The sequence below is a fragment of the Ursus americanus genome, chromosome 6 (genome assembly GCF_024610735.1).
Source record: "Ursus americanus isolate L20-20 chromosome 6, mUrsAme1.1.p, whole genome shotgun sequence".
NCBI lineage: Eukaryota > Metazoa > Chordata > Mammalia > Carnivora > Ursidae > Ursus > Ursus americanus.
Window position 1 is genome coordinate 40878749 of NC_142132.1, and position 143235 is coordinate 41021983.

General features: G+C 49.6%; 2 protein-coding genes and 1 pseudogene across 2 annotated transcripts; all 3 read left to right on the forward strand.

Annotated features, from left to right (window-relative positions):
• Positions 1 to 6265: 6265 nt before the first annotated feature.
• Positions 6266 to 6356, forward strand: LOC123783143 (U2 spliceosomal RNA; annotated as a pseudogene).
• Positions 6357 to 42052: 35696 nt separating this feature from the next.
• On the forward strand, positions 42053 to 80927 carry ANTXRL (ANTXR like). Its single transcript, XM_087862956.1, has 17 exons — positions 42053 to 42330; positions 53187 to 53258; positions 54600 to 54671; positions 58432 to 58513; positions 58615 to 58648; positions 59684 to 59763; positions 59840 to 59908; positions 60235 to 60315; positions 60411 to 60471; positions 66799 to 66897; positions 68136 to 68205; positions 68774 to 68864; positions 70602 to 70784; positions 72084 to 72122; positions 73183 to 73266; positions 74211 to 74288; positions 79940 to 80927. The coding sequence occupies exons 1-17, from the start codon at positions 42053 to 42055 to the stop codon at positions 80165 to 80167; spliced, it is 1701 nt and encodes a 566-aa protein (XP_087719082.1). The 3' UTR covers positions 80168 to 80927.
• An 8623-nt stretch (positions 80928 to 89550) lies between these two features.
• On the forward strand, positions 89551 to 107252 carry LOC123782910 (annexin A8). The gene is made up of 12 exons (XM_045783383.2): positions 89551 to 89711; positions 95173 to 95263; positions 96262 to 96356; positions 97664 to 97777; positions 98544 to 98634; positions 99345 to 99424; positions 99916 to 99975; positions 100508 to 100601; positions 100850 to 100945; positions 102607 to 102665; positions 103800 to 103922; positions 106460 to 107252. The coding sequence occupies exons 1-12, from the start codon at positions 89691 to 89693 to the stop codon at positions 106517 to 106519; spliced, it is 984 nt and encodes a 327-aa protein (XP_045639339.1). The 5' UTR covers positions 89551 to 89690; the 3' UTR covers positions 106520 to 107252.
• The last annotated feature ends 35983 nt before the right edge of the window (positions 107253 to 143235 follow it).

Sequence of the window (143235 nt, forward strand, 5' to 3'; positions counted from 1 at the left end):
AACCAACCATTCTGGTTTGCCACTCAAAGTCCTTCCTCCCTGGAAGTCACTTGGTCCCAAGCATATGGGTCTGGTTATCTAACCTTCCCACTATTTACACTGATGAAAGTCACCATCAAGTTGACTCAGAGAGGTCACTGAGGGTGTGTGGCAGACTTCAGTTATGTGGGATAAGGAGGAGCTTGCTAAAGGGACTATGGGACGTAGGGGACAGAAACTTCCCACCCAATGTATATGCCTCATCCCTCTGACTCAAGTCTCTGTTTTCAGGTCAGACAGTGTGAACGACAGTTGGAAGGACATTTACATATTTGTGGATGATGTGGTGAAGAAGTTTCCAAAGTAAGGCTCTCCATGCTGCAGGTTGTTTTTCTCTGCCAGGAAGATACACAGCTGCTTTGCTTCAGTGGGCATGGGAGTCCCTCAGGCTAGAAGCACAGTGCCCACAATAGTGTTCTGAAGCAGGAAAGAAGAAAAGTCAAATTGTCCCCTTGGTTCTCAGCAGCTTTTGCTGGCTCTTGCCTGTGAGTCAGACCATATTAAAGGGGACACTGTCTGCTTCTGAGAACCTTACCAGCTTGGAAAGGAAGTTAAAGCATGCTGACCAGTAACTGAACACCTGGTTAAATGATACCAATGGCCAAGAGAAAGAGACAAAAGTCTTGCATGGCAATATAAAGGAAAAAACAAGAATTCCTAGAGAAAAAGTCAAAAATAATTACTTAAAAGATGTGGAAAATTGAACTAGTCCTTGAAGAATGGGGGAAGACAGGGTAACAGGAAGCATCAAGGAGACTTCTTGTGGAGTGAATGGTCTGTTTGGCAATAGAGTAGGTTTAGTCAGGAGAAGACTGGGAGATGAGGCTGGACAAGTCAACTTGGAGCCAAGAATATAGGGGCTCTTAATGCCGGGCCACAGGGCTTGAATTTCCTACTGGGAGCTATAGGGAGGTAAAGGATTCTTGAGCAAGGGTCTCACATGATCAAGGATGTGCATCAGGAAAAGAAGTCTGTTAATAAGTGGATAAAATGAGTTGGAGCAAGAGCCAAGAGCAAATAAAGAGCTCAGCTAGGGACCTATTGTAACAATTTATCTGAATGATACTGAGCGTCAACAGACCAGAAGACAGTAGCCAGAGGATGGAAAGGAAGGGGTGTATATAAATGCCTGATAAGAAAGAGAATAATTTCTTTGACAAGAGAAGGAGGTGAGGAAGGAGTTAGGAGGGAAGGGAATGAAGGTCCAAAGACTGTTACAGTAGAAGAGAGGCCAGGGACAAGCCCCTCATGCAGGAACGTGAAGATGTTTATCTCCTTGTGATGTACTGTGCATATGCCTCTATGTGTGTATGTCTCTGTGTGTGTGTTTTGGAATGCTTTCTTTAAGAATATAAGAATGGAGCAGGATGCCATCTTGGCATTCTATTCTAAGGAGGCCACACATCTCACAGGCCTCAATATTTTTCACTACATTGATGGGAACCTCCAGTATTTGGGAAATGGGCCGGAAAGCAGAAGAGTTATAGTGGGAAGTGTAGAAATTGACATAGATCCCCTCACTGGCTGCAATGAGCCTTGTTTTGTTTTGTTTTGTTTTGTTTTGTTTGAGCTTTATTGGCATCATTTTGGGCCTGTGTCGATGGCTTCTCACAAGCACGTGCTTCCTCCCCAGCTTGAAAACGCGGGTGTCCTTCATCACATACTCCACACAGGGCCACACCCTTATGAAGCTCACGTCAGACAGGTAAGCACTAATTTGATCCCCCGTGGCAGACATGAAAAGCCAGGTCTCAGGGAGAGCCAGAAAACTGAAGGGTTCCCTGAAACCACAGTGGGAAGGCCAATGGAGTGCAGGCTGGGCTGGCTTGAGTTCCACTCACTGTGCACCCTGACTCCCAGGTCTGGCTCCCTAGCCCTCTCTAAGCCCTGGCTGCACTGACACTGGAAGACTATATGCTGCTAGACCATCTTCACCCCTCTAAGCCCTGAACTACAGCTGTCCTGAGTTCTTCCCTCCACGATCTTTAATTTTCTTAGAATGGGCTATGTATGAGGACTGCCAGGATTGTATGGAGCAGATGTGCTGGTCCTTTATGAACAGTGACCTGTGTTGTGTGTCACTCTATGTCCTGGGCCAGTGTGAGAGGACGGGTGGATGGGAGACAAATCAGACCCAGGGAGGAAGGGATGGGCAGCATCAAAGTATTGGTGTTTTCAGTGGAGGGGATTTGGTCCCTTGGTGGGTCTGACACAAGGGAGCACATGAGTGGGGTTCTGAACACAAGGCTGGGATAGGGCACTTGAAGAAGTATGACATGCCTGCCTCCTAGGTGAGCCATGGTGGACCCAGCAGTTTGCCCAAAAGTCTGAGAATGGGAAATCATGGAGGTTAAGATTCTCATGGACACAAATAACTGAAACCCAATTTAGAGAGGGTGAAGCACCAAAGAGAGGGTGAGCACCCTTAGGATGAAATGGGCCTCAGAATTTGTAGCACAGAGCTGCCATTCAGGACCATGGAGAGAAGCCAGGAGCAACAGAGTGGTGATGTCAGTGCATGGAGACAGCACTCTCATGTCTGACTCCAGGACAAGCAGGGAGTGGGCTGGCTGCTCCAAGCACTAGTGGAGGCATGGATTTGTGCATTTGTGTGTTTATATGTTTAGCACAGAGAGACCTGAGTGGGTTGGAGATGGAAGGAAGCAAATCCATTGGGAGGAACGCTGGCAGGTGCCAGAGAGAAGTAAGGCTGCTGGGCAGGGGGCTCTGGTGGAAGAGCCGCTCTTTGGGGAGGGGAAAATCTCTGCCTTCTCCAAGGTGGGAGGCTTGGGTCCCAGATATGAGAAGCTATGTGGGGGCTTAGGGAGGGCCTCCCAGTCATCTCTGGAGAGTGAACATAGTGATGTCGTCCCCAAGCAAGGGTTCAGGAGTGGCAGTGTGCCCAGGGGAGTAGAAATGATGTGAAATTATGTTTTTGTGAGGGAGTAAGATTTTAAGAGGAGTCTAGCTGAGGGTGATAGGAGCCTCTATTCCTTCCAAGTTCAGAGCTAAGAGTAGGTCTGGAGAAGCAGCACTTCCTTGGGGGCATTGGGACAAGCAAGCATATCCCTGGCCAAGGGGCTCCTAGGCCAGAGACTAGGAAGAGATGAGAGTTCCCCCATATTGAGGGTTAAAAAAAAAACAAAAGTTTTCCAAAATGTGGCAAAAAGAAGGAAAGTGCTTTTGCTGGACAGACAGTGCCTGGTTTGGCCTCAACTGGCCATGGGTCCCAGGCCTCACTTCCTGGGCTGGGCTGGGCCGGGCAGGGCTGGACTGGGCAGGGCTGGACCTGGGGCTCTCAGGTATCCCCTTACAGCAACATCTCCACTCCCCACAGTGAGAAGCCTTCTCAGGGTCCACACTTTCTTAGTCTGGCTGTGCCAGCTCCGCTCATCTCATGGGATTGGCCTGAGCCTAAACCCCCAGTCCCTCCTGTGTCCCAGTCCCACCTTTGAAATCTGCCTTCACAGCAGCTGTCTGGCCACACACTCGTGGCAGCCAGGGGATCCCTGCTCATCCACCTGCACGGACAGCCCTCAGGGCCGATTCCCCAGCCTGTGGCCTTTTTCTTCAGGATCCCTAGTGCTATCATGAAGCAGCTTGCTACTTCCTTTAGCACCAATCCAGAAGGGAAAGAAGCTTGGGGGACCGAGTCAACCTCAGGGGTCTGGGGCAGGGAAGGATGGGACAGGGCAGGAGTATCAATCAGCAGGATGACTTTTTCCAAACTCAGCCTTACCTGTTGGAGGGTAGTGTGCCTTCCTGGGGGACCCAGTAGCAGCTGGGTCACATCCTGAGTGGGGATTCATGAGTATGCCCCATGTTCACCGTGGATTGTCAAGGCAGGGCCTTGGGCATCCCCCAGGTCTGTGTGCCTGAGACAGTGACAAGTGCGAAGAAAGCCAAGCCGTACCCATGGGACCAGCAAAGCATCATCTCCCACCCTATGCTCACCTGATGGGGGACAGAGGAGGCCTGAGCAAGGCTGTAAATATCAAGGACAGAGGGCAGAAGGTCATGATCAGGCTACTTGACATGTGTCCTGTCCCAGCCAGGTAGGTCTACACACTACACAGTGACTCCAGGACAGGAGCAACATTTAATATCAACTCCAAATTATACCTCAACCTCTTTTCTGATTTCTTTTAGAAACAAAATACATAATAGTCTTAGCAGACTTAAGAATATAAAGCCTACTGGAGCCACAAATATGCATGAAGGATTTAAAAAGGTACTTAATCTAGAGCTCTGAGGACTTCTGTTTTATGGAGTAGTTAAAGTATTCCTGGGTCCTCTCACTGCCCTCCCCCAACACTCCTTCATTTCTTTGCAGGCAAATGAGCAGATTGAACAAGAAAATGCTGGAGGTAAGCTGCCTGGTGACTTCACTGTGGGCAGGTGTGGGGACAGAGCCAGGTCTGGGCCTCAGGGAGGTCTGGTGCAGACCCTCATTGCACTGACTCTTGGCGCAAGGTGCTGTCCTCTCTGGGCCACGGGTTCCTCCTCTGTGCAGTGAAGATGAAAACCACCCCCAGTGATGTGTCTCAGAACAACATAGGGCCATGCATGTACCCTCTAGGTTCTTGGTAACTGTGAGGTGCTCAACCTATACTTGGGCTGCCTGAACAAGGAAACAGAAAAGCCAGGGGACCTAGAGCAGACAAGATTCTGTTTTCAGAACAAAGTGCTGGGTTTCCCCCTTGCTGCCCACACTTTGTCTCCATCACATTTCTGGCCCTGGCTCCTTTCCCTTCAGTTCCTTCCTTCTGGCTGATGTCACCCTGTGACTGTGTTTCCAGCACTGGAGAAGGCTGTGCTCTGCCCAGAACCATCTTCATCTAACATCCTGGCTAAAGCTTCTTCTCCCTTCAGAACTGGCCTGCTAGTCCTCCAGGTGCTGGTGATGGCAGGTGCTGAGGTCTGGGCACTTCTCCCTTGGAGAAGGAGGTACGGGGAGCAGTGTTGTAGCCCCAGCAGCCTGCAAAGAGAGTACTTTCATGTGCCTTTACCAATGGGGTCACTCCCTGTTCCCCCTGCAGGCAACAATGCTGCCAGTCTGATTATTGCTCTGACCACAGGACCACTGACACCAAAGGCATTTCAGGAAACTAAGTCTGAAGTGAGTCCAACCCATTGTAAACAGCATTTTGTTCCATATATTTGGTACTTTATACTCAAAGGATTCTCTCTCTTAGGCTGAGAAGGCTCGAGATATGGGCGCCAAAGTTTATTGCGTGGGTGTAAAAGACTATAGAAAAGACCAGGTAATTCTGAACAGGTAACAGGTACCACCTGTGAGCTTAGATGTGGAAAGCGTTCACAGGCAGCTTTCCTAAGGATGCTCCTGTAACCCACCTGTAGTGTCTGCACAGCAGATAGCCGCTGCAGAAATGAATGACGAGTTTGTAAAACCTGCCAGCAGAGGTGCAGGTGGAAGGCCTTTCCCTTCCCTAAGGGTGGGCTGCTGGCTGATACTGGGGCCTGGCCCTTGGAGTCTAACATAGCATGAGGGAAGAGACTATCTCCTGGGATGGGGATTTCTGTGTCCTTAACCCCTGGCCATGGCCCCAAGACACCTCTTCTCTCTTGCAGCTGAATGACATTGTAGAAAGAAAGGATCAAATGTATGGCGTAGACAATGGATTCAAGTCCCTGGAAGACATTACTAACTTGGTGAGTGTCGGCTAAATGTGAGAAGGGGAATGGGGCGGCTTCTCACCATGCCCCCCCCAATTCACTATCCCTGACCTGTCACCCCTCTCTCTATTCTAGCTGGTGGTAAATTCCTGTCATGAAGTCATGGCCGGGGAGAGTTATTTTGTCTGTGTAGGAGGTAAGAGCTGTAGTCACTGTTCTAGACAGAACGTGGTGTGTGTGTGTGTCTGTGTGTGTGATGTGAGGTTTGTGAACATCTGGTATGTGTGTAGTGTGTGAGTGTCTCAGAGTGTGGTGTGTGCATGTAACATGGTTGTACAGAAACATGTTGGGCCTATGAATGTGCATATGTAAATACAGCTATGATTGACAGGAGTGTGCATGTCAAGCAAGGGTTGTGGTGTGATGATGTTCTTAATGACTTTTCCCCATTATTATGGAGATATAATTGATATACACCTGTGTATAAGTTTAAAGTATTCAACATAATGACTTGACATGCATATATCGTGAAATGATTACCGCAATAAAATCAGTGTCATTACTTTTTAAATCTCAAGACCAAAAGTTGATCGCTTCTCGGCCTTTTGGCTAAGATCAAGTGTAGTATCAAGACCAAAAGTTGAAAACATAACAAGAAAAAACTTTATTTAAAAACCTTCAACAGAACACTGTAAAATGAAATCCGAGAACATATAAAAAGAACAGTACATCAGGACTAATTAGGGACCACCCCTAAAATACAAGTCTGATTCAGTATTTAAAATATCAGTGTAACTTACCACATCAGCAATGTGCAGAAGAGAAACATGATAATGTCAATGGATGACTAAAGAATTGGACACAGGTCAATGGCCAGCGTCATGCTGGGAACATAGCCAGATAAAAGGTGTCCATACAAATACAGCTAATATCCCATCCAATGGTTATATGGGCAACTCCTCTCCCTGACATCTGGAACTTCTCAAGGGTGCCCTCTCCCCCTCCAGGGGTCCCTGTGTCGGTGTGGAGAGGACATCCTATGCAGTGAGTTTTGTGACAGAAGCCCCCTCTCTCTAATGGGCTCTGTGTGTGCTGGCTTCTCTGTCTCATCACGGGGATTGGTACAGCGAGGTGGATAGATAAGCACATTTCTTCCACCACTAACAGCTGGATCCAGCCAGATGCAGACCCAGAGGCTACATCTGGCCTCTGGGCCCTTGACTGTAAGGCCATAGTGCAACAGACCATGGGGTCAGACAGAACTGTGTTCACATCTGGCTGTGCTGCCCATGGACATGCAACCTGGACCAAACTAGCGAACATCTGTGAGCTCCCCTCCTGTCTCCAAGAAGTAGAAATAACAACACCCCCTAGCATATGTGAGAGGTAAGGCCGGAGGATTTTACAGGGACTGGCAGAGGATCTAGAAGCTGGTCAGCCCTAAGCAGGAGTAGTAGGACTAATAGTCCCATTATCATGGCGCCCCTGGCCCCATTGCAGAGGCCATGTGTAGAGGGCGTGGTGACATCATACAGGATGAAAGCATGTCCAGCTGAACCAGCTGAGGGCAGCAGCTCTGATTCCTCCTGTCTTTTGCACAGACTGCAGTGCAAGGTTGGAGGTGGGCAAGAGATGCCCACACAAGTAGGCTCTTGTCCTGCCTCTGGTTTAAAGCACTGAGCCATGCAACCGACCTGATAGCTTCATTTCTCTGATTATGTCCCCTGGACACACATAGGCCATGGTGTCGCAGCCACATGTCATACTGCAGGTGCAAATGTCAGTCATCGTCCCCCCCACCCCCCAGCCACAGTGGCCAGGCCAGGATTACAGGTGCCTGCCACACACCCGCTGACAGCTTAACTCAGCATTTCCTGCTCTGACCTTTTCAATGGTTGCCCTCTTGAGGAAGCTGCCACAATGTGCCAGTCACTTGGAGGCCAAGCTCAAGGCAGGAACCAGGACCCCAAATGAAATAGAAGGAAGCATTTCATCAGGCTGTCATTCGAAATAAATCAGTGGCTCAAGAGCTTTGGGAAGCACATAGGGGATGAGCATGAGACACTGGGCCTCTTCAGCCTCTAGGGGTGCTCTCCAGGGTGAGGCAGAGGCCTCTGCTGGCCTTCCTGCCTCTAGGCCTGGGCTCCAGCCCATCGTCCGTTCAGTGCCCTCGGGCTCTCTGTTAGTGTGACTGAGTGTGGTGTCCGTGTGACTTGTGTGAGTGTCTGCTCTTTGTCTGGTGAATAAATCCGAGGGCCAGAGCCCCTGGAAAAGCAGGCAGGGGTGAGCGTGAGACCTCAGCCTCTTCACCTCTGAGGCTCAGGCTGCCGTCCTCTGCACAGGGCCCGGGGGCACTGAGCAGGCCCGTTCCTGAAGCCCAGCCAGGTCTGGGAGTGTGAGGACCCTGGCCCCCAACAGGCCAGCCAGGTCTTCCCTCAGCTCTAAAGCTGGAGGGGTGGGCATTGGGCTTCCTGCAAGCCCCTCCCTCTGCTTTCCAGAGTCCAGCCCGCCCCCCCCTTTTTTTTAAATGATTTTTTATTATATTATGTTAGTCACCATACAGTACCTCCCTGGTTTCCGATGTAAAGTTCGATGATTCATTAGTTGTGTATAACACCCAGTGCACCATGCAATACGTGCCCTCCTTACTACCCAGCCTGCCGCTTTTGAGGCCTCACTCCCAGGAGTCTCACCTTTGCCCCTTCCCTGGTTCACTGGCCTCTCTGAATTCCCACAGCCCTTGGTCTGTCCCTCTCATTAGTCACTTGTCACTTCGTACGTGCCGTGACTTCAACTTGGCCGTGTCATGGTTTATTTTTACCATTCGGTTCTTTGATATTTTCCTGGCCTTTTGTGGAGGAAATTTCCAAACCTACAGCAAAGTGGAAACAACTGTACAATGAACAGCCCTGTCTCCACTACCTGGACTTTGTAGTTAATATTTGATATCTGATCATATTTCTTTATCATTTTATCTATCTAGTACTCTCTCTCCCTCTCTCTCTCTCACAAACACACCCACATACACCCACACATACATCCAGACACAGTGCATCTTATTTCTTTATGTGTTTCAGACCAGTTTCAGGCATCAGGCTACCTCACCCCCAAAACCCATCATTCTGCATATCTTTCACTACTTATGCCAGTATTTTTAAGAGTTCTCTTTTCAAATTACAGCAAACTTTAGTGTATCATTTGATGACTTCTGGTAAATGCACACCCCGGGAAGACACAGAGTTTACCATTGACCCCAGAAAATCCCCTCAGATCACTTGCCAGACCATCCTTGCCCCCACCCCCTGAAGGCAGCTACTCTTCTCAGTTTTTTCCCCATAGGCTAGTTCTAGGACTCATGTGGTATGAACATTGTGTTTGAACATCGTGCTTGGTCCAGTACTCTCGGCACAGTGGCTTGGAGATTCACCCTTCCTGTATGTGCGCTGGGTGGACTTGGATTTTTGTGTCAGGGAGGAAGGCTGGAGGGGGCACCTCGTCATTCTTTTTCCGGTCTGTGACTGGCCCAGAGCGAGCGTCTATGAGAAGCCCAACAACAGGACACATCCATGGTGGCACATAGTAGGACCCAGGGCAGAGGAGGGCTTTCCTCAAAGATCCGGTGGGCAGGTCCTGCAGGGTGGCCAGGAGACTCACTGTGTGCAGAGGGCAGGGCAGGCTGTGTGGGGCAGGAGGACCCAGAGGGGGAAGGCAGGACCCAGGGAACAGACCAGAGACACATTTGCCACCAGCGTGGGTAGCTGCTGTCCCTCTAAGATGATCAAGTTCCCCTTTCGTCCCATCCTACCACAGACAGTTCATCTTATGTATATACATGGCTATCTAAATATGCTCTTACAGGATGTTTTCACATTAATGGGATCATGCAGTACATAACATTTTCCAGCCATCTGCACAAATTCCATTCACAGATGGAGGACATTTCTTTCAGTAGTTCCCTGGTCGCTATTCTGGTTGTCCCTAACATGTGGCTACAGCAGGCTGTGAACAGTGTGAGGCTCACTGTCTGTGGGCATGGGGCAGGATTCCCTGGGTCAATCCCAGACACAGAATTGCAGCATGAAGAGGACGCACAGGTTAAACGTTGGTCAGTAGAGTCGAATTTCTCCCAAGGAGCCTGTGTCGAGCAGCGGGTGCTGTTCCCAGAGCCCCACCCTCCCCAGGGCGGTCACTTCCACTCATGTGCCCGTGTCGGTCTCATGGTCAGTGGGTTGCCCTTCCTCACTGCTCGGCTTCCTCCTGGCCTTCTTGGGGAGCTGCCCGCCTTTCCAGGTCCTCTCTCGGGAGCCCTGGGAGGCCCTGTACAACTTCTGCTCCAGAAGGAAAGCCCTCTATCCAGAAGACCAGTCTCCCTGCCAGGGGCTGTGGATGCTCGTGCCCGCTGACCACTGCAATGCAATGGCCCCCTATGTAGGAAATGCAGCTCCCACAAGCCGATGCTAGTCTGTCCTGGGCTTCATGTTCTTCCTGTGTTTGTTACTGTTGGAGGAATTGGGTGAGGGGTGTTGGAGCAGAAGTAGCAGCTACTGGACAGAGCAAAATCCTTTAACTCCATGACTCTTCTGCTCAAAAATCTCATCCCCTTCTTTCCACGTACTGAGTCTTGCTAGAGCGACAGGACCCTCTGAGAGCAGCAGTGCCTGGGGACACAGATGGCACTGCTGCGTAGGTGTAGTGATGACTGAGGAGGGTCCCGAGGGCTGTGGTGCGCACCTCATGGGAAGGGGAGAGTCTGGGCTGAGGGACAGTGTGCAAGATTCTTGAGGGATGCAGGCCCTGTGAGGTCCTGGGCTGTCAGGCAGCCCTGCCCTCAGAGGCCACCCTCCCTCTCCTGTCGCATACTTGCACAAGGAAGGTGAGTCCACCCTTCGCCATGAGTCTGCCACTGGCCAGGTTCCATCTGAGGGCACTCTAGCTCTGGACTCACAGCCTGTGAAGCTGTAGACACATATCGAGTATCAGAAAGTGCTCATCCCTGGAGGAGCTGCAGGATAGTTAGTCAGAACTCATGAAGAGTGGAGGGGACAGAAGTGAGACCTGGATTGGGCACATGAGGTCAGGTTCTAGCCCTGTACCTGCCAGGGGCCCGGGGAAAGCCACCTGCCCTCTCTTCGCCTCAGCTTCCCTCTCTGTAACCTGGGGAGTAATGCCTAGCTCACACGTGTTGGGAGGTGAAGGAAAGTGTAGATCGGCCCATAGTATATGCTCAGTTAGTGGGGAGTGTCATTTTGCATGAACACGGGTGTTACATGCCTTGGCCTGGCACAGATTTGCCCAGTTCTGGTTCCTTCTGCCTGTTTGCTAGTGTCAGGAAGACTCTACTCGCTGTTTTGGACTCTTCTGGAGCCTGATCTCCACACATGCAGCCAGCTGAATTTTCCCCCTCTCTGCCTGTATCTAATAACAGTGTGGGTTATGAGTTTACAGTTCTGTCTTGCAAGGAAATACTCATTTGCAATAAAGAATCCTGGAATGTCAAGTGGAAATGACACTTCCATGTGACTGAGCAGTGGCAGCTCCGCTCAGGGTGGTCCTAGCTGCACTGGCAAAGGGTTCACAGGAGACAAGCCTAAGTGCTTGTTCCAGGCCAGTCACGGAGCCCTGTGTCATGGTGGGAAGGGTGAGCAGTGAGCAGGCAGTCTGGCACAGCTGGGTTCAAAGCAGCATTGTGGTTTTGGCTGCTGTGTGCGGGAAGAATGTTCTCCTTAGGGACAGAGAGCCTACCTGGAGTAGACTACGTGCAGATTTCTTGGCACAGGCCATCAGCCAGCCTTTCCTGCCCTCTATCAACTTCTCAGTACTCTCCTCTTGCTTCCATGTGGTGCACGCTCTTCTGAGGCAGAGCTCCTGCCATTGGCAGCATTCAGAGGCCAGGCAGGTACCATGAGCTGGAATAGTGGGTCAGGGCAAGCCAAGGATGATTTGCTACAGTGTGATGGAGAGAAGGCAGCCACTTGCCAGGGGGAGGTGCACCCTTGTGAGCAAGACAGGGGCCCCTGGCTAAGCCAGTGGTTTTCATGCAGAAATACGAACCCACTGATGCCAGCCAGGTGTTCTCATTTTCCAAGAAAGCTAGGAATCTGGATTTTTAGGGAAAATATGTAGACTTTCAATGTTGACTCCCATTTTTAGAAAATACTTGAAAGACAAACATACCATGTCAGCAGGCCTGCAAAAGCTACAGAGCAAAGATCTATTTTCTTTAAAGCAGAGAATTTGCAAACTTTCCCTCAATCAGTGGGAGATGCAGGAAGACCTGAAGTAGGAGAAATCAGGATACCCATATCCAAGGTTGCACTGAAATTTTAAGAAGTTATTCCATTAGTTCAATGACCTAAGGCAAATCAAGCTTTAGGATTTGGAATGACCCATGCTGGGAAATGTGCAGTGGTGGATGCTGATGACCTTGGGCTTGTAGCTGAAGACCTGCATGTTATCCTGGCTAAATCCTTACAGATCTTATCTACTAGCTGTCCTCTCTACTCCCTGGTGTGTACTTCCAGCACCAGGAAGCACCAGGGGAGCACAGTACCCTGGTGAAGGTCTAGGGCCTAGACCTGCACCTTAGCATATCAGTGTTTCCACACTGAGAGAGGAGGTATTTGCTGAACCCCAGGTGTGTTCGTTGTAGTCTGTGAAGCCTCAGGAGGAGGCAGGGGAAAAGCAATTTTCTCCAGACTTCCAGAACCACAGCTAAGACAGGACTTCTCTTCCCCTGGGGGATTCTTCTGCGCAGGGTCCTGGGCTTTTTGCCTGCTTCACCCGATTCCAGATCCTGCTCCTGGGGTCTCTAGCCTGGCATAGGCACAGAGAAAGACAGGCAGGAGGAGGAAATCCCAAGTGTCAGAAAGTCACACAAGCACCAGGCCTGGACAACCAGCTCAGGCATGGGACAGGGCTATCTCCAGCTTTGCGGTCCTGGCTCTTCTCTCATTCATGTGGAAGACCCCATGGATACCACCACCTGCACCCCTCAGGGAGTACTTGGGCATTTCAGGGTCAGAAACCCAGGACTGGCATTGCCCCCATGGAGGAATGGGCTGGATGCCTTCATGGGCTTCACGGGTCGGGGATGGAGGTGAGGGGCTCCCTGAGTGCTCAAGTCCCCTCAGCACTCAGAGTGGACCCACAGTGACACCGGGTAAGGATCTGGCCCTGGGGTGTCACACATGTTGGTTTCAACATAGTTGCTTTCCTCAGAAGGAGTCCCTGGGAATGGGGTTTTGGAGTGACCTGCTATAACTAGCAGATCAGAGGGAAGGCAGCCCTCAGCGCTGCCTCACACAGACCTTTGAATGTTGCCTTTGCAGAAGAATATGCTGTGACTTTTTATGATACTGCCTTAGATCTATACACGGAGGATGAAATTGTTTGCAGATACAAGTTGGAAGACAACAGTGTCTATGGTAAGTAATCCCCTTTGTGCCTCCAAGTGACAAGTTACCCATCTCAGGCTGCCTTCCCCTAAGCCAGCCAGGCCTTCAAAGCCCTTGCTGACCATGCACTTTGGACACTGTGAGGATAGATCCATGTGTACAAGGGGACAGAGGAACCCGGCTGGGAAGCTGAGAAGTCATCAACCCCTTAAGCAACAGAGCCTCTTGGAGCAGGGCTTTACCCCTACTGAGAATGGCTCTGGGTGCTGCATGTGCCCCAGAACTGCATTCCCCCTCCCTTGACTCAGCACTCATTTACCTTGTCCTGAATCTGTGGAGACTGCTGGTAGACACAGAGGCAGTCCTGGGGCTGCCCTGGGGCCCTGAGTCTGGGCCAGGTGCACTAGCTTCCTGGAAGGGTATGTGCACCTGGGATGGGGAGAGGGTGCCAGCTGCCAGGCCGTAGGCCCTGGAATCCTGGCACAGGCACACTTTACATGTGTGGCCTTCAACAAATGAGGATTCTGTTCTAGGCCTCTCTTTCCTCTATCATAAAATGGAGCCAATATGGTAGCTGAGCTAACTAAGCCATATTGCCTATGTAAGGCAATTTTTGGGAAACACTCAGGCTCAGGTGTACCTCCATATGGCTGAGTGGCCTGAGGAAGCACACAGGTGGGCAAGCAGATGTGCCCTCAGTGCTGAGGTGGATGTGATCCTCCCCAGGGATCTGGGGGACAGGAGGACTTTCTGTGTCCTCCTCAGCTCTCCCAGTTAGTCCCCTGATGCAGTCATTTGACCTGATTAAATTACGGTCAGTGACGTCTTCTTCCAGGGCCATCTGGTCAATCCATAGCAAATCCTCTCCCCCAGGGCATCTCTAGCCTCTGTCCTTCTTCTCTGTGGGCACACAGAACAGGACAGGGCACTGCTATGGCCACATTCCCACATCTGCAGTGTGTAGATGGCCTCGGGGGATCAGATTTTCCCTGCTCAGTACTTCCTCAGGAGTGGCTTAGGGAGTGAGGAAGGCCTTAGATGGAGAACAATGTTCATGGAGCACTTACTATACCAGGTAATGTGCTAAAGGCCTTGCCTATGTCATGTCCCAAAATTCTCAGAATAGACCTATTGTTATTTCTTAGTATAGCTCTGGAATGAGGCAGAGGGATAGTAATGAGTTTGCCCAAAGCCAGGAGCTGGTGTAGGAAGAGCTGGAAAGCAGACAGAGGTGATCCGATGGCCTCATCTGGGCCTTGCCTTGCTGAGATGACATTCCTAAAGAGCGCTGGACACAACCTGTCTCCTAGGAAATGTGCTCAGATCCTTCCTCTGTGGCCTGTGACTGTACCGGTTTGCACCCTGGAGATCGCCAGGGTTTGTCCTCAGTGTAGACTGGTGCAGGGCCTCCCATGGGACACTCCAACACATGCTCCTGTGCATTTCAGCTGACGGCCATTCTGCATGCATTCTGTGGCTGGTCGCAAGTGGCCTAGCAGGATTTTCTTTTTATTGCCAAGACCTCTGACGTGAGGAGTGATTCCTTTTTTTCTAATTATGTTTTCCTTAGATTTCAATGTCTGGAAAAACATTTTAGAAAATACAGAGAAACATATAGAAAATTTTAAAACTGGTGTTGCTATGTGCTTTATGTTTTCTGTCTTTAGTGTGTAATGTTTTTATGTTTTAAGAAATTTTATACTCAGATAGATGATAGATGATAGATAGATAGATAGATAGATAGATAGATAGATAGATAGATGAGTATTCAGTTTAATGAGTCAATAGTGGTTTGAAAACTCCTTTCCACTTAGCAAGCTTCTGGGCCCTCAGTGTGCTGGCTGCCTGCCATCAGTTCCTCTCTGCTCTGGACTGTGAACACCCTCCTGGAAAGTAAATTGCATTTCTTAGGGATTCTTTTCCCCCATTAACACCAGCCATCCTACCTCTCAGACACAACTGCCATTCCCGAAAGCATATGTGGTGGTTAGCTTTCATTATCAACCCAGTGGAGGGTTCAGACATTTCAGGAGCTCATAGCTAATGTGACAGTTGAGTTAGGGCCAGGGCTGGTCCACATGGAAATGAACCATTCTGTAGGGAATAGTCCTGGCCTGTGACCAAAGTTAGGGGTATGAAAAGAGTTTGGTCTCAGGAGAGAGAGGGTGCCACAGCTGCAAGGGACAGAACTGTCCTGAGCCTCTTGAGTGCCAACTCCTAGGATCTCACACAAAACAATACAAAACAAAACAGACAAAGAGAGCCCCTCTTCCTTCCTCAGGCTTCACTACCTCACTAAATGGCACCACCATCCACCCAGTCATTGTGACCAAACCCTGCCTGTCAACTGTGGTTCCTCTTTGCTTTCACTCCACATCCAGTCCACTGTTGCCTCAATGTCCAAATCCTATCTGGATCTGGCCAGCCCCTTGTCAGATTCATCATCTTAGAATAAAAACCAAACCCCTTCCCAGGGCCCACAGTGTCTTGCCCACCTCTCCTCGCTCACTTCTCTTCTCAACAAGCTCAGCTAGTTATGCCCCAGGCCCTTGGCCCACACTGCTCCTGCAGGCCAGGCATTCTTTCCTTGGATCTTTCCCTGGCTCTCCCCTCACCTGGTTTCAGCTCTCGGATCCTCTCCTCAAAGAGACTTTATTTGTGATGGAAATTTTCAACAATAAAGAAAAGTAGCAAAAATTGTATAATAAACTTGACACAGCTTCATCTACTTCCAATAATTATCAACACTGTACAATCTGGTTATTGATGCCGTCACTGTGGATTACTTTGAAGCAAATCCCAGCCATCACATCAGTGAAGTCACTGCAGTATGCATATTTTTGTTTCTCTAAAAGGAAATGGTATCTCTTAAGGACAGGATAGGTCCCCCATTGCTAAGCTGTATCTTTTCCCTTCCACTCTCTGTCCTCCCCTTGCTTCTCGTTGTCTCAGCGCTTCTCACTGTCTGCATTTATTTTGTTCCTTGTTAGTTATTTCAATGTCTGTCTCCCTCCAGTCCCTCAAATGTAAGGCCCTTGGGAACTGGGACTCAGCCTGCTCTTTGCATTCCAACCAGAGCATTCTAGAGGCCTGGTGCACAGTAGGGGCTCAGAGGAAGGCAGAGAAGAGAAGTTGGTGTCTTTCAAAGTGTTAACTCTGCTTGTTAGGGGCCAGCAGATAGGAAGAGATGGATGAATGGACTTGCCATTGACATTATTGTATTGTGATTTTCTCTTAGATAAAAAACCCATATTTAAGGATGATGAATCTTTAGTTTGCCCAGGACATATCTTTAAGAAGCCAGGAAAGTAAGTACCTCATGTCAGCAGCCATGTGGCCATTTTTGTCACCATGAGGTTTACAGAATGTAGGATGCTACTTCTGCTGGTGCACCACGTGTCTGTTTCAGAATGCTCAGGGCATCCTTCATAACTGTTTTTATTGGTGGTTCCCTGAGATGCTCAGTCAGCCTTTCAGAGCTAAGCCAACATGCTCTAAATAGAGAAGAGTCAGGATGGTGACACCAAACTGCCTTCTGTGGAAACTTAGCCCATGGCCACGAGGGCATTCTGACTCCATGCAGGACTCCTCATGCCTGGTCATTCTTCACTGTGAAGGTTGACCTCAAGTGATAATTGTGAGCCTCCCTTACCCATGCTGTGTGCTCACTGGTGGCCCCAATATGTGATGACCAAAGTCATTGCAATGAGGAGAGCTGTGGGCTATGGTTTGAACAGAGTACAAGAACTATACGAATCAAGACTGGTTGTCACCATATGACCTTTCTGTGCTTCAGGGTGGTCATCATTGAATACAGCCTGAACAATGGCATCACCTTCATTGAGGAGAACTTAAAAGCCACCAGCCTGAACTGTGTGAGTGCTGAGGTGGGACTGCAGCCTTCCTCCTGGGCTTTCCAGATTGCCTCTACTGGAGGCAAGAGAGGGGGACGTGGTGCTATGGGCCGGAGCAAGTAGGTTACGCAGACAGGCAGCTGGGACAACTTCTCACAGCGAGGTAGGGGCCCTCAGCCTGTCATCGCAAGATGTCCCCACACAGGCTTCTGAGGTGCCCTGGGAGTGCTTCCACAAGAGCCCAAGCGGTAAAGCCACCTGTCCAGGCCCTGTGGAGCTCTGCTGTCTGTGTGAACCAAGTGTCATTGGAAGCACATGAAAGGGGACAATCAGAGCTCTGAGCAGACTCTAGAAATGGTACTGAGCCTCTGACACCTGCCTCCCTCCTTACCACCTCCCCTGGCCCAGGTCTAGTGGTGGGGAGCTCGGGGCTCCATCCTGCATTCCACCTGGGCAACTGGGAGTGGCTGGGGGGCTATGTGCTAGGAGCCAGACTCCAGGACCTCTGGGACACTAGGACACTCCAAATCCAGGTCCCGGACACAGGGCATCTGGAGGGTGGGACCAGCTGTGGCCCTGTGCAGTCAGGGTGTGTTTCCAGCATATGGATGTAGCTGCTGGTAGAGCTGAACCCACACATGCCCATCACTGGCCCCCAGCCCCAGCCCCAGCCTGCTTGGGGAACACCCCCTGTCATTTTGCAGAGGGCGTCAGCCTCCCCTCTGCCTCTGCTGCTTTCTCGTGCTCCTCGGCTGTCCCTCTTTGCTAACTCTCTCTGACCTTGCTCTCCTGCAGTGGATGGGGAAGCAGCCAGGGCTGTGGGGAGGGCTTGGGACTCAGCTCAGGGACAGGCAGCTCAACTACAGGTGGGAAAGAAGCTGCTGCTCCCAGGTGCCCCCTCCTCAGAGCTCCATGTCACCTGGACCCCTGGCCCAGGGCAGCATGACATGGGTGACAGAGAGCATTAGGATGGAGAAGACAGCTATCTGGGAAGAGGGACAACTGTGCCTAATGGCCACCATCCTAGTGTCCAGTCCCAGCCTGGGAGGGTTCCAGCGGTGCTGACAGTCCTCTGACTGCATCTTCCCTTGTGTGCGGATATGCACTCCTGGATCAGCAGACTCAACTCACCCATTTGCCCATCAGAGTCCCACCAACTACAGCCCACCCTCAGCAGACACATGTAGGAAAGACCTCAGGAGGAGCCACAGCACCATGGGCCCTGACCCTTCCTCTCGCTTCAGCTGCTTTGTCTCCTGGACACAGACCCTTACCCCTCTCCGTCCCCTGCCTCTGGGAAAGCAGACCACTTGGTTTAGGGCAGCACTGTGCAGCGTGTCAGCCAAGGTGTGCCGTGAGGACTGGCTTTGACCCACCATGGTTTTTCCACTCCCTTGTCAAGGCTCTAGAACTGAGCCTTTGAGCAGGGCTACTTGTACACTCAGTGGCCTAGGGCTCCAAAATGGCTCTCTGGATATTGTCCCTGTCCTCTAGTCCCTCAGTGCTCCCTGGAGGTGGGGAAATCTGAGGCTGATGGGAGCAGGTGGATATGGAGGTGTGGTGTGGGGTACCAAAGTATGCTCCCAAGAAGAGGTCGCTCATGCCCACTCTGGTCGCTGGCATGTTTGGATTTTGCAGGGTGACCCATTAAGGCCCAAGGAACCGCCAAAGAAGACCACAACTCCCACGACGACCACACAGATGACCACGACACCCATGACGACCACACGGATGACCACAATGTTCACAACGACAACACGGAGGACCACAACGACCAGGAGGACCACACAGATGACCACGACACCCACGACAACCACACGGACAACCATGACCACCACACGGACAACCACTATGCCCACAACAACCACGCGGACAACTACAACAACCACACAGACAACCACAATGACCATGACAACAACGCAGACAACCGCGACGACCACACAGACGACCACAACGACCACGACGACCACATGGACAACCACAACGACCACGACAACACGGATGACCACAGTGTCCACAGTTGTCACACAGGAGACAACTAAAACCACAGTTGTCATACCAGAGATGACAGTGCACATGGTTGTCACAGAAAAGCCTATCCTTGACAACTCTCTCCTGTACCCAGTGCTCATCCCAACCCTGCTCATTATCCCAGTGGTGATCTGGTGCATCTGCTGCTGCACGAATGTGAGTGAGCCCTGCCCCCACAGTCTGTGACATGGGCCCATGTCAAGGGATATGAGCCCATTCCACCCCATGATTCTGCCTGTGGGCAGGTTCCCATCAGCAACCAGGTCCTTACATGAGCAATAGAGGCACAGCCTGTCTTCCATTCCCGGGCAGATTCAGCCTGTGTCTGAGGGACCTCCTGCCTCATGAGGGACTGACAGGCCAAAGGACACGCCATAGGAGACCAGGCCATAGGAGTGGCCTATGAGCTGCCCTGGCCGCTGGAGAGAAGCTACTCCAGCCCTGACACCAGAGAGGCCTCACAGCAGCCAGGCTTCTGGAGGACTCAGGGAGACCAAGCACCAGACGAAGCTTCTAGTGCGAGAGAAGAAGGCGGGCCCTGCAGGAGGCACCAAAGAGCCCAACCAAGAATCCTGCTGCCTGGGAGGATTCCTGACCTCTGGGGCAGCGGAGCCTTGGACACCAACAAGGATCTCTGCCCTCGTCCAGTGGGTCAGGCCTTCCTTCCCCAGCCATTACTAAGAGCCAGGGCATGCTGGGCCCCATGCTGGCCACAGAGGGACTGGAATGGAGCTGCCACCAGCCTTGCCCTCAGGAGCTCACAGTCTGGTGTCTGGTCTGGATTGGTACCAGGGGGTGGAAGGTAAACTGTCACCTTCATAGGGTATGGCAAGCAGAACCCTAGCAAAGGACAGACGCTGGCCCCAGGGAAGGCAGGTGGGCAGACACACTGGCTGCTGGGATTGCATGGGCTAGAGCTGGTAAAGGAAGAGGAGACGGCACAGGTGGCAAAGGACAGAGCAAAGCTGCTGAACACAAGCAGGTCCCATTGCTGCAGATGGGGGGATCTGTGAGGACAGAAAGCCTGGGTGGGTGCTGCCATCCCACAGAGGGAACCAGAGAGGGCTGCGGGGACTTGGGAGGTAAGGGGAGAGGAAGAAGGAAAGGGGGGGCGAGTTCTCCTATCTTCATATATTGGAAGGGCTACTGACGAAAACTACCAGCTGGGGTGCCTCTGGTAGGGACCAGGCAGCCTAGGCTGGCTGTCTCCCAGTGCGCCGTCCAGGGAGGTCTGATTCTCCATTGATAACCCAGGAGCCTGAAGCTCAGGGCAGTGCAGCTGGTTAGCCAGAGACCCATGGGGAATGGGTTCATAGATTGACACCCTAAAACCCACATTCTGTCTAGCTGATGCTGAGTAGGGTCCCCTCCTGTTAGCATAATGGACCCAGCTCCCTCCATGCCACTCCAACCTATGTTCATGTCTTTTTAACATTCTAGACTGACAATGAGCCACAAACACCAGAGAAAATAGAAACGGTAAGTCATGATTTGGGTCCTGATGCGGTCAGCATGCCCAATGCCCATACTGAACTTCACACAGAAGGGCTCCTGCTGCCTGTGGGAGATTTGCCGCCCCCACGCCCACCCCCCCGCCCCCCCGCCCCAGCATCTCCCAGCTACCTGGGCAGGGAGAGCTGGCAGAAAGAAGAGGCTAACCGATGGCTAGCGAAGGGCCTCGGAAGGACTTGGCACTCATAACTCCCTTCCCAAGTATGCAGCTCTGCTGATCCAGGGCCTTTGCCACCGAATTAGCAACTTGAGGTAGCTTGTTTCAGCAAGGGCTGTGCTGCTTATTAAAATAGAGGGACTTATGGTCAATTTCCAAAGGACTGTTTGAGACACTCAGATGAACTTTAGAAAAGGAGCCTTATTTTCAAACTTTGGTCCTCTGCCCAGGCTCTGATATATGTCGGGGTGCATATCATTGATCTCCATCGCGGTCCCCTGGCAGGGGCAGGGGCTTGGCTGGGGTTGGACTCTAGGGACTTGCGAGGCTGGGGAGGTTGGAGGGCGTCTTACCTGGCATTGAGCTGTGAGGCAGGCCCAGCCCAGATAAGCACAGGGAGCCAGGGTCAGGGGACAAGGCTGTGGATCCCCCAGGGCAGGGGCCCAAACCAGCTCCCAGAAGAAGGAGTTATAGTGGGTACACAGTGTCCTGAACAGGGGTACCTGAGCCTGAGAGCTGGTGGAAACAGGCCTCACTGCATGGGCTGTACAGGGAATGGGTGTAGTGCCACCTGCTGAGAATGGATCTGCCAGGGTCAGGGGAGGCCAGCCCTGTCCCCGGCAAACGCTCCCACCTGGACAGCCCTCTTGTACGCTGCACAGCCCAAAACCGGATTCTCCACCAAGGCCAGCCCCAGGAGACCAAAGGGACAGGATAGTGTTTGTTGGCCTTTGGGGAAATGCCCTCTATGCAAATATATCGAGTTTGCTTGTTTTTCCATGGGGAAACTGTCACAGGACAGTGTGCTCCTCATTTGTCCTCAAAATCTCCTAGTGGTGCACTTTTGCTGAGAGGCCACTGACAGGTGCTGGTGCAGCACATGTCATATGTCTGTCCCCAGGACCTGCCAGAAAGAAAAATAAACTGTGCGTTCTCTTCCTAGGAGTCAGAGACCTGTATACAGACATGCACCACAGTGATTGTCCCTTGTTGTATGTACCAGGAAGACAACATGAGACGCCTAGAGGTAAGAAGAGCATTAGGGAGGGTTCTGTGACTGCCAGGCTAGGCTGAGGAAGGAAAGGGAGAAGCCTGTTCAGGGTCCCCGTGAACCGTGGCTTTCAGGGAGATGAACTTTATGGAAACTTACGTTGATCTCTTGGCACTCGAGAAAAAGCAGGGGCCATCCCTATCCCTGGGCCCAGGAGAGAACAAAAAGTGAGGGCTCCTGCCAACACCACCACCACGCGGGGCCCAGCACTAGGGTCTCCCCGTTCGGCACGGACCCAGGTTTGCAGAAGCTGGTAGCTGGGTACAGCTCACCAGTCCCGGGCTCTCTCAGAGCTTGACAGCAACTCCAGCAGTGGGTTCAGTTTCACCAGCCAGCAGGTGGATAAGGAAACACAAGCTCAATCAGAAGCAGACTCCCATGGGTCAGAAACTAAATTTTTTACAGGAGAATTCTGAGCAAGGTCTGTTCGCTATTAAAACTATCCAGAAATGCCAGTGGCTCCTGCGAGCCTTGCATGAGTCTGCTCAGCAGACTGAGGGACTGAGCTAACTACATTGTCCTTGGGGCCCAGTGGCATGGAGGGACCAGGGCGTCGTGGAGGAGGAGGCCTGAAGGAAATGTCCTTACCCCAGGACATGCTAGGCCTCACCCAGTGAGGGAGCACCCAACCCTGCAGGGGGTGTGAGGACAGGGATGGGGAGGCCCCAGGCAGCCCAGCATGAGGAAGACATGTTCCAGATTCCAAAGCAATCCGTGATGTACAGTGACACTCCTGCCCCAAAACACACAAGGCCACCAGGCCCCTGCTGCAGGGACAGCTGCAGTGCTACGTCAGTGTGTTCCTGGAGACAGAGATATCTGGGACCACCTCAAGCCACAGAGGACTCTACCTTTTGGAGGTGACTGCCATGCCTTAGAGCTTCCTCACGGCCACATCTGCTTTTCAGGGCAAACTGGATACCTTGTGTGACTTTGTTCAAAGCTGCAACCAGGTGCCATTGATGTGGTGTCAGCCTAGGAAAAAGGTAAGCAGGGGCACGGGGATGCTCCCCATGGGCAAGGAGGCCGTTGCTCTTTGCCCTTGACAGTTGCACTCAGGGACTGTGGGTCAGAGCTTGTGTCTAGGCATCTGCCAGAGAGGATGCCAAGACTTGGAGAAGTGGTGCTCTTGACCCTCCCAGGCAGATCCTGGGTGTGGTGCCTGCATTTTCATGCATATCCTCTCCAGAACAACAGGAAACTTTCTTATGGACAGTGTGACCCAGCACCTCCAAACTTAAGTCAAAGAATCTGTAGAGGCAGGCCAGCCCAAGAGTTTTCCTGGCCCCTACCCATCATCCGTCCCCACTGAGCTCCCCCCACCGGGGGTCTGTGGGCTGCCCCCATCCACTGAGACTCTTCTGCCAGGACTGGTGGAGGGCACGGTGACACCCCATGGGGTTGGCCAACACTGACTGCTTTTACCAGGTAGCAGAGTTCCTCCTTGTGTCATTGCCTGTGACAACGGGGAGAAGCCAGCTTGTTACAGGTGTCCTCCATGGAATTGAATAGTAGTGACAGCTCATTGTTGTAAGTTCCTCCTGTGGGCCACCTGCCAGTCTAAGAACTTTGCATATTTCACTATTTAATCCTGCCCGTAACTCTACCTGCAAGTACTACTAATATGCCCAGTTTACCAAGGGGGGAGCTAAGGCACAGAGAGGCCTAGTGACTTGCCCCATGTCACAAAGCCTGGGAGTGGCAGAGCTGGACTTGAACCCAGGGCCTGGCTCCCCTCTTCTCCCTTCCCTGCCCCCTGAAGGTCAGCATCGTGATCTCATGACAGTTACCTCACAAACCACCGCAGCGCTCAGACCTAGGGCCCACCAAGAGCATGCTCCTGGCTCACCTGACTTCCCGGTACTCAGACCCTTCGCTCAGACTGGCCCAGGTGCCTGGAGGACATTGTAGTCCCCAGTAGCTCTAGTGAGGGCTGCATTAGGCACTTCTTTGGATCAGGCAAACACGGCTTTCCCTCGGGGCAAGGTGAGCATTTGGGAGTCCTGCACAGGCCTGCAAGCCTCGGGACACTGCTAAGGAGACACCCCCGATGCATGCCAACACCCAGCAGGGCCACCACCTGGTGTCAGAGGGCCTGCGGCTCCTCTGGGACTGGGCTCCCGACTTTGGGTCTACCAAGGGCTCTCAGTCCCAGCCATGCTCGCACAGAAGCCCCTTCTCCATCTGATTCTCCTGGAGCCTCTCCCCAGAACCACAGCCCCATGATGGTCACTTGAGCACCACACCAGGCCTGTGCCCCGAACCCACCCAGCGGTGATCACTCAGGGCAGGGGGACAGAGCAAGACATGGAGGGAGGCCTGAGATCAGATGGAGGACACGGGAGGTATTACCAGAAGGGGCCAACCTACTGTTAGGCAATAGACAGCTGGCCTGGAAGATGCTCTCCCTCTCCTGCCTCCTGAGTCTGCACACCTCATCTGTGGATGAGACCTTCATATCATTGTGGCCTACACCCCTCGGAGAACACGCACAATGCTGCTGCGCAATGGCAGAGAATGGTGTGCACGATCTGAAGACTCAGCACAAACCCTGAACCCTGAACCCTGAACGGGGCTGTGCTCTGTGGGCTCAGTCTGCTCTTTCCTCCAGTGTTGTGAATGACTATGTGTTTCCTGTCAGTCCTCTGGTGGGTGAGGGTGCTACTTTCCTGGGGCTGCTCTAACAGTGTCATAAACATAGCATGTGAAAACAACAGGTTTTCAGTTCTAGAGTCCTCAGAGCTCTGAGGCTGGAAGTGTGAAACAGATTTTCCTGAGCAGAAATCCATTTCTTGCCAGGACTACCCTCCTTCTGGACGATCTGACTAGAGACAATCCCTTTCCTGCCTTTTGCACTTCTAGAACTGCATTCCCAGGGTTCTCTGGCTCCTGGCCCCTTCCTCCATCTATATGCCAGCAGAGCAGCACCTTGAATCTCCCTCTGCTTCACCCATCCCGTCACCTTCTCTCCTGTGGGTAGGTCTCCCTCTTGCAGGAACCTGAGCTGGCCTGTGAGCCCATTCTGATAACCCAGGATAATCTCCTCATCTCAAGGTCCTTCATCACATCTCAAAGATCCTTTTCCAGTGTAACCCAAAACAGTCACAGGTCCCAAAGACCAGGACCTGGATATTTTGTCAGGGCCGTTATTCAAGTTAGCACAGCAAGCCAATGACCTAGAAGCTCCTTTGAGAGCAGGGACTGTCCTATCTGGCACTTTGCACTTCGTGTGGCACGTAATAAGCAGAAGGTCATGGGAACCTGGAGGTACAAGTGTGCATGGTGTGTGGGGGAGTGGAAGGACCACACTAAGGAAGGGCCACGCCCAGAGGCTTTACCCACTCAGTGTTCCTTGAGGTGTGGCTTCCTTGCTATGCCAGTAGGCTTGTTTGAATTAAAGCCAGACCCTGTGGTCTTAGAAGAACTGCTCCCTGGAGGGGAGCTTGGTATCTGGGAAAGGCCCACATGGTCTCCCTCCTCTCAGATGTGCTGCCTGCAGAAGATGCAGGCCCTTTCTTATCCACTCTCTGTATCTCCTGGAGCTAGAGGGGCCAGGGATGCTGTCAGATGGCCAGGGTGCCCAACACCGCCCCCGCCCCCGGCTTATTTGAGCCATTCGGCTGGGAGTCCTCAGCTGATTAGCGGCTAATGGCAGGAGGGGATGACGGTAAGCCAGGGGCAGATTTCACACTCCTGAAGCATCTGTATTGTTCTCTTCCCAAGCCAAGGAGTTCGGGTTTGCTGCTGCCTCCACAGCCCATCCCATCCAAGGGTGCCCCCAGCTGCCCTTGCCCTGGGGGCCCAGAATCTGGCCTCAGGGTTGTGGTGAGAACTCAACCCTTCAGCACACATTCACTGAAAGAACCTGGGCAAAGCAGTCAGGCTTTGTTCTCATTCCTGAGGCCCCCAGGCCAGGGGGAAGCAGATGAGTTCCAAACCAGAACAGAGGGAGTCCAGAGTCTCAACACTGGGGCTGCCTGGGGGAGGCAGGGTAGATTTCCAACACCTAAACTGAGTCTTGAAATAGCAGCCCAGCCTCGAGGCCAGCAACCAGGGAGAGGAAGGGTATCAAAAGGTCCTACCATGTTGGTCTTGATGGGCCGTGAGACTGAACCCCCTTGAGCCAAGGACACCAAAGCTTTCTGGTTCCATCTCCAGTACCTTCTCTGTGACCTTCTCTCTCTTCTCTTCCTACCAGGGTCCCCTCTGCAGGCAGTTGCTCTGCCTTCCACCCAACCAGGGATGCTTCCCCTTCAATAGCTGCTGCTCAGGGTGCCAACATCCCCCAAGCATATACTCCCAGCCACCCTCCAGGATACACCATTGATCTTTTCCCCTGCCTGGACACTCTGCAGAGCTACTTTGTCACCCCACCCCTATAGTCCAGCCTCTAAAGCCCCCAAAACCCAAGAGTGTTAAGATCCCTTTGTGTACTGAATTGGACAGATAGAGTCTTGATATATGGTCAAAGGAGTTAGAATTGTTGGTAATCAATAAGAGATTTTGTTACCTGGTGAACTTCACTCCACTTTATGAGATGTATCCCCAGTGTCCCTGCCAAGATAAAGCACCTTGGTGTCTATGGATGCAGACATGAATGTCTCCCACTCCCCACAGGTTGGTCTTCATCTGTCATGAAAGGCTTGTATGTATGGAGTTTGGGCCAAATTTGCTCTTTGGAAGAAACCCAAAACATCTTTGAAATATGAATACAATCAGGTGTCCCCCACTCCCTGGCTGTTACTTAATCTCTTGGGCAAGTTATTTACTCTCCCAATGCTTCAGTTTCCTCTTTGGAATAATGGTGTTCCCTCTACCTGATGGCTTTGAGGATGACAGAAGTCATCATTTATTGGCTACATAAATGCCTACGTGCTGAAGGCTTAATTTATTTTATTGCATGCAATTTTCACAATAACCCCTGGAAAGAAGCTACATGTGCACTCACTTTGAACCTGCCAAATGCCAAACACAGAGCTACCTTCCAGATTCTTGAGACTGTTGTGGGTCTGGATTCTGCCAGTTGCAGTGTTAGATAGCCATCCAACTTCTAGTTCCATCTATGGTATCTTCCATGTCTTAATGGAAACAACAGGAAGAGGAAGAAAATCAGAAGATGAATATATAATGGTAATAACGAGAAGGAGAAGAAAATGATGTGTGTCTGACGTGGACGGTCCCCAGTGAGCCTGTGCCAGCTCCTGATGCTCATCACTTCCTGTCAAATGACTCACAGGCCCTTTCCCAGGGTCAACATCAGACTCTGGGTCTCATCCAGCTCCAGGCTTCATGCACCTGTCCTGTGATCCACCTCTCAGATGACCTGTGCAGATGCATGATGTCATCTCTGGGGTCACATCATGCCCTGGCCAGTGAGTTCTGGGTCAGGACACCACATGCATGGCTTCTCAGTGCTGCCTCGCTCCTTCGTCCTTCCTGTGTGGACCTACCAACACCCTTTGCAACCGGAGGATGGTTCTCTGTCAGACATTCCAGGGAATCTATGCACCCCTTGTTCTTTTTGCTCCCATGCAATATTAAGGGACCCCTGGCTGTCCCTCCACTCTCCTCAATAGCCTCAGTTCTGAGCTCCAACCCCCCTGACATGATCTGCTTGTCCTCATCACTCTGTTGTGTGTGTCCTAAGAAGGGTTCTTTTATCCTCCTTGGATCTTTTCAGTCTCATCTCAGCAAGAAACCCCCTGAGCCTCACAGACATTTTTCAGTACTACCCCATATTTTTCCAATGAAAGAAACTACATTTTAATCCCAGACTCTCCAACCTTTTATGAACCCTAGGGCATGGGATTTTGAAGTGATTTTTGAAACTCTGAAATTGAGATCCCCAAGTTGATTGGGTGTCTGAGCACACCCAGCCTTCCCTATCATAGGGGATCCTTCTACCTCAGGACCCAGCCCTCCTGGGACAATAACCAGAGTTCTAGTGACCAACTTAGGAAGTACTTCATTGTAAGGAATGAACCATTACACACACCATGGTGTGAAAAACACATGGTTTGTTGTTGTTTATTACACGCTCCAAGGCTCTGGAGCTGTCCTGCCTCCCTGCCTTTCCCAAACCACCTCAGTTGTGAAATGGTAGCACCGTGCCAAATACTGATGAGGTCTGTGACTTCACAGAATTCAAAGGTGTCAGGCAACTTAACTACCCATAGAGGGTTGGACTGGAAAAGACAGAAATGCTGGAAATTAAATGGAATGGCTTTTGATTAGGCAACCTTTGTACCAGGGCTCAAAAAACCTAGGATTTTCCCTTATAGTGAAGGAAAAGAAATATGGAAGTAAAGTCTCACATAACTGAAATTGTTGGTGCAATTGCAATCAGGCATGTGGGTTGTTGTTTGAGCTGAGCCAGGGATGCAGAGCAGATGAGATTAAGATAAAATCCTGGAGGGACTGAAAGGAAAACCAGCTCTGAGTTCCTGTTTCTTCTTCATTCAGTAAATGTTCTGTATGGCTCTGGAGCCTGGTCTGCTCCTACCCAGGCATGAGAGCTGAGTCATAGCCCAGACTACTGCTGAATGTACCTCCCAGCTCCATCTAACCAGAAAGCCTGTCCAGAACACCTACAAGCTGTATAGCCCAACAACACTTGAGCAGAGAGTATAGCAGGCAGACCTGATCATCCACAAAGCAAAGCCAGAGGCACCATTCAGTCAGCAAATCTGGAGAGCAAGTTGGCTTTATTTAATACCACAAAGAACACTTCTGGCCTTGGAGCTAGTTCCCATGTTCTGCTTAGTCAGGGAACTAATTCATAGTCCCCAACCCCACCCAACACACTCTGTCGAGTGTAGCTCCCAGCCCCTTCTGACCAGAAAGCCTGACCAGGAACATCGGGAAGACTGTTTGGAACTGGACCTTCTATTCTGCCCAGGCAGGAGTTCATTCATAGCTCCACTCTCTGCTTAGCATAGCTCCTTGTCCACTTAACCAGAAAACCTAGCTGGAACACCAGAAAACTGCAACACTTGAGCAGATATTCTGGCATGCAGAGCTGACCATCTGCAGAGCAAAGCTAGTGACACCTTTTGGCCAGGGAACTTAGGGTGTGGGCTGAATTGAGCAGAGATCACAAGTAAAGCCTTATTGGTCTTGGAGCTGGTTCTGCTGCTCTGCCCAGGCAAGGAAATCCATCCATCGCCCCACCTATTGCTGAACTTCCAGCTTCCCCTACCAGGGAACATAAGTGGAGCACACAGGAGACTTCATAAGCCATCCACCAGCCCTTGTGATAGTGACACATGAACAGGGAACACAGCCCATGGCTTTTCCCATCTGCAGAGCAAAACCAGTGACCCTGTCTGGCCAGGGAAACCAGTGCATAGTCTTTCCTGATTCAGGTCCCTAAACAATGAGCCATGCCAGTCCTAGAGTCTATTCTGCTACCACACCAGGGCAGGGAAATTAATTCAGATCCCCACCTACTACTGAATATAGTATCAATCCCAACCATCTAGTAAGCCTGACTAGAGAACCCAGGCAACTGCAGACCCAACCCACAGTGTCACTTGGGGAAATAACAGTCCTATCCAACTGTTCTCAGCCACTAGCACCAAACCCCTGACCTCAGAGCTTAGTAAGTGGCTTTCTCTAAAATAGACCCTGGTAACAAGCCTCACTTGTCCAAGGACATGACAGCAGACACATCCAGAAACCCAAACTGAGCTGGCTGGTGAAGAACTATTTCTGCCAAAGTAAACCAGTAAAGTCTGGAAAAGGAGATCACTTACTCCAACATGCAGATACTAACATAAAAAAAAATCAATAATCACAAAACCTCAGGTAAACATGACACAACCAAAGGAAACTAATAAAACTCTAATAACTGATCCTAAAGAAAAGGAGAACTATGAATATCAGACAAAGAATTCAGAATAACCTTGTTAAAGAAGTAAACTGCAAGAACATACAGACAACTAAATAAACTTAAGACAACAGTGCATGAACAAAATGAGAAATTCAACAAATAGAAGCCATCAAAAGAAATCCAACAAAACCCTAGAGCTGAAAAAACACAATGACTGAAATGAAGAATTCAGTAGGGACCTTCACAAGAAGACTCCACCAGGCAGAAGAAAGAAGCAATGACCTAGAAGCCAGGACATTTGAAATTATCCAGTCAGTGGAGCAAAAGTTAATGGAAAAGAATAAGGAAAACCTACAGGACTTATGGAACACAATCAAAGGAAACAATATCTACACTATGGTAATTCCAGCATGAAAAGAGAAAGAGAAAGGGACAGAAAGTACATTTAAAGCAATAATGGCTGAAAGATTCCCAAATCCGGAAAGAGTTGTATACATCCAGATCCATAAAATCCAAAAGACCACAAACAGGTTACATCTGAGTAGGTCTACACTGAGACACATTATAATTAAATTGTAGAAGTCAAACACAATGTAGAAGTCAAACACAATGGAAGAATTTTGAAAGAAGCTAAAGAAGTTAAAGATGGGAGAACCAACAGTGATGAGACTGTTGGCAGATTTTTCAACAGAAACATTTCAAGCCAGCAGAGAAAGGGGTGACATATTCAAAATATTAAAAGGGGGAAAAAGCATTGTCTTGGTTGACATGCTGGCAAAGCTGTCCTTCAGAAATAAAGAAACGCTTTCCCAAAAAAACAAAAACTGAGAGAGTTCATCACTACCAGACCTGACTTACAAGAAATACAAAAGAGAGTTCTTTGCAGCACCTGGGTGGCTCAGCCGGTTGAGTATCTGCCTTCAGCTCAGGTCATAATCCCAGGGTCCTGGGATCGAGCCCTGCATTGGGCTCCCTGCTCAGTGGAGAGCCTGCTTCTCCTTCTCCCTCTGCCTGCCTCTCCCCCTGCTTGTGTTTGCTCTCTCTCTCTGTCAAATAAATAAAATCTTTAAAAAGAGAGAGTTCTTTGAGTGGAAGTAAAAAGATGTTAATATTACAAAAACATAAGAAGGTAGTGTAAAACTCACTTGTAATGGTAAATATGTAATCAAGGTTGGTTAGATTCTGTAATATACTAATGGTGGTGTATAATTCACTTACTACTGGTTTAAAAGTTAAAAAGCAAACATAGTAAAAGTAACCGTAACTACAATAGTCTGTTATTGGATATACAATATATTTATATTATATGGACAACAAAAGTTCAGCAATTCTGTCAATGTGAAGTTGGTATCAGTTTAAAATAGGATGTTATAATTTTAATATATTTTGTGTAAGTCTCATAGTAACCACAAGGGAAAAATCTATGTGATTACAAAATAACATGATAAAGAAGTCAAAGCATACTGATATTGAAATATATCAAAACATTAAAAAAAGATAACAGGATAAGAGGCAAGGAAAAATGGATCTACAAAATCATCAGAAAACAACGAAATAGCAATAGTAAGTCCTTACTTATCAATAATTACTTTAAACATAAATGGATTAAATTTTCCAATCAAAACACATAGAATCACTGAATTGATTTAAAAAAAAAAAACCCAAGATCCAATGGTATGCTATCTACAAGAGACTCACTTTAGCCTTTAAGATGCATGTAGTTAGAGTGAAGAAATGGTAAAAGATATTTCAAACCAATCATAACCAAAACAGCAACAACAATAACAACAGAGGTAGCTATACTTATATCAGACAAAATAGACTTTAAACTAAAAATGGTAAAAAGAGACAGAGAAGGTCATTATGTAATGATCAAGAGGTCAATCCATCAAGAAAATATAATAGTTGTAAATACTTAAGCACCCAACTTTGGAACACCTAAATATATAAAGCAAAAATTAATAGAGCTAAAAGGAAAAATAAACATCAATACAACAAATAATATTTGGGGAATTCAATACCCCACAACCTACTTAGGTTGTACAGTTTGTTGGTATATTTTTCCAGATATGGAAGATATTTTCTATGGTATATTTTCCAGAAATGAAAAACCCCTTAGAAACATACATTTTTCCATGGAAAATATTTTCCATGGTATATATTTTCCAGAAATGGAAAAACTCTTAGATACATATAACCTACCAAGATTAAATCAGAAAAGTAGAAAAGCTTGAGTAATCAAAAATCTCCCAGTGAAGAAAAGCCCAGAATCAGACAGCTTCACTGGTGAATTTTATCAAATATTTAAAGATAATTTAATGCAAGTCTTTCTCCAAATCTCCTTTAAAAAATTAAAGAGGAGAAAATACTCACAAACTCATTTTATACAGCCAGTATTATCCGGATACCAAAGCCAGAAAGGATACTACCAAGAAAGAAAACTACAAGCCAATATCCTTGATGCAAATCTAGAATATAGATGCAAAATTTCCAATAAAATACTAGCAAACCAAATTCAGCAGCACATTAAGAGGATCATTAATCATGATCAAGTGGGGTTTAACCACAAAATGTAAGAATGGGTTCACCACATGCAAATAAATTAATGTGATACATCACATTAATAGAATGAAAAAATCATATGATCATCTCAACAGATGAAGAAAAAGCACTTGACAAAATTCAACACCTATTCACTATTTTAAAATTTTTTTAAAGATTTTATTTGTTTATTTTTATGAGATAGACTGCAAGAGAGAGCATGAGCTAGGGAAGAGGGAGATGGAGAGGAGAGGCAGAGTCCCCACTGAGCAGGGAGCCCAGTATGGGGCTCAATCCTAGGACCCTGGGATCATGACCTGAGCCAAAGGCAGATGTTTAACCAACTGAGCCACCCAGGCACCCCTCATTGTAAAAATTCCTAACAAATTAGGTATAGAAGGAACCCACCTCAACATTATAAAGGTCGTATATGACAAGCCCATAGCTATCATACTCACTGGGAAAGGATGAAATATTTTCCCTTAGGATCAGAAAAAAAGACAAGTGTATCCACTCCCACCACTCCTATTCAACATAGTACTAGAAGTCCTAGCCAGAGCAATAAGGTAAGGAGTGGAAAGGCATCAGAATTGGAAAAAGAAGTAAGATTGGCCCCATTTGCAGATGACATGAATTTAGATGTGGGAAATCCTAATGACTCCACTCAAAAAACTATTATATCTAATCAATGAATCCAGTAAAGTTGCAGAATACAAAATGAACACACAAAAATTAGTAGCATTTCTATATGAATGCAAGCATTTAATGACAGATTAACCAACAAGAAATAAAGAAAGCAATCCCATTTCCATTTACAGTAGCATCAAAACAATAAAATTCTTAGGAATAAATTTAACCAAGGAAATGAAAGATCTCTACATTGAAAACTTAAAGACATTAAGAAAAGAAATTAAGGACACAAATGTGCAAATAAATAAATGAAAAATTTATTTATGTTTATCAATTAGAAGAATAATTATTACTGTATGGTCACTAACGTATCATAATAAAAAAGAATAAGAAATATTTTTAAAATACTCATACTTCCCAAAGCCACCTGTAAATTCAATGCAATCCCTCTTAATATTCCAATGACATTTTTACAAGAATATAAAACACAATCCTAAAATTTATACAGAACCACAGAAAGTCCCCAAGTAGCCAAAACAATCCTGAGAAAGAAGAACAAAGACAGAAGCATCACACTTTCTGATTTCAAGGTACATTATAAAAGCTACAGTATTCAAAACAGTATGGTACTGTCATAAAAACAGACACAGAGACCAGCTGAATAGAATCAAGAGCCCAGAAATAAACCCATGCATATAAAATCAAACAATATTTGGCAAGAGAGCTAAGCATACTCAATGGAGAACTGATAGTCTTTTCAATAAATGGTGCTGGGAAAATTGCATATTTATATGTAAAAGGATGAAAGTACAACCCTATCTTATAACACTCATAAGAATTAATTATGGAGACAGTAGAAAGATCAGTGCTGCCAGAGGTTGCAGTGTGAGTAGGGATAAACAGGTGGAGTATAGAGGATTTGGGGGGATTTTTAGGGCATCGAAACCACTCCATATGATATGATAATGGTGGATACACACCATTTGTACATTTGTCCAAACCTATAGTATATACAACACCAAGACAGAACCCTAAGGTAAACCATGGCCTACAGGTCATAATGACATGTCAGAGTAGGTTCATCTATTGTAACACTTATTCCATTGTGGTGATGAGTGTTGGATAATAGAAGACACTGTGTATATGTCCTGGGGTGTGAGGGGGAGGGTTTATGATAGATCTCTGTACCTTCCCCACAATTTTACCATGAGTCTAAAATGCTCTAAGAAATCAAATTTATTTAAAAAAGAAAGAATTAACACAAAATGGTTTAAAAACTTAAATATAAGACCTTAAACCATAAAACACCTAGAAGACAACATAGGAAAATTCTCGTTGGCATTGGTCTTGGTGATGATCGTGGATATGACACCTAAAGCACAAGCAACAAAAGCAAAAACAAACAAGCTAGAGTATAGCAGACTAAAAGGCTTCCACAGAGCAAAAGAAAAATCAACAAAATGAAAAAAACCTACAGAATGGGGAAAAAATTTGCAAACCATATGTCTGATAGAAAGCACTTAATAACACATCCAAAAAGAAATAAGTAAAGCAACCCCATTTGCAACAGCATCAAAACAAAATACTTAGGAATAAATTTAATCAAGAGGCAAAAGATCTCTACACTGAAAATTTAAAGAGATTAATGAAAGAAATTGAAAAGACACAAATAAATGGAAAGGTATTCCATGTTCATGAACTGGAAGAATTAATATTGTTAAAACACCCAAAATAAGAATGGCAAGATAGCAGAGGAGTAGGGGACCCTATTTCAACCAGTCCCCTGAATTTAACTGGATATCTACCAAACCATTCTGAACACCCATGAAATCAGCCTGAGATGTAAGAATATATATCTGGATCTCTACAAGCAGAAAATCTCTGGTGGTCACGAGGTACGAAAGGAGGAGCCATGAATCTGCATGCAGATATCGGAAGATAAACAGAAGGGGGAGGGAGCCGCCATAAGCTGGCATCAGGAAGGTGATATGACACCGGAGCCCAAAAACATCCCATGCTAGGGACTGGGCACAGACTCACAACCAGTAGTGGTGGGGAAAGGACTTTAGTGCATATGTCCTATCCCAGATAGGATCCAGGAGCTGCAGGTGCATGTGTGCAAACTGAGGGCAGCTCGCAGTTTTAGAAGCATAAAGGGCAGAGACACACCCCAGCCCTGGGATCAACCTCTGGGAGAGTTGCTGTGGGGTGCACCACTGGCTGCAGTTTTTAGCAGCACAGACAGAAATGGAGACTGCATGTGCTGGAGACCTCAGTGAAGAGGAGACTATGATTTCTCTGCTCTGGGTCAGAGGTTTGGGTGCAGTCATTTCTGCTCTGACTCTCAGAAGAGACATAAGGGATGCAGAAAGCAGCCAGAGAACAAAAGCTCAAAAAACCAGTTTTCCCTGAGCTCACCCCCCACCCCCACAGGGGGCAGGGCAACTCTGCCCAAGCAGGGTTGCATGAGTAACAGTGCAGCAGGCTCTTCCTCCAGAAGACAGTCTGGAAAAATAGAAGACAACAATCCTAGGGTCCCCATAAAATGAGTTTGTCTTGCTTGGGTCATGGTTAATACTTTGGACTCTGTACATTCCCTCAACCACCACTCAACAGAATGACTAAGAGGAGGAACCCCCAACAAAGAAAACAATCAGAGACTATGGCCTCTGCCACAGACCCAAAGGATATGGGTATAAGCAAGATATCAGAGATAGACTTCAGAGTAGCAATTATGAAGTTGATATCTAGGCTTGAGAAAAATATTAGCAATAATATAGAATCTCTAAGGGCAGAAATGAGATCTAATCAGGCCGAACTTAAAAATGCTATGGATGAGATGCAGTCTAAACTGAATACTCTGACAGCCAGGGTAAATGAGGCAGAAGAATAAATTAGTGAGCTAGAAGATAAGATGATAGAAAAGAAGGAAGCCAAGGAGGCGTGGGATAAATACCTAAAAGCCCAAGAGATTAAACTGAGAAAGATTAATGATACCATGAAACTTTCCAATGTCAGAATCATTGGGATCCCTGAGGGGGTGGAGAGAGATAGAGAGGACTAGAAGATATATTTGAGCAAATTGCAGTTGAGAACTTCCCTAAACTGGGGAAGGAAACAAGCATTGGTGTCCAAGAGGCAGAGAGGACCCCTCCCAACATCAATGAGAACAGATCAACACCCCGACATATAATAGTAAAACTCACAAGCCTTAGAACCAAGAAGCAATCCTGAAAGCACCTAGGGGGAAGACAAGTTAAAAAAATGGAGCGAAATCGGAAACCGGGGATGTACTGTATGGTGACTAACATAATATAATAAAAAATCATTAAAAAAAAAATGGAGCGAAGACATGAACAGATACTTCTCCAAAGAAGACACATAAATGGCTAACAGACATATGAAAAAAAAAATGTTCAACATCATTAGCCATCAGGGAAATTCAAATCAAAACCACATTGAGATACCACTCTACACCAGTCGGAATGGCAAAAATTAGCAAAGTAGGGAACAACAAATGTTGGCAAGAATGTGGAGAAAGGGGAACCCTTCTTAACACTGTTGGTGGGAATGCAAGCTGGTACAGTTACTCTGGAAAACAGTGTGGAGGTCCCTTAAAAAGTTAAAAATTGAGCTACCCTATGACCCAGCCATTGCACTACTGGGTTTTTACCCCAAAGATACAGATGTAGTGAAAAGAAGGGGCCTCTGCACCCCAATTTTCATAGCAGCAAAGTCCAATAGCCAAACTGTGTAAGGATCCCAGATGTCCTTCAACAGATGAATGGATAAAGAAGATGTGCTTCATATGTACAATGGAATATTACTTAGCCATCAGAAAGGATGAATACCCACCATTTGCACTGACATGGATGGAACTGGAGGGTATTATGCTAAGTGAAATAATCAATCAGAGAAAGCCAATTATCATATGGTTTCACTCATATGTGGAACATAAGAAATAGCATGGAGGACACTAGGGGAAGGAAGGGAAAACTGAAGGAGGGGGGAATCAGAGAGGGAGATGAACCATGAGAGACTATGGACTCCGGGAAACAATCTGACATTTCAGAGGGGAGGGGGGTGAGAGGGGAGGGGGTAGCCCGGTGAGGGGGGTAAAGGAGGGCACGTGTTGCTTGGAGCACTGGGTGTTGTATGCAAATAATGAATCATGGAACACTACATCAAAAACTAATGATGTACTGTATGGTGACTAACATAATTTAAAAATGCCCAAAATATATAAGGACCACATACAACTCAATAGCAAAGAAACAAATAATCTATTTAAAAACCAACAAAGGACCTAAATAGACATTTTTTCAGATAAAATATATAAATTGCCAATGGGTACATCATAGGTGCTCAACATCACTAATCAAAGGGTAAATTCAATCAAAATCCCAATGATGTTTCACCTCATGCCTGTTAGAATAGCTATTATCAAAAAAATAAGAGGTAATAAATGCTGGTGAGGATGCGGGAAAAGGGGAACCTTGTGCACTATTGGTGGGATTGTAAATTTGTATAGCCAATATGTAAAATAGTATGGAGTTTCCTCGAAATTTTAAAAATAGAACTATTGTATGATCCAGCAATCCCACCTCTGGGGATATATGTGAGGGAAACAAAAATACTAAGTCAAAGAGATACCTTTACCCCCATGTTTATTGTTGCATTATATATAATAATCAAGACATGCAAGCAACCTAAGTGGCCATCAAAAAGTTGTGGCATATATATATAATGAATATTATTCAGCCATTAAAAAAGGAAATCCTGCCATTTCCAACAACATGGATGGAACTTGAGAGCATTATGGTAAGTGAAATAAATCAGAAAGAGAAAGTCAAATTCTGTATGATCTCACTTATGTGTGAAATCTTAAAAAAACGTTTTAAACATAGAAAAAGTGATCATGTTTGTGGTTACCAGAGGCAGGGGTGGGAGGAGGAACTGGATAAAGTTGGTCAAAATGTTCATACTTCTAGTTATAAGATAAGCAATAGGGGTATAAAGCAAAACACTGCTTTACGGTATATTTGAAAGTTGTTAGGAGAGTAGATTCTAAGAATTCTTATCACAGGAAAGTTTTTTTTCTTTTTTCTTTTTTCTGTATCTATATGAGATGATGGTTGTTAACTAAATTTATTTTGGTAACCATTTCACACTATATATGTCAAATTATTATGCTGTACATGTTAAACTTATACAGTGCTATATGTCAATTATATCTAAATAAAACTGGGCAAAAGAGAATCTCAGCTAATAAATGCAGAAGAAATAGTAAACTTTGAAATCATCATTTTGCAACTCTTATTGAAATAATAGATTTAGACATCTATCTATAGTGATTTTAACCATCAGATAAAATGTTGTCAGGAGATTTAACTATGACTTGAAATGTTTCTGGAGGAATGGTGGTAACAGACCCACAAACTTGATCCCTTTGACCAATCTTAGCATCACTAAAAGTGCAACTATCAAACAACATGTGTCTCCTGATGTGATGCAGAAGTAATAATAACAACAATAACAAAAATGAACCTGAAATTCACCAAGCTTCTAGCTCCTACCTACTGGCTTACAGGATATTTGATGATAGAATTAAAATTAATGAGATAATTAGGAAACAACCAACCAAGTCTAAAATGTGGGAAATTCTACAAAATGACTTTTTTAACATAAATTGGATGAAATAAAAGGAGGTAAAACTAATAAAAGTAACAACAACAACAATAATAATGGAGAACCACAGGTATATTCTATATCTCTTTATGTGTTGTTTTCCATACTTTTAAAAAGTATGACTAATTTTCACCCCCGTGGGGGCTATAGCCTCCCTGTTGTGAATGCATAGAGTAAGAAAATACATAATTAAGTTATAGTAGGATTTATAAGAAAGATATAACTAAAACATAGAGCAGAAATATAAAAACTAAATCTATTCTAAACAACTTTATACCAATATATGCAAATATATGTTCAAATTCCAATTATCATATGGTTTCACTCATTTATGGAACATAAGAAGTAGGAAGTTCAGTAGGAGAAGAAAGGGAAGAAGAAAGGGGGGGTAAACAGAAGGGGGAAGGAACCATGAGAGACTGTGGACTCTGGGAAACAAACTGAGGGCTTCAGGGCGGCGGGGGGGGCGGGGAGGAATGTGATAGGCAGGTGATGGGAATTAAGGAGGGCACGTATTGCATGGTGCACTGGGTGTTATACGCAAGTAATAAATCATGGAACTTTAAAAAAATAAATAAATAAATTTAAATTTTAAAAAAGGAGGGTATGTGATGTGGTGAGCACTGGGTATTATACGCAACTGATAAATTATTGAACACTACGTCTGAAGCTAATGATGCACTATATGTTGGCTAATTGAATTTAAATAAAAAAAAGAAAATGCTTGTATCTTCATGAATGAAAAAAAAAACAAATTCCTGGAAAATGTGATACCTAAAATGACTTTTAAAAGAAATAGAAGCACTAAATAATGCAGTGTGTTGGTCTGCTTTGGCTACCATAACTAAGTACGACAGGCTGGGTGGCTTAAACAACAGAAATTTATTTTCCCATAGTCTAGATGCTGGACTATGCTAGCAGGGTTAGCTTCTGATGTGGATTCTCTTCCCAGATTACAGATGGCCACTTTCTTGGTGTGTCCTTACATGGCCCTTTTCTATTTTCTCTGTGTGTGCATGAAAAGAGCTCTGGCATTTCTCTTCATTATTATTATTATTATTATTATTATTATTATTATTATTATTATTATATGTTAGTCACATACAGTACATCATTAGCTTTTGATGTAGTGTTCCATGATTCATTGTGGCATTTCTCTTCTTATGAGGACACCTGTCCTATGGGACTAAGGGCTCACACTTAGTGATCTCATTTAAGCCTAATGACCTTCTTAAAAACTGTATCTCCAATTGCAGTCACATTATAGTTAGGACTTCAAGATATAAATGAGGGGAACGGGCAGAATTCAGTCATAACATTCAGTATATGTTAAATAAATTATATCTGTAGTTTATTGACTTCCCATAAAGAAAACAGCCACAGATGATATAATACCAAATATTCAAGGAGTAGACTAGTGTGATCATATTCAAAGTCTTTCCAAGAGAAAAGAAGGTAAAAACACTCCCAAGTGCATTTTATGAAGCTAGTATTACATAATATCCAAACCAGATAAGGACAGGACAAAAATAGGAAATTATAAGCCAATTTCTCTCATGATTGTAGGTAAAAAATAAAAAAATTCTAAACTAATAGTAACCTCAATCCAGCAGTGTTTTTAAAAAATTACCATGGCCATGTTAGGTTTTGTTTGTAAAATGTTAAAATTAGTTTTACATGCATTGATGCAATTAATCATATGAATAGATTACTAGTGAAAAACGTATATTCATCACAAAATATACAGAAAAGGAATTTAATTCTTTTTAGGATAAAATTCATTTACGCATAATTTCTAACAAACCAAGCAGAGCAAGGAAACTCCCTAATCTGATAAAGAATTTCTATCAAAAGACTTTCATAAATAGTATTCTTAATGTTGATATATTAGAAGTATTCTTTTTAAAGTCAAGAATGCCTCCATCACAAGTTGCAGACAACATGTCATTGGAGAACCAGTCAGAGCAATGTTTTTTGGTTTCTATTTTTTATAGAAATCAAAACTTCTCTACAGACATATTTTAGAATGAGGGAGTTTAGCAAGTTGTATGAATAATCAATAAATTAATACATTTGCCCACAACACCAATAACCAGTTTAAAGCTTTATTTTTAAAATTCCATTTACATTAATGGCAAAAATATAAGGTATTTAGGGAAGGCACTTGACAAAAAAAGTCAAGATCTTCATAGGGAAATTTATATGCAAGGAACTGGAAAAGATATAAATAAATGGAGACATTTCCAGGTTCACTGATATTGGGAGTCCAGATGGCAGATTCAAATCTGACCAAAGTATCCATATATTTACTGTTACTATAATCAAGTATTAAGAAGTTTGGGAGACTTTTCATAAGATCAGTCAACTAAAACAAATGGCCAATAGCAAATCTGAATTCGAAATTGGACATGTTGAAAGTATAGCCCAAGCAATATCAGCTTCTACTGTTCTCAGAGGCTGCAGTGTGTGAAGTTTTCTAGAATCAATTTAGAAAAATTGCAAGCCTATGATCTACATGAAAATAAGAGGTCCTCAGAAGAAGAAGAGGAGGAGGAGGAAAGGAAGTGGAAGGAGGAGGAGAAGGAGGAGGAGGAGGGGAAGAAGGAGAAGAAAAAGGAGGAGGAGGAGGAGAAGGAGGAGGAGGGGGGAGGAGGAGGAGGAGGAGGAGGAGGAGGAGAAGAAGAAGAAGAAGAAGAAGAAGAAGAAGAAGAAGAAGAAGAAGAAGAAGAAGAAGAAGAAGAAGAAGAAGAAGGAGAAGGAGAGGAAGGGGAAGGGGAAGGGGAAGGGGAAGGAGAAGGAGAAGGAGAAGGAGAAGGAGAGGAAGAAGAAGAACTACTAAAATTTATATGAAATTTATGTAGTAGTGCTTCTAAAATTTATATGAAAGAGCAAATGGATTTTCCATGTTTTTCCATGAAGCAGAGACAAGCCATCCCCACTCAGCCCTCTCTGCATTTCTGATCCACAGACACTGTGCACAAAGGAAGTGTGTTCTTGTTTTATATCACTAATTTGGGGGTGGTTTGTTACACAGCAGTACATAACCGGAATGTCCCTCATTCACAAAGGACTTTGGAATGCTTGCACAAACCTTCTAGATCTTCTAGATCCTTCCATGTCCATGGGTGGCTTCAGTGTTCATACCAATGACCAATACTGTACTCTAGTCTCCCAGTTCCTGGACCTCCTCACCTGCAGGGATGTCCCCATCCAAGCCACCTCAGCTGCCTGCTTTGAGTTATAATAAAGCAGGATCTTGAGGATTTTAATGGCCACCTGTGAGGGTTTAGGATAAGGGACAAACAGCAGCTTCATCTTACACCCCCCAGCCCACCCCACCCTGGCCAAAGATCCCAGGAGTCCTGCCCGGGGTTGTCAGCAGGCAGGACCCTGAGCAGAGCTGCAGGTCACAAAGTCACCATGCCAACCCTCCTGTCCATCATAACAAGGCCTTCTGCCCCAGGGGTGTGGGGGAAGGGCTGTGCAGGTAGTGAGGCCATCACCCCAGAGCCAGCCACTTGTCTCTTCCGCCCAAAGGGCAGGTAGGAGGTGGAGGCTTGAAGTGCGTCTTGGGAAAGGGCTGGAGAGGCGGAGGCCTCTTTGGCACGGGAGGAGTCCACGGAGGCAGCCACCTGAGGTGACCTGAAGTGGCCAGCATCCAGCAGTGCCACGAGGGTGGCCCAGAAAATGGGGAGCCGCAGCCTGGGCTTGCCAGGCCCCGCACTCTTCCTTCTGCTGGTCCTGCCACCTCCGCTGCTGAAAGCCAGAAGCTTCCTGCACACCATCCATGCCTCCAGAGACTTGAATGACCCCGGTCAGAGCAGGAAAAGCCACCACCACCACCTCCAACCTCATGGGAAAGTCCTCCAGCCCAACAGCGGCCCGAGCCGCTATTCCCAGGAGACCCGGGCAGAAGAGTCGAAAACCTGCCAGAGCGAATTGGATCTTTACTTCGTCTTGGACAAGTGAGTGGCCCTCCTGCCCTACCTAGTGCCCCAAGGGCAGCACGGTCCCTGAGGTCAATATGGGCAAGACACGGACAAAGGGGATGCCAGCTTCCTTGAGGGGAGGGGAGGGGGAGTCTTGGTCAGACCCAAGGAACCTCTGCAGCCTCCTCGCTCCTGAGGCAGAAGGAATGCCCCCAAAATTTGTTCTCTGGGACTTTTCCTTTTGGAAAGGAGAAAAGGCCACCGTATGGTTTCTGAGTGGCTCTCTGTCCCTCCTCTGACATGGGCAGGATCTGTGACCTACATACCCCTTAAACACCTGAAGGGCCAGGTGATTGCTAGAAGGTTCTCAGCAGTTATTAGAAGCTCGCTGAGTTTCTATTTCTGTCTGTGTGGGTTTTTGCTTGTGTTGTTTTTCACCACATGGATTCTGCCAGAGAGATTGCCCTGTTGCTTCCGTTGGGCATTCTCAGAGTGTCACTGCTTAGAACATCCTTTGCTTTCCTGCCAAGGCCTTTGCTTCTTTCTTCAACCACTTGGAGACCACATTCCAGATTGTGTGCCCTTCCAGAACAGCTAGGTCTGACCAGGTGTTGTCCTGGGAAGCTGGACTGTGCATTAGACACCCTGTGGCACTCAAAAAAGGAAAGGGGATGGATCTTCATGCTGGGAGAAATTGGAGACATTGCCTTGGTTCCATTTCCAACTTGTCTGTTGGGTTGAGAATGAACTTTACTGGGTCAATACTATCAGTGGTATGACAGTCAATAATACCATCGAAGCATATTTTGGTTTCCAGTACCCTTTCACTGCACTTCCATCATCCTCAAAACCACCCTGGGATGTTGAGCAGGGAAGACATTTGCACTTTCTGTCTCCTGGGAAGGGGGTGAGATCTGGAAGTTGGATGAAGTAGCCCCCAGGCTGGTGGAGATGACAGTACTCAGGCTTCCTCTGTGCCCTGATTGTAGCATCCCAGGCTCTTATTCTCCATGGAGACTGATGACTGGGGGTGGGGGCAATGTGTGCCCAGCCACCAGCTTCTAAACAAAGCCAGTGGAGCTGGCAGCCACTCTGCCCACTGGAATGAGTCCCTCCTCACTGTCTGGTGGAGGGACTTCTGAATTGCCCTGAGCAGGTCTTGCCTCAATGATATTTGGCGCAGCCCAGGGGGATGGTGATTTCTCTCTTAGGCATTAGGGTTGGGGGTAGGAGGACTCTGGTGGGATATTTTTGATTACTGACTCAATTTCTTTGCTTATTATGGGTCTGTTCAGGTTTTTTATTTCTTCCTGTTTCAGTTTTGGTAGTTTATATGTTTCCGGGAATTTATCCATTTCTTCCAGATTTCCTAATTTGTTGGCATATAATTGCTCATAATATTCTCTTGCAATTGTTTGTTTTTCTTGTGTTGGGTGTGATCCCTCCTCTTTCATTCATGATTTTATTTATGTTGGTCCTTCTCTTTTCTTTTTGATAAGGTCTGGATAGGAGTTTATTGATCTTGTTAATTCTTTCAAAAACCCAGCTCCTAGTTTCATTGATCTGTTCGTTCTTTTTTTTTTATTATTTCTGTATCATTGATTTCTGCTCTAATTTTTATTATTTCTGTTATTTCTCTTCTCCTGCTGGATTTAGGCTTTATTTATTCTTCTTTTTTCCAGCTCCTAGGTGTAAAGTGTTAGGTCTTGTATTTGAAACATCTCTTGCTGTGTTGCTATATATTTACCTCTTAGGACTGCGCTTGCTGCATCCCAAAGGTTTTGAACTGTCATGCGTTCATTTTCATTTGCGTCCATGTACTTTTTAAATTCTTCTTTAATTTCCTGGTTGACCCATTCATTCTACAGTAGAATGTTCTTTAACCTCCATGTATTTGTGGTCCTTTCAAAGTTTTTCTTGTGATTGACTTCAAGTTTTATAACATTGTGGTCTGAAAACATGCAGGGAGAAATCCCAGTCTTTTGGTACTGGTTGAGACCTGATTTGTGACCTAGTATGTGATCTATTCTGGAGAAAGTCCCATAAGCACTGGAGAAGAATGTGTATTCTGCTGCTTTAGGATGAAATGCTCTAAATATATCTGTGAAGTCCATCTAGTCCAGTGTGTCATCCAAAGCCCTTGTTTCCTTGTTGATCTTCTGCTTCGATGATCTGTCCATTTCTGTGGGTGAGGTGTTAAAGTCCTCTAATATTATTGTATTTATCATCAATAAGTTTCTTTAATTTTGTTATTAATTGGTTTGTATATTTGGCTGCCCCCAAGTTAGGGTCATAAATATTTACAACTCTTAGACCTTCTTGTTGGATAGACTCCTTTATTATGATATAGTGTCCTTCTTCATCTCTTTTTACAGTCTTTGGTTCAAAATCTAGTTTGTCTGATATAAGGATGGCTACCCCAGCTTTCTTTTGATGTCCATTAGCATGACAAATAGTTCTTCACCTCTCATTTTCAATCTGGAGGTGTCTTTGGGTCTAAAATGAGTCCCTTATAAGCAGCATATCAGTGTGTCTTGTTTTTTTGCGTTTTTTTTTTTATCCATTCTGATACCCTATGTCTTTTGATTGGAGCATTTAGCCCATTTACATTCAGAGTAATTATTGAAAGATATTAATTTAGTGCCATTGTATTACCTGTAAATTTGCTGTTCCTGTTAATTGTCTCTGTTCCTTTCTGGTCTTTGCTACTTTGGGGCTCTCTTGCTCGCTCTTGCTCTCTCTCTCTCTCTCTTTGTTACTTTCGGGCTCCCAGGATTCCTTTAATATTTCTTGCAGGGCTGGTTTAGTGTTCACACATTCCTTTAGTCTTTGTTTGTCCTGGAAACTCTTTATCTCTCCTTCTATTCTGAATGACAGCCTTGCTGGATAAAGTATTCTTGGCTGCATACTTTTCCCATTTAGCATGTTGAATATATAATGCCAGTCCTTTCTGGCCTGCCAGGTCTCTGTGGACAGGTCTGCTGCCAACCTTATGTGTCTGCCTAATAGGTTCAGGACCTCTTGCCCTCAGCTGCTTTCAGGATTTTCTCTTTATTTTTGAAATTTGCAAGCTTCATTATTATATGTCTGGGTGTTGACCTATTTTTACTGATTTTGAGACAGGTTCTCTGTGCCTCCTGGACCTGAATGCCTGTTTCCTTCCCCAGATTAGAGAAGTTCTCAGCTATAATTTGTTCAAATAAACCTTCTGCCCCTTTCTCCCTCTCCTCATCATCTGGGACCCATATTATCCAGATATTATTTTGCTTTATAAAATCACTGAGTTTTTTAAGTCTCTCTTTGTGATCTAATAGGTTTTTTTTTTTCTCTCTTCTTTTTGGCTTCCTTATTTTCCATCATGTTATCTTCTATATCACTGATTCTTTCTTCTGCTTCATTCATCCTCTTTTTTATAGCCTCCACTTGGGATTGCATTTTGGTAATAGCATTTTTAATTTTGGCCTGACCAGATTTTAGTTCTTTTATTTCTACAGTAAGGGATTCTTTAGTGTCTTCTATGCTTTTTTCAAGCCCAGCTAGTATCTTTAGAATTGTTGTTTTAAATCCTAGTTCAGACATCTTACTTATATCTGTATTGATTAAATCCTGGCAGTGAGTACTACCTCCTCTTCTTTCTTTTGGGGTGAGTTATTCCACCTTGTCATTTTGTCCAGAAAAGAAAGAAAGAGAAAAAACAATAACAACAATGATTAAAAAAAAAATACAAAACAAACAAACAAAACAAAAACAAAAAAACAGATCCTGGGTGTGTTTTAGTTTGCTTGTTAAAGGAAACCAGATCCATTTACATCAACATGGATGGAACAGGGGCTGGGGGGGAGGAATTATGCTAACTGAAATAAGTCAATCAGAGAAACACAATTATATGGTTTCACTCATATGTGGAACATAAGAAATAATGCAGAGGACAATAGGGTGGGGGTGGGGGGAAACTGAATGGCCAGAAATCAGAGAGGGAGACAAACTATATGAGAATCTTGACTCCGGGAAACAAACTGAAGGTTGCTGAAAGAGAGTTGGGTGGGGGGGTGGGGGTGGGGGAATGGTGTAACTGAGTGATGGGCATTAAGGAGGGCACAAGATGTGATGAGTACTGGGTGTTATATTGAACTGATGAATCATTGAACATCATATCAAAAACCGATGATGTACTATACCTTGGCTGATTGAATTTAACTTTAAAAAATAAAAATAAAAAATAAAAAAATAAAAATAAAAGAAACTAGATTCAAAAATAAGAAAGAAAGACATAATATAAAGTGAAATACAATGAAAGGAAATGAAAAATAAATATATATAACATATAAATATAAATAAAAACTTTAAAAGAATTGAAAAAATAAGAAAATAACTGAAAAAAATAATACTGAAAGACTAAAGAATAAAAATATCAAGAATGCTGTATATTGTTTTCCCCAAGAGCTGAAGCTCTGCAGCCCTCTATGATCAGTGAACTTGGTGCAAGACAGTGGTTTGTGCTGGTCTTCTAGGGGAGGGACCTGTTGCACTGATTCTCAGGGGCACTGGCCCTGGTGGAAAACCGCACCTGCAGTGTGCAGGGAGTTAGGGCTCGGTGTCAGCAACTCTGGACTCCAGTCTGCGGTGCTGTTTTCCTCCCTGAAGGCTTTCAGCACTGATGGGCCCTGCTCTCTAGTTCTGGAGCTGAAAGCTCACTCCCCCTAGTCTTCAGTGAGCCCTCACAGAAAAGTAGTCAATCACTCGTCTCCCTGGTTTCTGTCGCAACTCTGTGTTCACCCAGCCTGTGACTGAGCGTTTTTATCTGGCACGTGACTGAGTTTCAAAACTCCAAATTTTTCGGACTCATGCTATTCCTCTCCAAGGGAGAAGGGAGAGTCTTGGCTCACTTTTTGCCTTTTTCTGGACCCCTCCCAGGAAAGCAGTTGCACAACTGTTCAATGGTTCGCAGTTTAAGGTATCACAGAGCAGAAAGCCGGCACCTAGACTTGCTGTTCTCAGTCAGCTTCCTCGCTCTGATGCCTGGGAACTCTGCCACACTCGGGCACCCCTGTTCTTCTTGTGACCCTGGGGATCCTAAGGTCACACTGTCACACCTGGGATTCCACCCTGCTTTGCCATTTGCATACATTTAAGCCAGGGACATACCCCACTATAGCACACTTCTAGAAGTTCTGATTTTACACTGCACCGCTTATAATACTTTGCGGTAGCCCTCCTCAAGCACGCTCCTCCCCACGCAGTATCCTCAGCTATTTCACCCTGGATTCAAGTGTCTGCATCTCCTACCTTCCAAAAGATGGTCACTCTTCTTCTTGTAGACTTGCAGCATTTTTTTTCTCAGATCTTCAATTGATTTCTCAGATGTTTAAAGATTTATTTTTTTTAATTTATTTATTAGTGAGAGACAGCCAGCAAGAGAGGGAACACAAGCAGGGGGAGTGGGAGAGGAAGAAGCGGGCTCCTAGTGGAGGAGCCTGATGTGGGGCTCGATCCTGGAATGCCAGGATCATGCCCTGAGCCGAAGGCAGACACTTAACGACTGCGCCACCCAGGCGCCCCTGATTTCTCAGATGTTTAGAATGATTAGATAACTATCTAGGTGTATTTGAGGAACCAGACAAACTTAGGGTCGCCTACCCCTCCACCATCTTCTATTTGTATATTTTCTTTGGCTAAATGCCTATTGAAGTCCTTTGTCCATTTTTGAATTGAGTTGTTTGGTTTTTATTGTTGAGTTGTAGGAATTCCTTATATGCTCTAGATATCAATCCCTTTTCAGATATACGATTTGCCAATGTTCTCTCTCATTCTATAGGTTATCTTTTCATTTTTTTAAAGTATCCTTTGCACAAAAGTTTTTAATTTTGATGTTTGGTTTATCTATTTTTTTGTTTTATTGCCTGTGCTTTAGGTGTGATATCCAAAACACCATTACCAAATCTAACATCATGAAGCTTTTCCTCTGTAATTTTTTCTAAAAGTTTAATATTTTTAGCTGTTGCATTTTGGTTTTTTATTCATTTGAGTTAATTTTTGTATATGGCATAAGGTAGGAGCTCAGCTACATTATTTTGCGTGTAGACATACAATTTTACCAACACTATTTGTTGAAAATAGTGTCCTTGCCCACATTGAATGGTCTTGGCATCCTTGTTAAAAAAACAATTGAACATATATACAAGGGTTTATTTCTGTGCCCTTTATTCTATTCCATTAGTCTATATGTCTGTCTTTATGCCAGTACTACACTATTTTTTATAATATTTTTTATTATGTTATGTTAGTCACCATACAGTATATCCCAAGTTTTTGATGTAGTGTTCCATGATTCATTGTTTGCATATAACACGCAGTGCTCCATGCAATACATGCCCTCCTTAATACCCATCACCGGCCTATCCCATTCCCCCACCCGTTCCCCTCTGAAGCCCTCAGTTTGTTTCTCAGAGTCCATAGTCTCTCATGCTTCATTCCCCCTTTTGTTTACCTCCCCTTCATTCTTCCCTTCCTTCTCCTACTGATCTTCCTATTTCTTATGTTCCATAAATGAGTGAAACCATATGATAATTGTCTTTCTCTGCTTGACTTATTTCACTTAGCATAATTTTGATTCTTGTAGCTTTGTAATAAATTTTGAAACCAGAAAATGTGAGTCCACAAACTTTGTTTTTATTCAAGACTTTTTTTTAAGATTTATTTATTTATTTGAGGGGCGCCTGGGTAGCGCAGTCGTTAAGCGTCTGCCTTCGGCTCAGGGCGTGATCCCAGCGTTCTGGGATCAAGTCCCACATCAGGTTCCTCCGCCGGGAGCCTGCTTCTTCCTCTCCCACTCCCCCTGCTTGTGTTCCCTCTCTCACTGGCTGTCTCTATGTCAAATAAATAAATAAAAATCTTTAAAAAAAAAGATTTATTTATTTATTTGAGAATGAGAGAGAGAGCATGTGCACAGGTGCATGCGAGCTCAAGTAGGGGGAAGGGCAGAGGAATAGAATCTCAAACAGACTCCCTGCTGAGGGCAGAGCCCACGGGGCTTGATCCCACAACCCTGAGATCATGACCTGAGCGGAAATCAAGAGCTACGCATTTAACCAACCAAGCCACCGAGTAACCCCAAGATTTTTTATGAATTTTAGGATGAATTGTTCGGTTTCTGCAAAAAAAAAAAAATTGTTGAGATTTTGAGAAAGATTGCATTGAACCCATAGATAGCCTTGGCTGCTATTGCCAGCTTTAGGATATTAAGTCTTCCAGTCCATGAATATTGATATCCTTCCAATGATTTGTGTCTTTTTAAATTTCTTTCAGCCGCATATTGTAGTTTGCAGTGTACTATCTTCTGCCTCTTTGGTTAAATGTACTCATAAGTATTTTGTTCTGTTTGATAATATTGTAAATGGATTTGTTTTCTTAATTTCCTTTTTGGAATGTTCATTGTTAGTGTATATCAAAATGTAACTGATTTTATATGTTTTTCTGTATCCTGCAACTTTGCTGATTTCTTTTATTAGTCAAACAGTTTTTTGTGTGTGGAATCTATGTGGTGTTTTTACGTGTAAGTGTAAGATCATATCATCCAAGAACAGAGACAATTTTACATCTACCTTTTCAATTTGCTTGCCTTTATTTCTTTTCCTTGACTAATTGGTCTAGCTAGAACTTCCAATACTCCATCAAACTGAAATGATGAAACTGGGCATTTTTGTATTACTTTTGATCTTAGAAAAATCTTTTAGTCTTTCACTACTGATATGTTAGCTGTGGGTTTTTCACATATGGCCCTTATTAGGTTTACCACAGAACTTTTCTCTATTCCTAAAAAGAGTGTTTTTATGAAGGAAGTATGTTGATTTTATCAAATGCTTTTTCTACATCAATTGGAATGATCATGTAGTTTGTTTTTTTGATCTATTAAGCCTATTATATTCTGTTCTGTTAATTACATTGTTTGATTTTTGCATTGAATCATGTTTCCATTGTGGAAATAAATTGTATTTAGTCATGGAATATAAATCTTTTAATATGCTGCTAAATTCAGTTTGCTAGATTTTTTTGTTGAGGATTTTTATATCCATATTCATATAGGATATTGATCTGTACTTGTAGTATTAGTCTGGCTTTGATACTGGAGTAATGCAGGTCTCATAGAATGAGTTTGAAAGTGTTCTTCAATTTTTTGGAAGAGTTTGGGATGGAATGGTGTTAATTCTTTATTAAATGTTTGGTCACATTAACCTATGGAACCATTTGGTCTCGGGCTTTTCTCTTTGGGGAGATTTGTGATTACTGATTCAATCTCTTTACCAGATCTATTGAGGTCTATAGGTCTATTTAGATTTTATGCTTCTTCATGTTTCAGTTTTGGCAAGTTGTATGTTTCTAGGAATTTATCCATTTGCTCTAGGGTATCTAATTTGTGGATATATAATTATTCAGAGTAGTTTCTTATGGTTCTATGTATTTCTGTAGTATCAGTTGCAGTATCTCCTCTTTCTAATTTAAATTAAATTCATTTATTTCAACACCTTTATTATTTTGTTTCTTCTGCCAACTTTGGGGTTCATCTGTTCTTCTTTTTTCTAGTTCCTTGACATGTAAAGTAAAATATTTTATTTGATATTTTTCTAATTCCTTACTACATGCATTTCTCATTATACATTTTCCTCTCAGAACTGCTTCTGTAGCATTCTATAGGTTTTTCTATTTGTTTCCATTTCCATTAGTCTTAAGGGTTTCTTCTCCTATTCGGTTCTTTTTCCCATTCTCATCTTCTTTGACCCATTGGTCATGCAAAAGTATGTTTAATTTCCACATATATGTAGATTTTCCAGATTTCCTGTTGGTTTTTATTCCGTGTTATTGGAAAACATAGCTGCTATGATTTAAATCTTCCTAAATTTGCTAAGACTTATTTTGTGTCCTATCATAGGCTCTATCCCAGAGAATAATCTGTGTGGACTTGAAAAGGATGTGCATTCTGCAACAGTTGGATGAAATGTTCTATATATGTCTTTTAAGTCCACTTGGCCATAGCATGATTCAATTTCAAAGTTTCCTTGTTGCTTTTCTATCAAAATGATCTATCTATTGCTGGAACTAGGGTATTAAAGTTGTCTGCTATTATTGTGTTGTTATCTTTTCTCCCTTCAGAACTGTTAGTATTGTTTAATATATTTAGGTGCTCAGATGTTGGGTATGTATATATTTATAATTTTTGTAAAAGGATCATCTTGATCCTTTTATCATTATATAACTTTCTTTGATTCTGTTACCATTTTTGGCTTAAGGTCTATTTTGTTTGATATAAGTATAACTACAATTTTTTCAGTTTCCACTTGTGTGGAATACCTTCAGTCCCTTCACATTGGACCTACATGTGTCTTTAAAGCTGAATGAGTCTCTGGTAGGCAACAATTAGCTGGGTCTTGTTTTTTTATCTGTCATTTTACAGATTTTTCTTCTGGTATTATGATGCTGTTTCTAATACCATGCTAGTACTGATGCTGTTTTTTGCTGTGTGAGATTTATTCATTCTCTATTGACTCCTTATTATGAGGGAAGAGAATTTAGCTTTCTTACAGATCAGGTTCCCCACATGATTTTCCCCATCCTCTCCATTCTTCCAACATAGTTATATCACTAGGGTGTTTTGACCTCAAGCTGCAATGATGGAGATATCTTCAAATGTCTGCTGATCATCTTCATTCTCATTTAAGAGTGAGACATGAGAACATGATTGGAGCTCTGTGTGCTGGAAACCCACATAGTTGCTCTTCCATATTGCCTCCTTCCTAGATACCTGTAGTACCTGCAGTGTTTTCCACTATCCAGGAGCACTCATGTTTGTCCAAGGGTTTCTGGAGTCTAAATATTTCTTCAAAATCATCACAAACTGGAAACTTCCCCAGAGTAAGTGGGTGAGTTGAAGATTCTTGTTTCCTGTAAATCATCTTTGGAAGATCCTCTTCACTCAGGGGAAAAACAGGAGAGAAAAGTAATGAGGAGAGTGGACAGGGTTTCCATTAATTAAGGAAGTTGTCTTGCACTTTAGCATGGAAGCTTCCGAAAGAAAGTCTGAGTTGTGGATTGATTGTCAGAGCATAGTACTTTCCTACTCAGCAATTGTCCTACTCAGCCAGACTCACCCTGATCTGCCTAGTGCAATGGGTAGAGCATGGGTTTTGAAGCTTGGTATGGGTTCAGATCCATATCACTATTGATATTGTGGCAAATATCATGACCTGTGAGTCTCATCTGCAAAATGGGAATACTGCTGATATCATAGGGTTGTTCTGGAATTGGAAATAATGCATGTAAAAGGCCTGGTATATACATGCTCCATGAATGATAATCTTGACATCATTAGAAACCACCCATTGATAGTTTTGGATGTAGTCTAGAGTAGAGAGAAGAAATGATATAAAGAAAAAGCCAGGAGCATTTTGTTGGGATGTGGTGTCAGTGAGCTCTGCCTCCCACCCAACCACACACACCTTTAAGGGTCAGGGGAGGAGCAGACATCTGGGAGACAATGGGCAACCAGGAGAGCCAACAAATCAGAATCACTGGAGGCTTTACCAACCAATGCATCCTCCCTCGTTTCTTGTCCAACAGCACCACCTAGCATGACCAAACATTCTGGTTTGCCACCAGAAGTCCCTCATCCTTGAAAGTTCCTCAGTCCCTAGCACACAGGTCTCATTAGACAATCTTCCCACAACTCACATTGATGACCCACTGAGGTCACTGAACAGTGTGTGGCAGGCTTTGGCTATGTTGAGGAGAGTAGGGGTGAGGAGCTTGCAAAAGGGCCTGTAGGAAGGCAGAGAAGGCAGGAACTATTCCTACGCAACAGATGTGAGTCATCTCTCCAACTCATGTTTCTTCATTTCCAGGTCGGGCAGTGTGAACAACAACTGGATGGACATTTACAACATGGTGGAAGATTTGGTCAAGAAGTTTTATAAGTATGGCTTCTCTGTGTTAATAGGGTGTTTTCTTCTGCCAGACACAGTACAGAGCTGTTTAGACTCAGTGGGCATTGGGAGTCCCTCCAGTCAGGAACACAGAGCACAGAGTGAAGTTCTGAAGCAGGAAAGGACAGATCACAGTGATTCCAAGGGTCTCAGCAACTTTACTTGGCTCCTGCCTGAGAATCAGGCCATATTACTGGGGACACAGTAATAATGCCCTGAGAACCTAACAGATTAGGAAACAGAAAAACCAGCAACACAGTAATTAAACACCTGGTTAAAAGGTGGCAGGGGCCAAAAGAAAAAGACAAAGAATTTATATGACAAGCTTAAGGAAAAAGGAAGAATTTTAATTCCAAGGATGGTTTCCCAGAAGATGTGGTGATATTAACTAGGCTTTGATGGATAGGAAAGACAGGGTAACAAGAACCGTCAAGGAGACTTCTTGTGGAGTAAGTGGTCTGTTTGGCTGCAGAGTAGGGTTATCTCATGAGAGGGCTAGGAGATGAAGATGGGCATGTTGGCTTGGAGCCAAGGCCATAATAGCTCATAGTGCCAGGTCATGGGGCCTAGATTTTGTGCTGTGAACAATAGGGAGCTACAGATGATTCTTCTTTAAGGGTCTGACATGATCAAGGTTGTGCGTCAAGGAGAAAAGTCTGACAGAAATGGGTAAAATGAGTGGGAACAAGAGCCAAGAGCAGTAGGGAGTTCAGCTAGGGACCTATGGTACCAATTTAGCCAAGGATAATGAAGGTCAGCAGACCAGAAGACAATGGCCAGGAGCAGGAAAGGGAGGGATGTAGATGAATGGTTGCCAAGAGGGAAACTAATTTCTTTGAGAGGAGAGATGAGGTGGGGGAAGACATGCAAGGAAGGAAGGACAGTGAAGTTCCAAACAATGTTAGAGAAGAGAGGCCAGGTAGGAGACACTCCTGCAGAAGTGTACAGATGTTTCTCTATCTCCTTGTTCATGCAGCTGTCTGTGTGAGTACCTGCCTGTGTGAGTGCATCTGTGTGTGTGTATGTGTTTGTGTGTGTGTGCGTGCACGTAAGACAGACAGACAGACAGACGGACAAACACTACTGGGATGTTGTGAGTGTAAGGGTGGATCAAGATGTCATTCTGGCACACTCTTCCAGAAAGGCCAGATGTCTTACAGGCCTCAGAATTCCTTACTAAAGTTATAGGAAATTCTAGGTTTGGGAAATGGGCCCCAAAGGAGAAGAATGGATGGGGGCAGGGAAACTGTCATGTACTCCTCCCTGGCTTCTCATTGGCATCATTTTGAGCCTGTTTCTATGACTTCTCACAAGCACATGCTTCCTTCCCAGCCCAAAAGTGCGGATATCTTTCATCACCTACTCCACAGATGGCCACACCCTCATGAAAATCACATCAGACAAGTAAGTGACATGTTGACCCCCAAGGCAAGCCCAATGGGTAAAACTGCAGACAGAGCCAGGGAGCAAATGGGTTCTCCGAGACCACAGTAGGCAGCCAACTCCTGTAGTGCAAGCTAGTCAGGCCTGGGCTCCCCTCATTGGGCACCATGACTCCCAGCTCTGGCTCCCCAACCCTCTCTGACCCCCTGCTGTTCTGACATTGGTCGACCTGTGCTACTAGATCTTCTCCGCCCCCTAAGCCCTGCCTTTCACCTGTCCTGAGTCCTTCTTTCTGCATTCTTCCCTGTTCTTAGAACAGGCTGGCTGTGAGGACTCCCAGGATTGTACCAAGCAGATGTGTGGTTCCTTTACAAACAGTGACCTGCATTAAAGATCTGTTGTCATGTGTCTCTCTCTGCCCTGAGCCAGTGGGGGTGCCAGTGAAAAATGTCATAAGCAGGGAGGAAAAGGATGAGTAATATCTAATTATTGATGGTCTCAATGAAGGGGATCCTGCTTCCTTGGTGGGTCTGAGACAGGGGAGCCCATGAGTGGGGTTCTGAACATCAAGCTTGAGGAAGGCATGACATGCCCAAATCCGAGGTGGGTCATGGTGGGCCCCACAGCTTTCCCAAAAGCCTGGAAGTAGGGAGTTATGGAGCTTCTGAGTAGCTGACTAGGGAAGTTAAGATTCCTGAGGGCACAGTTGACTGGAACCCAACTCAGAGAGAGTTAAGCAGCAAAGAGAGGTTGAACATCCTTAGGACTGGATGGACCCCAGAATTTGAGTCACAGATCTGCCATTCAGCACCATGGAGAGAAGCCAGGAGCAGCAGGGTGAGCAAGAACAACCAGCCTGCAGGGGAGGGGGTGTCCTGGTGTCAGTACATGGAGACAGTACTCTCATGTCTAACTCCAAGACAAGCAGGGAGTGGGCTTGCATCTCCAAGCACTAGTGGAGGCACGGATTTGTGCATATGTGTGGTTATACATTTAGGACAGAGAGACCTGAGTGCATATGAGTTGGAAGGAACACTGGGAGGGACACTGGCAGGTAGCAGAGAGATGCAAGGCTGCTGGACAAGAGGCTCTGGTGGAGGAACTCCCCTTGGAGAGAGGAAGACCTCTGCCTCCTCCCTCTGGGCTTGGGATCCAGATGTGAGAAGCTATGTGGGGGCTCAGGGAGGGCCTCCTGGTCCTCTCTGGACAGGGAACATAATGACGTCCTCCCCAGGCGAGGGTTCAGGAGTGGCAGTGATGCCCAGGGAAGTGGAAAAGATGTGAAATTGGGTATGGCACAAGATGTGCAGCTGGGAAGAGAACTCACACTCAGATCAGGGCCCTAAGGCTGCCAGCTCCTGAGAAACCCACAGGATCTTGACTGTAGCTGGACTCAGCCTGGGACTGGGCTTTCCTGAATGTGCCCCACTGCCTAGGAGTTGAGGAGGCCTGTGGCTGAGAGCCCAGGTGGGCCCAGGCATGCAAGGGGCTCCAGGAGGGGACAATGTTACTCGATACAAGTGTGACTCTGGAAGGTCTGCAGAGAATGTAGGACCAACGCTAGGACCTTGCTTGGTGCTTTCTGAGCCCTTTCTGCTAAGATCGAACAGGCTAAGCAGATACAGTCCAAGAGGGGTTTGTTCAGGATGCTGGAGAAGCCAGGTGGCACAGGGGCTAGGAAACCCCCAAGGGTGTTGGCCAGGAGGATGACAACATGGAAGAGATAGAGGACTCCAAGGAGTTGAGACATGTATTAAGGACTCATGTATTAAGGACACATGTATTAAGAGAGACTGCTAGGGGACAACGGGCCTGGTGTCCCTTCCATGGACAGAGCTGGGAGTAGACTGGAAGGGCAGCACTCCCAGGAGGGGAGCCTATGGGCCAGAACAATGCCTGGCCTGGGGCTTCTGGGCCAGACACTGGGAAGAGCTGAGAGTTCCCCATACTTGGGGGTGCTCTCACAAAATACATATCTTCCAGTGTGTGATGAGAGAGGACGGGGAGTGCTTCTGGTGGAAGGGCAGTGCCTGGTTTGGCCTCCACTGGCACGGGTACCAGACCTCACCTCCTGGGCTGGGCTGAGCTGGGCAGGGCCGGACCTGGGGCTCTCAGGTCTCCCCCCACAGCAACATCTCCACTCCCCACAGCGAGAAGCCTTCTCAGGGTCCACACTTTCCTAGTCTGGCTGTGCCAGCTCCACTCATCTCATGGGATTGGCCTGAACCTAAGCCCCCAGCCCCTCCTGTGTCCCAGTCCCACCTGTGAAATCTGTCTTCGCGGCGGCTGTCTGGCCACATACCCGTGGCAGCTAGGGGATCCCTGCTTATCCACTTGCACGGACACGCTCAGGGCTGCTTCCCCAGCCTGTGGCTTTTTCTTCAGGAGCCCATGAACACAGGATCCCTAGTGCTCTCATGAAGCAGCTCGCTACTTCCTTTGGCAATCCAGAGGGGAAGAAGCTTGGGGGACCGAGTCAACCTCAGGGGTCTGGGGCAGGGGAGGATGGGACAAGGCAGATGTATCAATCATCAGGATGACCTTTTCCAAACTCAGCCTTACCTGTTGGAGGGTAGTGTGCCTTCCTGGGGGACCCAGTAGCTTCTAGCAGCCCTGCCAGTCACATCGTGAGTGGGGACTCACAGTGGCACATCCATGGATGTGCCCCACGTTCACCGTGGATGGTCAAGGCAGGGCTTTGGGGTTTCCCCAGGACTCTGTGCCTGAGACAGTGACGAGTGCAGAGAAAACCAGGCCATACCCATGGGACCAGCAAAGCAGCATCTCCCACCCTATGCTCATCGGACGGGGGACAGAGGAGGCCTGAGCAAGGCTGTAAATATCAAAGACAGAGGGCAGAAGGTCATGACCAGGCTACTTGACTTGTGTCCTGTCCCAGCCAGACAGGTCTACACACTGCACAGTGGCTCCAGGACAGCTTGGGGCTGCTTTATTTTCCTTTTCTTTCCTTTTTTTTTTTTTAAGTATAAGTGGCACACAAAGTTGTATTAGTTTAAGATGTATAACATAGTGATTTGACTATTCTATATGTTATGCTATGCTCACCACAAGTGTAGCTACCATTTATCACCATACAACATTATTGCAATATCATTGACTATATCCCTTATGATGTACCTTTCATCCCTGTGACTTTTTCATTCCACAGCAGGAAGCCGGGATCTCCCACTCCCCTTCACCCATTTCAGCCCTCCCTCCAACCCCCTCCCCTCTGGCAACCATCAGATAGTTCTCTGTATTTATGAGTCTCTTTCTGCTTTTTCTTTGTTTGCTTCTTTGTTTTGTTTTTTTATTTCACAGATAAGTGAAATCATGTGGTATTTATCTTTCTATCTGACTTAATCATTTAGCATAATATCTTCTAGATCCATCCCTGTTGTTGCAAATGGCAAGATCTCATGGGTTTTTTTATGGCTGAATAATATTCCATTGAATGCATAGACCAAACTTCTTTATCCATCCATCATTGGACATTGAGTTGCTTCCATATCTTGACTTTTGTACATAATGCTGCAATGAACAGGAGGATGCAGAGATCTTTTTGAATTAGTGTTTTCATTTTCTTTGGGTAAATACCTCATTATGGAATTACTGGATCATATGGTAATTCTATTTTTAATTTTTTGAGGAACGTCCATACTGTTTCCCAGTGTGGCTGCCCCAGTTTGCATTCCCACCAACACTGCACAAGGGTTAGCTTGGGGCTCTTTTGAATAATCCACACCTCATACCACCAAAACCCCTTTTCTGATTTTTTCAGAAATGAAATACGTGAGAATCTTGCTAAACTGCAGAATGTAGTGCCTTCCGGAGCCACGCACATGCAGGAAGGACTTAGAAAGGTACCAAACTAGAGCTCTGAGGACTTCTGTTTTATGGAGTACTTAGAGCATTCCTGGGCCCTCTCACTGCCCTCCCCCAACTCTCCTTCATTTCCTTGCAGGCAAATGAGCAGATTGAACAAGAAAACGCTAGAGGTAAGCGGCCTGGTGACTTCACTGTGGGCAGGTGTGGGGACAGAGCCAGGGCTGGGCCTCAGGGAGGTCTGGTGCAGACCCTCATTGGCCCCTTCCTAGCATTGACTCTTGGAGCAAGGCGCTGTCCTCTCTGGGCCATGGGTTCCTCCTCTGTGCAGTGAGGATGAAAACCATCCCCAGTGGTGTTCTCAGAACAGCATGGGGCTATGCACATATCCTCTAGGTTCTTGGTAACTGTGAGGTGCTCGACCTACACTTGGGCTGCCTGAACGAGGAAACAGAAAAGCCAGGGGACCTAGAGCAGACAAGATTCCGATTTTAGAACAAAGTGCTGGATTTCCCTCTTGCTGCCCACACTTTGTCTCCATCACATTTCTGGCCCTGGCTCCTTTCCCTTCAGTTCCTTCCCTCTGGCTGATGTCACCCTGTGACTGTGTCTCCAACACTGGAGAAGGCTGTGCTCTGCCCAGAACCATCTCATCTAGACTGTAGGGTTGTAGCCTTTGCCAGGAAGGAAGCGTGGGCCTGGTGGGGAAAGGCACTGAGCTGGGCATGGGATCCGCAGCCCGAGAGTCTCTACCTTGCCTTCTGGACCCCTGGGCCCGCAGATACAGCAGGACTTTCTGCAGGTGCTGCCCTGAGCCAGGGCCAAGCTTTCACTGCGCTATGGGATATCTGGTACAGTCGAGTCTGGCTGTCCATTCCTTCGCTCATCTGAAAGGCTGATGCTTGTCCAGTGAAGAGCTGGAGTTACCTTTCAGGGCAAAGGTTGTACGTCTGGTCATAGTGACGGTTCAGTAGGAAGGGCTGGAGCAGGGCTCAGTGCTGCGTCTGCACTGTGGGTCCTGGCTAAGGCCCCTTCTCCCTCCAGGGCTGGGCTGCTAGCCCTCCAGGCAACCCTGATGGTGGGTGCTCGGGCCGGGTGCCTCTCCTCTGGAGGAGGAAGTGTGGGGAGCAGTGCTGTGGCTCCAGCAGCCTGCGGAGAGTCACTCTGGGTGCCTTTACTGATCAGGCTACTGCATGCTTCTTCTGCAGAAAAAAAGGCTCCCGTCGTGATTCTCGCTCTGACTGATGGAACTCTGCTCCCATTCCCTTTTGAGGAGACCAAGATGGAAGTGAGTCCCGTCCATTGTTACCAGTATTTTGCTCCACATATCTGGTGATTTATACTCAACACTTTCATTCTCTTAGGCTGAAGAGTCTCGGAGACTGGGGGCAACTGTTTACTGCATTGGTGTAAAAGACTATAGGAAAGACCAGGTAATTCCGAACAGGTAACAGGTACCACCTGTGAGCCTAGATGCGGAAAGCGTTCACAGGCAGCTTTCCTAAGGATGCTTCTCTAACCCACCCTAGTGTCTGCACAGCAGATAGCCGCTGCAGAAATGAATGACGAGTGTGTAAAACCTGCCAGCAGAGGTGCAAGTGGAAGGCCTTTCCCTTCCCTAAGGTGGGCTGCTGGCCGATGCTGGGGCCTGGCAGTTGGAGTCTAACATAGCATGAGGGAAGCGACTGTCTCCTGGGATGGGGATTTCTATCTCCTCAACCCCTGGCCGTGGGCCCAAGGCACCTCCTCTGTCTTGTAGCTGCTGGACATTGCAGACAGCCCAGATCACATGTTTGGAGTGGACAATGGATTTAAGGGACTACGAAACATCATAGGACCAGTGAGTGAGGGATGAGAGAAAGGGGATGGGTGACTTCTTACCACACCCCTGCCCCGTTCACTGTCCCTGACTTGCCACCCCCCTCTCTATTCCAGCTCGCATCTAAGTCTTGCATTGATGTTACAAAAGTGGAGCCTTCCTCTTTCTGTGCAGGAGGTAAGAGCCAGAGTCACTGTTACAAACACGGGGCGGGGGTGGTGAGTGCGGTGTGAGCATGGCATGAGTTTCAGGGTGTGGTATGTGCCAGCGTGGAGTGGTTTAGAAAAATGTACACAAGCTAGAGACGTAAGTGTATCTTTCTGTGAGGTGGCATGCCAGGGATTGTCGTGCAGGTATGTGGGTGGTTCTGTTTTTTAGTTTTTGACATAATATACATATGCCTCTCTGAGTAAGTTTAAAAGCTTACCGTGATTTCACATACACATATAGCAAAATGATTACTGCAGTAAGTTTAATGTAATAATTTTTTAAACCTTAAAAACAAAAGTTTAATACGTAACAAGAAAAAAATATATTTAAAAACCTTCAACAGAACACTACAAAATGAAATCCGAGAACATATAAAAAGAACAGTACATCAGGACTAATTAGGGACCACCCCTAAAATACAAGTCTGATTCAGTATTTAAAATACCAGTGTAACTTACCACATCAGCAACGTGCAGAAGAGAAACATGATAATGTCAATGGATGACTAAAGAATTGGACACAGGTCAATGGCCAGCGTCATGCTGGGAACATAGCCAGACAAAAGGTGTCCATACAAATACAGCTAATATCCCATCCAATGGTTATATGGGCAACTCCTCTCCCTGACATCTGGAACTTCTCAAGGGTGCCCTCTCCCCCTCCAGGGGTCCCTGTGTCGGTGTGGAGAGGACGTCCTATGCAGTGAGTTTTGTGACAGAAGCCCCCTCTCTCTAATGGGCTCTGTGTGTGCTGGCTTCTCTGTCTTATCACGGGGATTGGTACAGCGAGGTGGATAGATAAGCACATTTCTTCCACCACTAACAGCTGGATCCAGCCAGATGCAGACCCAGAGGCTGCATCTGGCCTCTGGGCCCTTGACTGTAGGGCCATAGTGCAACAGACCATGGGGTCAGATAGAACTGTGTTCACATCTGGCTGTGCTGCCCATGGACATGCAACCTGGACCAAACTAGCGAACATCTGTGAGCTCCCCTTCTGTCTCCAAGAAGTAGAAATGACAACACCCCCTAGCATATGTGAGAGGTAAGGCCGGAGGATTTTACAGGGACTGGCAGAGGATCTAGAAGCTGGTCAGCCCTAAGCAGGAGTAGTAGGACTAATAGTCCCATTATCATGGCGCCCCTGGCCCCATTGCAGAGGCCATGTGTAGAGGGCATGGTGACATCATACAGGATGAAAGCATGTCCAGCTGAACCAGCTGAGGGCAGCAGCTCTGATTCCTCCTGTCTTTTGCACAGACTGCAGTGCAAAGTTGGAGGTGGGCAAGAGATGCCCACACAAGTAGGCTCTTGTCCTGCCTCTGGTTTAAAGCACTGAGCCATGCAACCGACCTGATAGCTTCATTTCTCTGATTATGTCCCCTGGACACACATAGGCCATGGTGTCGCAGCCACATGTCATACTGCAGGTGCAAATGTCAGTCATCGTCCCCCCCCACCCCCACCCCCCGGCCACAGTGGCCAGGCCAGGATTACAGGTGCCTGCCACACACCCGCTGACAGCTTAACTCAGCATTTCCTGCTCTGACCTTTTCAATGGTTGCCCTCTTGAGGAAGCTGCCACAATGTGCCAGTCACTTGGAGGCCAAGCTCAAGGCAGGAACCAGGACCCCAAATGAAATAGAAGGAAGCATTTCATCAGGCTGTCATTCGAAATAAATCAGTGGCTCAAGAGCTTTGGGAAGCACATAGGGGATGAGCATGAGACACTGGGCCTCTTCAGCCTCTAGGGGTGCTCTCCAGGGTGAGGCAGAGGCCTCTGCTGGCCTTCCTGCCTCTAGGCCTGGGCTCCAGCCCATCGTCCGCTCAGTGCCCTCGGGCCCTGTGTTAGTGTGACTGAGTGTGGTGTCCGTGTGACTTGTGTGAGTGTCTGCTCTTTGTCTGGTGAATAAATCCGAGGGCCAGAGCCCCTGGAAAAGCAGGCAGGGGTGAGCGTCAGACCGCAGCCTCTTCACCTCTGAGGCTCAGGCTGCCATCCTCTGCACAGGGCCCGGGGGCACTGAGCAGGCCCCTTCCTGAAGCCCAGCCGGGTCTGGGAGTGTGAGGCCCCTGGCCCCCAACAGGCCAGCCAGGTCTTCCCTCAGCTCTAAAGCTGGAGGGGTGGGCATTGGGCTTCCTGCAAACCCCTCCCTCTGCTTTCCAGGGTCCAGCCCGCCCCTCTTTTGAGGCCTCACTCCCAGGAGTCTCACCTTTGCCCCTTCCCTGGTTCACTGGCCCCTCTGGATTCCCACAGCCCTTGGTCTGTCCCTCTCATTAGTCACTTGTCATTTTGTATGTGCCATGACTTCAACTTGGCTGTGTCATGGTTTATTTTTACCATTCAGTCCTTTGATATTTTCCTGGCCTTTTGTGAAGGAAATTTCCAAACTTGTACAATGAACAGCCCTGTCTCCACTACCTGGACTTTGTAGTTAATATTTGATATCTGACCATATTTATCATTTTATCTATCTAGTACTCTCTCTCTCTCTCCCTCTCTCCCTCTCTCTCACACACAAACACACCCACATACACCCACACATACATCCAGACACAGTGCATCTTATTTCTTTATGTGTTTCAGGCCAGTTTCAGGCATCAGGCTACCTCACCCCCAAAACCCATCATTCTGCATATCTTTCACTACTTATGCTAGTATTTTTAAGAGTCCTCTTTTCAAATTACAGCAAACTTTAGTGTATCATTTGATGACTTCTGGTAAATGCACACCCCGGGAAGACACAGAGTTTACCATTGACCCCAGAAAATCCCCTCAGATCACTTGCCAGACCATCCTTGCCCCCACCCCCTGAAGGCAGCTACTCTTCTCAGTTTTTTCCCCATAGGCTAGTTCTAGGACTCATGTGGTATGAACATTGTGTTTGAACATCGTGCTTGGTCCAGTACTCTCGGCACAGTGGCTTGGAGATTCACCCTTCCTGTATGTGCGCTGGGTGGACTTGGATTTTTGTGTCAGGGAGGAAGGCTGGAGGGGGCACCTCGTCATTCTTTTTCCGGTCTGTGACTGGCCCAGAGCGAGCGTCTATGAGAAGCCCAACAACAGGACACATCCATGGTGGCACATAGTAGGACCCAGGGCAGAGGAGGGCTTTCCTCAAAGATCCGGTGGGCAGGTCCTGCAGGGTGGCCAGGAGACTCACTGTGTGCAGAGGGCAGGGCAGGCTGTGTGGGGCAGGAGGACCCAGAGGGGGGAGGCAGGACCCAGGGAACAGACCAGAGACACCTTTGCCACCAGCGTGGGTAGCTGCTGTCCCTCTAAGATGATCAAGGTCCCCTTTCGTCCCATCCTCTGTCTCCCAGAGATAACTACCACAGACAGTTCATCTTATGTATATACATGGCTATCTAAATATGCTCTTACAGGATGTTTTCACATTAATGGGATCATGCAGTACATAACATTTTCCAGCCATCTGCACAAATTCCATTCACAGATGGAGGACATTTCTTTCGCTAGTTCCCTGGTCGCTATTCTGGTTGTCCCTAACATGTGGCTACAGCAGGCTGTGAACAGCGTGAGGCTCACTGTCTGTGGGCATGGGGCAGGATTCCCTGGGTCAATCCCAGACACAGAATTGCAGCATGAAGAGGACGCACAGGTTAAACGTTGGTCAGTAGAGTCGAATTTCTCCCAAGGAGCCTGTGCCGAGCAGCGGGTGCTGTTCCCAGAGCCCCACCCTCCCCAGGGCGGTCACTTCCACTCATGTGCCCGTGTCGGTCTCATGGTCAGTGGGTTGCCCTTCCTCACTGCTCGGCTTCCTCCTGGCCTTCTCGGGGAGTTGCCTGCCTTTCCAGGTCCTCTCTCGGGAGCCCCGGGAGGCCCTGTACAACTTCTGCTCCAGAAGGAAAGCCCTCAATCCAGAAGACCAGTCTCCCTGCCAGGGGCTGTGGATGCTCGTGCCCCCCGACCACTGCAATGCAGTGGCCCCTTTTGTAGGAAATGCAGCTCCCACAAACCGATGCTAGTCTGTCCTGGGCTTCATTTTCTTCCTGTGTTTGTTACTTTTGGAGGAATTGGGTGAGGGGTGTTGGAGCAGAAGTAGCAGCTACTGGACAGAGCAAAATCCTTTATCCCAACGTATCTTCTGCTCGAAAATCTGAACCCGACCCTGCTTTCCACTTACTGAGTCTTGCCAGAGCGACAGGACCCTCTGAGAGCGGCAGTGCCTGGGGACACAGATGGCACTGCTGCGTAGGTGTAGTGATGACTGAGGAGGGTCCTGAGGGCTGCAGTACGCACCTCATGGGAAGGGGGGTGTCCAGCCAAAGGACAGTGTGCAGGTTTCCCGAGGGGTGCAGGCTCTGTGAGGTCCCCGGCTGTGAGGCGCCCTGCCCTCAGCGGCTGCCCTACATCCTGGGCAACCAGGTGATAGGTACTCAGAACTAAGAGCAGAGCAGAGCAGAGGGGGCAGAAGTAGGACCTGCCGTAGGCACATGAGGTCAGATCCTAGCCCTGTACCTGCCGGGGCTCCGGGGAAAGCCACCTGCCCTCTCTTCGCCTCAGCTTCCCTCTCTGTAACCTGGGGAATAATGCCTAGCTCACACGTGTTGGGAGATGAAGGAAAGTGTAGATCGGCCCATAGTATATGCTCAGTTAGTGGGGAGTATCGTTTTGGATGAACACCAGTGTTACATGCCTTGGCCTGGCACAGATTTGCCCACTTCTGGTTCCTTCTGCCTGTTTGCTAGTGGCAGGAAGACTCTACTCGCTGTTTTGGACTCTGCTGGAGCCTGATCTCTGCACATGCAGCCAGCTGAATTTTCCCTTCCTGCCTGTATCTAATAACAGTGTGGGTTATGAGTTTACAGTTCTGTCTTGCAAAGAAATACTTCTATGCAATGAAATCCCAGAATGTCAAGTGGAAAGGATACTTCCATGAGACCAAGCAGTGGCAGCTCTGCTCAGGGTGGTCCTAGCTGCACTGGCAAAGGGTTCACAGGAGACAAGCCCAAGCGCTTGTTCCAGGCCAAACTCAGAGCCCCGTGTCTTAGAGGGAAGGGTCCTTATGAAGGGTGAGCAGTGAGCAGGCAGCCTGGCACAATCAGGTTCAAAGCAGCACTGTGATATTGCCTACTATGTGTGGGAGAGGACATGTCACTTAGAGACAACAAGCCAGCCCTGAGTGGGCCAATTCCATCAGGGGCTGTTAGGGCCCAGGCTGGTGCCCTGAGCAGGAGAGGTGAGTCGGGCCATGTGAAGAATGATTGGTTGCAGTGGGGGGTGTACTGCAGTAAAGCAGGTGCTGGCCACTGGGGGTGCTCCAAACTGAAGCTGGGCAGTGGCATACAGAAATACAAACCCACTGATGACAGATGTTCCTGTTTTCCAAGAAAGCCAGTGATCTGGATTGCTAGGGAGAAATATGCAGACTTTACAATGAACTCTCATTTTTGGAAAATACTTGAAAGCCTGAAAACCACATCTTCAGGCCAGCATCAGGCCATGGGTCTAAAATCTATTATTTTAAAAGCAGAGAACTTTCAGACACTGCCCTGATCAATGGGAGCTTCAGGGAGACTGGAACAAGGAGAAATCAGGACAGCCTGGTCCAAGGTTCTGCTAGTGTAAAGAATTATACCTAGAGAGTAAAGTGAGCTTAGGCAAACTGAACTTCAGGAAGGGGAATTAACCGGGCTGAAACAGGAGCAGTGGTGGAGGCTAACGACCTTAGGCTTGCAAGTGAAAACCTACAAGTTACCCTGGTGAACTCCCAGAGGCCCAGGCCCACCAGCTGCCCTCATTGTAACCCCTGGTGTTTGCTTCAGAGGCCAAGAAGCACCACGAGAGCCCCAGTACCTTGTTAAGGGTCTAAGGTCTTAACATGTCTCTACCCTGAGAGAGGAAGTATTTGCTGAACCCCACGGGTTGGTTGTACTGCATGAAGCCTCAGAAGGAGGCAGGGGAAAAGCAATTGTCTCCAGATTTCCAGAACCACAGCTAAGACAGGACTTCTCCTTCCCTGGGGGATTATTCTCTGCAGGGTCACAGAATCATAGGATATGCAGAGCAAGAGGCTGGGTGCCTTTAATGGGCTCCAAATGTCAGGTGTGGAGGTGAGAGCCCCTCCCCCAAGAACCTAAGGCTCCCCCGACACTCAGAGTGGACCCTCGGTGACACCGGCTGAGGATCTGGCCCAGGGGGATCACACATCTTGGTTTCGACATGTTTGCTTCCTCATAGGGATCCCTATGAATTCCATTTTGGGGGCAACCTGCCGTGACGGAGGTGCCCTGAGCCCTGCCTCACACAGTCCTTTGAATGTTGCCTTTGCAGAAAACTATGAACTGATGGTTACTGGGACAGGTTTTAATAACGCGAAGCACAAGGATGAAGTTATTTGTAGATTCATCTTCAGCGAAAATAAATTCTTCGGTAAGTAGCCCCCTTGGTGTCTCCAAGTGACAAGTTCCCCACCTCAGTCTGCCTTCCCTTCAGCCAGCTAGGCCTTCAAAGCCCTTGCTGACCCTGCACTGTGGACACTGTGTGAACAAGGGGAAGGAAGGACCCAGCTGGGAAGCTGAGAAGTCATCAACCCCCAAAGCACCAGAGCCTCTTGGAGCAGAGCTTTACCCCTACTGAGAATGGCTCTGGGTGCCGGGTGTGCCCCCGAACTGCATTCCCCCTCCCTTCACTCAGCACTCACTTGACTTGAGCGACAAGGACCTGAATCCATGGAGACTGCTGGTAGAAACAGAGGCAGCCCTAGGCCTCTGAGTCTGGGCCAGTTGCACTGGTAGCTTCCCAGGAGGGTATGTGCACCTGGGATGGAGAGAGGGTGCCAACTGCCAGGCCCGGGCCCTGGAATCCTGGCACAGGCACGCATCACATGTGTGACGTTCACCAAATGAAGATTCTGTTCTCGGTCTCTCTACTGTAAAATGGGGCCAATATGGTAGCTGAGCTAACTAAGCCATATTGCCTATGTAAGGCAATGTTTGGGAAACACGCAGGCTCAGGTGTACCTCCATAGGGCCGAGTGGCCTGAGGAAGCACACGGGTGGGCAGGCAGATGTGCCCTCAGTGCTGAGGTGGGTGTGATCCTACCCAGAGATCTGGGGGACAGGAGGACGTTCTGTGTCCTTCTCAGCTCTCCAGTTAGCCCCCTGATGCAGTCATTTGACCTGAATATAGGATGTTCAGTGATGTTTTCCTCCAGGGCCATCTAGTCAACCCAGAACTACCTCCAGCCAACACATCACTGCAGGATGAATGTTTCATTCCCCTAAGAGAAATGGTGTCTCTAAAGGTCAGGACAGGTCTCCCATTCCTAAGCACCTGCCCTTTCCCCTCCACTTTCTGTGCCTTCCGTTGCTTCTTGTTGTCTCAGCACTTGTCACTCCCTGCATTTATTTCGTTCTTAGTTAGTTCTTTGTCTGTCTCCCTCCAGTCCCTCAAATGTAAGGTCCTTGGCATCTGGGACCCAGCCTGCCTTTTCCATTCCAACCAGAGCATTGCACAGGGCCTGGTGCATGGTAGGGGCTCAGAGGGAGGCAGAGAAGAGAAGTTGGTGTCTGCCGGAGTGTTAGCTCTGCTTGCCCGGGGCTGGCAGAAAGAGAGAGATGGTTGGATGGACATGCCATTGACAGTATTCTCTTGTGATTTTATCTTAGATAAAAAAGCCACCTCTGTGGAGGAAACCACCATGATGTGCCCAGGAGTAACGATAGATAGTCCAGATCAGTAAGTGTCCAGGTCAGGGGCCACATGTACAGTCTGTGCCCCTGTGACGTATATAGAATGCGGGGAGCCACCTCTCCCACGGAAGCACATTGCTGTCTCCTGGAAGGCTCAGGGCATTCTCTACACTTGTCCTTGTTGGTGGTCACACAAAATGTTCAGGGATCTGCTGTGGCAAGGTCTCTGCTGAGGAGGGAGGATACTGGAGATGATGACCCCAGAAATGGTACCCTTGCTCCAGACAGCTGTCGAGAGCTGAGCCAACATACTCTGTAAATAGAGAAGAGTCAGGATGGTGACACCAAGCTGCCCTCCCTGGAAACTTAGCCCATGGCCACGAGGGCATCTGAGCTCATGTAAGTCTCTTCATGCCTGGTCTGCCTTCACTGGGAGGTTGACCTCAAGTGCTTACGGTGAGCCCCCCTAACCCATGCTGTGTGCTCACTGGTGGCCCCAAGGTGTGATAAGCAAGTCATTGCAATGAGAAGAGCCGTGGGCTGTGGTTTGAGCCCACTGCAAGATCTGTGCCTAACTGGGTTGGACGTTACTTTCCACAATTTCTGTGCTCTAGGGTGGTCTTCGTTGAAGTTAGCCTGAATAATGGCCTCAGCTTCATCAGCAACGGTGCTAACATAACCAGCAAGAATTGTGTGAGTGCCAGGGTAAGGCCACAGCTTCCCTTTTGGGCTGAACAGAGTATGTGTACTGGAGGCAAGAGAGGGGGATATGGTGCTATGGGCCAGAGCAAGCAGCTCATGCAGACGGGCAGCTGGGGCAGCTTCACACAGCCAGCGAGGGACCCTCAGCCTGTCATCGGCAAGCTGTCCCCACACTCAGGCCTCTTTATTTTTTTTTAAAGATTTTATTTATTTATTTGACAGAGAGAGAGACAGCCAGTGAGAGAGGGAACACAAGCAGGGGGAGTGGGAGAGGAAGAAGCAGGCTCCCAGCAGATAAGCCTGATGTGGGGCTCGATCCCAGGAGTCCAGGATCATGCCCTGAGCCGAAGGCAGATGCTTAACGACTGAGCCACCCAAGCCACCCCCCCCCACTCAGGCTTCTGAGGGGTCCTGGAAGTGCTTCCACAAGAGCCCCTGCAGTGCAGCCATCTGTCCAGGCCCTGTGGAGCTCTGCTCTCTGTGTGAACCAAGTGTCACTGAACACACATGAAAGGGGACAATCAGAGCTCTGACCAGACTCTAGAAATGGTGCTGACCCTCAGACACCACCTGCCTTCAACCTTGGCACCTCCCCTGGCCAGGTCTGGTGGTGGGGAGCTCAGGACTCCATCCCGCATTCCACCTGGGCAACTGGGAGTGGCCAGGGGACTGTGTGCTAGGAGCCAGAGTCCAGGACCTCTGGGACACTAGGACACTCCAAATCCAGGTCCCGGACACAGGGCATCTGGAGGGTAGGTCCGGCTGTGGCCCTGTGCAGTCAGGGTGTGTTTCCAGCGTATGGATGTAGCTGCTGGTAGAGCTGAACCCACACATGCCCATCACTGGCCCCCAGCCCCAGCCTGCTTGGGGAACACCCCCTGTCATTTTGCAGAGGGCATCAGCCTCCCCTCTGCCTCTGCTACTTTCTCGTGCTCCTCGGCTGTCCCTCTCTGCTAACTCTCTCTGACCTTGCTCTCCTGCAGTGGATGGGGAAGCAGCCAGGGCTGTGGGGAGGGCTTGGGACTCAGCTCAGGGACAGGCAGCTCAACTACAGGTGGGAAAGAAGCTGCTGCTCCCAGGTGCCCCCTCCTCAGAGCTCCATGTCACCTGGACCCCTAGCCCAGGGCAGCATGACATGGGCGGCAGAGAGCGTTAGGATGGAGAAGGTGGCTACCTGGCAGGAGGGATGACTGTGCCTAATGGCCACCATCCTAGTGTCCAGTCCCAGCCTGGGAGGGTTCCAGCAGTGCTGACAGTCCTCCGACTGCATCTTCCCTTGTGTGCGGATATGCACTCCTGGATCAGCAGACTCAACTCACCCATTTGCCCATCAGAGTCCCACCAACTACAGCCCACCCTCAGCAGACACATGTAGGAAAGACCTCAGGAGGAGCCACAGCACCATGGGCCCTGACTCTGCCTCTCCCTTCAGCTGCTTTGTCTCCTGGACACAGACCCTTACCCCTCTCCGTCCCCTGCCTCTGGGAAAGCAGACCACTTGGTTTAGGGCAGTGCTGTGCAGCGTGTCAGCCAAGGTGTGCAGCTCAGTGGCCCAGGGCTCCACAGTGGCTCTCTGGATACTGTCCCTGTCCTCTAGCCCCTCAGCGCTCCCTGAAGGTGGAGAAATCTGAGGGCCATGGGAGCAGATGGATGGGGAGGTGTGGTGTGGGGTACCAGGGGATGCTCCCAGGAAGAGGTCATGCATGCCCACCCCAGCTCTGACATGTGTGCTTTCTGTAGAATGCACCGGAAGCACCTCAAGTTCCTGTTCCAGATATTCCTATACCACCAGTCTTGCCTCCCCCACCACCCAGCAAGACATATATGCCAGATATCAGCCCTCTCTGTTTGGCTCTGCTGCTCGCAGCCCTGATATTAATCCCGCTTCTTATGTGGTGCATCTGGCGATATTGCTTCAAAAGGGTAAGTAACATCTCGAACATTGTCCCATTTCCTGGGACCATGCCAACAACTTGAGGGACTCAGCCTCTCAGCCTCACCCCGTTATCTTGCCTGCGGGCAGGTTCCCCTAGGCAACCAGGTCTTCGCATGAGCAATAGAGACACAGCCTGTCTTCCATTCCCGGGCAGACTCAGCCTGTGTCTGAGGGACCTCTTGCCTCATGCGGATCTGGCAGGGCATAGGACAAGCCATAGGAGACCAGGCCATAGGAGTGGCTTATGAGCTGCCCTGGCCGCTGGGGAGAAGCCACCCCAGGCCCAGACTCAGGGAGGCCTCACAGCAGCCAGGCTTCTGGAGGACTCAGGGAGACCAAGCACCAGACAAGGCCTCTAGTGCTGAGGGAAGAAGGCGGGCCCTGCAGGAGGCACTGAGGGCCCGAGGGAGAATCCTGCTGGCTGGGAGGATTCCTGACCTCTGGGGCAGCTGAGTCTTGGACACCAACAAGGATCTCTGCCCTTGTCCAGTGGGTCAGGCCTTCCTTCCCCAGCCATTACTAAGAGCCAGGGCATGCTGGGCCCCATGCTGGCCACAGAGGGACTGGAATGGAGCTGCCACCAGCCTTGCCCTCAGGAGCTCACAGTCTGGTGTCAGGTCTGGATTGGTACCAGGGGATGGAAGGTAAACTGTCACCTTCATAGGGTATGGCAAGCAGAGCCCTAGCAAAGGACAGACACTGGCCCTGGGGGAGGCAAGAGGGCAGATGCACTGGCTGCTGGGATTGCAAGGGCATGGGCTAGAGCTGGTAAAGGAAGAGGAGACAGCACAGGTGGCAAAGGACAGAGCAAAGCTGCTGAACACAAGCAGGTCTCATTGCTGTAGGGGTGGGGGGAGAGCTGTGAGGACAGAAAGCCGGGGTGGGTGCTGCCATCCCACAGAGGGAAGCAGAGAGGGCTGCAGGGACTTGGGAGGTAAGGGGAGAGGAAGAAGGAAAGGGGGGCTAGTTCTATCTTCATGTATTGGAAGGGCTACTGACGAAAACTACCAGCTGGGGTGCCTCTAGTAGGGACCAGGCAGCCTAGGCTGGCTGTCTCCCAGTGCACCGTCCAGGGAGGTCTGATTCTCCATTAATAACCCAGGAGCCTGAAGCTCAGGGCAGTGCAGCTGGTTGGCCAAAGACCCATGGGGAGTGCGTTCATAGATTGACACCCTAAAGCCCACATTCTGTCTACCTGATGCTGAGCAGGGTCCCCTCCTGTCTGCATGATGGACCCAGCTCCCTCCATGCCCTCCAGCCTGTGTTCATGTCTCTTTACTTTCTAGACTGTCAAGGAGCCACCACAAGTGCACATAATACAAAGGGTAAGTCATGATTTGGGTCCTGATGCGGTCCTTAAACCCAATGCCCACACTGAACTTCACACAGAAGGGCTCCTGCTGCCTGTGGGAGATTTGCCGCCCCCACCCCCACCCCAGCACCTCCCAGCTACCTGGGCAGGGAGAGCTGGCAGAAAGAAGAGGCTAACCGATGGCCAGCAAAGGGCCTCGGAAGGACTTGGCACTCATAACTCCCTTCCCAAGTATGCAGCTCTGCTGATCCAGGGCCTTTGCCACCGTATTAGCAACTTGAGGTAGCCTGTTTCAGCAAGGGCTGTGCTGCTTATTAAAATAGAGGGACTTTCGGTCAATTTCCAAAGGACTGTTTGAGAGACTCAGGTGAACTTTAGAAAAGGAGCCTTATTTTCAAACTTTGGTCCTCTGCCCAGGCTCTGATATATGTCGGGGTGCATATCATTGATCTCCATCCCGGTCCCCTGGCAGGGGCAGGGGCTTGGCTGGGCTTGGACTCTAGGGACTTGTGAGGCTGAGGAGGTTGGAGGGTGTCCTACCCGGCATTGAGCTGTGAGGCAGGCCCAGCCCAGATGAGTACAGAGAGTCAGGGTCAGGGACCAGGCTGTGGATCCCCCAGGGTGGGGGCCCAAATCAGGTCCCAGAAGACGGAGTTATGTGGGGACACAGTGTCCTAAACAGGGGTACCTGAGCCTGAGAGCTGGTAGGAAACAGGCCTCACTGCCTGGGCTGTACAGGGACTGGGTGTAGTGCAACCTGCTGAAAACAGATCTGCCAGGGTCAGGGGAGGGCAGCCCTGCCCCCGGCAAACGCTCCCACCTGGACAGCCCTCTTGTACGCTGCACAGCCCAAGACCGGATTCTCCACCAAGGGCGGGTAAAGCCGTTTCTGCAAACTAAAGGAGTTGGCTTGTTTTCACTTGGAGAACACTGTCATGTGCAGGACGCTTCTCATTTACCCTTAAAAACTCCCTTGTGCCTCTTTGAGTGGCCAGTACTTGACAGGTGTGCAGCAATGTGTCTGCAGCAAGTAGCTGCCAGACTGGGGAGCAAACCATGCTTTCTTTTCTTAGGAGCCGGTGGGGAAATGTATACAGACATGCCCAACAATGATTATCCCCTGTGGGTGCCAAGGAGGCGGGATAAGACGAATAGAGGTGAGAGGGGCATTGGGAAGGGTGCTGTGACCCTGCAGGTTGGGCTGAGGAAGAAAGAGGGCAGCCAGTTCATGCTCCACAGACCTGGAGCCAGAAACTATGGCTGGGGTGGAGAAGGACATTACGGAAACTGACGTTGATCCCTTGGCACTCGAGAAAAAGCAGGGGCCATCCCTATCCCCGGGCCCAGGAGAGAACAAAAAGTGAGGGCTCCTGCCAACACCACCACCACGCGGGGCCCAGCACTAGGGTCTCCCCGTTCGGCACGGACCCAGGTTTGCAGAAGCTGGTAGCTGGGTACAGCTCACCAGTCCCGGGCTCTCTCAGAGCTTGACAGCAACTCCAGCAGTGGGTTCAGTTTCACCAGCCAGCAGGTGGATAAGGAAACACAAGCTCAATCAGAAGCAGGCTGCCATGGGTCAGAAACTAAATTTTTTACAGGAGAATTCTGAGCAAGGTCTGTTCGCTATTAAAACTATCCAGAAATGCCAGTGGCTCCTGCGAGCCTTGCATGAGTCTGCTCAGCAGACTGAGGGACTGAGCTAACTACATTGTCCTTGGGGCCCAGTGGCATGGAGGGACCAGGGCGTCGTGGAGGAGGAGGCCTGAAGGAAATGTCCTTACCCCAGGACATGCTAGGCCTCACCCAGTGAGGGAGCACCCAACCCTGCAGGGGGTGTGAGGACAGGGATGGGGAGGCCCCAGGCAGCCCAGCATGAGGAAGACATGTTCCAGATTCCAAAGCAATCCGTGATGTACAGTGACACTCCTGCCCCAAAACACACAAGGCCACCAGGCCCCTGCTGCAGGGACAGCTGCAGTGCTACGTCAGTGTGTTCCTGGAGACAGAGATATCTGGGACCACCTCAAGCCACAGAGGACTCTACCCTTTGGAGGTGACTGCCATGCCTTAGAGCTTCCTCACGGCCACATCTGCTTTTCAGGGCAAACTGGATACCTTGTGTGACTTTGTTCAAAGCTGCAACCAGGTGCCATTGATGTGGTGTCAGCCTAGGAAAAAGGTAAGCAGGGGCACGGGGATGCTCCCCATGGGCAAGGAGGCCATTGCTCTTTGCCCTTGACAGTTGCACTCAGGGACTGTGGGTCAGAGCTTGTGTCTAGGCATCTGCCAGAGAGGATGCCAAGACTTGGAGAAGTGGTGCTCATGACCCTCCCAGGGAGATCCTGGGTGTGGTGCCTGCATTTTCATGCATATCCTCTCCAGAACAACAGGAAACTTTCTTATGGGCAGTGTGACCCAGCACCTCCAAACTTAAGTCAAAGAATCTGTAGAGGCAGGCCAGCCCAAGAGTTTTCCTGGCCCCTACCCATCATCCGTCCTCACTGAGCTCCCCCCACCGGGGGTCTGCGGGCTGCCCCCATCCACTGAGACTCTTCTGCCAGGACTGGTGGAGGGCACGGTGACACCCCCATGGGGTTGGCCAACACTGACTGCTTTTACCAGGTAGCAGGGTTCCTCCTTGTGTCATTGCCTGTGACAACGGGGAGAAGCCAGCTTGTTACAGGTGTCCTCCATGGAATTGAATAGTAGTGACAGCTCATTGTTGTAAGTTCCTCCTGTGGGCCAGCTGCCAGTCTAAGAACTTTGCATATTTCACTATTTAATCCTGCCAGTAACTCTACCTGCAAGTACTACTAATATGCCCAGTTTACCAAGGGGGGAGCTAAGGCACAGAGAGGCCTAGTGACTTGCCCCACGTCACAAAGCCTGGGAGTGGCAGAGCTGGACTTGAACCCGGGGCCTGGCTCCCCTCTTCTCCCTGCCCTGCCCCCTGAAGGTCAGCATCGTGATCTCATGACAGTTACCTCACAAACCACCGCAGCGCTCAGACCTAGGGCCCACCAAGAGCATGCTCCTGGCTCACCTGACTTCCCAGTACTCAGACCCTTCGCTCAGACTGGCCCAGGTGCCTGGAGGACATTGTAGTCCCCAGTAGCTCTAGTGAGGGCTGCATTAGGCACTTCTTTGGATCAGGCAAACATGGCTCTCCCTCGGGGCAAGGTGAGCGTTTAGGAGTCCTGTACAGGCCTGCAAGCCTCGGGACACTGCTGAGGAGACACCCCCGATGCATGCTGACACCCAGCAGGGCCACCACCTGGTGTCAGAGGGGCCGCGGCTCCTCTGGGACTGGGCTCCCAACTTTGGGTCTACCAAGGGCTCTCAGTCCCAGCCATGCTCGCACAGAAGCCCCTTCTCCATCTGATTCTCCTGGAGCCTCTCCCCAGAACCACAGCCCCATGATGGTCACTTGAGCACCACACCAGGCCTGTGCCCCCAACCCACCCAGCGGTGCCCACTCAGGGCAGAGGGACAGAGCAAAAAATGGAGGGAGGCCTGAGATCGGATGGAGGACACGGGAGGGATACCAGAAAGGGCCGACCTACCCATCCAGGTGAGGGCAGGGTGCTGAGTCACCCTCCAAAATGGTCACTTTCCCAAGACCCCAGTTGGAGGGTGGCAGAATTCAGACTCACGCATTGTGGGGCACTTACAGCTGCCCAGGGCTCTGCCAGACCCCTGCCATGCCGGCTCTGGGGTTGGCCCAGTCCTCTCTGGAGCCAGGAGGGACCCTGTCTGTGTGACGTCGATGGCTAAACACCATTCGAGAGGTCAGGAAAGGAGCAGAGGCCACCCAGAGAGCAAGATCGTCCCCCAGGGCTGTCTGAACTCAATCCGCTCCTCCTGAGCAGAGCTGGGGGCCCATAACTAGGTCCTGTGGGAGGGAGGGAGCTTCCCACTCCTCTGTCCCCTCCCATCTGACTTTGTCCCTCCAACCATCCTCCTGGAGTCCAGAGTATTGCTGGGCCCCCAGGACTGCAGTAGGTGCAGGGTTCTGGCACCTTCTCTTTAAGTCTTCAGCGCACTGGTCCCAGGCCTTAGTCAACTTGGAACCAAAGGGTCTGAGTGTCGCTGGGACCCGCAGTCCCTGGCACCAGCTCAGCCCCAAGCCCAACCCTGAGTGTACAGCCCCAGACCCCCAGCCCAGACTGCTTGGGGGGGGATGGGCATGGCCTTGCGCTTCCATGGAGGAAAGCAGACACTTTAAATGTTTGTAAAATGACCGCGACTCTGTGCACCACCACCCCCACCTTTATATTCCCCAGAGGACCTTCTCTAAAAAGGTCCCCTTCTAGACTGGCTCTCCCTATACACATATACAAGATGACACAGCAAGATTCAGTCTGGATTCTTAATCCTGAGCCAAACCCTGGCTCCCCGCTGAGATCCTGCATCTCTTCCTTTGCTGCCTTACCCCAGAGCAGCCCACTAGTGCACAGATGGTGGTACTGCTAGATCTGCCCAGAGAATCAGGCCAGCTTACCCTCCCCCACTGCAGGTGCTGCCCACAGTCCTAGAACTGTGTCCCAGAGCTTGTTACCTGCATCCCCCTCGAGAGGCTCTGTGCACAGCAGCTCCTTTCCTTCTCACAGCTGCCTCACCAGGGCCCGCACCTGCCATGTACACAGAGCCCCCAGACAGCCGGACACTGTCCTAAGGGCTTTATGCAACTCGCTTCTCCATCCCCCACACCTCCATGGGGGAGAAAGCCGAGGCCCACACAGTTAAGTCCCCCGCCCAGACTAGCCCAGGTGTGAAGCTCTCGGGCCAGCCTCAGCAGCCCAGTGCCTCGCTGCCGTTTGACCGCCTCTCTGTCCTGCAAGGCGGTCACTTCTCTGCATGTCGCAGCTGTGGAAACAGAGCCTCTGAATTTAGTGATGGACTCAATGTGACAGGGTTGTGGAGGAGTGTGGCAGGGCCAGGGGAGACTCATGTCCAAGTCCATGCTCTGACCCATGTACCATACCGTCGGGGTGATAGGGAAACATGTGGAATGTACTTCTGTCCACAGCGCAGTGTGTCAGACATGCAGTTGTGAATCTCGATATCTTACTTTCCTAATATGCAGATTACAGACCTCAGGCATGTTTGCTGGGAAAGAGTTTCTCCAGGGAACAACTAGAGCTGGATACAGATGGGCCTTAGGACGCATCCATGGTCAAGGAGCTCCTGAGCCTTTGACCCTGCCAGTGGAGGGAGCTCCACCAGGGAGGGGTGTGTGACAGAGCTGGGACATGGCTTCACCCCTCCAGGAGGGCTGAACTTGACAACCGACTATCAGGCCAGTAAACTTTGGGAAGGTCTCAGATAATAATTCTGGGATTGTGATGGCAGCTGGCTCCCCTATGCTCGGCAACCCTCCCTCCCCCCGACCCAAAACTCGCACAATCTCTCTCTCTCTCTCTGTCTCTCTCTCTCTCTCTCTCACACACACACACACACACACACACACACACACACACACACACGCCCAAGCACGTGCAAGGACATGTGCACACACGCACACGCTCCTCAGGAAGTAGCAGGAAATGCAGGAACGGATCCATTGCTTCAAAACTCCGGAGATCAGGGCTAGCAAGCTCCTGTTTGCCAGTAGATTCAAGGTTAGTCCTCTCACTGCACAGCACTGAGCTGACGGAAGAAGCGATTCTCACTGGCTTAGATCATCAAATGGTAGGAAGGCAGAGAGGAAGGAGACCCCCGTCAACCCCTAGACCCCTCCACTCACACAGATTCAAGGTCTCTGTGTCCCTCCAGACTGGCTCCTCCCAGGCGCCATGGGCAGATCCAGCTTGCAGCTCCCAGGGACAGGCTCAGGCTTGGGATGGGCCTTAGCTCAGGTGCCCCACAGTCATCTCTTGACCAAATCAGAGGGATCCCACAGCAGTTGCTGGGTCTAGAGCAATCTGTTCACGTTCTGGAGTAAATAAGCAGAAATAAAGGAGCTCGAGATAAAAAGAAACGATTCCAATCTATTCTCAATAGCAGTGCCCCCACGCACCTGTGCAACACAAGTGTACTGACCTATAATGAAACCACAGACCTTTACCCACTGCTAGAAAAGAAAATTTGAGAACATGAAAACCTAGAGCCCATTGTCAGCTTTTCCCAGAGGAGCTCATGGGCTTAGTTCTCCTTTAGTGGAATTGATGAACATGTTTAGGGAAAACTGATTTTTTAAGTAAAAAAAACAGTTAAGAAGAGTTTAGGGGTTTTTGATGTGATCCTGGAGCAGGGATGGTGGGGGTCCTGCCAGATGACCAAGATCCTGTCCATGGGCCTGAGACAGACTGACCACAGTGTTGAGAAGAGACACAGCTGCAGGGCTGCGAGTCGGCCCTGGAATGCGGCACGACAGAGGTGGCATTTGAGAATGGGTGGGTCTGGATGTGTGAAAAGGAGAGGCCGGGGGGTGGGAGGACAGCCCTGGAGTCCAGGAGCGTAGAGGGCACAGCTCAGGGTTGCCTGGGTCCTTGCAGGGCAGGTGGGTGCCACGCCAGGAGCCTGGCACTGGAGAGCACAGCTGGCGTGGGAGACACAGGTGAAGCTGGGAACTGGGGGATCCTCTCCTCGGAGATGATGGTGTGCTGCCTGGACTAGGGCAGTGCTAGGGAACGAACACAGTCAAGTAGGCCTAAAAAGGGAGCCTGAGGGCCTGGATGGTCCATGAGTGCACAGGAAGGTGCGAATGGACAGGTGACCAGAGACACAGGTGGCTCAGGACAGGGTCTGGCCCGAGTAGACCACGAGGCTGGGCCTGGTGACCTGGAGGCTGGGGAGACCTGGGGAGAAAGAAGCAGGGGAGGTGAGCAGGGATAATATGGGGAGCCAGCCAGAAGGTGGCAGAGCACATGCGAGGGCTGTGGGTCTAGAGGTGAGAATGGCCAGCTACGGAGTAGAGATCCTAGCAGGGATTGCTGATATGTGATCAAAGAGCTTACTGTATGCAGAGAGTTCAAGATTCTATTCAGAGGGCTTATCGTGGGTGGTTGGAAGACAAGCAACTTCTATTTCCTCACGCATGATTGTCTGTATTGTCTGGTTCTCTACAAAGGGCAAGTGTTAGTTTTATGGTCAAGAAAAGCAAAAATTCTTGTCTATGAAGGATAAAATATTAACTTGATGGACACTAAGGTGATGTTACATAGAACGTGGCCTAGAAAGTGACAGTTTACGGAGTATGTCAGTCTTGTTGTCCCGCTAGGGAAAGTCACCCCGAGAATCCTTGCCCATCTCTGGGCTCGGCTCCACTCTGCACAGAGGGTGCAGGTCCCCAAGTGCAAATTTCCCGAAAGTTTCATTGGCTCGACATCCCTGTGGGTGTGAAAAAGGACAAGGTCAGGTTCCAGGCATCCCAGGTTCATTAAAAACATACTTAGAATCCAAGGGGTCTTAGGGGTTTTAGGTATGTTGTTTTTCTAATGTGGCTACATTAGGAGGGAAAACCAAGATCATTCTAAAGGGTTCGTAAGGACTCTTAAAGCTAGGGTGGTGATGATGACAGCCTCAGTAAGAGAAAGCAGTGGTCAGCGCCCTTTGTCACGCACAGGGACTCAAGGTAACACTTTGAATGAATGAATGACAGGTTCACGGAAGCCCCAAGTCTGCCCACTACATGGAGCACCTGTGGGGACTGAAGGGGCTTTCTGGGGACCAACAGGTCCCCACAGACCCAGCAGGGGGATTGGTGGGGTTCTGGACAACAGGAAAAGCACGGGCTTAAGTAGAGAAGGCGACTGGCAGGCACCAGCAGCCAGAGAAACCTGCTCTAATGGCCCCTCAACCACCTTCTCTCTCTTCTCCTCCCGACAGGGCCGGTGCTTCAACTTCACCCTTGTGAGGCCGCCCTACAGGCCGGTTCCCTGCAGCCCGAAGATCTGCCTTCCTCCCAGCCAGGCGTGCTTCCCCATCAACGGCTGCTACTCCCGGTGCCAACACCCCGCAGCCGTGTGCTCCCGACTCCCTTCCAGGATGCTGCCGCTGATCTCGCCCCCTACCCGGGCAGTCTGCGGAACCACTTTGTCCCTCCCGCCCCCATAGCCCAGCCCCAAGATTATTAAGAGCCCTTTGTGCACTGAATTAGACATATGTATTGAGTCTTGGTTTACAGTCAAAGGAGTTGGAGTCTGTTGCTGATCAGCAAGAGAGTTTGTTACCTGGAGAATATCGCCCCACTGTGTGAGACGTGTCTATACTGCCCCTGCCAGGACAGAGCACCCTGGTGTCTTCTGGATGCAGATATGGATGCTTCCCACTCCCCACGGCCAGCTCTTCATCTGTCACCACGGGCTGCAATGCGTGCGGTTTTGGCCAAATTCTGCTCCTTGAAAAAAACCCAAATGTCTCTGAAATTTGAATACGATGTTTTGTCACGTTCCCTAACTTCATGCAGAGAGAAAGGCTAGAGTTTCTCCCCTCTTCCACTCCACGTTCTGGGTTTTTGTATTCTGGCTACCCACCTTCTGAATGTGTCCTAGAAAGAGGCAAGCCCCCCGAAAGCTCACCAGCTGCCAGAGTGACTTCTCTTTCCAGATACTCCAAACAGTCCCTAAGCCCAGAAGAACCTTAGAGGACCCTCTTCTCCATTTCCCTAGAGAATGTAAACCCTCCCCTATTTGCCATTGGCCATTGGCAGGACCATAAGCAGTCACCTCCAGCCCATGCTGGTAGGAAGTGAAAGTCCTCTCCGCCTTCTTCCTCAGTTCCTTGAATGTCATAATCATGCTTCTCAGTGGAATTTCTGTAAGACAAGTGTAGGTAAAAATATGTCAGGTTTGGGTTCTTAATCTGTATGCATTCAAGTGGCTAGATAGCAATGACCATAATTTTTTTTAAAATAAAATGTTTTCCTGGTGTGGCTTGTATATGTGTGCGCAGAGATTGTTTGCGGTGTAACTTTCCAAGGCATTTGTACCTGGAGCTGCTGTTTCTCTTGGACCCCTTCCCCACCTCCCCGTCCTGTCACGGCTTGGGCCCCAGATCTGTGTCCTGCCACCAGCCAGGCAGGACCCGTGAGAGAGACCATCTCCTGCCCCACTGTGGGCCCTGCACGTCCGCCAGCACATCCATCCCGCAAGCTCTTTATAGGAGGGCTTTTCCTGGCGCAAAATGCCCGGCACACGGTGTCTCAGAAAAATAAGCCAACTCGAAATAGAGGAAGTAGGAGAGGAGGCTTAACCCTGCGGCATGGGACTCAGTAGTTTCACTGGGGCCCCATTCCGAGACCCGTTCCAGAACAACTATATAGGTGTTTGAAAGAGAACAAGCAACTTCTCCAGGCCCCACTTCCTGATGCCCTTCACAGAATGTGAGGGCCTAGTCAATGTTTTGGTTCGCTCTGGTGTTACAAGAGTGAAAACCACGGGGAGTGTAGACACAGAGCGTGGTGAGGAGGGGCGTCTGACGCCTGGTGCCTGGCTAGCAGGTGGCCCCAACCCTGTGCGGCCCCGCGGGGAACAGTCCAGACAGGCAAGTCAAAGATGCCTGTGCGGTGTGAGATGGGTCCACCGGTTCATGCACAAATGAGCCAAGAGCCGCATCCAGCTTGAAAAAGGTGGCTCAACCACCGGTCTTTTGAGAATTGGGAGGAAAACCTGTTTATTGTAGTCATGATACCCAGAAAAGTGTGTGAAACATTTTTTTATTGGACAGAAAGGCAGTTAAAACAACATGACAGCGTATAGAGAGATTTCATCTCCTCTCGAGAAGTGGAGTATTTAGTCTGTAACTGGTGAAAGCATGATCCCAGCTTGAGAGGTCCCAGGACACTTTTCTGAAAGTAGCTCTGTGCTCCGACCTTCTCTCCATGTAGAGCCGTAAGGTGGTGCGCTCCCGTCGCCAAGCCTCTGTGACCCTATATGGAGAAAGGCGTGGCCCGCCTGAAATCAACATGCCGGCTCCTTAGTGGACGCTGAGAGACTTCGTACTTGTAGCCAATGTGAGCTAGGGCTCATCATGCCTTCCTCATCCCTGAGCCGGGGAGGGAAGTAGGCACGGACATCTGAGAGGAACATCCGCCTGCCCCTGGCCCCCCGCTGCCACTGACCCTGGCCTTGCTTCCCATGGTGACAGTATCAGGAGGCAGCAGGAAAAGGGAGTTTCTCTGGAGACCTCTTCCCGGGCCCACGCTCCCTCCCTGTCGCCCGCGTTCTAGCTCAGCAGATCCTCTGGCTTGTCATTAACCAGGGGGCTCCTCGCCTTCGCGAAGAGGAAAGGGGCATAGGCCACAGCTGACACCTGCCTTCCAGATCACCTGTCTCCGCCTCCTGCCTGAGGTTTTTGGGTGGGGCAAGACGTTTTTAGAAAACAAGTCTGACGTCTGAGCTGTCCCAAGCTGCAACGTGTACAACGGGGAATAGACTGGGCAATGCTTACTCCTTACCTTAGATGTTTTCTAAGTGCCTCTTGGTGTCGCATGAAGCAGCCCCTGTAGACGCAGAGTGGACCTCTAAGCCTGGGCCAAAGCTTGTGCTTCTGGAAGCCAGGAGCCTCCCTCAGACCCCACTGGGGTCAGCCACAGGCCTCCTCCATGAACGTGCGAGCAGCAGCGCATGCACACCCGCCTCCGTGTTGGAGGGTGACACTTAACAACTCCTCCCCGGCCTTGTCCGTGCACCGGGACCCCCAGAGTGGGCCCGGGATGTCGAGGCGGTCAGGGTGGCAGAAGGAAACTATTTCTCACTCGCCGCCAGGTGCTTCTCGCTGTGCTGTGCTCAGCCATCTGCTCGCGTGGTGAAGTAACCTACGGAAATGTCCACTCAGTTCCGCTTGCTCTCCCTGTTTCCCATTCACACTCCGAGCAGGTGGCCAGGCCCTTGCTTCGGCCTGCTGTTTGCTGAAATTCAGCCCATAAAAGCCATTTATCAACTGATACTGTCAGGAGTCCCTTTTCAAGTGGCACATTCGGGGGGACACGAGGGATCCTGTGAAAAGACCCCGTGGTTAAGGACAAGCTGGGTGACCACAGGCAGGTCACTCTCCCCTCTGCAGAGACAACAGCTATGTGGAGATTGAACGTGATGATGTGCGTAGCACCCCACACTCACACACATAGTGAGGACTCCCCCGGGGGAGCTCCCGCATGACAGCTTCCTGGGAATTTGAGGCAATGCTGGGTCGGGACCCAATTGCTCAGGTCAGACAGCAAGATCGGGAAAGGACCTTGGGGACTCATCATCTCCTTTGACGAATCAGCTGCTGAAGAAGAGTGTGTTGGAGCCTTGATGTTCTGGGAGCCACTGCCCCACGTTCATAACCCTCATGAAAATTCTGGGGCTCCGACATATAAAATGGCCAGTGTTGCCGCCTGTGAGCCCAAAGGTGACTTGGGATTCTCAAATCCAAAAATGCAATTCCTTGTAACTGGAAATCCTGAACCTTCATTTTTTCTTTCCCACTACCCGTGGGAGGTGGACATCCTGGGAAGCAAAGCCTGGCTTGGCAAGCAGATGACTGCCAGGGAGAGGTGCTGGCCGCACGGACAGGAGGCCATAGGGGAAGAAGGTTAGGGGCAGGGGCCCTGCTTTTGGTGAGCTGGGCCGGGAGCCCACTCTGAGATGGGCTGGGGCTCAGTCAGCACAAGCCGCCTGGGGGCCCAGGGGACAGAAGGCACAGGAGGCGGATGGGCGTCTCCTGCAGCGGCCCCTCCCCAGGGCCCTTCCTGCCTCCTGCCTCGTAGCCTCAGGTATGAGGCGCTCAGTGGCCTCATTGAGAATGGGCAGGAGCCTGACGCGAGGCCAGCGTGATGTGATAGATTGTTCCAGGAGATGGCGCTCAGGGCTTACATTCATTTACTAGCCCAATTTAAAAATCCATTTTAAACCGTCAGTGCTAGCAGAGCATTGGAACAAATATGGAGAGACTTCTTTTTTTTTCTTTTTAATTTTTGTATGATGTTCAGTTAGCCACTGTATGGTACATCATTAGTTTTTGACGTAGTGTTCAGTGATTCATTAGTTACGTATAACACCCAGAGCTCATCACAACATGTCCCCTCCTTAGTACCCATCACCTGGTTACCCCCTCCCCCCACCCCCCTCCTCTCTGAAACCCTCAGTCTGTTTCCCGGGGTCCATAGCCTTTCATGGTTCATCTCCCTCTCTGATTTCTCCCCCTTCAGATTTCCGTCCCTTCCCCTATGGTCCTCCATGCTACCACTTATGTTCCACATATGAGTGAAACCATAGGATAATTGTCTTTCTCTGTTTGACTTCATTCATCATAATCCCCTCCAGTTCCATCCATGTCGATGCAAATGGCGGGTGTTCATTCTGTCTGAATGTGGCTGAATGTGGCTGAATGTGGAGACTTCCGTGTCACTACTTAGTTTAAGAGCATGTCCGTTAGGTGTCACTTTCTGTCACACCATCAGTAGTGACACTATTTTCCCCTTTTCTGGAGACAGCAGATATTTCTTTAAAACCTGGAGAAATGGGAGAATACCTGGCAGGCGATGGGGGGACCTTGCAGTGCCCTAAACCCTCAGCATGCTCTTTTCCAACCCGCAGGCCTCCCACGCCGCCTCCTGTTCTAGGAGCAGACTCGCAGCCGGGGCGGCTAGGCCTGTGCCGGTGGCCCGCTCCAGCCCCTGTGCCGGAGCCCAGCGGGCCCCAGTGCATGGGCCCTGCTCACTGTCGAGGACTCAGGGAAGAGCCCTGCCACTCTGCTGTGCCACTCTCTGCCCTCTCCCCCCAACCACCCTCTTCTTCCCCTTGACTGTAGAACTCGTACTCTGCTGATGCGGCCATGCAGCCCAACGCCCGCTATTATCCCAGTGAACCTCGACATCCGTGGGATGTCCCATCCAGCGTCATGCCTTCTTATCCTTGACCTCTGGGCCTCCACCTCCCTGCACTGCAAGCCACCTGCCTGCCCATGACCCCACCCTGAGCCTTGTAATCCACTGACCGCACAATGGAGACATTTCCCTTTGGCCAAGACCTTGTACACGTCCAGTTTATTGACTTACCACTCCCACCCCATTGTTTTTTAACCCCATCAAGACCTCCCACCCACAGTCCCTCCTATTTCCTTTCCAGGACAGGCCCCAGGGCCCAGCATCTAGGTCAATCACACTCCAATACGCTGCTCTTCCCTGGCCGCGTTTCTTTGTGTCCCACGCTCAGGGTAAACCCTCCGAGTCAAGTGGGTGAAACCAGTTGCTTGCTTTCCTGTGCTTGTCCGGGGCCACTGGACGCCACTGGGGAGACATACACCCCCCGCCAGGCTGGCGCCCTCAGAAGGTGATGCCCACCCGTCTCCACTGAAGCCTCAGTGCCGAGCAGTTTTAACCCAAATTCCAGCTAAAAAATAAGAAAAGCCATTTTCTAATTGCCAGAAATGAAGAAGAAGAGGAGGAGGAGGAAGAGGAAGAAACTTGAAGTTAAGTCAATTCACAACAGTGAATTGAACACTCGAGCACAAGATTTATGTTTAAAGAGTCAAGACCCTCTGGCCGGATGAGTTGAGAGGTGAAGCCTCAGCCCCCAGGCATGCAGAGAGCTAGATCTGCTCCCTTTTCTGTCAGAGCGGCACAGGGCAACACTCCCCATAAAATGGGACGTGAATCCTCATCCCCAGCCCAAGCCACCACACAGAGGAGGGCCAGATGCCCCAAGCTCCTGTGGGAAATGAGGGTCCCAGGTCAGCATTGTGCGTGGGGTGGGAAACCTGAGCTGAGAAGCTATCATTAACGTCCGTCTGGACCTAAAAGAATCTCCCAGTTTCCAGCAACACCGAATATGACCCTGTCCCTCTGGGGGTGCCTCCCCCATCCAGGGTAGTGAGGGTCTCATGGAAAACATTTCCTGCTGAAGATGAGCTCAAGTGGGGAAAAAAACCCCTAGGTATCTAGCCAAGGAGAGCCCGCAGATAAAAGAAACAAAGAGACTCAGGGCCCAGAAAGCAGAGATAACAAAGCAACCTAAAGGGGAAATTAAAATAAGAGTGTGTGAAATGTTCAAATGAAATAAAGAAATAAAAACTATAAGACAGGATCAACTAATTACGAAAATGGCAGAGTTTAAAGAAGATCAAAGTTTTAAAATGGCATTAAATTAGAAATCTAATATGGCTCGACATAATTGAAGAGGAAAAAATGGACTAAATCGAGAGACAGATCTGCAGGTGCTGTCCCTGTTGACTGAGATGGAAACCAGAAGGGGGAAATTAATAAACGAGGAAAGAATGAGAAGCTACAGCCACGGCAGCTCATGCTTTCATCCCAGTGGTCAAAGGATAGAACAAACGCCCTGGAGCTCAAACACACAAAGGAACAAAGCCATGTCTGCTGACTCACCAGGCCAGAGAGCAAACACCAAGAGAGAAACCCACTGAGTAGTCTGCTGAGAGGAAGAGTCAGCAGACTCTCTAGAAGGTTCCAGAAGGACTGGTGGGGCTGAACAAAGATGGAGAACTAGCGCTCTGGATGGGACAGAATGAGTTCCTGGGTCTGTACACAGCTGGTTAAAACAAGCCCCATGTTCCTGGACCAGGGGGGTCTTCACTCCAGCCTGACCCATCGGGGTGACTCCAAGTCCACGATCGATACTCAAGTTGGATACCTGCCGTAGGTTAATTTTTACCCCATGATGGTTTCAAACCTCCGCCTACCTCTGACCTCACTACTTCACCCCACACTCAGCACCTGCAGTCGCCTCCAGACAAAAAAAGCCTCAGAGCACATGGAGGGAACGCCGTCTCTTTTCCGACCTGCCCCCACCCCCTGCCCATTTCCCTTAAATGTCACAATGGAGGGTTTGGGTTTGGGTTTGGGTTTTCCTTCCTAACTAATGTCAGCGTCTCTGCCTGCGCCCTGGCTCCTGTTCCCCACCTGCTTCTTACGGCTCTGGTGTCCCTGTTCTGTTCTCGCTCCTGCATTCACTCCTCCTCTGCACCCCAACAGCCTTTAAACATGTTCGATCCCCTCCTTCCTTAAAAACGCCTTCCTTGGCCCACACGGCCATCCAGAGAAGGCCACCCTCCGCTTGTGTTGCCTTCCTAGCAGCCCCACGGCTCCCATGGCGCCCACGGCTCCGCTGAGGGGAACACAGCGGCTCCCGTCACCCTTGTGCCACGAGTGAAACACGCAACGCCCAGGAGGATCGTAACATTGCTCAAGAGAAGTCTGGCTCAGCCTGGCTAGGTCCGCAGCGCCCCTAGGTGCAGGGCCAGCTTCCGCCATCCTTGCGGCTGGTGTGGTCCTCATCCTGCCTGAGCTGTGGCGAGGACAGGCTACCGTGATGTCCCCATGAGGAGCCCACACAGAGTGTTCAGAGGCACCCCAGGGAGTGGCCAGCTGTGTCCGTTCCGTCTGACCCCCAGGCCAGGGCTCACTCAGCAGGGCTCAGGAGGCAGCAGGCTTCAGGCACCCTCTTCCTGGCTGCCTCAGTGACACCACGGGTCCTCTCCGGCCAGGTAACCCAGGGATGGGTGTCTCTCCGGATGAGGTGGAGGCCCCCAGGCAGGGCCCGCGAGCTGCCCACATCTACCCAGGAGTAAGGGAAGGCCACTCAGGCGGGGGAGGTAGGCACAAGGGCAGAATGTGGGTACAGGTGGGCAGGTGAGAGGCACCGAGTGGGCAGGAGGCCAGAGGCCCACGGTATGTGGGACCCAGTGGGTGATCCAGGGATGGGGCTGCTGAGCCCGGAGACCCTGCCAGAGCAGGTGGGGGCCTCAGGGCCTTCGTCTCTGGGGTGGGAGGTGCCTAAGGGACTCCAAAGGGCTGCCCAGCTTCAGAACCACCGACGAGGAGGGGCAGGAACACAGGGCCCAGGGAGGAGTCCTGGGGGCCAGTTAGGATGGCCATAATGAGACAGAAAAGGATGGCAAAGCGTGCGGGACATCCCAGAAGGGGAGCAAAAGAGGAGCTTGGGAAAGAAGGTGAGGTCCTGGCTGCTGGAGTGGTCGGAACAGAGCCTGAAAAGACAGCACAAGCACGGCTGGGGCCCGCTCTCGTCCCGTGACCTCCCTGGGTCACCGTGCACTGTAGACCCTCAGAGGGCCAGGTCGTGTCTGCACCCATCTCTGTGGCCTGTCCTCCTCTCGGGGTCTGGCATGGCTCTACGGGCTCTGCTCAGGGCCAACCACGAGAGTCCTATCTGAGGTCATCCTCATAACTAGACTCCTGGGGGTACCTACTCCCCAGACACTCACACACCCACGGCACAGGCACCCCCAACATGCACACAGGTGGGGGCAGCTGATGTCCTGAGAAGCCCCACCAATGAGGGTGCCTTGCTTCTGACCCAAGGACCCTCACAGAGGATGGAAAGTCTGGGCCCCCAAAGGCAGGAGTAGGCCCTTCCTCCGTCCGCATGACCAGAGGCAGGCCGAGATCTTCCTCTTCTGATGGCACCTCACAGCGCTGTAGCCAACGGTCCCTAGTCCTCCAGTCGCTCTGGGTGGTGGCTGGCCCGGCTCTGTCCCCACCCACCCCAGCCGGCGCTCCCAGAAAGAACAGCCTGGAGACGCTTCATGTGCAGAGCAAAGGGTTTTGGACTCAGGGTCAGGAAACCAGAGGATTTTGCATCAAGGGACAACTCGTATCCGTGATTCTGAATGGTTTCCATGAATATAAAACAATCACACCACAGTGGGGCTATTTTTCACTCAGAGGTCAGGGGGTCCTCGAAGCCCTGGAGGTGCCTCCCCAGGATGGAGGGGCCTCGGGTGGTCCCTGAGGCACTGGTGTTTACCCTGAAAGGCGGGTTAAGAGTTGGGTAGAGAGAGGGTGCTGCAGAACATTCTAATCAGGGGACCCAGGGAGGGCGAACTCCAGAGAGGAAAAAATTAACCTCCTCCCTGGGGACCTGGCTCCCTCCCCCAGCTGGCGGCCGTGCGTCCTATGGGACCCAGCACAGAGCAGGCGCAGAGCGGGGCCCAGAGAACCGCTGGACGCCAGCCCTGCTTCCCACACGCAGGGGGACTTGGGCAGATTATCCGAACGCTGGAGCCCGTGTCTTCCTGCAGCACATGGAACTCACACTTGCTTCTTGGGGTTGAGGCAAAGAACCAAGGGGACAGAAGGCACAAAGTGATTAAAGAGGCCTCCAGACTTAAGAGATGCCTCAGTCAATGGAGGTTGCTTGTCCGTGTGTCCTTTGCCAAGCTCCCCGCCGCATTGTTACCGGTGTGGAAACTGCACAATAAAAGAAAGGGAGACGTGGTATCCTTCTTTTTTTTTCTATAGATCAGGTCCAGCGAGGACGGTCTGAAACCACAGCCATGTTTACTAAGTGGGGCCGTCAAAGGCTGGGACTCAGAATTTCCAGTCTACACAACAGCCACAGCCCAGACGTTTGGCAGTGAGTGGCAGAATTCCACAGGCAGGCTCCGGGCGGTGCCTGGGTGCGGCCAGGGAGCCCCAGGAGGGACCCAGAGCCAGGCGGAGCCCAGAGGGCAAGGGGTGGGGCCTGGGGCCTGCTTTCGCCACCACACCCAACACCCAACCCCAAGGACCTGGCCTGCTCGTGAGGGAGCCAGTCCTGGGGAATCTCGGAGCAGAGGGAGAGCCGACGAGTGGGTCTTCATCTCCCTGGGGAACGGCGATCGCGAGGAGAACAAGATGGCCTGGTGGAAAGCCTGGGTAAGTGGGGAGCAAGCAGGGGCGGAGGGTAGGGTTCCTGCAGGGTGTTGGTGGCGAGAGTTCAGCTTAGTCAGCAGTCGCACTGTCTGCCGGCCAAGCACCAGGTTGCCCACTGAGGAGGCAAGGGAGAAGAAATTGCCCCAGGCCTAGACACACTCACAGCTAGGACAGACAGATCAAGGAAACTTTTTTTCTTTTTGAGATTTTTTTTTATTTATTTATTCATTTGAGAGAGACAGAGAGAGCACAAGCAGGGGGAGAGGCAGAGGAAGAGGGAGAAGCAGACTCCCGGCTGAGCTGGGAGCCTGACGTGGGACTCGATCCCAGGACCTGGAGATCATGACCTGAGTCGAACACAGACGCTTTACCATCTGAGCCATCCAGGGCCCCAGATAAAGGAACCTTGAAAGGCACCGAGGGAAGCTGAGGGGCTGGGGGAGCCCAGAGGAAGAGCTGCTGCAGGGAGGGTCCGGCTGCTTGAAGCTAAAGGGTATCACATTTGAGCGACATGTGCATGTGTGTGGTATGTGTGCACCTGCGTGTGTTTGAGGAGAATCAGGCAGATGGTTCCTTGCAGAGGGAACGGTATGTGCAAAGGCCCAGAAGGGTGGGAAACTTGGCTTCGGAGAGTAGTTCCTCATGGCCTGAGAGCCCTGGGTGGGAGGGCAGAGGGCAGGGGGAGATAGACCTAGAGAAGCAGGCAGGGCAGGCCCTAAAAAGCCTCACAGGGCAGGCTAAGGGCCTTGGGCTTTACCTTAAGAGCAATGGGGAGCCATTGAAGGTCCTTGAGCTGGTGACCAACATGATCAAATCGGCTGATGTTGGAGGCTTCATCAATGCCCACACCTCAGGAGGGCATGGGAGGGCAGGCAGTCCTCCAGGAATCCATGGTGTTTATTCATCAAGATTGAGGAGAGAGGAGAGAGGGCAAGAGGACCTGGCCTACGAGGGCCTCGAATGTCTGAAATCTATGTTTTATAGAGGATGAAGGACTGAGGTGGGGAAGACAGCACAGCCTGTCCCCCAGTCTCCCACCAGCTGAATTACCAGATTCTTGGGAGTGTTTCATCTGGGTTTGAGTCCGGGGCCATCTCGTGCTCAGGATTAAAAACACAAAGATGACAGGCAGATGACATCTTCTGGGCGGGCTCGACCCCTTCATTTCATCCCCAGGCAGCCGAGGACATCAGGGCTGCTCCTTCCATTTCACAGATGAGGACACTGGGTCTCGGAGACCCCGAGTGACTTGCAGGGTCCCACAGCTAGCAGGCAGGGGTCCAGCTAGAACTCAGATCTCTCTCCACCCCCGTCCCCCAGGCTCTCTGTGAGCTACAGTGGATGACCCAGGCTTATCCCGCTTTAGGAAATCTCTCTGTCACAAATGTCACAACCCACGGGCTGCTGGGTTCAGACATGTCAGGCCTGGACAGTCGGGACAGAGAGGCAGCGAGGGACAAGGTGCGGCAGCTATGTGGGCCCCAGCAAAGCAGCCGGGACAGGTCAAGGGCCTAGAGCGGCCTCCAGTTTCTTCCCGGCCGGTGGGAACGTGCTTTAAGGAGACCGACACGGCGGGGAGAGCCCAGTGCTGGGCACCGTTCCATAGTCAGCCGACGGCCTGATTCTGGGCCTTGCTCCCAGCGGGACAAAGGCCCCACCCAGCCAGGCAGGCAGAAGCCTCCTTGCAGGGACCTGGCCATCCCAGCAGGTTAATGATGACCCCTGAGCTACTGTATGCCAGCCACTCCTTGAAGCATCTCACATTCGAGATCTCCCTTGAGCCTCATGCCACCTCGACGATGCAGATGCCGGTATCTTCATCCACAGATGAAGAAACTGAGGCACAAGGAGGCTCAGCAGATGCCCAAAGTTGCCATGCTAGCAAGTGGTAGAGTCTGGGTTTGAATCTGGGCAGCCCAATGCCAGAGCCCAAACTGTGGGCCTTGGCGACCCACAGCCCACAGGAGAGCTGGCTTGGGGCAGGAAGATCACAGGCAGAGCCCGCCTGTGACCGGCTGAGGATCAGATGTCCTCTGGGCCCCCAGCTGGACCAGGAGCAGGACTTGGCGAGGGTGTGAAAGATCAGCTAGAAGGCCCACCTGTGCCTCTCTTACAGGAAGGGAGTTCTCGTCTCCCAGGCTCCCCAGGGCAGCCTCGTGACAGGGGAAGGCAAAGGTGTGGCAGCTCCTGGGAACAGAGCTCTTACAGACAGAGTCACTGGCAGGACTGAGTCACCTTCTCAGTGAAAATGTTCCTGTCTGGACAAGCCCACTCCGGCATGGGGCCCAGGCAGATTCTCTAACAGCGGGGCGTTTCGGATAGGGAGACCTGGGGCCCTACCCCTCCCTGCTGATATTCAGGGGTCTGATTCCAGGTAACTGTGCTTTTTATCCCCTAAAACAATGGAGTGGGAAGAGAGGTTGAGGCTCCTTGGTGCCTCAAAATCACCACCCACTCAGGGAGCAGGTTGACCACCATTCCCACCGGAGCCGACCTCAGACCAGTGACTCAGTCCCGTGGGCTGGCCGGTCCCTGCTGCACAGTGCCGCGTGCCGGCTTGGGGGCAGGGAGAGAGCCCCTCACGGGTGGTGCCCAGAACTCGCACTCCCGGACCACCTGCATTCCTGTGGGCAAAGCTTTCTTCAGTGAAGAGTTCCAGGAAAGTTCACTGTCCCGAAAAGGTTGAGTCATCAATAGAGTGGGGGGAAGTAGACGGGGCTCAGCTTCTGAGTCAGGCTGCGGGTCCAGTGCCAGCACCACCGCTGACGAGCTATGACACCTTGACAAGCCCTCCGAGCCCCGCTCCCTTGCCTGTCAAATGGGGCATTCATGGTTTGGAGATGTCAAGGGGATGAGCATGGCTCTTCTGGCCCCTGAAGCATCTACCACGGAGGCCTGGCACAAAGGAGCTGCTCAAAGGGCTGAGGGTGGTAAAAGCAGCTCAGGGTCCACAAACAAGGGCATCCCACTGGGCCACCTCTGGGACCACACAGGCTCTTCTGGATGGGATTTGCACAAGGGATTATTTCTAACACTTTCTGCTGAGAAACACAGGGCTAAAAATGAGATAGGAAAATTTGTTACCAGACATTTGATATTCAAGCAAAGGGAATAGAAAGACCTTTTACCTCTTACTCGAAAGCAATATCCCTATAGATAGACCCACCGATGGCAATCTGCCATGTATTTTCAGGATCTAATCAGGGCTTAAAGGATGGATGGATGGATGGATGGATGGATGGATGGATGGATGGAAGGATGGACATGGTGATTAAGTGAATGAATAAATGGATGGATGGATGGTTGGATGGATGGATGGATGGATGGATAGAAGGATGGACATGGTGATTAAGTGAATGAATAAATGGATGGATGGATGGATGGATGGATGGATGGATGGATGGATGGATAGAAGGATGGACATGGTTATTAAGTGAATGAATAAATGGTTGGATGGATGTATGGATGGATGGATGGATATGGCCATTGAGTGTCTGGGTGGAGAATGGATGAATAGATGAATGAATGAGTGGGTTGGTGGTTGGGTAGGTGGGAAAGTAGATGCGTGGATGGGGGGCAGACAGAAGGAGTAGGTGAATGGGTGCATGGGAGACCAAACACGATGGGACTAAATTCCTTTCCACTGAGGAATCTCTAAGTCTTCTTCAAATTCAATGCCCATCTCCAATCTCCCTCCACTACTATCCCTCTCCCAAAAACACATACTTATGAAAGATCATTCATTTTTATCTGAGGAATGCTACAGGGCACAAGGCTAGAAAGCCAGACAAGCCCTGGACTAGAGATTTGGCTCAGGTCAAAGGCCCAAGGACTTTGGTTATCGTGCTTATTTCACAATTTTCAGAGCATCATGCAGTTCTTTCTAAACCTAACCTTCTGTCCTCCATGCCTGTGGACTTGCAAAGGCCCTAGGCTGTCAGGATGCTCAGCCGGGGGCCCTGGGTCTCTACCTTCTTATGAGTACCCACTTCTCAGAAAGAAGGCAGCTTGGCCTCAAACCACGCCTCTCTTCCCAACCTTGTCTACACACTCTCAAAGCAGCACATTCAGCTCCACGAAGCCTGTCCTCACTCGTTCACTGTCCTTGTGGTTTGGGGGTGGGTGGTCCTTTCCCACTGACAGCACTGCCTGTGGATGGTGCGGGACAGAGCTCGGGCGTGGGGGTGGGCAGGGCCTGTGGCTTGCCCTCAGACGACACTAGCTGGGAGAGGCCTGGCCTGATCCAGAGCCCACACCCCAGGGCGGGGGCGGAAGAGGTTTTGTGGCTTCTTCCCACAAGCTGTGGTTCTGGCTAGTGCCAGCCTATTCATCAAAGAGCCATTCTGTGGAGGTGACACGGCAGTCCCACAGAGCCCCGAGGGGACTCACAGCCAGGCCAGGCGGCTGTGGTCTCTCAGGGTTCCCTCACTTAACGGTAGCTTCCCTACACAGCTGACGCCCCTGAGAGGCTGACGCCTAAGCCACAGACCCCCCAGCAGATTCGATGCAGCCTGCCTCACCCCCAGAAAGCTACCTCCCGTAGGGTGCGCTGCCCTTCTTGTTCCTCTGTACCCCTGTACTCACACCCGGCCATACCCCCACCCTTTCACCTCCCGAGCTCCCGTTACCCCAGGTAAACCTCCCCCAGCCTCGGGAATCTTATCACAAAAGTTCCAAGAGCAGGTCTGAGGCAAGAAGGCTGAAGCAGGGAGACATGTAGGACCCTTCTGAAGACAGCCAGGTGGCCAGGAGCACACCCACGGTCGTTGTCGTGCCTTGTCACCCCAATAAAACCACTGCTGGTCCTTTCTCAGGCCAGCCCCCCTTCTTAGGGCTTCTTCCCGGTTCTTCCCTCCTCCTGACACCAAAGGCTAGGTGGCAGCTCTGAAAGTGGCCACAGTGCCACCGTCAAGAGTCCACGTACCCCGACTCCGCAGGGCTGGCACTGGTGCTGAAGGCTGAGATTCCGCTCTCAGGATGGCCCCGCGGCGCTGACCAGCTTGGCCCTGCCTCACTCCTCAAGAGGCCCCTCCGTCCTCCTTGACGGCCGAGCTGACAGGACAGGCCTCCCTTAGCCAAGGCACCTCGTAGGCGCACGGGGCCTCCACCCCCACCGCCCAGGCTTCCACCGCCCAGGCTTCCACAGCCCCGAAGTGAGAGAGCCTTATGGCAACTTAGTGGCAAGAGGACCAAGGCGCCCCTTCCTCGACACGTATCTGCTGGTAACTGTCATATCCAGACGCTGCGGTCTGGGCCAGCAGGACCCCTCAGGCCTCCCTTCACCCAAGGTGGACAGTCAGGGAGAGCCCAGCCAGGCAGGGGCAGGAGGGACCGGAGCCTCAGCCGCCGGCCTGCGGGGGCTGAGCCGGTGGTCACTGGGCAGGGGCAGGCCACCCGGTGGGCTGGTGATCTGCTCCGCCCCCCCGGGCCTTCCCACTTTGAACAAGCCTGGATTCTTTTGCAGATGGAACAGGAGGGCGTTACGGTGAAGGGCAGCCCCCACTTTAACCCGGACCCTGACGCGGAGACCCTCTACAAAGCCATGAAGGGGATCGGTGAGTGGATGTCCGCAGACCTGCCCGCGGAGGGCTGTGCCTCTCTGGGGTCTGTCCGCTCTGCTCCAGACCACGATCCTCGCGGCTCTGGAGGGGGGCGGCCAGGGGACACCACGCTCGCGAGATGGACTCCCGGCCCAGAGAAGCGCTCGGGCGCTCCCGCCCCAGCATCACTAGTCTACACCCCACCCAATGACATGGCTGGAGAAGAGAAAGGCTGAGTCATGAGGGTGGGAGGGGGATGTCATGCTGTGCGTGCCTGGGCATCCTTGCGTAGGCAACTTCACCCCAATCGGTCCGAGCTTTCACACTCACAGAATGGCCTCAGGCACTCTGGACCTGTGTGTCCCTGGAAACTCTGGATGGGATGACATTGGGAGCTCTGCGGGGCTGAACTGGGCCGCGCGGTTTTCGTAGCTTCCCCGCTCTGCTTGGGCCGGGCACAGGCAGCCTCCTTGCGGTCTCCGGGACGCGCATTCCTGAAGCCAGCCAGGGCTTGCCGTGCTTTCTAGATGAACCTTGGCGGCATGTTCATGGCCTCTACTTCCTGTGAGATCTCTGCTGTTCCCTCCACTTCCCAAAGGAGAGAGCAGATGCCCTGGCAACGAGGCTGCTGGGCCAGGACTCAGATCTAGTTTGCTGGGGCCTCGGTCCTGACCTGCCCCCACTGCCACCAGCACGAGAGAGGACAGAGTAGAAGGTCCTCCTGTCTGAGCACCAGAGGCCCCGGGGATGTCCGGAGCAGACCAGATGATCAGAGGGTCCTCAGATTCACTGTGAGACTGGCCCTGGGCAGCACCCCAACACCGTGTGGGCGGGAGGTGCGGGAAGGACAGAAGGATTTACTGCCTAGGGGTCCTCTCTACACCATGAAAATCGTCAGGTTTGGGAGCTCTCCAGGCCGCGGGTGCCCACTGCTTGACCCCCAAGCAGCTGCCCTCCCTCCTCCTCAGCCCCCTTAGGGGCAGTGGGGGTGCTCACACTGTGCACCCCTGCAGGGACCAACGAGCAGGCCATCATCGATGTGCTCACAAAGAGGAGCAACGCCCAGCGGCAGCAAATCGCCAAGTCCTTCAAGGCACAGTTTGGCAAGGTAAAGCGGGACAGGAGGCTTTCCATGGGGGAGGGGGCGCTAGGGGCACTGCTGCGGCCGGAGACAGCCTGGGAAGCAGCTTCGCTCTGGACAAGACCCTTGTCTAGAGGCCAGCTTCTAAAAGCAAGGGGCATATAGGGCATACTTATACTAAACATATTATTAATTGTGTATCTGAAGTTGAAATTCCACTAGCCACCCTCTGTTTTATCTGGTTGCGTTACTTACGGCTCCCCACACCCCTGGCTTGGCAGCAGGCCTGCGGGCCGCTCCACCCCTCCACCCCCGTCTCTCTCACCGAGCTCCTGTACCTTGGCTCCATGGCCCCATCCTTGAGCTGTGGCCCTGCCTCTACTCTTGGCTCACCCTGGTCCCAGAGCCTGGGATGCCCATCTCACCCACGCACAGAGGTGCCGGTGTGGGACGCGCTCTTCACGCCAGAGCTTCTGTGTCTGTGCCGGCTCCCTCTGCCTCGAGGGAACTCCAGGGGCAGGGAGCCCATGCGCTGGATGCTTTTCTCTCTTCCCTCCCTCCACCACCGCAGGACAGAGCCAGGCATTGGGGTTACTACGTAAACACAGGAACAAAGGCACACATCACGTGGCTGCCAGAGCCTCTGTCGCCGCGGGTCCTTAGTTTGGAGATTTAAGGCAGGAAGGTGAATGATGAAGCCTGAACATTCCAGGGGGGCGCCAATGCGCGCTTTTTTTTTTTTTTTAATAATTTCTTTCTCTTCATCTTCACAACTGCACATCATTCTCTGCATTCGGTATCAGGGGAAACTGAGGTTCCAGGAGTAAGCGCTCAAGATCCCACAGCCTGTAAGCAACAAGGTTGGGATTTAAGTCCAGGTCTGACAAGGCCCTTGGTCCTTCACTGTGCTGTGCACAACAGCAGGGTGTGGCCTTGTGGCTTCTTGCGGAGACCAGCGCCCTGAGATCGAGTCCTTAACTCAGTCCTGCATTCACGGGTGCCCGTGCGCTATGACGGGATTTGATGGCGAGCAACGGCAAACACGTATGTCGGGCTTCCACTGTGCCCAGCACCACACTGAGAGTTGGGTCGAGCCACACACATCTCTCCACCAGTCCTCTAAGCAATGGTATAACGCAGGAGAATCACTGTCTCCCTTTCACAGGTAAGGTTAATGCTCAGAGAGGCTACGTTGCTGGCCCGAAAAACCCCAGCACCAGCTCATGGTAGAGCCCACAGGACTCCCGCCCGCGCCTCCAGGACTGGCTGCCACCCAGCTCCCTGTACTCAGGGGGGCACCACGTCCAGATCATTGCCTGTCCTTCTTGCATTAGGATCTCACCGAGACCTTGCAGTCAGAGCTGAGTGGCAAGTTCGAGAGGCTCATCGTGGCCCTCATGTACCCACCATACAGATACGAAGCCAAGGAGCTGCACGATGCCATGCAGGTAACTAAGCAGGTGGGGTGGGGAAGGGGCAGAAATGCTTACAAGGACTGGGGGGCAGGGTCGCTGCTGGGGACGCCTTCCCCAAGAGAGCCTGGCACTGGGACCTCGGAGCTCCCGTCCAGCCACCCTTTGGAATGGCCCAGCCCGGTGAGCCTGCAGCCTGCTGCCCAGACTGGCTGGCGTCTGCCGTCACGCGGCCACGAGGGCGCCAGACTCAGCGCTTCTCAGGACAGTGCCAGACCAGGTGTGCAGGATGACAGGATGACATCTGCAGTCTCTGCCCGGTCCCTCGGATCTCCTATGACTCCCACTGCTCCTTTAGCACTCGCAGAGAGTGAGGAGGGAGTCAGGGTCCAGCGAGTATAATCATCTCCATTGAAAGGACACTCACGGGGTGTGCCTGCCCTGCATTCCCCATCTGTTCTCGCTAATGCACCTTCGGGGTGGGCCGGCTCTTTATCCCTGAGGACTGATGAGGACCCCTAGGCTCAGCGAGGTGGAGTGGCATGCTGGAGACCACCCAGCACGGAGGGCAGAGCCGAGACAGAGCTCTCCCATCGCCTCACCTGCCCACAGGAGCCGCCCCTGGAGACCAACACGGGCACCTTCCCCCAGTAACGCCCTCCAGCAGAGGCCCCCATCGGAGGGGGCAGCATACTGACTGTTCTTCTGGGGCTCTTCCTCTCGCCTCTTGACAGAAGAGGGTGTGGACAGAGCAGGCGAGCCCAGGCAGAGCTCTCCAGCAGACAGAGATTTTTGTCCACAGGGCTTGGGGACCAAAGAGGGTGTCATCATTGAAATCCTGGCTTCTCGGACTAAGAACCAGCTGCGGGAGATAATGAAGGCCTACGAGGAGGGTAAGGGAGGGTGCAGGGCCTGGACGTAAAGGCTCACGTGGGAATGGCCACGAGCTTTGGCAGCTTAGTAGGGGATGAGGGACAAGCAGTGCACTGGGCCTTGCTGCAAAAGACCCTTTCCAGGCCTTTCTACACCTGGGTGCTGAGCACCTGCTGTGTGCCCAGTCCTGTGCCTGATGGTCTCTAAGCCCCCTGAAGCCCAAGGGGTGCTGGGGAGAGGGACATGTACCCCACACTCTCTGCCCCTCGAGGGCTTGGCAGCGCTGTGGGTCCCGGGCTTTGTCAGCACCTGGCTCCTTCCTGGCCAGGCACACGCTGACCCTGGAGACCGTGCAGGGCCCTGTTGCAATGGGGGCCATGGACTGCAGGCCAACTATCATGGAGCCTACGGGATGCAAAGCAAGCAGAGGCCAGCCTGGCCTCCATGTGCTCTGCCTGGTAGACAATGTGCCTGAAGGTTCAAATGAAGTGGAGCTCGGTCGGCAGCCCCGGCGGGCTCTCTGGCCTGGCCTGTCACTGCGCTTCGAGCCGGGTTGCTTCTCATTCTGAATGACCACCTGAGGGTGGAGCTGCTACCGTTCAGACACCTGGGCAGTGTGTCCACGCCACTGACACGTCCTTACCAGAAGGCTTTGATTGGGATAAGTGTGGGAAATGGGGCTGGGAGGAGGAAAGTGGGTCTGTGCCTCATGGTCCTGTCTCCCCTGCAGACTACGGGTCCAGCCTGGAGGAAGACATCCAAGCAGACACCAGCGGCTACCTGGAGAGGATCCTGGTGTGCCTCTTACAGGTATCAGAGCCCAGGCTTCTGGGCGTGCCTCGCACTGAAGGACCCCAACAGCTGGGCTCCAGGGAGCGGTTCTTGGGGTGGAGTGGGGTGGAGTCAGGGCCTCGGTACAGCCCCAGTGGCCTGGGCTTCTTGGATACCTCTCAGAGTGGTTGGAAGATCCTCACACCTGCATGTCCCTGACATAGCCACAAGGGGGCTCCCCAGAACTGGGAGGAGAGTGCCCTGTCACCTGGCAGGTCCTACACACCACACCCCACACCTGGCACTCCGCTTACTTTAGCCCACCAAATCCCCCAGCTCCTTATGAGGCAGCCCTTACTACTCTCATTTTACAGATGACAGAATCTGGCCCTGGAGAGGGTAACCAGCCTGCTAAAGTCCCCCAGCCAAAAAGCAATAGAGACTTCCCTGCCCTCCTGCCCGGCTCTCCCCGCGGCCCCAGCTGCTCTGCTGGGCTAGCCTGCTGACACAGCCACCCCTTCTGTTCCTAGGGCAGCAGGGATGATGTGAGTGGCTTTGTGGACCCAGGACAGGCCGTCCAAGATGCACAGGTGAGGCTACGTACATACACCCTCAGCAGCTTCCGCCCTGTGGGCCACCTGCCCCATCCTCTGGGGGCAAAAGTCTGGAAGCCTCACCCAGCCCCTCTGTCCATTCAGGTCTTCTTTGACACTAGGTTAGGCTGGGACCCAGCTCAGCTCTCTGCAGACCTTTACCCTCTGGTGTTCCAGAAGGAAAGTGAGGGTGTTGGGGAGACTCAGGAACAGGAAGGGGAGGGATGTGGGAGGGGTCCACTGAAGCTCTGTCCTAGCAGGAACAGCGCATGAACCTGGGGACCAGATGGCACTATTCAGATCGCTCTAGTTCGGTCTGCTGGCAGAGTGCTTAGAGATGCCCAGAGGCAGAGCAAAGCTCCAGGGGGAGGCAGGGGAGTTCCCAGAGGAGCTTCTGACCCAGTATCCAGAAGAGATTTTAACCTCTCAGGGATAGCAAGAGGAGAATGCTGACCTGGTGGGTGGATGGGGGCTGACCCTCACCTCCTTGCTTTCCTTCACTGACTTCTTGTGGCTGCCGCAATGCTAGGATCTGTACGCAGCGGGCGAGAAGATTCACGGGACCGACGAGATGAAATTCATCACCATCCTGTGCACACGCAGTGCCACGCACCTGATGAGAGGTACCCGGGAGGGAGGGGGCAGGGTTCCAGCAGGGTGCCCTGGCTGCAGGGCCCGTCCCTTCACGCAGGCCATCCAGTGTGCATCCTTGTCTTTTCATGATGCTGGGGAGAGAGCCAGGGAGACTGGGACCCTTTCCCTGGCAACCAAGGGTCAGGGGTGACACATGGATGTGCAGTCTCAGAGCTGAGACACTGGGGGCGTCACACTGAGATCTGCACATCCCTTAAGAGAAGACATCCCTCTACAGTGTTTGAGGAATATGAGAAGATCGCCAGCAAGAGCATTGAGGACAGCATCAAGAGTGAGACCCACGGCTCCCTGGAGGAGGCGATGCTCACAGTGGGTAAGAGACAGGGCTCAGTGCTCAGACATGCAAGCGTCCTCGGCCAGGGGCCCAGCGGGGGGGCAGTGCCCAGGGTGGCAATAGCAAGCGACTGGGTCCCTATGTCTGCCTCAAGGGACCCATACCCCTCCAGGCCACACACACGTACCCTTCAGCCCAGCACACTGGAACTCTGCTACCCTCGTGTCCTCAGTATGCCGTGTCCTGCCCCATAATCCCTGTGCTGTGTGAGTGCGCGAGCATGAGTGTGAGCATGGCACACATGCGAGAATCTGTGAGTATATGAATGCGTGTGCACATTTGCACAATTATGCCTGACCCAGGGCCTGTGCTCACCCGCAGCAGCCACACAGGGAACGAATGGTTCTGATTATAAAGCCCTAAAGAAAGTCGCTTGTCGACCTTAGCCAGGGGCCTGGTCTCTGTCTCAGTGGCTCATTGAAGAAATGATGTATAGTAGGAGTCCAAATTCAGTGACTGATGCTCTGACCCTGGGGAGCACTGACAGCCTTCCCTCAAGCATGACGTCAGGTCTACTTAGGAGGACCTGTTCCAGACCACATCTTGGGGTGCAGCACTGAGGTCCCAGTGAGAGGAGTCATTGCACAGTGAGGAGCTGAGGCCCAGGGGCAGAGGGACTTTACCTGTCCTCCCTCCCATGGTGGAGCCAAGGTCAGGGCCCCAGGCCTAGGGCACTCCCCTCCACCCCAGGCTGTCCCCATTCTGTGCCGGGCAGCCAGGGGAACTCCACAAAGTGTCCAGGCCTTTCGGGGTGGACTGGGACATCTGCTCGTCCCCCGCAGGCTCTGACTGCTGAGCAGCTCAGCACACCCCCCGCTCTAATCTCGGCGAGTCAGCCCCTGCACTGAGTTTGAACAACGTCCTGAATAAATCTTCAGGCAGGGCAAAGCAAAGGTGTCCAGCGCCCTACGGGGCCAGGCACTGCCTGTTCCCTTCTCCTAGAAGACTCCCACCGTTCACTCCACAGACGAGGCCAGTGCAAGGCAGGCAGGTCAAAGAATGAAGTCACACCATGCCATCAGGGCAGCTCGAACACCTGCCTCCTTCATGCAAAGCCCACGCTCTTTCTGCTGCCCTGAGCCAAAGGGCCAAGCTCCCTACCCAGATGCCTAGTCTCAATAAACAGGGGCCCGCTCTCTGGGCCAGATGTCCCTGGGTGCCCTAGTGCTCCAGGGCTGGGCCCCACTGTCACATGGAAATTCAAACACAGGGAACTTCCAGATTAAGTGACGAGTAGAATGGGCACTCTGAGGCCAGTGGTCACCATAACTACGGCTCCTCTGTGGAGCTGAGTGGCTGGATTCCTGGCAAAGCTGGCCCTGGGGTGTAAGAGCCCAGGGGCTGCCCTGGATGGAGCCATGTGCAGATGGGCCAGCCCCGCAGACCCCAGGGCATTTACACCTCACCCTCCGCCTGCCCGCTCTGTGCCTTTGGACCTGTGCCCAGCGCCCCAGGCTTCCTTCCCTGCCCCACCCCACCCAATGCCAAGCCTCTCGTTTGGGAACTAGGCAACACGTCAATAAATAGGCCAAGAGCTGCATAATGCTCGCACTTAAGATCTGAGGCAAGACGTAAATAAACACACTTGTACGCAATGCCCCCTACGGCCGTGGTGTTAACAGAGCTCTCCTGTCTGCCAGTGAAATGCACCCGGAACCTGCACAGCTACTTCGCAGAGCGACTGTACTACGCCTTGAAGGTAACTCTTCTGCCTTCTGTGCCCCCTGTTCTCAGCCCTACTCAGCACCAACTGCAAAGCCAAGTTCAGAGCTACCACTGCCTTCCACCCTTGGGTCTGCTCTAATTCCAGCCTCTAGTGATCAGAATGCGTAGTTCTCAAAGGGTAAACTGAGCCCGGGGAAGGGAAGCCGCATCTCCTGAGGGCTGGATTGGAGCAGGTGTTTTCACAGGTGTGCATTGCACCGACCTCTTACCACAATCCTGTGAATCCGTGTCATAGAGATGGTGGAACTGAGGCTTGTGGGCAAGGTCACACACAGCGGGTGACTGGCAGAGCCTCCATTTGAACCCAAGCCAGCCCAGCTGTCCTGTTCATCCACCACGTGACCTCCTGGAGAGCGCACAGGTCGACACTGCCAGGAAGTGAAGGCGCCCTTTGAATGGGCGTCAGAGGGAGATGGGCCCACGCGCGGCACTCAACTTCCATGCGCCTGCCAGGGGGGCCGAGCTGGGTTTGTCTGTCGTCCAAGAGGCTGCACAGGGCATTCAAACAGACATCCCAGCCACTCGTATAGGTGGAGTTTCTGGCACCTAGAACCAAACTGGAAGATGGTCAGAGGAATTCCCTGAGCCCAAAGTCAGTGCCCACCTTCTGTGCGCTGACACCACCGGAAGTTAGAGCCCCAAGTTCTCTGGCCAGGAAGTGAGAGAGGGCGTGGGGTTCCCTTGGCCATTGGCGCCATCTGACAGGAGACTAGTTAAAGATGAAAGTAGGCAGAAAGATCCTGCTTGTGAATTGGCCACATAGGCTGGATTTCCTGACGTTGTCCCTCTAGGAAGAAGTCTTATTCCTGGAGCAGTGAGTGTTCCGAGTCTAGAATCCGATGTGGCAATCCACACACAAACAGCACTTTGGGGCATTTGGCTCCCAATAGAGGCAGAAACGTGGGTGAGGGAGAAGAGATGAAGGGAACAGAAGCCCTGAATCACTAAGGCACCCCTCCCAGTGCTTCTCCCTCTTGAAGCAGAGGCTCATTCCTGCGTCTCCAGCCCCCTATGAAAGCCCCCCGGCGCCAGAGCACAGATGTGTCCGTCAACACAGAGACACACCAGAAAGGCAGGCAGTGATGGTTGGTTGCTTCGTCTTGCCCAGGGAGCAGGGACGCGCGATGGGACCCTGATAAGAAACATCGTTTCGAGGAGCGAGATTGACTTAAATCTTATCAAGTGTCAGTTCTCAAAGGTGTACGGCGAGACCCTCGGCAGCATGATCGCAGTAAGTCGGGAGTTCCCAACTCTACCCCAAGTGTGAGGCACTCCTGGGGGATGCGGATGCTGGGACCAGAGTCCTACGTCACACGTGTCCATCCCTCCCAGCGGGGGTCATACCCGTGCACTCATGGCCATACGGTGTGTATGGGGATCGGCAAGCGGGTCACTGTGGCTAGGACCTGGAGGGGGCTTGGGCGGACGCACAGAGACCAGACCATGGAGGCCCCTGTGCTTGGTGCCCAGAGTGGCCTTTGCACTTGAGTTATGGTTGCCCCTGTGGAAACGACACCAGGAGCACTTGCTAAGGAGACCACAACTGAATGTCAATGACAGTAATTGTTCAGTAGGAATCGGGCAGCAGCTTTCAAAATCCAGACTGAAGTACTCCTAGCAGTACAATTTTACAGAGATAAATCAGATGGGCTCCCGCAGCTTACCTAACCAGATGCCAGTCAGTGAACGTTCTGGAGCTGAGAAAACGCACAGTGACCACCACACCATCACACTGCCGTAACGTTGAGAGAAACAGCTCTTCTAGAAATTAATGCAAACGAGGCCTTGATCATTTCATTAAGAGAAGTCAAACCTTGAGAAGTATATCCCTAAGTCTCCATTGGCTCTTAAGTCAAGTCTCTAGTTACTCTACAAATGTCCGCTGTCAGCCACACTTTCCAAGACACACATAGCTCACAACATGTTAAAAAGACATTTCTGCTTTAAGATGTTTCAGAAAGGGGCAGTGGGTAGGTGGGGGTGAGGGGCGGAATTATTCTTTGCCTGGTGTTTGGCTTTCCAGCCAGTCTTGTCAAAAGACAAGAGGGCGACCCGCAGACCAGCCCGGGCTGCTGATGGCTTTGCCAACATCCAGTTCCAGGGGGTGTTAGGGATTTTTTCAACCTTCCGTAGCTTCTGTGCCATCTACCTTCTCACCACCACAGTTAGACGGAGCCACAGTCAGACTTCAGAGGCACAGCCACACTGAGCGAAAGGGATCACTTTGACCCGTCCAGGGTGTAGACTTCGTGATGGAGAAAGACTTAGCAGGCTAATTCGCACACGATCAATATAATCGATAATAACGTCCCCTGTCTAGACATATCAGAGGCCCACCCTCTTTAGGTTTTGCCTACAGTTGTCACTTAAGAAAAGTGAGTTGAAATTGTGACTCAGGTGGCCAAATATTTTCTTTTTAGTATAGACCACTCTCTGTAGATGTCATCAAAGCAAAAAGGATTTCCAACAGTGATACCAGCATTAAAAACCCTGCCTAGAAATTAATAGGAAAATTTATAAAAACCGCATGTGTAACTTTAGACACACGCAGTTAAAAAGACAAAATGAATCACTTTCTAAAAAGCACAAAACAACACAAAAACAAAAACACTGTATTACAAAAATTGTGTAAAGAAAGAAAGAAAGAGGGAAGGGGGAGGGAGGGGGAAGGAAGGAAGGAAGGAAGGAAGGAAGGAAGGAAGGAAGGAAGGAAAAAGGAAAGAAGGAAGGGAGAAATTTAAAATGTAGTTCAAAACTACCAGAAGATTTCAGGCCCAAATGATTGTACAAGCAAATTTGGCTAAAAGTTAAGGACTAGGTGATTCCCATGCAGCAGAAACTGCTACAGCGCGTAGGACCATGGAACTAGCCCAGCCCCATCACTCACCGAGTAGCCTTCCTCTTGCTCCCATTTTCCTCAAGCACATAAAAAAAGAGTTGGGTGATAGGTCCTCCTCGGCATCCCCTGGCTCTGTGTGCAGATCCCGGACCAGCCGGACCTATCAGGACCTGCCTAATAGCAAGGGGGACCTGGTAGAACACAAAAATGGGGTTCAGCCATTGGCCGTGTGGGGTCAATCCCATTGGGAGACAGATGCCGCTTGACCCCTCTGTGAGCCAGCTGCCGTGCAGGCAAGCCCACGCTTCTCCTGCTGTGCACGCCTCACCACATTTCAGCAAGGCTCATGTCAGCATCACCGTCCTTTGATAGGTGAGAAGGGGTCTCAGGGCAGTGACAGGACTCGTCCCAGCCACAGGGTCAGTGCATGACAGAGCTGTGGTCCAGGTTCTGCGTGGCCCCAAAGCCCAGGCTCTCCCCACTGCACCCCCTGCCTCCAGGTGTGGCACTGGGTAGCCTGCTTGCTGCCTCGTTTCCCTGATCCACAGCTGCAGGCGTTGAATAAATGATGGGTGGTGTCGAATAAATGAATGGTTGGGCACGCTCGTGTCCTGAGCCGAACGTGGGGAAGGGCCCTGGGGCAGCCGATGCGGCTAGGAGGCCATCGAAATGCCTTCCCTGCTGCAGAGCAGGGCTGCGTCTGCGATTCGTTTCCTACATTAAGCTCCCCGGTAGTTAGTAAGGGAATCAAAAGGAGATACAAAGAAGTATCCTGAGATGGCAACAAGAAGACGGGTGACCTAGTGTGGGCCTGCGTCATAGGACCCCGCACAGGGATGTGCCAGACCTCTCCCCAAGGAGCACGACTCCTAGTAATAACCGCAGCTGACAAATACCCCTTGTGACTCCCCTGTCCCTCCTGTCCTCAGGGAGACACCAGTGGCGACTACAAGAACGCCCTGCTGAACCTGGTGGGCAGCGAGTCCTGAAGGCTCAGGACAGAGCAAAGGCCAAGAAGCCGGAGCCACCGCGCCCTGCCTGCTCAACCTGGGCCATGGATTGGGGGGTGGGGGGGCCCAACTTGCCTTTCAGTCTTCTATCTGCTTCCGGTACTTTCACGTCAGTTCCGGGTGTGAGCGCAGGGCCAACCTTAGCATAATCTGGCCTGACAAACACCTCCGCACGAAGGGGCTGTTTCTTCCTCCCCACCCAGGAGCTTCCCAAGCTGAACTGGTCCCAGAGCTGCCTGGGCCCAGCTTACACAGACACCCAGCCCCACCCTATCTACTAAATCAGGATCTGCAGAGAAAAGACCAGGGAATAAGGAATTTTATTAAGCAGCTCAGCTGATAAACCTCCCTGAAAGGCCACCAGTGAGGCTGGGAGAGCCCGTATGTCTCAGAGCGCACACATGTGAGCAGCTGAGACAGAAGCACATGCATTCAGGCCAACCGGGATGCCACTAACATCCGTTCATCTAAAACCATTAGGCTGTAGGCAGAATGAAAATTCTCTCCCTGTCTAACAGAGAAAGCTGCAAATCAATGTCCCGACCCAAGGACACTGTGCTCAAAGCGGCCCAGGCTTAGCCAGTCCTGGCTCAGAGGAGCTGCGCTTTCCTTCCCTGACACAAGAGTGGGGCATCTCTTATCCCGACCCCATGCCAAGACGTGAAGACGCCTCTGCTGTGCTTTTCAGAATAATAAAGATGGTATATTCGAATCTAAGTGCCTTTGGGTTTTTAGCAGTGACCAGAGTAGGACTGATTTAATTTGTCAGTGTTCATAAAAGACGTGATTATAAAAAGCTTTTGGAGGGGACGAATCAAACCTGAGTACACAGGTGGGCATTTCCCCGTGGGGACACGTTGAGCAAACTGTGCCCGCAGTCATCCTGGGGACAACTCGAGTAAGTGAGGATATTTCCTATCGCCTAAATCCTGATCTCTCAGAGGTGGGGGGAGTTCTAAAAGTCTTGTGCTCCTGTTCCAACCTGTGGCTTGCCTTGCTTTCGTAGCATTCACCCAGGGGCATCCAGTTGTCCTTGGCCGCCTCCAGGGATGGGGACTCCCAGCCTCCTTGGACAGCCCCGTCTTCTTCCAACAGGAGTGATCAGCAGAGCTCTTCCTTTAACCGAGCCAGACCCTGCCCCACACAGCCTTCTGCTCCCGACTCCCCATCTAGGGCCACAATGCTTGTCCTTTCCTATCCTCCCTGCCTATCTGAAGACAACCCATAGATTCCACTAAGACATCTTCTGTCAAAGCCAAACGTCCCCAGTCCCTTCAGCTGTCCCTCCTGGAGCCTGGTGGGGCCACATCCCTTGAATATGTTCTAGTTTGCAAACTGCCTCTTAAAGTATGACCCCGAGGAGCCAGGCAGATCGGAGGGATGGAACAGCAGGGCCTCTGCGCTCACACAGGTGAGAGGTAGACCCCAGCTGTGCCCTGTGCTGGCTGTGTGACTCTGTCCTAATGACTTCCTCTCTCTCTCTGAGCTCGGTTCCCTCACTTTAAATGCAGGGATGCATTTACCAAGTCCTAGCTATTTGCTGCATTTCAAACCACCTTAAAGCTACCGGTGTAAAACCATCATTTTATGGTGGTCACGGGTTCTGCAGGTCAGGAATCCAGCCAGGGCCCAAGGTGGATAACTGAGCTCTTCTCCAGCAAGTCTGGGGACACTGTGCGGAAGACAACGCGACAGCAGGATCCTGAAATCATCTGGAGGCTTCTTTCACTCACGCGGCTGGAAGGCTAGGCTCAGCTGGAAGTGTCGGCCAGCACACCTACATGCAGCCTCGTCCACATGCAGAGGGTGGTGGGGCTCCTCACAGGGCAGGTCAGTGCTGCATGGCCTTCTGGGATGCACCTCAGGAGGCCCACAGATCACGTTCGCCAAGTCCCGGTCAAAGAAGCTTCGAGGGAAGGGGACACAGCCCCCAGCTGTCCATGGGAAGAAGCTCCAAGAATTAGGGGCCATTGTCTTAAATCATCAATAAGTAGTTTAAGTAATCGAACAACCCCTGACCCCCTGAATGCAGCTGTGGGTGGGGCCGAAGCAGGGTCCCAGAGGCCCCCCGCAGGGCGGGCTGCTGTCCCTGGTGCTAACCTCTGTGGCCCCAGGCCAGGCTCTCAGGTGGTCCTCATTCTTTAAGTTTGTTTTTTCTTTTTTTTTTTTATTTATAATGATTTTTTATTATATTATGTTAGTCACCATACAGTACATCCCCGGTTTCTGATGTAAGGCTCGATGATTCATTAGTTGTGTATAACACCCAGTGCACCATGCAATACGTGCCCTCCTTACTACCTATCATCGGCCTATCCCATTCCCCCACCCCCCTCCCCTCTGTGGCCCTCAGTTTGTTTCTCATAGTCCATAGTAAGTTTGTTTTTTCTAATTCAAGTCCTGCCCTGAACTTTCTTTCAGTGCTGAGTCATTGAGTCACCTTCTGCCATTAGAAAAGGCTCAGAGGATTTCTCTGCCGCACAATCCCTTCGGAATGCCGGTTCCCTGGGCAGAGGATTGTCTTGCGGCCCAGCCCCAAACAGGAGCCTCGAGCAAAGCCCCGGCCGCAGAGACAGCTCAGCAAATACTGCTGTGTCCGCTCCGTGCCCGGCAGGGGGAGCCGTTTTAGCGGAGCCCTGCAAGTTCGTCCATCGTTCCTGATGAGCACAACGGAGCTCCCTCTGGCCCCACAGGGCAGAAGCAGGTCTCCTGAGATTAGAGAGATGCTCTCTTCCCCTGTGGTCTCAGCTAGAGCAGCATGGGTGATGGTGTGGCCTCCCTGTGAGGTGGCTCCTGTCTAGCTGGGGGCATCCGCCAGCTAGCTGTTACCAGCTGGCTGTCGTGGCGGCAGGGGAAGGGGACGCTGGCTGACAAAGGGACTTGGCCAGGACACTGAACGTGTCCTTGGCACCTCCAAATCCTTTTTGCTAGAATAATCTTTTGGGCACTTCTGATAAAACAGACACAGTCCTAAGGTACTTTTGCAATTGTTCTGGGATTTTTTTTCTTTCTCCTTTTTTTTTTTTTAATGCATCTGTGCCCTTAAAGATAATTTGGGGTCTGGTCAGTTTGATTTCAGCAAAAGAGAAAAATGAGAAGCTAGGAGCTCCCTGCTTGTGGCGTTGTCATAGGTCTAGAATGAAAACTGTTCTTTCCTAACTCTACAGGAGATTTTATACTCATAAACTCCCCCTCTATCCTTAAATCCAAGGCACCTCATCCTTGGACACTAGACCTGCTCTCTTTCTTAGCAATGCCAGCTGGTGCGGAAGAAGGACCTAGTACATCAAGTTCAGAGTTTGTCCTACGGCATGATTTGAGACAGAATTTTCATTTGGTGCCAGATTCTGTCAGCTATCCAATGGCTTTTCGTAAATTCCTTTTCCAGGGGCGCCTGGGTGGCTCTGTCGGTGAAGTGTCTGTTTCGGCTCAGGCCAGGATCCCAGGGTCCTGGGATCAAGCCCTGTGTCGGTCACCTTGCTCAGCGGGAAGCTTGCTTCTCCTTCTGTCTGCTGTTCCCTTGCTTGTGATCTCCCTCTCTCTCTCTCTCCCTCTCTCTCTCTCTCTGTCAAATAAACAAATACAATCTTTGAAAAATAAAATTAAATAAATAAATAAATTTCTTTTCCTCTTAAACTATCCAGAGCGGGTGCTCTTGTGAACAATTCAAAAGTCTCTCTATTACGAAGAATCCATGCCCTTATGGCATCAGAGAATAATACTTGCTTGTGCGTCTCCCTCCAAAAAGCTGGGAGCCCAGGAGCCCAGGAACCTGGTTTTATTCATTCCTGAACATTCAGTGCCTATCGTCTAGCAGGCACCAGATGAATATTTTTGAATGAACGAAAACAAACAAGATGACAGGCTTTGGGGGTGGAAGGCCCATCTAACCAGGGCACCTGAGCCCAGCCTTCATCATCTCTGATTCTGAGAAGACGCGCTGGCCTCCTGGACTCTCTGAGGAGGCAAGCCTACTCTGCCAGCCCTAATGAAAATAATCCTGAAAAGATCTAAGGGGGAAGGCAGCTTCTCTCCATTCCTTTGGCACCTACGTGGCACAGGCCCTATTTCAGTTTAACACTGCATGATGAAACAAGCCCAGTGGGGCGTGTTCTCGCCGCCCCCCCCACCAACAACCAGTCCAGTGGGGCGCGCAGACACGGCCAGAACCAGACCTGTGCCCACCAGCATCAGCTTCGTGATGCCGGAGGGTGAGGGCGAGCTTATGGGGCTTGGCCTCTTTCGGGTTTATCCTTGAGCAGGGGAAGTGTCACCTTGCTGAGGACTGAATACTTGGGCAAAATCAGGATCATCTCAGCAAAGGAGTAAAGGGAGGAGAATGGATTTCTGCTCAGCACCCACCCTACACTTCTGTTACCATGGCCACGCATTGCACCTGCCGCCAGGTCAGGGCTGAGCAGGGAAGGCTTTTAAGGAAGGTGATGTTGGAGCTGAGTCTTGAGCAGATTCGGTGCTTATCAGGTAGACTAGACAGGGGAGAACAATCCAGGCCGAGGGAGGAATGCAAACACAGCAGGTCATCTGGTCTTTATCAGGTTATAGGAATGGTATGTTCACCTCCTGAGGTGGGAGAGTCCAAAGATAAAGGTGCTGTCAGGAGTGGAGTCAGGGCAGACTCAAGCTAACAGACTGAGAAGCTCAAAGTATTTCCAGGGACAATGGGAGCTTTTAGGGGTCATCAGGGGAGCATCTGGGAGGGGTCTGGGGAAGATTTCTGGCAACACCACAGAAAAGGAGTTTGCCTGCATGAGTCTGGAGGTAGGGAGCCCAGTGCTGAGGCTGCTCCAACAACCTTCCAGCCTAGTCATCTGTGGTCCTGAGGCGACTTCCCTTGGCCTTGGCCACCTCTTGTCCTGGTTTGGGGCGATCTTTTACGTAGTTTTGACGTAGCCCCGGGCCACCGCATCTTTGACCCCATGGTGAGGAGCAAGGCTGACCACTCCCATTTTAGCTCCTTCATAGCTGAGCTAGTTCGGTGGGCCCTGGGCCTGCATGCCAGGGTCCAGGGACTTTCATGGCCCCACGGAGGTGTCCAAGTCCCTCATGGATTTGGGCCAAAGTGGGCCCTGTCTGATGATGCCTCATTGTCCTGTGACCACCTTTGTTACTCTTCTAGCCCCTTCCTGGTGCTTGGGCTATGATCTAGTACCATTCTGGGGCCACCAGTTTGGAGGGAACACACACACTGGCTGGCCCTTCTACATCGCGGGTGAAGGCACTGCTCTGCCCTCCTCCCCGCCTCCCCGTGCAGCCATACGTGACTTAGAAAGCCCCGCGCTGCTGCTGGAGAGCCAACACCACTGCCCTTGCTGCCCGCACCCAGCACGGAATCCACCGGCCAGCAGCGCCAAGCTGGCCTAGAAACCTGCTCACACAGTGCCCTCTTGTGGCTGCAAGGCTAACTGTCAGCCTAGGGGCTGACACCTGCCCCGGGGGGGAGAAGGCTTGAGGGGCGTGGAGGACGAACCCTGGCCCTCTGCACCACTGGGACGGGAAAGTCTGTGTTTTCCTGTACACCAGCTCTGGAGTGCTGCGTGGCCTCAGCTTGCTCCAATTAGGTTGCAAAAACACTTACGTGAGGGCACCTGAGTGGCTCAGTTGATTAAGCATCTGCCTTCATTCAGCTCAGGTCATGATCTCGGGGTCCTGGGATCAAGCCCCACATCAGTCTCCCTGCTCAAGAATGAGTCAGCTTCTCCCTCTCCCTCTGTGATCTGTCTCACTCTAGGTCTCTCTCAAAGAACTAAATAAAATCTTTTTTTAAAAATCAAATAGCCCACCGATTTCGCCGTGAGAAAGTAAATGATGTAAAACTCAGTTGGGGCGCCTGGGTGGCTCAGACTGTTGAGCGTCAGACTCTTGATGTCACTCAGGTCATGATCTCAGGGTCGTGGGATTGAGCCCCCTCCCCCCCATCCCACCATCAGCTCTGTGCTCAGCGTGGCGTCTGCTTGCGATTCTCTCTCTCCCTCTGCCCCTCTCCCTGCTCGTGCTCTCCCTCTATTTCTCTCTAAAATAAATCAATAAAATCTTTTTTTAAAAAAAGAAAAAAGTTTAGTCATTTCTCATAAATTTAAACGTACGTCTGACTGTATGATTCAGTCATTCCATTCTTGGGTTTTGTCCAAAAGAAGTGAAAACTCATCTCTTACAAAAAGATTTGCACGGCTATGTTCATAGAAGCTTTAGCCATAAAAGACAAAATGAGAAACAATACAAACATCTATCACAGGAAAATGAATAAATAAATTGTGGTGTATCCATGCGAGGAAACGCTAGCGGGCAATTAAAAAGGAAATGATGCACATTACAACACAGAAGACTCTCAGCTACGTGTTCCTGAACAGAGGAAGCCAAACATAAAGGAGCGTATAGCGTGTGATTCCGTTTATACGAACACTACTCTATAGCAAAGGAAATCAGACTGGCACTTGCCCTAAGATATAGGGGTGGGTTGAAGGGCAGAAATAAACTGGAAAGGGCACAAAAGAACTTTCTGGGATATTAGAAATATTTTAAATCTTATAAAGTTGGGGACTCCAGGCAGGCACGGATTTGCCAAAACGCAACGAATTGTAAAACTTAAGAATTGTGCATTTCACTTTATGTAAATTATCCATCAATAGAAATAATATAGATAAAGCTGCTGTGAACATTTGTGTGCAGATTTTTGTGTGGACTTACGTTAGTGTCTCTGATAAATGCCCGGGAATGTGACTGCTGAGTGACACAGTAAATGCAAGACTTGGTCAACGGACATTTAGGGTGTTTTGGTCCTTCATTATTGGAAATAATACTACAATAAAAGTTCTTGTAAGAATGTCTTCTTAACACTATTGAGTCTTCCAAATCCATGAATATAGAATATCTTTCTATATATTTAGGTCTTCTTTAATTTATTTTAATAGTGCCATGTGGTTTTCAAAATATGTTTTCCATTTCTTTTATGAAATTAACTCCTAAGCATTTGTTTGATGCTGTTAAAAATGGAATCGTATTCTTAATTTTATATCTGGATTGTCTGTTGCTATGTATACAAATAAAATTATATTTTTTATATTGATTTTGTATCTTCAAACTTGCTAAACTCATTTATCAGTTTTAATAGCTATTCTGTGAATTCCTCATCTGTGAATATAACTTTACCTCTTCCTCTACAATGTAGATATAAATTATTTCTGTTTCTTCACTTACTTATTTACTTATTTGCATAATTGCCCTGTCTTGGACCTCTAGCACCATGTGGAACAGAACCGGTGAGAGCAGATTTACTTGCCTTCTTCCTGGTCTTAGAAGGAAAGCATTCAGTCTTTTACCATTATGGGGTATGGTTCATCATAGATACCCCTTTTCAGGTTTCAGAAGCTCCCCTCTATTTCTAGTTAGTTGAGTGCTTTTCTCATGAAAGGGTATTGGCCTTTGTCAAGTACTTTTTCTGCATCTATTGAGATTATGTGGTTTTGTCCTTTAACAGTAATTGCGGTGTCTGCTAATGACTACTTTTTTTCCTGTGAATAGGCCATGTGTTACCATTTCCCTGCATCTCTCATAATTCTTTTTCTTGAAAATTGACATTTTAAATAGTATAATGTGGCAACTCCAGACAACAAACCTCTTTCAGGGTTCGTCTCGTTGCTGCTGATGCCTTTGCTGTTTGTTTCTGTTTGTTTGCTTCGTGATTTTGCTAGACTAATTATCGAAATTCTATATTCGTTGTCACATGTAGCTACTGATGTCTCTTCTTGCTTGGTTTGGTGGTCACCTAATGATTGGACAGAGACTTCCCTTAGTACCTGAACCACTAAGTCCCCCGACCTTTGCTATGGAATTGCGTGGGGGGGGGGGGGCTGAGGTATGTCTCCAACACGCTAGCAAGCAACTTACACCTCTGTCTTGTCTTTACTTCCTGCTTGCTCAGAGCCTCAAGGTCAATCATAGGTTAAGCCCTATACAGGTCTTTCCTGGGCATGTGTACAACCCAGCACATGCATGTGGACTTCTACAATTCCAGGAATATGCCAGAGCTTTTCCAAGTCCCTGTGAATATTTCATTCACCAGGTTTTCCTTTTAAGTGTGTTGATCAGCCTCGTGTTAGCCCCAGCTGGTATTGCTACCCCAGGCTGCTGATTGTTTTTGACAAATGCCCTCAGGATAGGGCTGTTTGCACAGAGCAAGCACCGAGCCATGTCAAATAAAGATAATCCCTAAGAAGGGAGCTTTTCCAGGGAACTGTCAGATCAAATAGTGATAATTCTCTGGGAATGGGGTTTTTTGGAAAGCTCCAAACCCATTCTGTCCTCTCCAGTGATTGCCAGGCTGCTGGTTTTCCCTACCGTAGCTTTGAGAGTTTTGGTTTGCAAATGCACCATGGACTTTGAAAGGAGGATGGGAGTAAAGCAAGTTAAAAGACCACGAAGCTTGGCTATTCTTACCACAACTCATCCGTTTTTCCTGAATCAATTACACTCAGATTGTCAAAAGCCTTTGGTCAATTTCCAGAGCTCTGAAAAAAAGTTGATTTTGACAATTTTCACTAGTGTTCTCATTGCTTTTATGAAGATGTGTCTTTTCAGAGGTCATTATTCTGCCATTTTGAAAGTGTTTTTCTTGGTCTGAGTTTTTGTGTGATTATTCTTTCGATTTGGGTTTTGGGTGTTTTTTTTTTTTTTTACCTTTTTGGAGGGATGGTTTTTCACTACATAGCCTTGGAATTTTTTTTCTTTGAAGTCAAACATCCATTTATTAGCATCTGTTTCAGTGTTGACCACTCTGTATCAATTTTTCTTTCAGCCAATAAATTCAAGTCTACTTTTGTTTCAGGAAAGTTGTGTTGAATTTTGACCCTAATATATTTTTTTTCTATTCCATAGTTCAGGTTTCCCTAACCAAGGAACAGAATGTCCTCCCCTCTTTTGAATGGCTTCTGTCTTCTTCTACTGAAGGCTGCCTGGATACCGCTTGCCGTTCAAAACAAGGCCTCTCTGTGGAGACTCTCCGTACCCAACACGAAATTTAGGGACCTATCTGTGTTCCCACACCAGTGATAATTATAACAGTAATCATTACTATAAGGTAAGCGTCTAATGCTTCAAAATCTCATGTCATTTAATGACCACACTACCTGGTGAGATAGGTGTTATCTTCATTTTACATTTGAAGAAAGAGCGGCTCAGAGCATTTGGGTAACTAGTCCACGGCTCAGAGCATTTGGATAACTAGTCCACGACCGCCCAGCAGTTAAGTGTCAGAAGCAGGATGTGTACTGAAGAACATCCAATTCCAAAGTCCACGGGCTTCAACAGGATGGCATAGCGATACTTACATCCGCCTCGACCAGGGCACCAACCATGGCTCTGGGGACACTTGGCAGTTCATCATCCCTGCTACACCGCGAACAGGTTGAGGGCCCGGGTATCTTATTGAGCAGGGCCCCTCTCAGAGCTTAGAATGGTTCAGTGTAAAGAGAGCAAATGATGTGAAGCACATGCCACTTCTCGCCCCCTGGCAGGCACGGAAGGCTTTGCTAATCGAACATGACATTCTTCCCCTCTGTGCTCAGTTAGGTCAGAATCCTTCTAGACCCAGTTTTTAGAGCAGCCACTACCAATCTATTGGAGCTGACATACAGGTTGAAAGATATCCCTTATCTAAATAGTTCATTAAATGAGGAGGCTGAACTGAAGCGGGGGGAGGGGGGGGGCGGGGAATGTAGCGGAACTAGTGAAGTTCCCATAAAATGAGGAGGCTGAGCCCATGGAACAAATGTAGTCCATCTGAAATTTCCAGGAAAAGAAAAATCCTCAATAGTCTTAGAATTGGGGAGATGAGTATGAATCTCAGAAAAATCCAGAAACTTCTGGTTATGACCTGATGCCAAGTCATAGAGCCCTTATCTTGTAACACATTTACACTTTTGTGTGAGTATAACTGATTAAACCTCTTTGGGGTCTGCTTTCTGTGTTGTTAAAACCCTCATGTCTGATTTTCTAACAGTCTCTGCTTTAACATTTGTTGCCAATAAGTAATCCACACGGCCTCACGCAAATGGCCGTCTGGTGGGTGGGCTTTGAAAATACCCAGGACCTCCAAGACCATGTGGGATTGAGGTAATGAAATGCCCCTAATCACTGACAGCCTGGGATTGTCCTGAGTGTCCCAGTCCCAGGGAGCAAGGAGAGCCTGTCACCAAAGGCTCTGATTCCAATACCTGAGGCTTCTTCTGTGAGGATGAGAGAGCTTCCCAGGCCCCTGATGGGAGGGTCAGAAGTTTGCCCTGCAGACCTCAGGGAGCCTTCAGCCGGGAAAGATGGATGGCCAGGGGCTGTGGAAGGCAGTGAGGGATAAGAAATGATGCAACCTTTAACGCTAATCGGATTCCGGGTTTCCGTAGAGTGTGCTCTCACTGCTTACAAATGTGGCCCAGCCACCGAATTGAGTTATCAACGAAGCAGATTCCTGAGTCACGGATCATCCTGTCCTCCGCAACGTGATTAAAGACCGAGCACTGCTCAGGGAGATCGCAGCTGCGGGCTTGGAGGAATGTCTTTTTCTGCTAAAGCATGAGAAAAAAGGAGGCCAACAAATAGAATCTTAGGTCTGGCCATGTTTCTCAGTAACCCCCAAACCAGTGTGTGTGTACGCACGCGCATGTCACATGTGTGCATGTGGGATCATATAATCAGGGGTGTAGATGAAAGTGGACTTCCTCTATACCTTCCCTCCGCCACCAGGTGTATAAAGGGTGTTCTTCGAGAAGAAGTGAGTAGAAAGGAGCACATCTCCACACCTCGGCATTTGTGCAGTCAATCAGCAAACTGCGGTTGAGTGCCCACAAAGGGCAAGGCCCAACCTCAGACATCATGTCCCAAACAAGGGGATGAAAGGAAGGGACGCAACCACTCATGGAGGGCTTGCCACGTGCCAGGCATGTGCTAGTTTCCCATGATGTTGTGAGTACGCTGGGTCCATGCCACACACATTCCTCACTCCCAAAGCGCATGAAATTACATCATTAGTGATGCATTCCTTTGGGTCTCTATAAGCTCGCTGGGAGGGAAGAGAACCACAACAATGGGAAGAGCTCTGGGGGACTCCTTGGGAGACGACCCCAGGTCAGTTGTGTGACCTTAGGCAAATCACTCACCCCCTCTGTATCTGTTTCCTTCTTTGTAGGGTAAGGCGTGGTGTTCATAAGTTCTCCTTTACAATCTGACTTCTCCTCAGTCATCATGTCTCACTCGGGAGCCCCCTGGAGTAGAGCCAGGACAAGTCCAGGGAATGGGGAGGGGGACAAGACACTGGACTCTGAGTTATTCCTTTGAAGGCTGATCCTGGAGGCCTGCATGAGGCCCTTAACCTTCTCCACTGGGGCCACACACCCTACAGCTATACTTTCTGTCCCGGCTCAGACCCTGGTCCCAGTGGGTAGACATAATGAGGAGGGCAAAGCAGAGAGGGGCAGCCCACCAGCCCTGCTGTGACCGGCAGCGGCCTTGAGTAAATAACTTCACTTCTCTGAGCCTCTGCTTCCTCCTCCTCACTCTTGCAGAGACCACTCCTCATTGCATTTTTTTAAAAGATTAATTTATTTATTTTGAGAGAGAGGGAAAGAGTTCACATGCGCATGCGTGAGGTGGGGGGACGGGCAGAGGGAGAGACTCTCAAGCAGATTTTCCACCAAGCGTGGAGCCCAACACTGGGCAATCCCTTGACCCCAAGATCATGACTTGAGCCAAAATCAAGAGTGGGATGCTCAACCGACCGAGCCCCCCAGGTGCCCCTCACTTCCTTTTCTGAAGTCTAACCTAACCCTACCATCATTATTTTCTCTCCATCTCTTGGTTTTTCTCTTCAGGGAAGTTACTGCATTTTGTACTTGTCCGTGTGTTGGGGAGGGGATGTCTGTCTCCCCCTGGAAGCCTCATAAGAGAGGGACTTCGCATGGACTTTGCCTGCCATTCATGTCTCTTGTCCAATGCCCACCACAGAGAAGCCCATCATTGGTTCCAACACTAGCAATAACGTAACAGCAATAACAACTGTACTAGTTCTGCCATCTCCCATCCTGACCCCATACCTAGATGTCACTTTCAGAAGAGGAATAATTCCTGGCTTGGACCCACCCATGCTGGCAGGGGCACCAGGCCATAGCGACCCAGTGACCCTGGACTCTGGCCTGTGGCTCTTGTGCCAGCCTGGCCTTTCTCCTGGGCCGCATGCTGGCAGCCCGGGTATATTCCCAGAGAGGGCCCCATCTTCTTGGGCACGGCCCTCCCGCACTAACCCTTCCAAACCCCAACCAGGCCAACCCGGAACAAACACAGGCAGAAGCTTCCAGGCCCACCTCTTCTGCCCTGCTGGGTCTCAGGAAGACCTCCCCACAGTGCCTCTCTTTTCAAGCACTTTGGTGGGAGTCTGGGTAGATTCCGGCTGGCCTCTCTTTTCCCTTCACCCAAGGGCTGTCACAGTCTCCCTCACTCCCATCGGCATGTGTCAGGCCAACCTGGAGGCTTAAGGCTTTAGCACTTCAGGGGTTGCAACAGGGGAGACAAATGGAATGTCTCCACTCCCAAAAAAGGGGTGTAATCCTCATTCTCTATAACTCAGCACCCTACCTCCTCTCTCCCCTTCCCTTTGAAATAAGACAAAGGCACTTCTGGTGCAAGTATCCCCCACTCCTGCACGGTCGGTGCGTTGGGTTTCCTCATGGCCTCAAAGTCAGAGTGAGGAGAATACACAGAATACCCCCCTTTAAGTGCACACAACCACCCATATTTGAGAAAAAAAGTTAAGGGGCAGCAACCAACAAACCAGAATCTCATGGCCATTCTGACCCTAGAGGTTTTACGGTAAAAGGACCTTAGAGCATTTGAGGATCAGAGTGGGCAATAACTTGACTGAAGTCACACAGCCAGAAGGCAACAGAGCCAGGATTTCACCTGTCAGTGCCCCAGAAGCCTTTCCTGCTGTACGCTGCTTACCAGCCGGTTGCTTCGGGTTCTATGGGATCAGTCCTGCTGAAGGTGTGTTCAGCAAATGATCATTGTGGCACAGTACCCCGCCTCTGGTGTGGCGAGCATCCTAGCTGACACTTCCCTCAGCAAACCCGGCCCCCTCCACCCTCCCGAGAACACCACAGGGCTGTTTCACTCATGATCAGCCCAGAATGCAGGGCTTTTAGGCTTTTCCAGGGCCTGTAAAAATGTTGGAGGCATGGGAAGCTATTGGGGGCTCCGAAATACTTAAACGAAGCTGCAAAAAGTATCTTATTAATGAAATGTCATAAAATATGTAGCATTATGTCAACTCATGAACTTGTTTCATAGTAGTTATATGTCATATATACCTTCTGTCATTATATATAAACTGCATTTAATGATGTTGGATGTGGTGGTTTTATGGGGTGGGCAGGGCTTCCCAAAGACAGTGTGTAGTGGCTAATGACTTTCTTAAAATGGCCCTAACTCCCTTGCTCTCAGCTCAGCCACCAGGAAGCTGTCCTCTCCCAGGGGGACATATCTCCTTTCCCGGGACATTCCTTGATACCAAAAGTGGCTAAGCCACACCTGTTTCAGGAGCCAGTAAAAGAGGCTGGTGGTCGCCCCACAGGGCTGAACTGCACTCTCCCAGTCTTCAGCTTTGGACCGGGGTGCAGGCATGCAGATAAACGAGAGCCATTTATTGAACTGCTCTGTGCCAGGCCCTGACCCCAACTCCTCACACATGCCGTCCCGCTCATCTTCCTGCAACACCACGCTGCCCGGAGGACGCTGGGGCTCAGTGCGATCGCACGCTCGCCCGGGCCACACAGGGAGCAAGTGAGCAGTGCTAGCTCTTCACTCACCAGCTCTGCCCAGAGCCAAAGTCTGGGCTCTTCCTACTGCTTGTCTTTAAAAGGGCCCTTGGAGTTGTCCATTCCTTCAATCCTTCACCTCCTGTTTTTCTGAAGACATCACTGAAGCTTGTAAATTCAAAATGGAAAAAACAAAACAAAACAAAACATAAAGCAAAACAAAAGGAGAGGAGGGTCATTAATCCATGGAAGAGTCCAACACAGTTCTGGAAGACAGAAGGTTCACAAAGTGTGCTGAGCAGGAATAGAGGGGGATCTACAGGGCCAGTTATAGTATTGAGGATCCCAGAGGAGGTGAGAGAGGCTCTTTTCCCACACTGAACAGGCCCCACAGCAGCAGCAAACAGGCAGGGTTTCACACTTCACTGGAAATGGTAAAATGTGGAGACTAGTAGACTTCGATAAGACAGGCGAGTGCACCGTAACGGGCAGAGCAACCACTGTGAAATCTGTACAAAGACATATACTCTTCAACATGATAAACTAACCACCATGGAATCCTAAGCAGTGTTCAGGTAACCCACAAGAAGACCCAAAGGTAAGAGAAACAGAGGAATCATAGGAAGCAAACATAAAGCAAATAACAACGTGGCAGATTGAATCCCTAACATACCAATAATTGCCCTAATGTAAATGGTCTGACTACAGCAAGCAGGACAGGGATTGGCAGAGCGGATTTAAACAACACTCTATGCTGTTTGCAAAAAGTCTCACTTCAAATTCAAGGACAGAGGTAGGTTGAAAATAAAACAATGGAACAAGGTACACAATGCATACATTAATTTTAAAAATTAGTTGTGGCTCATTAATGTCTAATTTTTAAAAATTACTAGAAACAAAGGGAAAAATTATAAAATGATAAAAAGATCCATTCAGGAGGAAGACTTAACAATGCTGTATGTATACACGCCAAACAACAAACCTCCAAAAATATGAAGCAGAACCTGATGAAGCTGAAAGGAAAAGTACACAGATGCAAAATTATAGTTGAGGACTTCACCATCTGTCTCAGAAACGCAAAGAGCTGCTACCCAGAAAATCAGCAAGGATACAGAAGATCTGAACACCACAATCAACCAACAAGGTTTAATTGACGTATTTAGAGCAATCCATCCAGGGGCGCCTGGGTGGCACAGCGGTTAAGCGTCTGCCTTCGGCTCAGGGCGTGATCCTGGCGTTCTGGGATCGAGCCCCACATCAGGCTCTTCTGCTATAAGCCTGCTTCTTCCTCTCCCACTCCCCCTGCTTGTGTTCCCTCTCTCGCTGGCTGTCTCTATCTCTGTCGAATAAATAAATAAAATCTTTTAAAAAAATAAAAATAAAAAATAAAAAAAATAGAGCAATCCATCCAACAATAGCAGAACACAATATTTTCATGTGTCCCTGGATTGCTCACCAAGATAGAACATATTCTGGGCCATAAAACAAACAACAACAAATTTAAAAGAATTAAAATCTTAAAGCATGTTCTCTAACCACAATGGAATCAAACGAGAAATCAAAAACAAAGAAAACAGGAAAATCTTTAAACACATGGAGACTAGACAACACACTTCTAGATAATTCCATAGGTGAGAGAGGGAGTCTCTAAAGAAATTTTTAAAATACACAAAACTGAAAGAAAATGAAAATACGACATACCAAAATATCCAAAAACATAGATTACAGTGTATCTTAAACAGTACCAAGAGGGAAATGTATAGCACTAAACACTTACATTAGAAATGAAGAAAGTTCTCTACTCAACTATCTAAGTTCCTACCTCAAGAACATAGAAAAACAAGATAAAATAAGCCCTTGGCAAGCAGAAAGAAGGAAATAAAAATGAAACAGGAGATGTCATTACAGACCCTATAGCCACTTAAAACATATAAATGAATGATATCAACAACTTGCCATTTATAAACGTGAAGCTTAGAAAAAATAGACCAATTCCTCAAAACTCAGAAACTACCAAAACTAAGCCATCTTGTAATAAACAATCTGAACAGCCTTATAACCATTAAATACATTTGATTAATAATTAAAAAGCTCCAGTAAAATAAATCTTCAGGCCTCGAAGTTTTTCCTTGAGTGCTCTATCAAACATTTAAGGAAAAATTAACATCAATTTTACACCATCTTTTCCAAGACATGGAAGAAGAGGGAACACTTCCTAACTCATTTTATGAGGCCTGTATCACCCAGATACAAACCAGACAAAGACAAAAAGAAAAAGAAATAACACATTAATATCTCTTCTGAACTTACACCCCAAAATCCTCAATAAAACATCAGCAAATCCAATCCAACCATGTGTAAAAAGAATTAGACACTGCAGCCAAGTAGGATTTATTCCAGGTATGCGAGACAAGTTTAACATTTGGAAAATCCACTGATGATAACCACCACATCAGCAGGCCAAAGAAGAAAAATCATATGATCATATAAATTGATGTGGAAAGAACATTTGACAAAATCCAACACCCATTCATAAAAAGAGCTCTCAGCAAGTTAGGAACACAGGGAACTAACTCAAATTGATAAACAGCATCTGCAAAAAAAGCTATAACTAACATCATATTTAATGGCCCAACAAAATATTTTCCTTTAAGACTGAGAACAAAACAAAGATGTCCACTCTCAGCACTGTATTCAGCACAGTACTGGAGATTTTATGACTGCAATAACTCAGGGAAAAAATAGAAACACAGATCGGAAAGGAGGAAATAAAACTGTTTATATCTCAGATAACGTGACTGTCTATGTAGAAAATTTCAAAGAACCTAAAAAATAAATAAAAACAAAAAAAACTCCCAGAACTAATAAGAAATTTTGGCAAGATTATAGGATATAAAATCAACCAGAAAATCAATCTCAAAACTCAACAATAAAAAAAAAAAGCCTCAAAAATCACAAAAAATTTGAACAGAAGAGAAGGCATGCTGATGGCAAATAAGTACATAGAAAGATACTCAACTTCATTAGTCATTAGGGAAAAGCAAGTTAAAATCATGTGGTTTTAATGTCTAAAATTTTAAAAATCTGACACTTTTGCTGGTAAGGATGTAGGGCAACTGGAGCTCTCCTACATAGGTAGGAGGAATACAAAATGGTACAGTCATTCTGGAAAATGGTTTTCAGTTTCTTACAAAATTTAACATATACTTACCGTATGACTCAGAAATTCCCCCTCCTAGATATTCACCATAGAGAAATAAAATTTTCATTCATCTGTATACAGATGATTAGGGAAGATGACTATGCGTGATCCATAATTGCCAAAAATTGGAACCCCCCCGGCATCCTTCCAGCAGGTACGTGGATAAGCCATGCCACATCTGTACATGTAATTCTACTCAGTTAAAAACATGGATGAATCTCAAAGGCATTATGCCAAGTCAAAGAAGCCAGTCTCAAAAAGTTCCATACTGTATGCTTTCATTTATATGACAATCTAAAAAAAGGCAAAACTATAGGGACAGGGAGTAGATAAATTGTTGCTTGGGAGACGTTCTGCAAATAAAGGGGATGCACAAGGGAACTTCTGGGTGATGAAACTCTTCCGTGTCCCAATTGTGGTGCTTTAAAACTCATAGAACTGTAACGACCCCAAAAGTGAATTTTATTGTCTGTAACTAAAATGAGTTCTAAAAAAATAAATAGAAAGTTAATCGTGTGCCTTCTGATGCAATGCAATGCAAAATTCATAGAACAACTATGAAGGAAAAAGGTTAAATATACACCCACCACATGATCTAATCATTTCATTCCTAGGTATTTTCCCAAGAGAGATGAAACTGTATGTCCACATAACTGGAACAATTCAACATCCATCAAGAGCATTCACCTTACACAGAGTGTTCTCAATTTTTAAAAATTGTGGTATATCCAAACAATGGACCACTACTCATCCATTAAAAAAAAAAGTACATGCAACAACATGGATGACTGAATCTCAAAATAATCATGCTTAGTTGAAAAACAAAAAGACCAGAAATACAGGCATACATATGGTATGATTCCATTTATAAATGTCTATAAACTTCTAAAAACTCCCTGTTGATAGGGCTGGGGAAAGGGGGAGGAATAGATCATAAAAGGGCACAAGGACACTTTGGGGGGAGATGGATATATGTTCATTTTCTTGACTGTGGCTATGGTTTTATGGGTGTGTATATACGCTAACATTCATCAAATCATACACTTTCAATATGTGCCATTTATTGTATATCAATTTTGCACCCCCAATGAGCTGTTTAAATTTAAAAGCAAAAGGAAAGGTAAATGTGTACTTAATTGGGGTTGAGATATGAAATTTCACTTAAAATGTGAAGTCTGGTAGGCAGAATAATGGCCCCGAGTTGGTGTCAGAGAACCAGAGATTTGGTGTTGATATTGGAGAATCGGAGAATTGGTTGGTATTGGAAAAGACACCACACATTAGATGTCAGAAGCAGTGTCAGAAAGAACATGACAATGGCAAAGGGAAATTAGAGTAGCAGACAGAATTAAGTGGCTAATGAACCAACTTTAAAATAGAAAGAGCATCCTGGATGGTGTAGGTGGGTCCAATGTAATCCCGACGGTCCTTGAATGGGGAAGATGGAGGCAGAAGAGGAGATGGGAGTGATGCCACGTCAGAAGGACCCCACTCACTGCTGCTAGTGGTGGAAGTGGAGGGAGAAGTCCTCCAACCGAGGAGGCAGGCAGCCTCCAGAAGGTGGAAATGGCAAGAACCAGATTCCCCACTAGAGTGGACATCTTGACTCTGGCCCAGGGAGACCCACTCCGGACACCTGATCTGCAGAACTGTCAGGTGTGTGATGTTTGTAAGCCACTAGGTTTGTAGTAATTTCTTACAGCAGCCAGGGGAAAATAATGCGGGGAGCAGAGCTGCTGACTGCCATTTCGTCTTATACACAATGGGGTGTTCGCGATGCCGTGATTAGCACTGCAGGAGTCAGAAAGCTAATACAACTAGTTGAAGCTAGTAATGCAATGTTGAGGCTCGTGTAACTGTGAAGGTCAAGAGGTGAACCAGGCTCCAGGAGAGATGGACCAGCAGTCTCTGTCATCGTCAGAGCTCATCTGTCTCCCGGAGCTCCCTCTCTCACCACGGTTGGCCTCTGGGCTCGTCTCCTCAGCAGGATCTCTGTATGCAGTCGCCCGGAGGGACACTGCCAGTGGGAGTGTTCCACTTCCCTGCTGGAGGTAGCCCCAGAGGAGAAGAAAGCAGTTTTAGTAGTGAAAATACGGGGGAGGATTCTTTTCTAATTAATTTTTTAATTCCAATATAATTAACATACACTGTTATATTATTTTCAGGTGTACAAAATAGTGAATCAACAATTCTATCCATTACTCAGTGCTCATCACGATGAGTGCCCTCTTAACCCCCTTCACCTATTTCGCCATCCCCCCCAACCAACCCCCCTCCTGTAACCCTCAATTTGTTCTCTATTTGTTTCTTAAATTCCACATATGAGTGAAATCATATGGTGTTTGTCTTTCTCTGACTGGCTATTTCGCTTAACATTATACCCTCTGGATTCTTAATGGCCTGCATCGGGGAACGTGCCCAGGGTTCAGGCAGTTGCCGTGGCTGGGGAGGTGGAGTGCACTTGATGGGCCAGCAGGGACCATGCTCGCACACACCGTGGGAGAGAAGGGAAGAGTCCTTCCCAAAAGAAAGAGGGGTGGGAAGTATGGGACCAGGCCAAAACCGCCTGCCACGGTCCATTACCCTGACTGAGGTTGACAAAATGCAGAATCAAGGTATGATTACACAGTGTAAAGTTATGAAACCAAATAACGGAAGAACTAAAAATAATTGCAGGAAAACTATGAAAGCTTGGGATAATGAAGGGAGGCAAGAAAGACATACACATGGAGCAATCTCTCGTTTTCCACTGTAGGGGTTCCATAAAAGTTCTACAGACAGTAGTCAAGAACTAAGAGTACATATACGTGCTATTTAGAGTTATGGAGGTACCCACCGGAAGTACTAAAAATGGGAATGTTTAAAAGAAGTTTGCTGGAGAGTGAGGGTGGAAACTGCCTTCCTTCATCGTAAACCCTTCTCTCCTGTTTGACATGTCCCTATTTGTAGGCATCGCGTTGATGACCAGATGCATTGTGATAGCAAAACATTTTTAAATATTTGGATGAATGACCTTAGCTTTGAAAAGGATTTGATCAGAATCTAGTATGGTGACTTCATTTGGGATGAAATTTTAGGATCATAAGGAAAAATGTATAATTTGGAATGACCTTTATTAATATCTGAGTTATGCTTTTTAAAGAAGGAAACTACCTTATTTCTTACGTACTTAGATAAACCTCTATGAGTTTGACCTGTTATATCACAGGTCAATAAAAAAAATTGATGTTCCGAGTCTGGAAAAAGAAAAAACCCTCACCTGCTTTAATTTTTAAAAACCAATCACAAATGGATGAGTAGGTGGACTTCTTGTCATCCCCTTCTCTCCAGGACACAGGAAGATGCCTTAAATCTCATAAGAAGTTTTGCCCCTCCCCATTTATCTGCTTCCCAGGCATATAGCTCGTCTGCCTCCAGTGTCTGTCCGGACACTGACCGTGCCTGTCCATTCTTCAGTCCCTGCCAGCTCTGGGCCCAGGGGATGGCTGGAAGCCGCCTCAGCAGCTGGCCAGGATCCCATTTGCCTTTGCTTCTCTAGGGCCTGACCTGGTGCTCAGACTCTTGGCCTAGATCCCCACCTCCACTCGTCCAGAATCTAGGTCTGTCTTCCTTGCACCTGAATTTCCTATTGACTCATAGGTCACAGTTCCCTGAAGCCCCAAAGTCATTTAGGTCCCAGAGGTTATCTGTATTCCTTCTTCATCAACCCAAGCTTCCAGATGGCCTTGAGCACCTGCAGCGACAACGACACCCTCCCTCCCTAGCGGCTGCTCCTTCTCCGAGCAAGTTGATAATGATTGCCAGGCTTCCCTTCAACCCAAGAGGTAGCACTAAGACCAAGATGTGGGAGCCACTGAGACTGAACTTGGCCTGCCCTGCATATTGACCCTGAAGCAATCAGACCACAGCCCTAGGATGCTCATACACCATGACCTAGGCTTGACGCTGGCTTCCAGTTCCCCTCTGGGTCCCCACTCATCCACGCAGGGCTCCTGGACTAGACATTCAGAGTGTCACTCTCCACCCTCCTCCAGGGCCCAGGTCATTTACTTACACCGATGCTGGGTGCCATATAGAACCATAGTTGATCCCTCCCCTGTAATCTCTGGTCACCATCCCAAAGGCAAGCGCCTGGCCACCCACCATCTCCCTCTCTCCCTCCATCCTGCTCTGGGACTCCTCTCTGTCAGGCTCTTCCCCTGACTTCAAGTTCTTGTCACTATACCCTTGGGAGCCCCATTCCAGAGCAAACAAATCATCCGTCATCAGCCTCTTTGCAGAGCTCCCTCCCTCCCGGGGCTCTCTGAGGATACATGCACTTTGTCCTCAGTCAGGGACTCTCACTCTCCCACATCCAACCAGATCAAGGATGGAGTGAGGCCCGGAGCCTTCCCCTCTTTCCTCTGTCCTTCTGAGGCATCATCTGCTCTCTGAGGGCTGGGAGAGACAGCCTCCTCTGAGCTCCCCACTCCCAGGTCCTCCCAGGTCACCTTGTGCTCTCCACCTGCGAATGGACAGTGCTTATGGGGACAGCCTCCCCCATGTTTTGCCTGGAAGCTCGTGGGCTTCCCTGGCTTCATGGCAGGCTCCCAAACCAGGAGCCCCTCTTTTGTTTCAGCTGTGGTCCCTCTCCTTGGAGGACCCCTCCCCATGGGAAACCTCAATCAAAAGTGGATTTAGCATCTGCATTATTTGGAGTCATGGCAGGAAGTGGAATTCATCCCAGATGGTTCAAATCCTGAGACTTTAATGACAATACTCCCAACGAAAGGTGGGCAGGGTGCGGAGAACAAGTAAGGGATGTAGAGAACATGGGGGCAGCAGCTGTAGGGTGCTGTTACCACTCATGGGGCTGAAGAGACAAAGAGGCGACAGCACCACCATTGCCAGGAAAGCCAGAGGTGTGGAGGGGGGCTCCCAGACGGACAAAGCCCTCCAACCAGAGCCTCCCATTGGCTGAATCCAACGTATGCCCAGCAAGAAAGCCCTGGCGAGGTGGCCCGAGGAGGTCTGGTTCCCAGGCCAAATGAGCCAGAGAATGACAGCAGGAGGTGGAACGGGGGTTGGGTGGACAGGTGGGAACAAAAGGTAAGTAGCAGAAACCGGGGCCATCGAAACCATTCTCGGAGTCCAACTCCCTTGTTTTGCAAATAGAGGCTCTGAGCTGGGAAAGGTTGGCTGCCCAGAGTTCTAGCTGCACAGAGTTTGTGACCAGGCTGAGCCCAGACCCTGGGTCATCATGTCCCTTGCTGCCTGTCACATGACAAAGTCCATGACTCCAGTCCTCCCTTCTATGTAGTCTTTTGAAGTGTTTATGCACTAAAAATAATTTTTAAACCATTTTAATCGGGTACGTTGCTTTGAATCCCTTTCCCAACAGGAAATATGCTGGCTGGCTGGTGGGAGGTTTGGCAACTGGCCTTGAACTCCCTTGACCTCCCCACGCCCAGGCTGAGGTTTTCCATCCAGTGCTGTTGCCCGAGCCCAAGCTCAACAGTGGGGCTGGGATTCAACAATCATAACCCTTCTAGTTATTGCTCTGTAGCCAGCAGCTGGATTAATATTCAGAGAGGATGGGAGGAGAAATCTAATTGAATTCCAAACATAATAAATTGAAGCCAACTCATTCGATTTATGGCAGTGTCTTCTGGCATCTTTTAATTTTGCGTCACATTCATTTGGAGCCAATCAAATTAGGGTGCTCATTAGCGGCTGAGGTGGGCGAGGCTGGAGCCACGCTCCCTGCTCCCAGCGGTAATGAGATCTGTGCAGCAGAATAATTCAGAAGTCAATTTGGGGGTGGGGGATGGGAGGCCGCGAGGGCACAGTGGTCACTGACTCATCATCGGGATAACTGACTTGGGGCAGGGGCACGTGCGGACTCCAGACCTGGCTACTTGCTTACAGGATGGCCTTGGCCTTCACCTTCCGCAGCTTCGTCTCCTCCTTGGGATAAGAGCTTCGGCACCTACCTCTGAAGGCTGAGAATGAAATGAGCTCAAGGTAGATAGATGAGCATCTCCTCCTCCTCTCCCCAGACTCTGCCCTCTGCCCTCTCCTCCCACTGTGGCCCGAGGAGCACCATCGATGGGCTACCTTGGTGCCCGATTCTTGCACACGGGCGTCTGGCTTCGGTGACCACCCTGGGTTCACCCGCCTCTCCAGGGGAGCTCTGTCAAAGATTTTGTGGCCATCTTTAACTTTCCACAAAGACACACGACTTGAAGCAACCTTGCTGGCTTGCCTAACTGGGAAGCCCACCACCAGGATTTTGAGGTACAGTTGGGCCCAGGAATTTGAGCAAGGTTCTCGGACATTCCTGCTCTACCTCTAGACTGTGCAAGCCTCTGCTTGGCTTCTGTTTCACACACACTGTCTCCTTGAGCCAGCGAGACGGTGTGCAGAAGCCCCAAGCTCACATAGCCCCCACGGTCATCTAGAAGGAGAGAGAACTGCTCTCCCAGAATTCATTCTCACTTCCTAAAGATGGTCTCTGGCTAGCCCTGCTGTGTTCCACGCCAAGCCCCAAGATAACAAGCATGTCCAATGTGACAAGGCACAGAGCGGCCATCTGACTTTACTGTGGCTGAGAGGAGGAGTCTCTTTATTATCACTGCCACCATCCGGACGGCTCCTTGCCCGACTTCCAGGGAAAACCAAGGGAACACATCTGGCATAGGTTAGGGACCACATGGATTCTCTGACACCCAGTGCACCTATTCGAGGAGGATGGGAAGCTTTTGGTGGGAGGCACAAAAGGAATCAGAGTTCTTTTCCTCCCTGCCTCTCTCTGATGTGGAGAGACAATGATTGAGATGCTACCTTTGGACGAGGAGTCCTCAGCTTTGGATGGCCATGTGGGCCAGACCCTGGCCTAGAGCAAGGAAGCATGAAGGGGTGGAGTGAGGGGTGCTTCTGCCCTGTGCTATGGACAGAAAGAGCAGTCCCTTCATATAAGGTAAAATCCAGAGTCTTCAATCTAGGTGACCGTAAGCCCTTGCTTTGCTGGGCACAGTCCTGATATGATGTCTTTTGTCCCAGTATAATTATCGATAAAATCCTGTAGTGGGTTGAGTTATGTCCCACAAAAAGTTGTGCCCATGCCCTTACTCCTATAACCTGTAAATGTGACTTTATTTGGAAAAAAGGTCTTTGGAGATGTCATTAAGGATCTCAAGATGAGATCATCCTGGATTATCCAGTGGGTTCTAAATCCAATGACAAGTGCCCTTATAAGACAGAGAAGAGAAGATGCAGATACAAAGGGGAAGACCATGTGAGGATGGAGGCAGAGATTGGAGGGATGTGGTCAGAAGCTGGAGAAGGCCAGGAGCCACCGAAAGCCAGAAGAGTAAGGGAAGAATTCCTCCAAGAGCCTTTGGAGAACACAGCCCTGTCAGCCCTTTGTTTGGAGACTTCCTGCATCCCGAAATGTGAGAGAATAAATATCTATTGTTTTAAGCCCCCAAAGTTGTAGTAGGGAAATGCAAATCAAAACCATGATGAGGGGGCGCCTGGGTGGCACAGCGGTTAAGCGTCTGCCTTCGGCTCAGGGCGTGATCCCGGCGTTATGGGGTCGAGCCCCACATCAGGCTCCTCCGCTATGAGCCTGCTTCTTCCTCTCCCACTCCCCCTGCTTGTGTTCCCTCTCTCGCTGGCTGTCTCTATCCTGTCGAATAAATAAATAAAATCTTAAAAAAAAAAAACCACGATGAGACATCACTTCACATCTATTAAAATGGCCATAATTTTTTAAATGGCAAATAACAAGGGTCGGCGAGGTTGTAAAAGAGATTGGAACCCTCACACATCGCCAGTGAAAATACAAAACGAGGCAGCTGCTTCGGAAAGCAGTTTGGTGGTTCCTCAAGAAGATCGACAGAGAATTACCACATGACCCAGCAAGTCCACTCCTGGGTGTGCATCCAAAAGGACTGGGAACAAATACGGCAATGCTCACTGCAGCCCCGGTCACGATCGTGGGGCATGGACACAGCCCCAGTGTCCGTCAACAGCTGAACAGATACGCACCTGTGGCACATACGTACAACGGAAGACTATTCAGCCATAAAAAGGAATAAAGTTCTGGGGCGCTTGGGTGGCTCAGTCCGTTAAGCATTCAACTCTTTTGGCTCAGGTCATGACCTTGGAGGTCATGGGATGGAGCCCCGTCTGGGACTCTGTGCTCAGCAGGGAGTCTGCTTGGGATTCTCTCTCAGAATCCCTCTCCCTCTGTCCCTCCCCCCCTCTAAAAAAAAGGAACGAAGGTTTGATACATGCTTACCATGTGGATGAACCTCGAAAACATTATGTGAAGTGAAATAAGCCGGATACAAGCAGACAAATATTGCATGACTCTACTTGTATGAAATCTCCAAAATAGGTAAACTCGTAGAGGTAGAAAGTGGAGATCAGGGGCTGGGAGGAGGGGGGAAGGGGAAGTTAGTGTTTAATGGGCTACAGAGTCTGTTTGGGATGATGAAAAAATTGGGGAACAGTGGTGATGACTACTCAACAGTATGAATGTAGTTAATGCCATCAAACTGTACACTGAGAGCCGGTTAAAATGGCAAATCTTATGTGATATATGCGTGTGTGTGTGTGTGTATGAATATACATATATATAAACATATATATACACACATATGTACATACATATATATTTATACATATATACATACATATATATATGTATATACATCTATATCCGCAATAAAAAAAAAGGAATACGTGTGGGAAGGGACATGTCACGCAGTCTTCAGGCACCTGGCAGAATTTAGCAGCTAGTTGAGGTCTTGGAGTCTTATCCTCCGAGACCCAACTGACAGGCATCTTAGCCCATCCTTGGCCTGAAAGCCCTGAAATCCCTCTCTTCTGAAAAAGAAAAAGAAGTTCAGGGCACAGAGAGACTCATGAATATTCATAAGCTGGTATTAACGGCACCGCTCACTGAAAACACTGTTCCTCTGCACAGCCCCAGACACTAAAACCTATAAAATCCATGAATCTGCAGGAAGGGCATGTCCACGGCTCGAGGCACCACGTTCCGCATCCACAGTGTGCGTCTCTGGGGACCGTTGCTGAGACACCAGGGAGGGGTGGCTTGTGGAGACTTTGGAAAGATGGTTAGAGCTGTGGCCGGAAATTCAAGGAGCCACGGAGGGTAGAACAGAGGGCTCACGGCAGTCTCGGGCATCCCAGAGGGAGTGACATGAGAGCTGTCTGTGGCAGGTTAGCTGGGGATGGGGAGGGTGCGGGGGATGAAAATCATTCCAGGCAGAGGGAGCCGTGTATTCAAAACCGGGGGGGGGGGGGGAGGCAAGAGGGAGCATGGAGTGTTTAGGGAAGAGAGAAGCCCACGTGCAGCTGGAATGAGGGTGGGGGAAAGAGAAACTCACGCTAGAAGAGATGGGGGAGGAGGGTCCCAAGTTGGGGAGGAGCTGTCATGAATGAGGTGCCCATGGAGAAAGAGAATGTCTAAGGCAGGGGCTTTGGGCAGGGCACTGTCCCCCACAGGGGCCTCCAGCCCTTGCCAATATTGAAAGAGCAAGGCTCAGGGTTACAAGTGGCCTGGTGCCCTGCCTCCAGGTAAGCAGCCGCGTTTACACGGGAGACAAGTACAGACCCCGAGGTTGGTTACCCAGCAGAGCAGGGCCCTGAGTCCACCTCCAAAGCCCTCCCTTCCCACGGTACCAGGCTGCATCCCACATGGCATTCTGTGGGTCAAGTGCAGTTCAAGAAGAGACGGCAAGGCTGGGGCACCTGCCTTCTAACTCAGACAGCCAACCTGCTGGACACTTACGGACAGAAATCGACTGCCATCCCCCACCCACAGCCCCACCATAACACCCCAAGATCCGTGTCATAGTGGTGCCACCGGCCTCAGTGACCAGGCTCAGAGGAAACACAGAGGGCTGAGGCAGCCCATTCCTGCCCCTCCCTCTCTTCCCATTCCCCACCCCATGAATAGCCCTGGCTTTCCGCAAAGAGTCTGACAGGGCCCCAGAGGGGACAGCCCCTTCTCTCCTTTCTGACACAGTCCTGGAGTTACTCCTTGGGGGCTTTTGATCCCCCAGCCTCTGCATAAAGCACTTCGAGGCAGAAAGCACTTTGCTGCACGGTGCTCCCCTCGGCCTCATAGGGACAGCGCGTTGCTCACCACACATGTGAGGAAATCACGCTCAGAAGTCCCAGCTTGCTCTGCTCCTCCCTCGGGAGGCAAGCTCAGACACGACGTCTTGGGGAAGCAAGGTGGTGTGAGGGGCTCCACATGGTCAGGGGAGCCTCGGGTGTCCTCTCAGCTGGCCTCCAAATGGCCACGGGGTTTCGGGCCGCTCCATGCTTCTGGGTCTCCGTCCTCATCCGTAATGAGAGAGTCTTAACCCAGCCAGATCCCAGCCCCAACTCCCTGAGCTCAAACAACCTCCAATCTCAAGTCCAGGGCCCGTGAAAACTGGAAACCCTTGAATGACACGAAGCAAACCCACTGAGTTTATCTGGGTCCCGGGGGTGCTCTGCCACTTTACCTGCCATCTCCTTATACCAGAACACGCAGAACGGCTGGACGGTTCAGCAGGAAGGACATTAGAATGCATGTCACAGGTGAGGAAGCTGTGACCCGGGACAGGGAGGTCACCTGCCAAGGGTCAACAGCCACCTGGCTCCCCACTCACGGCTGTCTCTGCTGTGCCCTCGTGGCTTCCTGCCTCCTGTATTCTTAGCGGCATCTTAGCGACAGCCAGCCGGCTGAGCCAGCCTCCTGCAAACTTGATGTCATCTCTCCGGAGATAACAGACCTTTCAGGCTGACTCGGACACTTCCGACGGAGGCAGAAGAGAGTCCATAGCAACAGCAGGACGAGTTTGCTCTGGGAGATAGTACGGCTGGAGGCTGACCGAAAGGCACTCCAGACTTCTGTCAAAATGCATGTATTTCTAATCTCTTAACCAGGCCTGGATGTTTGGAGACAAGATAGGATATAAGCAGGAGTCTTGGTGACTACATCAGCAAGTGTGCTAGGGGAGGGAAGTCGGCCTGCCACTAAATGTCACCAGACGGAACACCTGTCCCCTCAGGACCAAGGCATCTGCTCCAAGACTTTGTACTTGTCACAGGGGCCGTTGGAGAAGGTGAATCAGCACACAGCCTTGTTGGAAAGTAGTGTCGCAAACATATCAGAAGCTTCCAAATGGGCATATCTTGTTTGCCCTTCGTTTTGCTTTTAGGTAGCTCTCTACAGAAATTGTTAGAACCAGGTTCTCCTGACAGAAGAGCAGAACCCAAGAGACTCCAAGAAGCTTCATGAACAGTCAGGCATGAAGACTTTTAAAAATACTTTTTCTGGGACACTTGGGTGGCTCAGTCAGTTAAGCATCTGCCTTCAGCTCAGGTCATGACACCAGGGTCCTGGGATCGAGTTCCGCATTGGGCTCCCTGCTCAGGGAGGAGTCTGCTTCTCCCTCTGCCTCTGCCTGCATCTCCCTCTGCTTGTGCTCTCTCTCAAGTAAATAAATAAAATCTTCTATAAAAACAGCTTTTTCTGGGGCACCTGGGTGGCTTAGTCGTTAAGCCTCTGCCTTCAGCTCAGGGAGTGATCCCGGTGTTCTGGGATTGAGTCCCACATCAGGCTCCTCCGCTGGGAGCCTGCTTCTTCCTCTCCCACTCCCCCTGCTAGTGTTCCCTCTCTTGCTGGCTGTCTCTCTCTCTCTGTCAAATAAATAAATAAAAATCTTAAAATAAAAAAAAAACTTTTTCTGATTATAAATGCAATGGCTGCTTTTTGCAGAAACCTTGGAAAATGTGAAAAATACAAAGAGAATAAATAAAAATATCACTACAATCCCATAATCACTGTAGTCTTTCCTTCCAGGGCTATGGTTTGGTTTTTTTTCTATGAATACATAAGTACACTTAACAAATAGTGGGGAGTATACTCTATGGTTTAGTATCCTGATTTTAAAATATTTAACAGATCACAAGCGTCCTCAATGCTCCTAAAAAAAAAGGCTTCCCTAGCAGCCAGTAGCCCATCATACCACATTATTTAGCCTTTTCTGATCATCGGACATTTGGTTGTTCCCTACATATGATACAGTACACAGAAAGGCCTTTCTGTACATAAATCTTACCATCAAATATAGGATTCCCTTATAAGCTCTGAGTTCTTCCAGGCCGCCTTATGCACATCTGCAGTCCTGTCTTCCTCGGCCCCGGGGCCTGGCACGTGCCTAGGCATTTAATGATGTTGACTGAATGACCCTCGTTCATTGATGACTCACACAGAGTCCATTCCTTCTCACTGTTAAGTGAGAGAGGGCATGCGTCTGGCACACACCCGCTAAAGAACGCGTTAGCTCCAGTGAACCTGACAATGACCATTAGAATGCTCAAAGCCACACAAAGGAGACCGATAAAAATAAATGGGTCTATTTTTTTAACTGAAGTATAGTTGCCCTATGATATCAGTTTCAGGTGTACAACATAGTGATTCGACAAGCACGGACATTACAGAACGCTCACCACAAGAAAGTGTAGTTACCATCTGTCACCAAAGTTATGACCATATTATTGACTATACTCTCTGGGTTGTACTTTCATCCCTGTGACTTTTTATTTTTCCCCATGACTTATTTATCGCTGGAAGTTTGCACCTTCTGATCCCCTTCCCCTGTTTTGCCCATGCCCTTAGCCCCCTTCCCTTTGGCAATCATTTATGAGATTGTTTCTCTTTTTTCTTGTTGCTATTGTTGTTTGTTTATTTGTTTTGTGTTTCAGATTCCACATATAAATGAAATCATATGGTATTTGTCTTTCTTTGTCTGTCTTATTCACTTAGCATAATACACTCCAGGTCCATTAAAAAATTAAATTAATTAAATACATTAAAAAAGAATAGAAAAGAAGAATGTTTTAAAAGGCTGTCTAGTATAAGTTAATTTTAAATCTGTGTGAATAAATAAATAGAATTCAAAAAGGAATATGGACATAAACCAAGATGTGAATGGTCATTATCTATGGTTTAGTTTTCTTTGGGTTTATCTGTATTTCCTAATTTTTGTTTAAATTAGACAAAGTTAAATTTGGTTTTTTTGTTTGTTTGTTTAAAAACACATATAAGTCACTCGTATACATTTGTTTTGAGAAAAGTTAACTTACAAAAAAAGAAACCAGAGGGGTCCAGGACCCTGGCCACCTGGAGAGGGGTACAGCAGCTGACGTCTTGTCTGCCACCTCTATTTGTTAAATATTTCTAAAAACCAAATATTTCTAAGCCAAATGTCTGCTTACGCCTGTCTGCATAAGGAAGTTTCCATATTTACACAGGAACGCTTGCATTTGTTAATTGGTCTCTGTTGATACACACAAATGTTGTCGATTCCTGTGTCAACAGTCCTGCCTGGGGAAAAGTGGAGAAAGTGTGGTCAGGTGATAAAGTACTGAGTCCAAGATCAAGAACTCGCTTCCATCGTGCCTAAGGAAATTACAGAGAATAGTTTTTCTGCCTAGGCTCCTTTCTCCCTTCTCTCTCTCTCAATTAATTTATATTATCGTGTCCTGCTTACTTCAATACAAAAAATACACAGGTCCCTGGACCCCAAAGCCTAGTTTAACTGCTCTGTATGGAGAGCTGCTTTGTGTGTGCTGGAGCTGGAGAGGACTGTAGACTCGATTAGCTGCACGGGAGGGGGAAAGAGTTGCCAGCCCAGCTCTTCCTGATCTCCTCCCTGAGGCCCAGCTCACCTCTAAACTTCCAAGTTCATTTGTCTGTTCTTCATGGGACATTTAGTCAAGGCCCAGCATTACATTGGCTACCCAGGAGATGATGGTGCAGACCCTTTTCTCGAGGGGGCTACAGCCAGGTGGGAAGCAGAGAGACACCCTTTCGTCTGTCCAGTTCTAAGACTCTTTAAGTGGCCAACGGAGACATTGCAAAGTATTCTGGGGATACAGACAATGAGACAAAGGCCGCTGGGAAAAGTTTTCAGAGAGAGTAAACTTAGTGTGCAAGGATTCAATAAGCATCAATCTGGGCAAAGTGTGGCAGGTTTGAGGAACAGAAAATAAGGAGTCCGGTGGACTGGAGCAGAGGGTGGGTGGCTGGGCAGAGGTTAGAACAGAGAACGAGAAGGCCAGCTAGAGGAAGACCACAAATGGCCCAAGGGCCATGTAAAAGTGTTGGGACTCCATCTTATAGACGGTGGAAACTACCAAATGATGAGGTCAAGTTCAAATTTGTGACTAGAATAAGATGAGACCACTGGACAGCAAGACGGAACATGGAGATACCATTGAGGAAAGTTCTTGCAATAGTCCGAAGGAACAGAAATGAATCAGATGCTAGACTGTAAGCAATCCGGTGGTTGATGGTAGGGAAAGACTGTGAAGGTAAAATCCAGTGGGAATGCAAGGGAAATGTTTGTTTGCTTTGGGCTTGCACTTCGGGCGTGTGGGGGATGTTGGGCAGCAAGTAGATGAAGTCTGGGGAGATGTAATTTGGGAACTGTCAACTTCTTTTTTTTTTTTTTTAAAGATTTTATTTATTTATTTGACAGAGATAGAGACAGCCAGCGAGAGAGGGAACACAAGCAGGGGGAGTGGGAGAGGAAGAAGCAGGCTCATAGTGGAAGAGCCTGATGTGGGGCTCGATCCCGCAACGCCGGGATCACGCCCTGAGCCGAAGGCAGACGCTTAACCGCTGTGCCACCCAGGCGCCCCTTGGGAACTGTCAACTTCTAAGGAGCAGCTGAAGCCAAGGGAACACAATGCAATTGCTCATGGGAAGTATGTTGGGTGAGACAAAAAAGCCACGGTGGGACCAAGGAGAAGCCTGACATTTGAGGGACAGAAGAACCTGAGAAGAGCAACCACAGTTAGGAGAACAAGGCGGGGGTCCTATCATGGAAGCTAACAGTGGGGGGGTTTCAGGGATGTGATATCCAGAACGAAATGCTACAAGGATCAAGTAGGGTAAGGCCCTAACTTGTGGAGATTAGCCTGCCATCTGGGATTTTATGCACAGAAACTTCAGCAGGTGTGGATATAAAACACCCATCAGCTGAGAAGCAAGAAGAAGGCGAGACAGTGGTGGCCATAAGTATAGAATACTCTCAGAGGAACTTGGCTCTGGAGAAAAGCAGATCCACAAAAGGGGTTGGCAGAGTCGTGGGAGGAATTGTTCCAACATGGCACCTCGCAGAGAGTTTGTAGGTTGGAACGACCGAGCCTATAGAGAAAGAGTCTGAGGATGACTTAGACGGTGCTAAGCTGCACGAGTAGAGAGCTAGGACGCTATTAATTACGGGCTAAACTTTCCCGAAAGGAGGTATCCTCACGTGCTCTGGCTCTGTCACCCTCCCAGGGGCTCAGACACCTCGACACTCGCCAGTCCCGAGCTTCGGGCCATTTCAGACGAGGCCGGAGGCAGGAGGAGGCTCAGGGCCCCATGGCCAAGCTGCCTGGCAAGGCTCAAGCCCTGACATTCTGAGTCCCAGGAGGTGCACAGAATGCAGTGCTGGCCACAGGCCCGAGTGCCAGAGCCTGGCATGGCAAGCTGGCAGTGGAGTGACCCGGGAGCCTTTGACCCCGCTCATCCCACATTCTTTCTCAATAGTTTGGACATTTATGGCTCGTTATCCAGCACCACGTGTCCGTCCGTGCTCAGTAATAATTCAGATTGATGATGCTGTTGTCTGGCTTTTAATAGCCAACTGCACAGCTCTGACGGGGCTAATGCTAACTTAAATGACTAAATTAACTAACCGAGCCACGGAATCGAGCTCTGGCCTGGGTAGGCCAGGCCAAAAAAAATCAGGACAGTCCTCATGAAAATGAGGCTGTGAATTTAACAAGATTCAGGCAACTCCCACCATGTACTGGGAATCCCCCCCATTGGTCCTGACGCTGGCCCCAGCGAGGGCTTCGGCTTCATTGCCTGAGAGGTCGGAGGGCAAAGGAAATTATTTTATTTCCCACAAGATAGAGAAATCATGGACTCTTCTAAAAGAGCACAGAATCCTGAAAATATTCTAGTCCCAACTCCCCCCCCCCCACCCCCTGCCATTTGACTGATATGGAAACTGAGACTCCGTGTTAGCAACCTCCAGACCCTTCTCAGTGCGCTGGTGACACGGAATCCACAAACAACGAGAAGACGGCTACCATGATGTGACAGGGCTCCTATGACACCCGGTTGCCCCTTCTGGACAGCAAACTGTATCCTGTGTGGCTCAGAACTGGATGCAGAGCCCTCTAACTCCTGGAAGGCAGGCCTGGGTTATGTGTTGTGGGCAGGGATCTGAGAAGCGGGGAGGAGGCCTGAGGGCAAGGCGGGTGGACACGACAGTACTTGCCCGTAGCCTCGAGATGCCCTTACACAGCCTCATCACCCTCCCCAGTGCCTGCGTCTGTCAGGACTCAGTACTTACGAGTCAGAGCGGCCTCCCTTCAGCAAGCTGAACCAAAAAGCTATGGAAATGGCCTCAGGGCCCAAACTCCTTATGCAAACAAGGGAAGATTACCTGGCGGCCCACGTACTGCCTGCTGGAGCCGGGGTCCGTGGGGGAAACCCGCAGACATAAGCTCAGGAACAAATGCGTTGACCCGTTCCAGGGCAGTGCATGGGGTTCTAGCTAGGTGATGTCAGACTCCGGGAAAGGGAACCCAGACCTCCGGCTTTTATGATTAGGGAAGCACCAGCCCTGCCCTGCGGGGATCGGGATGGGATCTGATCATCGTGCGGTGTGGCAGAACTCCGGTCACCCGCCCTGCTCTTCCAGCTCAGCATTCCTAGTTGGGGAACACCAGCCCCACTCTGGCACGGTCAAGGGTAGGGTTCCAGCTTACAGCACAGCAGTGTTCCCCCAAGATTGACTGCTTTCGGCTGGAGCCAGCCTCCTGGGAGCTCTGCAGGAGACCAGCTGCTCTATGAGGCCAGCCTACAGAGAAGAGCAAAACCAGAAATGAGCTGAGTACCTTAGTTTATGTCTCCCCTGACCCTTCTCCCCACTGCAGTCAAAGGCAGCTTTTTTTTTTTTTTTAAAGATTTTATTTATTTATGTGACAGAGAGACAGCCAGCGAGAGAGGGAACACAGCAGGGGGAGTGGGAGAGGAAGAAGCAGGCTCATAGCGGAAGAGCCTGATGTGGGACTCGATCCCGGATCGCCAGGATCACGCCCTGAGCCGAAGGCAGACGCTTTAACGACTGCGCTACCCAGGCGCCCCAAAGGCAGCTTTTCTAACCTCCAACCTCACCACGGTACCCCTGCTAAGGTGCCTCAGTGTCCTCCCCTCACCAGCCTGAGAGAGTCCAACGGCTCGGCGGGGGTGCAAGCCTTCTGCACCGGAGCTCACCTCGCCATCCAGCCTTGCCCTCAGCACCCCTATCGCCAAACGCACCGGATCTGCCACCTGGGCTGTTGCTCACTACTGATGTCAGCCTTTTCCCATCCTGCCCACCAGTGAACTTCAAGGCACATGCTCCCGAATGCTCTCCCGGAGAAGGACTGGCCTGTCCCCCGTGCCCTGACTCTGTGATCGCACTCCTGGCACACGGTGCTTGTCCTCATACCTGCCCTTCTGAAGGTGTCTCCATCATGCCATCTGCAGAGAAGGTGCCAGTGAATCAAGATGAAATGCACCGACTGCATATGCCTCTCCCCAAAACTCTGGCTCCACGCCTTTCTGCTCTGCCCACAGCCATAGACCCCAGATTTCATAGATGGTGAAACACCCACCATCTTATATAAACCATCTTATATGTAACTGTTTTAAAGCTATGCACTGGCGGGGGTGGGGGAGGAGTGGTGCAGGGCATTACCTCTGAATTTTTAAACATACGGATAAGGGGCCTCAGTATTCCTTCCACCAGGATGTGACTGAGGCCCCACGGCCAGCTGGCAGCACAGTGTGACAGTGCCCAGGAACCCCGGGGGAAAGACTGGTGCTCACACCTGCCCAGGTGAGGTACACGTCTCCCACTTGCCCCAGGTATGTGGGTGGAAGAAATGGGTCTGTGAAAGAAAAAATAGGAAAAGGAGGTCTTTTTTTGGGAAATCCTTTCTGGCTCCACACCATCCCCAGGATCCCCCACACCTTAAAGTCATAAAACCCAGAAGGGGCTGGAAGTGACGTTTACAAGGTGGCAGCGGGTTGCCGGCCATCGCAGGCGCACTATCTGGCGAGGGAGATAAGGCTATCGCAGGGTTTTCGCCAGTGAGTTGAAGTTCTTTGTTCTGAATGTGTGCCCTACTTTTCAGTACAGTTTCCTTGGCAGTCAAGAGAAAGACTAATCAAATGCCCATTAACAGCTTTATGAATGAGAGGAAGTGTGTTTTAAGAGAGCTTTGTGCTGATACACAATTGCACTGATAAACTTTTCAAAGAATCAATTTCAAATAAATGGTGACATTTAAACAACCAGAAACCTCAAAGGCCATGAGTGCACAGCCACATTCACAAGAACCCTCCGCTCTGTGGTTCATTGGCAAGTTCACCCGGCAGGTGCCTTTTCAGCTGCCCAGGGTAGGAAATGCTTGGCTGCTGTCAGCGAGGAAAGCATCCTAATCTGCTCTGCAAACCCCTTCCCAGTGTCTTCTCAAGACCCAGGGGCCCCAGGCTGGTCTATGTCTGTGTATTTGCAGCAGTCTTGTAAAATGTACCAGAACCTTGAAGAGATATTCTACGGAGAAACCCCACCACGAGGCGAGGCCAGGCCAAGGGCTTTGTCACTGCGGGATGTCTGTGCAAGTCAGCATGATCCAATTGAAGACAGAGACGACAGCTGTGCTCATTCCTCTACCATCAGACCTTCCCTCCACACACTGTAGAAGTCAATGATTTCTTCTTTGAGGAATTCAAGATCTTTTCAGCATTTTCTCAGGCATTATTGCTCCCCGCAAAGCAGTAAATCGCAGTAACAACTCCCAACTTCCAGCGAAGAAGCTTGACCTTAAAGCTGTCCTTGATTCTCAAAAGAACTGAGGCCACAGAACAACTTCCCTGGTGAGGATAACTTGCCTGATGTCATCTCTGTGCTCAGCTCTGGGGAGATGGCTCCTGTGTCTGACTTACGCTGCACTGTCCACCAGGCCTCCTTGCTGGGCACCCTACCACCCCATGTCCTAGGACCTCAACTTGTTTGCTGATATCAATGTCCTATCACCAGATTCAGCTCCAGGTAACCGGAATCCTTTTGGCCCATGCCCAGCTCCAGATCAACCCACCCCCCAATCGAGTGCCCATCTGCAGGGCTTGGTCAGGCCTTGACCCAAGCTTTCCCTAGAGCTCCAGACTCAAGTACCTGACCATCCATCTGCATGCCCAAGTGTGCCACCAACCATATATCCTAAGATCAACTACCCACCCCCCAAATTCTGCTCCATCTCACTATCTGGAACAACTTCCACCTACTTTCCCAAGTCTGGAACCTGAGACTCTTCCTTCTCTCCCCCACACCTGTCATCATGTCCATCCGATACCTAAATATCTTTCTAATCCATCTCCCTTTCCAAGCCCACTCTGCTTTTGTGTTTTTGCCTGCCTGGCATCACTTTCTTTGGGAAACTACCTCTATCCCCTGCTATAGTAATCCTATTGCCAAAACCACAATGAGATACCACCTCACACCGGTCAGAATGGCTAAACTTAACAATTCAAGAAACAACAGATGTTGGTGAGGATG

Excerpts from the sequence above, each read along its gene's own strand:
- ANTXRL (XM_087862956.1), top strand. The coding sequence starts at position 42,053 with ATGGGGAGCCGCAGCCTGGGCTTGCCAGGCCCCGCACTCTTCCTTCTG. Across the intron at positions 59,764-59,839 it reads TTGAGGAGACCAAGATGGAA|GCTGAAGAGTCTCGGAGACT; the intron begins GTGAGTCCCGTC and ends TCATTCTCTTAG. Across the intron at positions 59,909-60,234 it reads AAGACTATAGGAAAGACCAG|CTGCTGGACATTGCAGACAG; the intron begins GTAATTCCGAAC and ends TCTGTCTTGTAG.
- LOC123782910 (XM_045783383.2), top strand. The coding sequence starts at position 89,691 with ATGGCCTGGTGGAAAGCCTGG. Across the intron at positions 99,976-100,507 it reads AGGCCGTCCAAGATGCACAG|GATCTGTACGCAGCGGGCGA; the intron begins GTGAGGCTACGT and ends CCGCAATGCTAG. Across the intron at positions 102,666-103,799 it reads GACTGTACTACGCCTTGAAG|GGAGCAGGGACGCGCGATGG; the intron begins GTAACTCTTCTG and ends CGTCTTGCCCAG.